Raw genomic sequence first — 144179 nt, 5'->3', positions numbered from 1 at the left:
GCCTGTATACAAGATCTGCTCAATGGACTCCACCTAATCGGACAGAAAGTGGAGAACTGCGACGTCCTAAGGTACGCCCTAAATGCCTTTCCGATGAATACCTTGTGGGCATCCATGGTAGATGGCTACAAGGTATCCAAAAATTTATCTTTAATTAAACTTGACGAATTATTTGCTGAATTTGAATTACATGAACAAATTAACGCTCAATCATCCGAGAAGGGTATAGCTTTGATTGCAGGTATAAGCAGAGTGCACGAACCAAAAGCAAGACGTAGAACCGAACTGGAGTCAGAAGAAGAACCGGACTCAAACGATGACGACAATGAGATCGTCACCGAACTCATCAACTTGGTAAGAAAACTCTACAAAAAGAAGAAGGGATTCAACAAGAAGGACATCAAGAAGGTGATCCAGTCCAAGGAGGTTCAACAAGTTCAAAGGTCAAGTTTGAAGTAACCTACTACGGCTGCAACCAAAAGGGACATATCAAAGCCAATTGTCCGAATCAAAAGGATGCAAAGAAGCAAAGAAAGAAGAAAGCTCTGAAGGCAACCAGGGATGAGTCCTCATCAGAAAAGTTTGATGAAGAGCTCGAACAGACAAGCTTCCTTTCACTGGCAGCCCGGGACAAAATAAAGGAATCCGAAAGAGAAATGAATCTGAATCGGAAGTAGAATCAGAGAGAAGTCACGGATCCGTATCCATTTCCGAAGGGCCTAACCCCGCTATAAGTATTTCTCGGTTTCATAATCTAGTCAATTATCTTATGTGCAAATTAGCTAAATCTAATGTTCGGATCAAATCACTTCTAAAGGAGGTAACATCCCTTAAAGAAGTGACTAACTCCGAATCCTTGACTAACCCTATTCAGACTGGAACCTCAACTCAAGTCCAAAAGCTTGAGGAAGAAAATTCCAGCCTGAAAAATCAAGTCAAGGATTTGAAGATTACGTTGGAACGGTTTACACTGGGTTCCAAGAATCTTGATTTGATTCTTGGAAAATAAAAAAAATGTATACAACCGATCCGGACTAGGATTAGGACTAAAAGGAAATACTCCTCCTAGTTGATCATATTTTGGACATGCATTGTATCTATTGGACTTACACTTACTCCTTGTATAGATAACTCTCTTTTGGTTTGTTTGGTCTTGTGCTTAGTAGAATAGAACTTACTTTTAAAAAATTATTCCCACTTATTTTTTAAACTATTTTTTTTAACTCAGTTTGTTTTTAAAAATTGATTTTAAAAATTCTAGGATTTTTTTTTTGAAATTCCAATTTTTGTTAGTTTTCAAAAACTTGGACTTAGCCTAGGAATTTACCCCCTAGAAATCATGTGCCCCTAGTTTCAGCCAAAGCATCTCACAAGTACCCTAGGTTTAACTTGCTTGTGTATGAAAACACTTAAAATGGTGTGAGATGCATAGGGTACTGCCTGCACTTAAGAATGCCTATGTCTGTGCATCGACATAAGTCTAGGCAATAAATATCAATTTATATTAATCAAGTTAAGTTATCCTGTCTTAGTCAAATCTAACTGGATCACTGACTTAACTTGACTAACTAATTGAAAGTTATTACCTCTTAGGCAAACAGCTAGTAGCTAATGGTTAGACATTTGGTTAAGGAAATTAAGTATTTAGTTTTTTAATTGCTCATGCTTGGACTTTAGAACTTTTGGAAAAGAGAACTAACTTTTCCTTTAAAATTGACTTACTCTTTTTGATTCTAAGTGAAAGTGGCCTTCGCTAAAATTTTACAAGTTGTTACTATTTAAGCTTAGTTTTTTAAATTTAACTAAGTAAAATTAATTTTTGAATCTCTCTTTAAAGTTTTATCGAATATTTTTGTTCGCTCTTTTTTTAAACTAAAGTTTTTGCTAAGTTACTTTTCAAACTTTTCCTTAGCTAAAAACTTCTTTCCAAACTTAGTTTCTGAAAATTTTTTAAGGAAAATATTTTTTTAATCTAAGTACTTTCTCAAAAATCAGATTATTTTTAAAGAACTAAGCTCCCTACTTAACTTTTGATAAAGGTTTTTCTATTCATTCACTTAGCTAAAAAGTCTGCAAGAAAATTTCTTCTAAAAGCTAAGTGTTTATCAAAATATTTAAAGTATTTGTTCAACCTTCTATTAATTTTTTTTAAGTTAGTTTTAGCTAAAAGTTTTTGTGTATTATAAAAGCTAAGGGTGTGTTTGGTTTGCCCCATTTTCATTTTCATTTTCTGAAAATGCGCGTTTTTCATTTTTCAGAAAATGACTTTTCCGCGTTTGTTCGTTTTCTTAGAAAACGCTCTCTCATTTTCTTAAAAATGAATGTGGAAAACGAAAATCAAACGTGTTTTCCATTTTCTCATAAAATGAAAATAAAAAAACAACATAGAAAACACAAACTAAACGTCCCCTTAAGTTTTTTTAATTCTAAGGCTAAATTTTTAAAACTAAGTTTATGAAAGCTAAGTTTTTTAAAAATCTTCTGAAAAGCTAAGTTTTAAAAGCTAAAATATTTTTCAAACCCAGTTATTAGCTATGTACTTTTAGAGCTAAATTCTTAACTAAGGCTCGTAATCAACTTCTCAACTTGTCTATTTTTATTGATTATACCTTCTTTTTGCTATTTTTTTATATATGGAAAAGGGGGAGAGTATATGAAAATTCAAATATAAATCTAAAATTCAAGTATAAAATGAGGAGCTTTAATTAAGGGGATAGCAAATATATGAAAATTCAAATGTATATGAAAATTCAAATATAAATCTAAAAGTCAAGTATAAAATGAGGAGACTTTTATTAAGGGGGGCTTTACATTTATGCTTGTACTGTCATTCAGTTATACTTTTGTTGTTCTGAAATCTTTTATAGCATTGTTTCTTCTTTATGTATTTTTACTTAACTTTGAATTTTTGTTGTCATAATTAAAAAGAGGGAGATTGTTGGTATGGGAAGCATCCGACGATCGAACATGAATTTTGATAATGGCAAAGGATTCAAAGTTAAGGTTATTTGTAATCAAATGTGTTGAATGAGTTTGCAGGAAAAGTCCTAAGGTATCTTAGGCAAAAGTTCTAGCTACGGTTAGGCAGGCAGGAAAACCCTAGGGGGTGGTAACCCTAGGTCCTAGGGGGTGGTAACCCTAGGCGGAGAGCCTTGGCGGGTCGATGTCTTCGGGCAAAAGTCCTAGAGTTAGATACTCTAGGTGAAAATTCTGGTGTCGCGGATCGGGTGGAAAGTCTGGACGAGTCGTGGAGCGGACGTCCAACAGAAAGACCTGAAGACTTGGGCGCTGAGCAAAAGCCCAGTTGATCTGGATGATCAAACTGGCAACAGGTATACTCTTCTGAGTGGAGTAGATGAGGAGCAATTCCCCGCTGAGGGAACAGTAGGCGTCGGTTTGACTTAAGGTTTTTGGTCGGAAATCCGAAGTCAGAACCGGACAGTCTGGTGACTGCCGAACATTTATTTTTATGTTATTATTATGTGCTAGCTTTGTTTTGCAGGATATGTTGTTGTTTTGTGCACTAACTTATCTTGCAGGATGTAAAAAGAACTCAACTTCCCAGATGAACAGTGTTCAGTGTGCCTCCATGGAGCTTGGAGGCGCCTCAGGTGCTTTGGCAGAAGGAGCGCGCGAAGTCAAGATGGAGGCGCCCTCAAGGAGTATGGAGGTGCCTTGGATAGCCTTAAAGGTGCCCTCCATGGCATTGGAGGCGCCTTAAAGAGGATAAGCGGCGACTTGTTCTGAGTCCATCTACGTTGTGGATTCGGCGCAAATAAGGGCGCCCTCAAGGAGGTTGAAGGTGCCCTCAATGGGCTTTATAAGGAGGTCTCGAGTAGCAGCATGAAGATATCAAGTTCTAAGCAATCTTTCTTCAGTGCACTGCTAACGAGACGATCCAACTGAGCTACAATAAGATCCCGACGACCCCAAGCTGTGAAATTCCAATTTTTTGTTATCGGTATAGCTTTTTCAATACTATCTTTGTAATAATCTATTGTAACCTTTTGCGCGATTATAGTTATTGCCCAAAGTAAATGCTCAACGAGCGTGGGCCTTGGAGTAGGAGCCGCCATAGGCTCTGAACCAAGTAAAAACACTTGGTGTCTTTTTGTGTTATGTTTTATAATTTCCGCTGCATTTACTCGATCATCTTAAATACCAAAAGTCAAAGCCACGAGCGCTATTCACCCCCCCCCCTCTAGCACGTCTCGATCCAACACAATATTTATTAGTCGATTGGTAACTATTTTCTAGCACTTTTAAAAGCTAGTTTTGCGTATTTTTAAGTCAACATTGATACCATAGTGTACTTGGAAGACAATTGCAATTTTTTTGATGGTGTCAAAGGGGGAGAAATGGGAATATTTAAGTTAGAAACTTTTATTTCTCTATTTTGTGTAAAACTTGAAAATTGAGTGATAGAGCATATGTTAAGGGGGAGCTTGGGTTTTATGCTTCATGTTTATACTATGCTTGTAATTTTCAAGTTGTTATTATTTGTGTCTAACTTAAACATATTGTCACACATTAAAAATGGGGAGATTATTGGTGCAATCAACTTAAGTTTGATCTTTACAATCATGATTTTGATGTGTGTGTCAAAGATTTTAAGTTAGGCTTTCATATTGGTTTGATTTGTGTGTTTGAGTCATACAGGACTTGGTGAAACATACATGGGGAGCTTGGTGCGGCCAAGTTTGGGAAGCTCATCTAAAGACTCGGATCCTTAAGTCAGTGAAGGATGGTGTGGAAGACATCCGAGCAACCGCCGGAGGAGGAGCAACGGAGTGGAGCTAAAGGAAGCGGACTTCAAGGAAATGTGAAGGATGACACAGAGAGGAGTTGCGGGCTCGGGTGCATCTAAGGGACGAAGGCCAAGGAAGAGGGCTTCAAGGGGCGACTCTGGAAAGGATAAGTGTGAGTGTGTAACCGGGACCAGTCGACTGATGGAAGTTGCAGTCGACTGGTCCAGTCGACTATGCAGTTGACTGGGAGCGAACAGACATTTGTTCACACATCCAGTAGTGATCAGTCGACTGGTACTTTCACTAGTCGACCGGTAAGTGACCATTAGCAGAAACCCTGATTCTACCAAGTAGTTGTTGGTTGTGTCCAACGGTTGCACTAGTCGACTGATGGAAGTGTCAGTCGGTTGGTGTGCAGGGAATGAGTTGTCTTGTGATCAACTCTTTCCTCTCTATATATTGGAAGCTTGGGGCATTGAAGGAGGTTACTAATCTTGTTGATACTGTAATACCCACTAAGCTTGTAAGATAAATATATGAATGTGGGATTTTTCCTTAGAAAAATAATAGGAAGTGAGTTGAAGCAAAAAGAAATAAAATGAAATAAAAAGAAGAGGAGGTCAAGGATTGAACCATGAACCTCTTATATTATATTTCATAGAATTAATTAGTAGAAACCAATTGGGATAGAGAGAAGATGTTGATAACAAAGGAGGGAAACTCATGATAAAGGTAAGAGTAAAAGCTAGCCAAAAGAAAACAAGAAAGGAGCAAGAGAAAGGCAACTTGCCTTCCTCCCTTTCTCTCCTTCTTCCTCTTTGTTTTTGTCGAAAATTTAAAGAGGGAATTAAGAGGATTCAATCCCCCTTATTTCATCATGAATGGTAAGAATAAATGAATAAATAAAATAAATAGGAAATAGAAAAAAAAAAGGCTAAGGGAGAAGGAAAGCAAAAATCAATTTTGCTACCTCTTCCCCCTTAACATAAAAGGGAGCAAGAAAAGAGAAGTTTATTTTTCTCTCATTTTCTCTCATTCTTCCTCTCCCTCACCGAAACCATCAGTCCCCTCTCCTCCATCTTCGGCCCCAAAGCCAAGGTTTTTCCCCTAAGAAGCCTAAGATACAAGGAGGGCTTAGCAAGGGAATCAAGGGAAAGGAACTAGAAGAAGAGGCTACTTCTTTCATCACCATACCTTAGATCCACAAGCGAAAAGGACGTAAGCTTCCCCTCACCTGTGGTACAAGGTTTTTTATGTGATTTTCGGATTTTATAAGGATTAGAAAACCTAGGAAAGAATTTAAGAAAAATTCGGCCAAAGAAAGGGTTTTCAAATCTAGGAAGGTTTAAACAAGTCCTTATTTCATGATATTTTTTTCTATGCTATGTAGGAAGGATTTGTTGGAGCAATCCCAATGGTCCGCGGGACCATGTGTTTTGGTGTTTGGGCAAAGGGTTTAAGTTAGGTTTACCCTTGTTATTTGATATGTGTACTTGAGTTGTGCAGGACTGCAGGTGACACATATGACTCAGGTTGACGGCTTCGGGTCCGGTGAAGGATGGAGCATCCGAGGGACCATGGACAAGGCAGCGAGGACAAGGGCCGAGGGAAGCGACTTCGAGGCATACGCGAAGGATGGCATTGGGGACGAGCCGTGGGCTTGGATGCATCCGAGGGACGAGAGCCAAAGGAAGTAGGCTTGAAGGCAAGAGGTCAAGGCTGCAAAGAAGAGTCAAATGAGTCGTGAGGGTACGAGTGCATGAGAGATTGTACTCGGAGTAAAATCCTAGTTTTAGGCTTTTACTGAAGCAGTTACTGTAGCACACTGTAGCAGTTACTGTAGCGTACTGTAGCAGTCGACTGGTGTATGGACCAGTCGACTGATGCACTGTAGCAGATAGCCGTTGGGCTGGCATCAGTCGACTGGTGCAAGGACCAGTCGACTGGTAACGGGCAAATCAGGTTCTGATTTGTTCCAAGCTCTATAAGAAGGAGCTTGGTATGGCCGGCCAAGGCGACGAAATTAGACTTGGTTAAGGTCTAATTAGTAGTCTACAAGTGCTCAAGTGTTTGTGGAATCCAAGAGGTCTTGGTGTGTTGTGGTGAGGTTTCTCCACCCACAAGGAGCGACTTGAGATAGCCGGAGTTTGCCGGGGACTAATCCACCGACGGATTGAGGGATCGTCCACCTTACGGACACGCCGTGGAGTAGGAGCAAGTTATCTCCGAACCACGTAAACGAACGTGTATTGGTTTGCTAGTTCTTTTCTTTGTCTTTATCTTTCGTATTCGTAATTAGTATTTGTATTTCCGCTTGCGCACTAACGAATACGTAGGAAGCGAGTTATTGGGGGTGCCGTCCATTCAACCCCCCTTCTAGCCGGCCACCGATCCCCCAACAAGTGGTATCAGAGCGAGGACGCTCTCCGTTGGACTAACCGCCAAGGAAGCATAAGATGGCCGGGTTGATTGTCCCTCCAAAATTTGAAGGAGGAAGCCTTGGGGACATCACCTATTGGATGAAGAAGATGGAGATCTTCTTCAACACTGATTGGGACACCATGATGGTGGTAAATGAACCGTTCAAAGTCCCAAAGGACAAGAAAGGAAAGAAGCTTCGAACACGACATTGGACGGAGGAGCAAACCTCACGATCGGAGGCAAACTCAAAGGTAATAGCAATTTTAATTGATTTATTGCCTCCTAATGTGATAAGTGGTGTAGGTAAATACGAGAACGCCCATGAGTTATGGAGCAAAGTGAAGAAGTTTCCATGGGAGGAATTCATGCCTACACAAGAAGAAAGAAAATCCGAAGAAAGTGATGAAGTGGTCCAAGAGGAGAAGAAGGACCAATCGGATGTGGAGACCAATTCAACATCAAAAGAAGAAGAGGAAGTAAATTTGGTCACATTTGAGGAAAAGGATGAAGAAAGGTCATCCACAAGTGTGGATGAGGAAGATATAGCATCTACATCCTCAATGGTTGAAGAAGAATCCAAGACAAGTGAAGAAGAAGAAGAAGAAATCTTGGAAGAAGTCAACCTAGTGAGCACCTCCACCGAAGCAAAGGCAAAAGATCACATCATTTGTTTCGGGTGCAATGAGAAGGGACACTACAAGAGTAGGTGTCCATTGGGTAAGAAGAAGGTAATTCCTAAACCCAATCAAGTTATTTTAAATGCTAACATGGGTGGTAGGAATGAAGAAACCCAAAAGAAGAGGATGCACATTGTATGCTTCACATGTGGAATGAAGGGTCACTTCCACACCAAATGCCCAAAGAAGAAGGAGCTTAAGAAGCTAGCGCATCTAAAGAAATGGGAGAAGAAGGAGAGAAGCAAGTGTCAAGGGGGAGCTTCAAGGGTAAGGGAGGTATATCCTAACTTGAAGTTTAATTCAAATTTAAACTCCTCCATGCATGTTAGAAATAATTCTTATTATTTACCCATGCAAAATTTTGGATTTAAATATCATGATAGGAATAGGGTTAATGTAGATCATAACCCTAGGAGGCAAATTCATGAAAAACCTAGGAATGGTAGACCTAAGGAGGCCCAAGGCATTAATCCTAAGAAGGGGAGACACATGCCTAAAAAGGGTAGGTCTAGGAATGTCCAAGGTGGACATGTTGACTCTAGGGTTAGGAACCTAGAAAGGGAGAATCAAGCTTTGAAGGCAAAGCTTGATGGTTTAGAGAAATTCCTTAAGAGATTCACTATTGGATCTAAGGAATTAAGTATGGTGTTGGGTAGTCAAAAACCCAAAAATGATATATCGGGTTTGGGATACCGATCTAGTGTCTCCAAGGCCAAAAGGAGACCATGTGCTAGGGTGGCACATGATGAGGGCAAGGGAGAGTCATCTAAAGCCAATGAGAAGAAATATGCTAGGGTTGCATATGATTATGGCAAGGATGATGTGTCCAAGATCAAGAAGATAAGGAGATCTTCTAAGGGACATCATTGTGGTTTGGTCACAATAGATGAGTCACCTAGGGAGGTGACTAAGGTAAAGAGCTCTAGGGGGAGCTCCAAGAGTCAATTTGGGACCCATGGCCAATGGATCTCAGGTGGGTTCTACTTGGGAGTCTAGAGGAGCCATGGAGTGTGTCAAATGGTTTGGAGATGGATTTGAGTCTCAAACCTAGGGATTTGGCACACATGGATTGTGTTTCATGCAAGAAATATGACATTTGGGGTCATATAGCATGATAATTGGTTTTGGATGTATAGATGCCATATAAACCAATGCTAGGGATGCATTGTGGGTTGGTATGGCCAAATACATCAAAAGGAAGTCAAAACTAGGACTTTAGGTCAAGGTTCAATTGAACCATTTAGTTAGTTTTGGATTTTGTGTCAATCTTGGGATTGGTAATAGATACATTTTGTAATGTATTTTTCCCAAGTAGACAAGGGTACAATAGACCTCTCCACAAAATTTGGGAATTTTTGGAGGTCTAGGGAATTTCTGGTGCATTTCTGAAGGTGGCCTGAAAAGGCTGATTTTTTCAGAAATAGGGTACCAGTCGACTGGTACAGATACCAGTCGACTGGTAACAATGTTTTTGAGCACATAATGGTTCTGTAAGCTCATTTTGACGAGGACAGTCGACTGGTGCCGATACCAGTCGACTGGTAACAGTATTTTTCGACCACGGAATGCTTCTGTAAGGTTCTGTCGAAGGGGGCAGTCGACTGGCACTTGGGGCAGTCGACTGATACCAGTCTGAAATTGTTTTCAGCATTGGTTTGTGACCATGTCAACTCACTTAGATGTATGGGATCCAAGGGGGATTAATACATGAGTTTAGGGTCAGTTTGGATGAGAAATTTTCAACAATTGGGATATTGTTGGAGAACTTTTTGGATGTTAGGCAAAGGGGGAGAATTAAGGTTTAGTTGGGAAAACCTTTAGTGCCTTTGCATAGGGGGAGCCTTATGATAGGTTCTTAAAAAGCCCGTGGTAAAATCCTAGCTCATTGGGGAGCTTATGTGTAGGGGGAGCCTTGTGATAGGTTCCAATGCTTGGTGCATTGATTCGGCGGTTGCCAAGTGTGTAGCCTTGGCAATGTAAGTCCATTCGGCAGTATAAGTCCAAGTGTGTAGCCTTGGCATCGTAAGTCCATTGTATTAGCATGTTTATTTGCTATTTGTTTTCCCTAACTTAAACGTATTGCCAAACACCAAAAAGGGGGAGATTGTTGGAGCAATCCCAATGGTCCGCGGGACCATGTGTTTTGGTGTTTGGGCAAAGGGTTTAAGTTAGGTTTACCCTTGTTATTTGATATGTGTACTTGAGTTGTGCAGGACTGCAGGTGACACATATGACTCAGGTTGACGGCTTCGGGTCCGGTGAAGGATGGAGCATCCGAGGGACCATGGACAAGGCAGCGAGGACAAGGGCCGAGGGAAGCGACTTCGAGGCATACGCGAAGGATGGCATTGGGGACGAGCCGCGGGCTTGGATGCATCCGAGGGACGAGAGCCAAAGGAAGTAGGCTTGAAGGCAAGAGGTCAAGGCTGCAAAGAAGAGTCAAATGAGTCGTGAGGGTACGAGTGCATGAGAGATTGTACTCGGAGTAAAATCCTAGTTTTAGGGTTTTACTGTAGCGGCACTGTAGCAGTTACTGTAGCGTACTGTAGCAGTCGACTGGTGTATGGACCAGTCGACTGATGCACTGTAGCAGAGAGCCGTTGAGATAGCCGTTGGGCTGGCATCAGTCGACTGGTGCAAGGACCAGTCGACTGGTAACGGGCAAATCAGGTTCTGATTTGTTCCAAGCTCTATAAGAAGGAGCTTGGTATGGCCGGCCAAGGCGACGAAATTAGACTTGGTTAAGGTCTAATTAGTAGTCTACAAGTGCTCAAGTGTTTGTGGAATCCAAGAGGTCTTGGTGTGTTGTGGTGAGGTTTCTCCACCCACAAGGAGCGACTTGAGATAGCCGGAGTTTGCCGGGGACTAATCCACCGACGGATTGAGGGATCGTCCACCTTACGGACACGCCGTGGAGTAGGAGCAAGTTATCTCCGAACCACGTAAACGAACGTGTTAGCGGTTTGCATTTCCATTCTTGTATTTAGTGTTTAGCTTTCTATTTGTGTTTGTTTGTATTCCGCTGCGCTAATATCATAGGAAGCTAATGATTTGGGGGCGCCGTCTATCCAACCCCCCTTCAAGCCGGCCACCGATCCTCCAACAGGATTTTCTTCATGTTTTTATACCTAAATTATGCTTGATCAGAGGAGTACCTAACCCTAGAATTTCGGCCAAAAATATTTTAAGGAGGTTAGGGAAAATATTGTGTAACCAAACTAGTGCAAGATTCTCTCCATGAACTATTAAGAATCTTTCATTGGTTTTCTTGCTTAAAAGTTACTTGGAACCAAAAGAAATCCATTTGTATGTTTCGGCCAAGAAAAGGGCTTAGGGTTAGGAAGACCTTTAAATTTAAGTAACCATGTTTGTATGATAGAATATAGAGTTTTCTTAAAGAATTGCATGTTGAACATTGCTAGAAATTCATGAACTCTTATTTTAGATTTTCGGCCATGATAAGATGGATAGTTTAGAAAAGCTTAAACAAAATTCTAATATGCTCAAGACCTCTGTGATATTATGATATGAAAGTTGTTTAATGTTCTTATGTTTAAATTGAGTATAGGAAAATTAGTTACATGATATATGACATGTAAGATCACAAGGGTCCTAGCTTGTTTATGAACCAACTTTGTATATGATGTTCCTAGTAATTTTTGCCATGAAACATACTTAGGTTTTCCGTGCTTTAGGCCACTTAAAACCTAGTTTAAAGATTGGTAGGTTTCGGCCATGAGGAAAAATAAAAGAAAAAGGGAAAGAAACCTAGGAAGCCTAAGACACAATTCACATGTATGTTTATTATGCTTGTCTTTATACATGGTATGAAACTTGTATGATTTCTTATGCTTTTAGGCTATTTGAAGCAAGTTTATATACTGTTGAGTTTCGGCCAAGTAGGGTTTAAAAGACCTAGAGGCCTTAGAAATGAAACCAAATGTGTTAAAAGTGCTTCTTATGAAAATAGGATAATGTGTTGATTGTGTCACATGCTTGTATAATTTTTCCATGACCTAAATGGATCATTGTATGTTTCGGCCATGAAGGAATAGATGCCCTAGAAACCCTAGAATAAGAATTAAATATGCTTATGTCACTTTACATGGAATATGATAAGTAGAAAGACAAAGTTCCCATGCTATATGTTGTTTAATGACCTAATTGAGGCTAGGGTAAGTTTCGGTCATACATGTTGTATAATGTCTTGTTATGAATTTATACATGATGTTAGTTCAAGTTCACATGCTTGTATGTTTGTTTTTATCCCTAATGAACACTTGTTAAAAGTTTGACTATGACATATGTTAAGGGCTTGAAGGACTTAGGAACTAGCTCAATATGCTTACTATGTTACTTGAAAAAAAAATGCTATAAATATGGTTTAAGGTTTCCATGCTTTCATGACATTTGGGACCTTGTTTATATACTGATAGGGTTCGGCCACATGAGTTTAAGGACTTGGAGAACTTAGAAACCAAGTAAATCATACTTATAATGCTTCCTATGAAATTCATGTAATGATAATTTAGGTTTCACATGCTTGGAGGTTGTTTTTACCTAAATTGAGACCTAAGGGGGTTCGGCCATGATAGGAACCCAAGGGTTTAGGAAGCTTAGAACCCAAGTTAACTATGTTACCATGTTTCTTATGATAGTATAATCACATGATACACCCTTATGCTTAACCATGTATGCTTGTGATTTATACCTTTTTTATGATATGATATGTGGATAGAGATATGCATGTTTTAATGATATGTTATGTGCTTAGAAATATGCATACTTTAATGATATGCTATGTGCTTAGAATATGCATACTTTTATGATATGCTATGTGAGTAGAAATATGCATGCTTTAATGATATGCTATGTGCTTGGAATATGCTTGTTTTTATGATCTGCTATGTGGATAGAAATATGCATGCTTTCTTAAGACATGATGTATGCCTAAGTGATGCATACTTTTTATGATATGATGTATGCCTAAGTGATGCATACTTTCTAAAGACATGATGTATGCCTAAGTGATGCATACTTTTTATGATATGATGTATGCCTAAGTGATGCATACTTTCTCAAGACATGATGTATGCCTAAGTGATGCATACTTTTATGACATAATGTATGCCTAAATGATGCATACTTTTATGCTATGCTATGTGACTAAATGATGCATTTTTATACATGCTACTTTACTTTGTAAGGCTTATACCAAGGGTGGACTCATAATCAGTCTATAGGCCTTGCTTTGTGATCTAGGATAATAAGGGATGGGCTCCTTAGTACGCCCCTAAGCCTTGCTTTGTGATCTAGGCTAATAAGGGATGGGCTCCTTAGTACGTCCTTAGGCCTTGCTTTGTGATCTAGGCTGATAAGGGATGGACTCTTGAAGTATGCCCCTAGGCCATGCTTTGTGATCTTGACCTAGTTCCTAGTATGATTCAAGACTTGCTACCTTGGATATACTTAGGACGCGCGCATTTATGTTATGTATGTATGGTACAAGCCGGGACCCTGAATATGTTGATATTATGTTCAAGTATATATGTAAGAAAATGGTTTTAAAGATCATGAGACATACACATGTTTTTCGGATACATGTTTTCAAAATCATATTGCATATACTTTATGATCATGTTATGATAATGCTATGATTTATGATATACCATGATTAGATATGACTATGATATGTTTCATGCTATGCTTTAAGAGATGAGATGCCATGATTAGATATGATTATGTTATATTTCATGCTATGCTTTAAGAGATGATATGCCATGACTAATTATGATTTTGTTATGTTGCATGATATGCTTAAAGAGTATGATATGTTATGCCATGACTAGTTGAGATCATGTTATGTTGATATATTCTTTGATTATGTAATGATTTTTGGTTTTAGTGAGTTGGAAAGGAACTTACTGAGCCATGAGTGCTCATAGCTTACTTTCCTTGTACCACAGATAAAGGAAAAAGCTGAATGAGCTAAAGGAGTAGCAGGAGAGGCAAAGAGATGTGTGTGGCGGTGGCTAGGCAACCAAATAAGAACCTGCTTTAAGAACTTTTAGGAATTACACTTTGGTTTCATAAATTGTAGTACTACATGGTTGACTTGATGTTATGTTTTTATTTAACTTGTTATCATGTTATGGAAACCATATTAGTGTATTTCGGTTTTTATTAAACCAAGAAAAATGATTTTAAGTCTTCCGCTGTAATATGTACGTTGAGTATCGTAGCCCCGTCCCTTAGGGTTAGCAGGGAGGGCGGGCGTTACAGATACACTCCTAGTCTTTGCCTCCAAGCTTCCAAGTCTTCTCTTCCTCTCCAAACTTAAGTGTCATCTTGTAAAGAGGAAGAGACCATTGTGAGAGGTTTGCTCCATCGAGATGGAGAATGCTCTAACCAGAGATTACCGGGGACTGATCCATTGAAGGATTAAGGGATCGTCCACCTCAAGGACAAGCCATGGAGTAGGAGCAAGCAATCTCCGAACCACGTTACATCGAACGTGTTAGCGGTTTTATGTTCTTTACTTATTGCTTTCATTGATTTAGTTTGTATTTCCACTTGCGCACTAACCTTGTAGAGAAGTAATCAACTTAGGGGTGTCCAAGCTATTCAACCCCCTTCTAGTCGGCCACTAGATCACCAGCAACCCCTTCCTATCAATACCAGGATTTCAAAAATCCAAGGCCTCTAGATTAATTAATATATGGGTTTCCATCAAAACCCATTGATTGCCCTAGAGGTGGTCAAATCGAACCCATTCCAAATTATATGAGTTTACATGGCTCACACAAGTCAGAATATGCCCGTTAATTACTTTTTAGATATCTTCCAAATGATGGTCCAAATGGGTTAAAGCTTTGTTAATATCGTGGTGCTAGTTTTACAAGTACAACGTCATGAGGGAGCTGGTTTTCCAAGACCAGCGCCACTCTTTAGTTGGTTTTGGAATGACAGCACCATGGTCGCGTGCCACTTGGTACGCAACCATAAATTCAGGTTGGAGATTCAAAACAAGGTTTAAAGGGCATTAATAGATTCACACACTCACTCCTTCCTATCAATACCAAGATTTAAAAAATCTAAGGCTTCTAGGTCAATCAATGAGTTTAGGTCAAAATCCATTGATGGCCCTAGAGCGGTCGGATCAGACCCATTTCAAATTATATGGGTTCATACAACTCACACAAATTAGAATATCCCCTTAATTACTATCTAACTATCTTCCCAATGTTGGTGCAAGGTGTATCAAGATCAAACCTAAGTTTTGATGTTGTTAAAGGTTCAATTTAAGTCTTGTTATAATCTTATAATTTGACTAAGTGTGCAAGCTATTTACTCAACTAGCAAAGCCCTAGTCAAGGTTAGGTAGTAAAGTTCAAACAGGTCTAGAGGGCCTGATATTTGGCAAGTAGGTTGAGGTATGCAACTAGAGTGGAGCGACAGGGAGGTCGTATCCCAGGAATGGACAAACCCTAGGTCGCTGATCCAACTGAAGAAATCAACAAAGGTTTCTAAGTTGAGATCAAGACAGTCTTAACTATAATACTCATGCATATTTAATATCTATTATCTAACTCTATTTTACAGGATCAATATCTATTATATAACTCTATGTTACAAGAGCATATAACCCTTTGAATTTCAAAGGGTCACAACTTTGACTCAGAACTCAGAATCAGGCTCTATTAGTGGCCACTTGTCTAAAACTCAAAGATCTTCATTTGAACAAGAGTTTGGTCGACTGAACAGGAGGTTCAGTTAACCAATAAGGACATTTTATCAGTCAACAAATGTAGGTTCGATTGACTGAACATACAAGAATGGAAAAATAGATCAAACTCGCAAACATGATATCACAGCATGATTGGTCGACCAAACCTAGAGATCGTGTTGGTGCACTATTCCCTAGGTCAAGGTTGACCTAGTTGACTGAGCTTGAATTGGTTCAAGCTCGAGTCTTGATGTATGGGTTTCGATGTTTGACAATACATGTAGACAACACATGGAGATTGCAGGTGCGATTGTTCATGTGGGGAGATTGTGAAGGAAAGTCAAGTAGGTCAAGGTTGACTGGATACTTGACTGGAAAATCCTGGTGAGTGAAACCAGGTGAAAGTCCTAACAGGGAGGTTAGGCAGACTAGAAAGTCCTAGTGAGTGAAGCTAGGCAGAAGTGAAAGACCTAGTGGGTGAAGCTAGGCAGTATAGAAAGTCCTAGCGAGTGAAGCTAGGCAGAAGTGAAAGACCTAGTGAGTGAAGCTAGGCAGTATGGAAAATCCTAGTGAGTGAAGCCAGGTGAAAGACCTAGTGAGTGAAGCTAGGCAGTATGGAAAATCCTAGTGAGTGAAGCCAGGTGAAAGACCTAGTGAGTGAAGCTAGGCAGTATGGAAAGTCCTGGTGAGTGAAGCCAGGCAAATGGAAAGTCCTGGTGAGTGAAGCCAGACACAGGAAATCTAGATGGATCAAGGTTGATCAAACATCTGGTGTTGAGAAGCCTAAGTAGGTCAAAGGAATTGATCGAATACTTGGCATGGGAAATCCAGGTGGATCAAGGTTGATCGGACACCTGGTTGAGATAAGTCCAAGTGGGTCAAGGATGACCTGACACTTGGCACGAGGAGAAAAGTCCAAATGGGTCAAAGGGATTGACCGGACACTTGGTGAGCGAGTTCTAGCAGGTCAAGGGTGACCGGATGCTAGGCATGATGTACCAACAGGTCATAGGTGACCGGATGTTGGTTTAGGTGGCTTTGGACTTGATTTTGGGCAAAATCAAGGAGCTGAATCGATCACCCAATCGATTGGCTCATGCCCAATCGATCGACCGATTGATTGGATGAGTCCCCACGACAAGCTTCCTCCCAATCGATCAGTGGATCGATTGGGAGAGGCTCGCAATCGCACAGAACATCGTTGGATCGATCAGCCGATCAATCCAGAGCTCCCAATCGATCGGGCGATCGATTGGGAGGTGCGATTCTACGCAATAAGACCTGGATTGATCTGTGAATCGATCCAGGCGTTTCCTGAGAGCACAGAGGCGCTCTGTATTGATCGACCGATCGATCCAAAGCTTCCCCGATCGATTGGGAGCAATCCAATCGATCGGGATCTGACCGTTGGCACTGGATAATGCCATTGGCGTGCGATTCCTTCGCCATCGCTCACACTGTTCAACTCCGATCTACACAGCAGCTTCTCCACAGCGTTTTCCACTCTCACCACCAGTTCTTGAAGGATCTTGGAGAGACATCCAAGTCAAGAGGCATGACTACAACAAGAGGAAGAAGCTAGGGTTAGGGTTTTCACTACATATCTTGTAAGATATTTCTTGTATTTGTCTTCCCTTGCTTTCTTGTTGTATTGAGAGTATTGTAGGGCTTCTCCGTCTTCGGTAGTTACCGTAAAGGAGTGTTTTATTAGTGGAGGGTGTGTGAGTGTGTAGATCCTTGGACTAGTCACCTCTTCTTGAGGTGGATACTAAGTAAATCTACGAGTTAGCGTTATGTGGTTGTTTCTTTGTATTTTCCACTGCATTTCATCACAAGAAGCAAGCAACGACGAGCACGAGATCGCGCCGAGCTATTCACCCCCCCCCCCCCCTCTAGCTACATTTCGGTCCCAACAAGTGGTATCAGAGCAAGGTTGCTCTTCACCGAAATCATTGCCAGAAGGGGCAAAAAGCTAGAGGGTGAAGAGGCTGGAGCAATTCTACAAGTCGAAGACTTCATCAAAAAGGCTCAACTTCAAGATGGAATTCCGAGATGGACTCGGATTCGACACAAGGGTGCCTCCACCATATGTATCCACGAGTTTCGATTCTTGGAAATCAAGAATTGAAAATTTTCTTATGATGGAGATAGAGCAATGGTTTGCTCTAATGGAAGGCTTCGAAGCTCCAAAGAATTCAAAGGGAAAAATTCTCAAGAGGAGCAAGTGGAGCCAAGAACAAATCCAAAGGTGTGAGGCTAATGACAAAGTAACCAAGCTTTTGGTCAATCTATTGCCAAGTAACATCTTGGAGAAAATCGGAGAATTTGAAGATGCCAAAGAGCTATGGAGCAAATTGGCAAAACTTCATGAAGAACCCTCTACTGTACCAATCCAAGAAAAATCAAATGAGGGTGATTCATTGAATCAAGACCAAAAAGAAGAAGAAGAAGACTCCGAGGTTGAGAGGTGCTCAACACCGGAGGAAGAAGAAGAAAGTCCATCCTCAATAGAGCACGAAGGTAAAGCCAAAGGAGCTTACTCCTTATTAGAGATGTTCAACATCCGAGGATGAAGAGGAAGAAGCCTCCACCTCTAGGATTGAGTGGGAGCGTGGATCATTATTGTCAGATCAAGAAGAAGCCTCTACCTCCGGATCAAAAGGAGAAGATGTCATCCCTACACATGAAGGTATAAATGTTTCAAATAAAAATAAAAATCATATCATATGTTTTGAGTGTAGGGAGCATGGGCATTATAAGAGTAAATGCCCTAAATTGGCCAAGAAAAAGAGTCAAGTGGCACCAAAGGGTAAGGAGAAGCCCAAAGAGATCGCTCCCTCAACAAAGAAGAGCAAGGAGCACATTGTGTGCTTTTTGTGCAACCAAAAGGGACATTATAGAAGTCAATGTCCCAAGGGGAAGAAAGCGGTCAAGGCTCAAGAAGGAAGCACAAGTCAAGGGGGAGCCTCCAAGGTAAAACGAAAGGTATCATTTATTGAGCCTACCCCTTTAAATAATGGTAAAAAGCATGCTAGTTCTAATTTATATCATTTTAATGCTATTTACCATAAACATAGGAAGCATGATAGCATTAAGGGAAATCATATGGCTCTTCATGCTAAAACTACCACACCCAGGGTTAGGAAGGTAGATAAGAATTTAGGCAATAAATCTAAGGATTTTAGTTACAAGCCTAGAAATAGAAATGCTCATGGACTTAATGATAAATCAAAAACTAAGGATTTATGGAAATAAAACCAAGTCTTGAGGTCAAGACTTGATAAAATGGAAAAGACCCTAAAAAGGATGGAAAATATCCTAAAAGGGCAAAATGAGCAAAACCTAAGTTTAGGACAACAAAAGTCATCCAATAGCCATAGAGGTTTGGGATACAAACTTAAGGCTAAGAAGAATGTAATTTCTTACCATAGGGTTCCATATAGCTATGGAACCGAGTCTAGGTCTAAGGGTCAAGTCAAAAGTACAAGGGAAGTTATCTCTAGGAGTATTTTTGCAACTAAGGTGACTAAGACTTCTAAGAAGTCTAACAAAGTCACTAAAAAGGTCACAAGGGAAGAAATCCCTAGGGTTGACCTAGAAAAGGTGACCAAGGCTTCTAAGAAGCCAAACAAAGTCACTAGGAAGGTATCTAGGGAGGTTATCCCTAGCGAGTACCTAGAGCATCCAAGGAGCACCAATAGGTTTTCGGTTCCTAGGAGCATTTTCTCTACCCCATAGATGGGTTAGAGAGTGTCAACTCAAATTGAAAGGGTAGTTAACCTAATCATAATGAAGTTGACACTCAAAGAACATTTTCAAGGTTATTATTAACCTTTGAAAATGAAAAGGATCATCATTTACTCTTAATTGGAGTAATATGTGCTATGAGTTGAGAAGTTTTGATGTATTTTCAATGGAAAAACAAAATATGAGTAAAAGAAATGTCAATTTGGGATTTTGGCATTTTCTTAGAAAGTTAAGGGTAATTTAGGCCTTATTTTTAAATGGTTACTCTTGTAAGAGTAAAATGTGCCAAACCTTGAGGAATTGTGTTTCTAAATTAAATTGGCACAATTGGGATAATAATAAGAACTACCAAGTTGATATTTTGGTAGTTTCTTAAGGGATTAAAGGCAATCTATGCCTTAACTCAAATGGTTACTCTTGGAAGAGTAGATTGTGCCAAAATTTGAGAAATATAGTTAATTTCAATTGGCACAACAAATTAAGAGTAAAAGAAATGTCAAGTTTGGAGTTTGACATTTTATGAGGGACTTAAGGGCAATCTAGGACTTAAATTTTAAGTTAGCCAAGGTTTTAGGATACTTAGATAGGTAATCTAGGTATTTTATTCATGCTAAAACTTGTCATGATTGTTTTCTTTTTATATGTCATGACATCATATTTATTTGCTTTGGCATTCATACCTTATTATGAAAAATACAAAAATACCATGTCATGTCATACATACATCATATAGTCATAGGAAATTTTCTTTTAAAAATTATTTTTCTTTAATGTATGTCATAATATTATCATGCATTAGTTTATTCCTTGCAATTAAGGACTAATGGCATTTATTAACAAGTAACATCCTTGGTGGATGTTCATAACCTCAAAATGCCTAGGTAGATATGCATGATCCCTAAATTAGGGCAAAACCAAGACTTACATCTCACAAAGAATTATAAGGTGGCTTGTATGTGTTTTTGTACACATTAGATGCAAGTGAGATGTTAGGATGATAAACAAAACTCAAGATGTGATTTAGTGCATTCTTTTGAGTTTTAGGTTCATCAAAATACATAGTTATGTGTTTTCCAATCATTGGGAAAGCTAATGTACAAGTCATGTGCATTGAGCCCAAGGAACATGGTTAGATATTGGTTTTGAAAATCATTTTAAAATGCTTTTGGAAAACCTTGGTGAAGGCTATCTTTTGATAGTAATCATCATTGAATAGTTGAGCACAAACTTGGAGAAAACACTAAAGTGTTTACAAGTTTTCAAGTTTGTGTCAATCTTTGAAAATATGAAGTATTTTCTTAGAAAACTATTTTTCCATGATACTATATGCCCTAAATAATGTCTACAACGATTTTTATGATTTTTGGAATTTTGTAGATTTTTCTAGGGGTTTCTGAAATTGACTGAAATAGAATTTCATCTTTTTCAGAGCTTCAATCGATCACCCGATCGATTGAAGGGTCTCAATCGATCGAGCGATCGATTGAGAGCAAGCTTCTCACGAACAGAAGCTTCCTGGATCGATCCACCGATCGATCCAGCCCTCCTGAATCGATCAGTGGATCGATTCAAGCAGGTTCAATCGATTGGGACCCAACTCCAATCGATTGGGAATGCTGATTTTGGCTGGTAAAGTCTGATTTCAGCATTTTGGATCATCTTTAGTCTAGGTAACCATTCCTAACCCCTCAAAACATATTTATACACATTTAAGGGGAGTTTTTATGATGAAAACAAGGATAGATTGGTTAAGGAAGACTAAGTAGAGGTTTAGGTTGAGGTTTGGTTTCAATATTGAACTTTTGAACCTCAAAACTTCTAAATTTGGGTTTCCTAAAGGTTTAGGGATTCCAAGTCATTGTTGGTGCAATGACAGAAGTTACGTGCATGTCTTTAAGGGGAGTTACTCTTTAAGGACATGAAAATTTATTTTTCATACACCTTGGAAGGTGGTTAACCTTCTTTAGCAAAAATGCTCAAGGTTGGGCATTTGAATGTAATGAAGAGTGGATATCTTCATTATTCAAGTGATGTTTGCTCAAGAATGAGCGTTTAGAATAATGAAGGGTATGGGACCTTCGTTATTGTGTTATGAAGAACGAGTGAAGTTGTCAACAACGTTGGGTAACTCTTTAGGGGGAGAGTTTTTTATGTGTGCCAATAGGGGGAGAATGTGTGATTAAGTTACCTAAAGAGGGAGTTTGCCCTCTAGGAAAGGAGGAGAATGAAGGAAACCATCACTTTCATACTGGCATGAAAGGAGTTGAGGCTATGGGATTAGCCTAACTTACAAGTGGTATTGTCAAACATCAAAAAGGGGGAGATTGTTGGTGCAATATTCCCTAGGTCAAGGTTGACCTGGTTGACTGAGCTTGAATTGGTTCAAGCTCGAGTCTTGATGTATGGGTTTCGATGTTTGACAATACATGTAGACAACACATGGAGATTACAGGTGCGATTGTTCATATGGGGAGATTGTGAAGGAAAGTCAAGTAGGTCAAGGTTGACTGGATACTTGACTGGAAAATCCTGGTGAGTGAAGCCAGGTGAAAGTCCTAACAGGGAGGTTAGGCAGACTAGAAAGTCCTAATGAGTGAAGCTAGGCAGAAGTGAAAGACCTAGTGAGTGAAGCTAGGCAGTATAGAAAGTCCTAGTGAGTGAAGCTAGGCAAAAGTGAAAGACCTAGTGAGTGAAGGTAGGCAGTATAAAAAATCCTAGTGAGTGAAGCTAGACAAAAGTGAAAGACCTAATGAGTGAAGCTAGGCAATATAGAAAGTCCTAGTGAGTGAAGCTAGGCAGAAGTGAAAGACCTAGTGAGTGAAGCTAGGCAGTATGGAAAATCCTAGTGAGTGAAGCCAGGTGAAAGACCTAGTGAGTGAAGCTAAGCAGTATGGAAAGTCCTGGTGAGTGAAGCCAGGCAAATGGAAAGTCCTGGTGAGTGAAGCCAGGCACAGGAAATCCAGATGGATCAAGGTTGATCAGACATCTGGTGTTGAGAAGCCCAAGTAGGTCAAAGGGATTGACCGGATACTTGACACGGGAAATCCAGGTGGATCAAGGTTGATTGAACACCTGGTGGAGATAAGTCCAAGTGGGTCAAGGATGACCGAACACTTAGCACGAGGAGAAAAGTCCAAGTGGGTCAAAGGGATTGACCGGACACTTGGTGAGCGAGTTCTAGCAGGTCAAGGGTGACCGGATGCTAGGCATGATGTACCAACAGGTCATAGGTGACCAGATGTTGGTTTAGGTGGCTTTGGACTTGATTTTGGGCAAAATCAAGGAGCTGAATCGATCACCCAATCGATTGGCTCATGCCCAATCGATCGACCGATTGATTGGATGAGTCCCCGCGACAAGCTTCCTCCCAATCGATCAGTGGATCGATTGGGAGAGGCTCGCAATCGCACAAAACATCGTTGGATCGATCAGCCGATCAATCCAGAGCTCCCAATCGATCGGGCGATCGATTGGGAAGTACGATTCTGCGCAATAAGCCCTGGATCGATCCGTGAATCGATCCAGGCGTTTCCTGAGAGCACAGAGGTGCTCTGGATCGAACGACCGATCGATCCAAAGCCTCCCCGATCGATTGGGAGCAATCCAATCGATCGGGATCCGACCGTTGGCGCTGGATAAAGCCATTGGCGTGCGATTCCTTCACCATCACTCGCACTGTTCAGCTCTGATCTACACAGCAGCTTCTCCACAGCGTTTTCCACTCTCACCGCCAGTTCTTGAAGGATCTTGGAGAGACATCCAAGTCAAGATGCGTGACTACAACTAGAGGAAAAGCTAGGGTTAGGGTTTTCACTACATATCTTGTAAAATATTTCTTGTATTTGTCTTCCCTTGGTTTCTTGTTGTATTGAGAGTATTGTAGGGCTTCTTCGCCTTCAGTAGTTATCGTAAAGGAGTGTTTTATTAGTGGAGGGTGCATGAGTGTGTGGATCCTTGGACTAGTCACCTCTTCTTGAGGTGGATACCAAGTAAATCTACGAGTTAGCGTTGTGTGGTTGTTTCTTTGTATTTTTCCGCTGCATTTCATCACAAGAAGCAAGCAACGACGAGCACGAGATCGCGCCGAGCTATTCACCCTCCCCCCCCCCTCTAGCTATATTTCGGTCCCAACAGATCGGTCGATCGAATAATAAAAGCATTAATGATAAAGAAGATTTGGATCATAGCGAAGAAGGCAATTTGAGGGATCGATCGACCGAATAAGGTGATCAATTGATTAAACAATTAATGAACTTAATACAATGAAGATCAGATCTTGATGAAGAAGGAAATCTAGGTGTTTAGTTGACTGATAAGGAGATCAGTCGATCGCACATCTTTTCGATCGACCGAACGTGGCTTATAAAAGAATAGCTCGAGGTCCGAGCCATGTTAACTTTTTCTGATCTACTTTTTGCTAGTCATTTGTGCTACTGCTACACTACTACGCTTCAATCTTGTGTGCAAGCTACGACACCGAAAAGTCTCCAACGATCTACACCTTCTATTCTTTGTCGGTATATTTATTTTAGGCTGCATTATTATTATTATAAGAAGATAGTAGTGTGTTACTATCATTTTTACTCTTTGTATGAATTACCTCTTTTCCAAAGATTTTAGAAAGAGAAATCTTAATGAATCAAAGATCGCGGATCTTGGAGTAGGAGTCAACATATACTTAGAACCAAGTAAATAACTGTCTCTTGTGTATTGCTTTGGTTTTATTATTCTGCTGCTTACTTTGATTACTTTACGATAAAGAAAAGATTTTTAATGAACGAGATTCACCACTCTCTCTCGTCTATTTCAATCCTTCAATTAGTATTAGAGCAAGGTTGCTTTGAATTAACTTAATCATTTTTCGAGCAATTTTAAAAAAACTTTTCTTTTTCTTTTAAAATATTATATATATCATTTTCATCTTTATTGCAAATATTTATCTCGCACTGCTAATCCTAAGATAAAAGTCTTGGAAATTATTTTTGTTTCTCAATTTTTGGTGCAAGAACAAATGGCACAATCCGAGGTATATTCCATCGTGGGTCCTCCTCTATTCAATGGAAATGATTTACCATACTAAAAAAAGAAGATGAAAGTTTTTCTCAAAATGGACATTAACCAATGGCTCATTATCCGATGCAGCTACACATCACCAGTCAATGATCCGGAGGAATGAACCAAAGAAATAAAGAAGAAAGTAAAAATTGATTCAAAGGCATCAACACTTTACAATGTAGATTATCAAAAGAAGAATTAAACCGAGTCAGCCCCTTTGACAATGCAAAAGATTTATGGGATAAGTTAGTCAAATACATGAAGGGACAAATGACACAAAGGTAATAAAGCATGATTTTTTATTAAATTCATTACTAAATATTAAAATACTAGATGGTGAGCCGGCAAGCCAACTACACATGAGGATTAAGGACATCCTCAATGGACTACATATCATTGGCCATCAACTTGAGAATCATGATATTATCAGGTACGCACTTAACTCATTCCCTCAAAACTCTTTATGAGCATCTATTGTAGATGCCTATAAAGTTGTGAAGGATCTTTCCATTATTAAATTGAATGAACTATTTTGCGAATTAACATTACATGAGCAGACTAACTTGAGTCAAACCAAGAATAGCTTTGTATGCAGGACCAAACAAGGAAGTTAAGCCCCGATCAAAACTAGAACCAAAGAACTTGAGTCATATAGTGTTTATGGCAATGATTGAAGAGTTCGAATTTGAGTTTGAAGATGAGTCCACTGAATCATAAATAACTGAATCTAACTTTTTGACAAAATGTTTATTGTCTTGCTTGAAAATTTTGACCTTCATCTCATCCATGACTTTAATTGGATCATTATCTATTTCTGCAATGTCTTTGTCTTTGGATTTAACAGTCTCTTTTTCAGTTATATCATGGCCACCAACAATAAGCTCTTGACCACCCATTTCACCATGCATCTTAGCACCCAATTCAGTTCCACCGCTACCTAGAGACTGCGTTGACTCAGCTACAACTAATTGCTCATCAAGCTTCTATCGTTTACCTTTACTCTGATATGACACATTTTTTAGCACATCCCCTTCTTTTTTTTAGCAATACTAATAGGCCATCGGAGTGTTGGTGCTCATTTATGATATTGACTTTTTCAAATATGGCATTCTCCATATCTTTTTTCACCTCTTCAATGTGATTAAGAAGTAGTTGACTTTCTTTTTCCTTCTCAGTGATGATTAAGGAGCATTCTCTTGTAACCTCATCTATGTGTTGAACAAGATCTTTAATTTCTTTTTCCTTCTACGAGATTATAAGGTCCTTTTTCTGACATGATACATAATTTTCAGGGTCATGTTGTGAAGTAGTAGGGGACTGGTGTGAGGTTGATGGGTTGTTGAGTTGGTTTTGCAATTGCTGATACTAGAAATGCCTCTTCCTCTATTGGAATTAGGTCAATTAGTACCTGATCTAGGGATAGACGGTCTATCATCCTTTTGACATTGCTAAAGTGAGAGGCACACTTTGTTCATCTCAACAACTTGGGAAATGTATATAGATTTTGTGGATTGATGGTAGGGAAATGCTCACACATCCACACTTATAAGGTAATAATAATATGAAAAGGAAATAATAAACATTAGTACTATGGAAACACATTCTAACTTATAGCCAATAAAATCGGAAAACCCTTTAGCAAGGATCTAGGCCTCGTACCAACATGCTGTGATTTTTTCCTCAACATTAAAATTGCCCGAATTGACTCTATTTGAGGAGCCATGTAACTGTATATCGCATGACACCAATTATACTTGCCTAGGTTGTCAAAATCATCTACGTAGTCTATTAATGATAGCACGGGTAACCTAGGAATGTTGGTAGTAGTAGAAAATAAATATGCATACAAAAAAAATACAAAATTAGGAGCTGGGAATACAACTTGTCAAATATTGTATTTGCAGGGTATCGTGAACTCGTAATAAGTTTTTCCAGCTCCTTGTATGTACAAACTATATCCTTGAAATGTTGCAAATATAGTGGACTAGAGGCATCATCTAATTCGATTGGTACTAGTACTCCTTGGTCTAGTAATCCAAGAATGATTGCCACATCGAACCTTTTGAAGTTTAGTTTTTTTTTCCATGGAAAATGAAGCCCTTTTGCTCAATGTCCCAATTATCAAACATATTTTTCACGAGACCTCTAATATATATTTTCTCAGGGATGCCCAACATCCAACCAAATGGGGAGCTTTGGATCAACTTTGTTTGTTCAGTAGTTGGGGGCACCGATGCAATAAGTTTTTTGAAGTGGGAAACATTGCTTTTCCAATCCATTCTCTTCATGCTCCCTCTCATTAGCTGACTCGTTCTACCAAAATCCTCACTACATGATTCTGAATCCATCTCAAATTGTAAAACCATAAATGACCAGTAAATATACTGTATATACATTAGGAGAATCCAAGCCTTGATGTTGATACTTTCTAAACCATAAATAACTAGTGAATATGTTGTATATAGAACATGAGAGTTTAGTGCTTTGATGTCAAGACTTCCTAAACTCTTGAACAATGATTTAGGCAATGAACAGTAAAACCCTATACTCATATCGGCATAAACCCTAATCCACCAATACTAGAAAATATATTGAAAAACATAGGATAGACCAGGAGGTGAAATCAAACTAAAGTATCGTACAAGGTTGAAGGAGAGTCGGGAGACACTGGAGACGAAGATCACCAAACTTTGGTGTTGTGATGGATGTTTCAAGACTAGCTACGTGTCGGTGTTGTTCTTTATGAAGTTGACAGGTTGGATTATGGATCGGGTGTATATGCAGTTAATGGATCGAGTATGAAATTAATGACCCTGGTGTTGATTCTCTAAGAACAACGCCACGTTGGTGTTAGTCTTTCAACTCTTGAGGCAGCTGGCCAGTAATCCCAACATCTCAGCCTGACACTTAGCATGATCGTGGTGATGCTCGAACACTAGAGTTAATCATTTTTCCATAGATAAGGAAAGAGTAAACATAATAGCAATTAAGGATAATAAGCTGACATGGAAGTCAATATACCATCAACTAGCACATGATACAAAGATAGTTTGATTAATCAAACCCCAAAAAAGTAGCCTTTGGTCCCTCTCCAACAATTCTTTCATGATTTCATCGGGTGGATCAGTCGTTAAGTATCCTTCCTTGCAGGGGTGTCGGACTGCTCCTCCAACCCAAGTATCAATGTGTGGCTAAACTATAGGCTGAATAGAAATAGGTCGCTTGCCCCATCTTCAAACATTAGTTTAACTCACCCTTGTAGACCTGCTAGGCAAATTGAGAAGATGCCAACCCAAATTTGGTTCATTCTAATTCGGTTTGTATGGAGCTCAACTCGATCGCTCATTGGTCCAAGTGCTATTGTTGATGTAGTATTGTTAGATCCTTAAATTTTGCCTCCCTAGTCATGCTGGATATCATGGAAGCATGCCTTATTTTCAGGTCATACAGTTTTGTAGTCCTTTGTGCTAAGTCTAGAGAGACTTTTTCCTTCATGGCAAGCTCAGCTCAGACTTTGGACTGGGCAGCAAACAGATACACCTCGAGTTCCTTTTGGTTCAAGTGGTGGAAATTTTGGTCTTGCAACGCCTGTACTAAGGATTCTTCCTTCTCTGCAAGTAGATGAGTTTGGTGTTTCGCCTCTAACTATAGCTATTGGATCTCTTGAATCAGGGTCCGGGGATGAGATTCTGACTCCATTACCCTGAGGGATTCGTCGAAGAAAGACAAGAGGCACATCGAGGATAAAGGAGAGGCGGGTGTTAGGAGTTAGGGGGAGGCCTTTTTTTTAAGGGAAATCAAGAGACATAAACCATACAATCTTTTTGGGAGAAGAGCCACCTCCCAAGACCATGGGATCAAAGGGTAGGTGAATTGCTAGGACAAAGGAATTGCGGCATTAGAAAGGAGTGATATTTATTGCAACAACAAAAGGTGAAGGGGCACGCTATCATAAACTAAGGTCTAGTCAGTCGGACATGAGCCTCCTTCGATTAGACTTGAATGGGAGGCTTATGATATGACGTATAAAGGGTGACCCCTAGGATAACATAAGGTTAATAATTGAGATGGTGTGGCGGTCCATAATCGCGATCGCCCCCCTTTTTTCTCCGTCGATCCCAGGCCCAGGTCCTCTCCCCATCAATGTTTTTACCCTCATCACCAGCCCCCCATCCGACTCAGCTTGTAGATGGAATCAGGTGTAAAAGTCTTCTCCCCGTCAAACTCAGAGCCACCTGCCCAATGTGCTATCTCCACCGATTTCAAACAGGATCAATCAATAAATAATTTTATTAATACAAATTAAAAAGGATAAATTTGCACGTGGTCAAATAATATTTTCACAATTGAAAATTCAAGATCATTGATCAATTAGGCCCCATAGCAATAACATTATTAATTTGATTAGTGAAATTTTAAAGGACAATGAGAGAGTATTATTATAAAGATGATAAAATTTACAGAACAGTCATAGTAAATCATTCAAATATTTTTCATTTTGTATAGTATTTCATAAAAAAAATGTCAATTAATAATAAATATATGCAATAAATATAATATAATGAGAGAGAAGAAAGGAAAAGAACATAACACTATAAATTTTATAATTCACATCATCTGTTAAAGAGTTTTGTCATTATTCAAAGCATCGTAAAGCATTCCACTATTTTGCTTACATTTTTGAGGGGGTAAGGTAGCTTTTCCTTATACTAACTTCCTATCTTGAATAGACAAGACATCCATAGTTTCTTTATAAATGTATATCTAAGACTATTTTGTTAGTACCCCAAGATAGTTTTGATGTGATCAACCAAGTCAGGTTAGGTCTTGTTGGTTATTAACCCTGTGTCTAAGTGTACAGGAACTTAGGAGCACAAGAAGTCAAGCAAAAGACACAGCTAGCGAGAAGAATGGCATGGAAGAGAGCCGACAGGCTCGGTGCATCCGAGAGACGAGGTGCTGCGGAAGAGTACGCGAGCAGATGAGAAGGAGACGCGTGGCATTTCTAAGAGATGAGAAGTCGGAGCGGAAGATTGCTCGAAAGCCGGAAGCTGGGTTCAGGTGAGCCCTATTCCGGATGGTCGAGATCATCCAAGCGAGCAAAGTCAGAGCGGAAGGCCTTGACTGAAAAGTCAACTGGTGAGTTGACTTGGTATGGGCACTTAGACTCAGTCTAGGCGCCCAGACGGTTTGGGCGCTCGGAATAGAAGTTCTAGCCATTCGTGACATGGCGCGTCCTGTTGGATCAGGGATAAACTTTTATCCCTTTTCAAACACCTGGAACCCTTCCAGGTGCCCCGAGCAAGGATATAAAAGCAACTCTGCTCCCAGAAGATAAATACAACAAGAAAAAGAGAGAAACAACACTTGTAAATGATTCAATTTTAATTTAGCTTTCTAGTTGTGAGATATAACTGCTATAAGATGCTTCTCCGCCCAGAGGATAATTTTAGTGAGCTTTACATCATCTTTATATTAACAATCTCCCCGGTTGAAACCAAGTAATTGCTTTGTACGTGCCTTGTCTTTTTTAGTCTTTTAATTGTTTTATGCAAGTGTTGATAATTAAGCTATAAAATTTAAGGAAGGTTGTTTTTCTTTGTAGGGCTATTCACCCCCCTTCCAGTCGACCATCAAGGGTCCCATGATAATGGATATTTTTGTGTATTATTTTGGCTCTTATACTTAGTGTTTTTACCTTCTTACATGCTTAATTTTGTGCTTATATTATATTTTGTGAGTAGAATTTATTTTGGACTTAAATGTAAATTTTCTATAATTATGGAATTTAATCTCATGTTTTTATGTGGTTTTGTAGGAAATATAAAGATCCATTGATTAGGGTCGAGGCGGATCAAATTTGACTTGATTTGGAGGTCAAACGGAGGAGATCAAACTGAATTAATGTGGACCATTGATCAAGATCCAGTGAGATCCTGCCCCTTCATTCATATCTAAGTGATCCAACCCTTATCATGATTTAAAGCAATATGGACCGTTGATCTAAAGCTTAAGGCATCCAAGGGTTCATCCAAGAAGTGGAGCTCCAATTCAAACCCAATCCAAAAGTCCACTCTTCAAGCCCAATTTCAAAAGCCTAATTTCATCCTCTTTGATCCGGTGGTAAGAACAGGGGACCCTCGTCCTGGGGAGTCAACGCCACGTGGAAGTCAACGGGCTCGGTGACCGATCGGCGAAGGATGGACCGACCGGACACCTTAGAAAAGGTTGGATCGATATGCCGATCGGAGAGTGGTGGGCCAACCGTCTGGCCAGTCGATCGGGTCCAACTGATGGCAAAAAGCGCCCCGGCGGGAGTCGGGGTTCCGGCACTCATTGAACAGGATCGTAGAGCCGAGCGGATGGCACGCTCGGCCGAAGACATAAGGTGGCATACTGTTAACAGTCTCCACAAAGCACATTACCGAGTATCTCCCAAGTAGATCACTATATATGGCCGGCCGGACGTAAGGCAAGTGCTGGCCGGCCGGACGCACGGCAGGGAGTAAGGGGAAAAGGACAAGGGACATCTTCTGACAGCGAGCATGCTCCATAATCCGGTCATACTCCAAATCTGACGACAAGTGGTTCCGCTGTCCCATCGAAGACATGCTTGGACTGTAGTAGTATGGTGTCAGGTAAGCTTGCTGACAGGCCCTTACTGGGGTATGGGTTGAGGACACGTGCTTGCCTAGGTATGTGTGCCAGAGCTCCTCCCCAGCTCTATATAAGGAGCTTTGCACTTCACCAGAGGTACGCGTTCTACAATTTTTGGGAGCCACTTCTTCACTGTTAGCTTGCCTGACTTGAGCGTCGGAGGGTCGCCGCCGGGAACCCCTTCCCGGCCCGACTTCTTTGCAGGATCGCCGGAAGTTCGCACTAGCATTCGAAGGCCCACGTCAGCAACCGGAGAGCGCCACGTGCCCAGCGTCCGTTGATTCAGCTTTCGGACAGGATCACTCTTAATGGATCCGGATCCCATTAACCCAAAACCTCAACTTCTCAACCCAATATCCAAAATCCAAAAGCCCACTTTTAATCCTATCGGTTATTGGATTCGGATTTCAAACCTGAAACCCAAACCCATTAAGAAACCTACCCCTCTTCTTCTCCTCACGCACGGCACGGTAGCCCATCTTCCCATTCGGCTCGCGCGTTTATTCTTCCAGCAGCTAGGGTTCGCGTCAACTTTCCCCACAACACTGCCCTTTTCCTTCCTTCTCTACGGTCGGCGGCGTCTCTTCTCTTCCCTTGTCGTCGGCCAGCCAACATAGTCCATTCCTCTTCTAGATTTCAATCGACGAGTGACAGCGGCAGTCTTCTCGGCGGGCAGCAGGTTTTCGACAGCGACTCCGATCATCTTCACCTCACTGGAGGGGTTCTCCGGTTTGATCTCCACCGTCCAGCTTCTTCCTGGCAGCTCCACTGCTTGGGGTTCAGGCGGCAGAGCAAAGAGCAGCAGGCGCCAGTTCGTTCCAATTCACAGCAGGTATTCCACCATTTCCAGCCGAGGGTTCTCTGTTGGAAGATCCGTTCATCCTCGTTGGTGTCGAAGCTGGCAGCAAGTCCAGCAGTGTGTTACTGTTCACTGGTTCTTGGGGGTTCTGGAGCCGGGTCCTCGTGTGGCGGCGAAGGGTAGTCGTTGGAATTGAGAATTGAAGCGTGGATTGTGGTTGGATTAGCTTAGTTTCTCTTATGTTTATTGTCAATTTGCTTGTGTTGATGCTTATTGTTTAATGCTTGTAGCTAATTTGATCTTTCATGTTTAAATTGTATTAATTACGCTTAATTAGTTTCACGTCTACAATGTGTTCGATGAATTGCTTCAACCAAGAGTTAGGTTTAATTTGATGTATTTTAGTTTGTTTAATTCTTGTTTTGTCTTGTTCTTTCAATTTAGCTAAGTTCTAGTTTTGATTGAATGCAATTAGGTTAGGTTAGATTAGATTTCTTTAATGCTTTAGGTTTCGTTCCATGCTTAATTTCATAGATGCTTCCTTTAGGTTAGATAGGGATTTCTTTACTTGCAATGTTTTTTATTCATTAGGGTTAGTTTTATTACTTGCATTATCTACCATTATTTAGATTAGATTTCATTTGATGCTTCACTATTTCGATCCTTAGTTTAATTGTATTGATAGTTAACCTATAGCGTAGAGTGACAATGCGTTGTGGATTAATTATTGACACCTAGTTAAATTTCATTCCAGCATTAGATTAGTTTCTTTCTTGTTTTGCTTTTCATTTTTTAGATTTAGAATTAAAATCCAAAACCCCATTTCCATATTGAAAACCCCAAAAAATAGAAATAACATACGATCCTAAGTTTACCATCCTATCGTTACTTTCGTTGGTTGACGACCCGAGTCATTCCTATGCTACATTAGTGTAGGAGGGGTTTGATATTACATCATTTGATGCCCAATTCGTGACAAAATTGGGCCGAAATCAAATTAGCACCGTTGCCGGGGAACATATAGCGGTGTTTGGTAATCTTAGGATTGTTTTCTCTCTTTTCTTGTTTCTATTTTTTTGTAGTTGCAAAAATTTGAAAACATTGTTAGGGGCTTAATTATTTCATCTCTTGTATGCATGTGTGCTATCTTGTCTATTTCCTATGTCTTTGATGGTATTTGCATGAGTGTTTCAGGAAAGACCAGGAAATCTGTGTGTTATCAGCAACTTTAGAGATTCAGTGTGATCAGACCTTCAGACTTGATGAGCAATATGGAGAAGAACACTGAAAAGTCTCTCAGAGAGCTTTGGGCACCAGATTTGTCAGTTGATTCATTTTACATTAGATATTCTGATTTAGAGGCAGACTTCGAGTTATGGAAAATTGTAAATCTATTACCGAAATTTTATGGACTTTCTGGTGAAGATCCCAACAGACATCTACATGATTTGGAGATGGTTTGTTCTTCATGAAACCCACTTGGCATATCAGAAGAAGATATTAGACTTAGAGCATTTCCATTTTCAGTAGCAGATTCAGCAAAAGATTGGTTGTACTGTCTCCCACCCAACTCTATCACCCTCTAGGACTTTTGCCTGAAGCACTCGACCCACCAAGACTTTCCGCATAGGGTTACCACCCCCTATGACCTAGGGTTACCACCCCCTAGGGTTTTCTTGAAACACTTAGTCAAGCACGTTAGATCACAACACACCTTAACTTTGAATCCTTTGTCATTATCAAAACTCAGGTTCGATCGTCGGATGCTTCCCGCACCAACAATAAACACCTCCAGATTATTAGAAAAAGCATTTATCTCGCTCGTGGGTATCAAAGAGTGATTTTTTTTTTATCTAATGAATAGCCAATCTTTCATTGATTACACTTTAGATAGGCAAAGTTTGAAACATTGTTAGAAACATTGTTAATGAGTAACACCATTATAAGTTACTCAAAGATAATTTTTCTATTGGTGTGTACGTTTTATCCTACAGTTAATAGCATCTTCAAGTACCGTATTAACCTCGTGTAGTTGTTGGCCAATAAATCAAGTTGGCCTTTGAGTACTCTCTCTCTACATAGAGTAGCGTTTAGCTTGCTCCATGCTTGATCTCTTTGCTGTAGTAAGATCCTCATACGGGGAGACTCTACCTTTGGTTTAAAATTCTCACCAAGAATCCTATTCCAGATAGCACAAATAAATTGAGTAAAGGGTTTCAAGGACCATACATGTGGATCATAAAAGAAACAAGGTATCCTAGGCGAAAAAGGAAAACATACTAGTAATGGCACAAAGAAGCAGAATAATCCTCCAGGTCGGTAGAATCCAAGGGAGAGGTGACAACATGGTTGAAATTCCCATAGCATCCCTCTAAGGGCATAGGAACTTTGACACCTCCCATTGAGGGCCTTATCTTACGGCCACCTCTGAGTTGTGTAGCATTAGGAGCTGACATTCACTCTCTCAGATGATTCTGGGTCATTCCACCAACCCAACGAGTAAGTAGATGAAGAGAAGAAAGAATAATCGAAGTGTTAGAATGAGGAAATAAGGTTGGGAATGCATCCCTACAAAGGAAAAATATGTGTTGGTTATTTATGACCAGTTACATCAAGGAAAAGATGTATCTTCTCATTTGGATAACAGTAAAAATGATGGTTCAAATCACAATAAGCATTATGAGCTCCCCCTTTGGAGTATGTTGAAAATCACAATTTTTTCATCACAAGTGGCACGCGACCATGGCTCTTTTTTCCCAAAATTAGCTATGACATGGCACTAGTTTTAGATAAACAGCTCCCTCATGATGTTATACTTGTAAAACCAGCACCACTATGTTAACAAAGCTTCAACCCATTTGGACCAACATTAAAAAGATAGTTAAATGTAAGTTTGTGTTAGGCAGGCTAGAAGGAGGGTGAATAGCCTACAATTAAGGTTAATAAAAATATCCCTTGCTTTTATTTTAGTAAGAATACACAATTAATTAAGCACAAATAGTTAAAATAAACAACAACATAAAAGGAAAGAGGCTATACAATTTACTTGGTTACAACATAGTTAGTTGTTAATCTAAACCAGATAAAAAGCTCTAAAAGATCTTCTTATTTGAAGGCGGAAAAACTTCTTACACTCTTTGAAAGCTCAGAAAAAGACTAGGAATAAATTACAAAAGTTGTTGTTTAAGTTGTGAATAATTTCTAGCTCTAGGGGGACTTTTTATAGCCTCTGGAAAAATATTACCATTGGTTGGAGGTGCTTCCAAGAGGGTCTAGGACGCCTCCAAGTGAATAAAACTTTATCCCTTCGCAACGGTTATTCTTTCTGTTGGAGGCGCAAGGGCGCCTCCAGCTTCATTGGAGGTGCCTCCAATTGAGGCACAAGGGTGCCTTCTCCATGAGGAGTAAGGGCGCCTCCAAGCCTCTTGGAGGCGCCTTCCAGCAAGCATATCAGCCTCCAAGTTGATCTTCTTCATATGGGTGATACTCTGGTCAACTGAAGTTGAGCTCACCCAAACCCAACTTTGACGTTCTCCTCGAACAAGCTTTCTTCCCGGCTTCTCATCCCTTGGATACGTTGCACACATTCTTTTCGTCTGCCGGTGTACTCTTCACCAGCTTCTCGTCCCTCGGACGCATTGATCCTGTTGACTCACTTCCCGTGCCACACTTTTCATCTGTTGTATCTTTCGTTCAACTTCTTGTGTTACTAAGTCCTTGCACACTTAGACACAAGAATTAAAACATGATAGAACCTAACTTGACTCGGTTGACTACATCAAAACTAACTCGGATACTTATAATCTTTTCCTTTTTGATATACATCAACCCAAGTTAAGTTAGGGTTAAACCAACATAAAATCATACACATAATTAAATGAAAATTGCAATTATAATAGATAACTTGCAAGTAAGTACACTAATAAATTTGTAATTATCCAACCTCCCCCTTAACTTAATATTATCTCTCTTTTTGATCACATAAAAATAATTAAAAAAAAATAAGAAGAGATAGAAAAAAATGTTGAAAATTTTTCTAGGGGATCATGAATAAAATTAACAGTAATCTAATATTTTGCAAACATAATTTTTAAAAATATTCTAATTTTACTAATAGTTCGCCATTAGCGCTAGTCCGGCATAGGCCTCAATCTGGACTCAAAAGACTACGATTCCTCCCACGTAGCTTTTAAGTTTCTCTGCTTCGTTCGTCTTGACCCTTTTTCTTTTTCTTTTTCTTTTTCCTTCTTCTTTAGTTTAGTGCAGTCGTCCTTGATGTGTCATTCTTCCTTGCTATTGTAGCATTGAACCTTCCTTTTGCTTAAAGGTATTTCTTTGCCTACGACTTGTGAAATTTGTAAGATTTAAGAAATTTATTAAAGTTTCTTACCATGAGGGCTATTTCCTCTTCATCGATAGAAGCTTTGGAATCTGGTTCGTCTATTTTTACCTTTAGAGCAATATTCTGATTTGGCTCCTTTCTTAGTTCTGCACATCTAGATTTGTGAAGTTCTAAAGTAGAAAATAAATTTTCTAACAAACTTACCTTTAGATCCTTAGAGATATAATAGGAGTCGATTATAGACGTACACTCGGGTGTGTTAGGACCTTCAGATGCGGCTAGAGAGGGGGGGTGTGAATAGCCGACCTCAAATTATCGTTTCTTCCTACAATTTAGGTTAGCGCAGTAGAAATACAATGTAGAAACGAAAGTGGAGAAGATCAAACCTCAAACACGATGATGTAACTAGGTTCGGAGATGATACTCCTACTCCTCGGCGTGTCCGTAAGGTGGACGAAGCCTATCAATCCGTCGGTGGATGAGACCCCGGATAACCGACTAATATGAACTCCTTCTGGGTGGAGAAACTTTGCCACAATCTCTCTTGCAACAGCAAGAATGGAGTACAACCAATAGAGAAAGAAAACAAGAACAATATAAATGTAAAAACACTTTGCTTGCCTTCTCGTCGACTGGAGTTCGATGAAGCAGCAACTTCACGATGTCAACAGCAGCTGATCACCCAGTCGAGGGAAGCTCACACGAAGCTTCAGGAATAGGAAGCTCAGCAAAGCTCAGATCGCAAGAGTGAGGAAGAATGGCATTGCGTAGAGGCGCTCAGCATCCGATTTATATCTGCACCTGTGAAGAAGAAGACAAAGAACAACACAGAAATCTAGCCGTTGTGTCGCAACAGCTAGGCCTGGACCTATCAGGCTCCACCCTGTTCGGTTTGGGAGGCTCCTGATCGGTCTGTGGACCGATCAGGCCCTAGGCAGATCGGTCCCCAGACCGATCCCCATACTTGTTCTCGTTTCTGATCGCTTCCTGATCGGTCTGTGGACCGATCAGTAGGCTTCCTGATCGGTCTACAGACCGATCAGATAACTCACAGTGACCTCTGTTTGGTTACTGATCGGTCACCAGACCGATTAGATAAACCTGAGTATCACTGGATCGGTCTGCTGACCGATCCAATGCCCATGTGGATTTAGAGCTTCTCATCCCTAAATCCTAAGGCCTTCCTGGTCTTGAGAACGAGCTACCGAGCCCTCTCTGACCTAGTCTGGAGAACGAGCTACTGAGCCCTCTCCGACTTCCACGTCCGGTCCAGAGAACGAGCTACCGAGCCCTCTCTGACCTAGTCCGGAGAACGAGCTACCGATCCCTCTCCGACTTCGTCCGGTCCAGAGAACGAGCTACCGAGCCCTCTCTGACCTAGTCCGGAGAACGAGCTACCGAACCCTCTCCGACTTCCCATGCCAAGCTTTCATACTTGGACTTCTCCCGTGCCAAGCTCCTTGCTTGGACTTTTCCATGCCAAGTCTCCATACTTGGTCTTTTCCCGTGCCAAGCTCCCTGCTTGGACTTTTCCGTGCCAAGTCTCCATACTTGGACTTTTCCCGTGCCAAGTCTCCATACTTGGACTTTACCCGAATTAGGTCAACTCAAGTCGGGTCAACCAAGTCAACCTTGACCAAAGGTTGCACCCACAATCTCCCAAGTTTGTATTCTTGTCAAACATCAAGATACAACTTTTCTATTCTCGTCAAACATCAAAATACACCTCGAGTCAGGTCAACTCGAGTCGGGTCAACCAGGTCAACCTTGACCTAAGGTTGCACCAACAATCTCCCCCTTTTTGATGTTTGACAAAAACCATAATCAAGTTAGGTTAACCCGATAACCTAACTTAGGTTTTCCAATAGTTCTCCAATGCTCTTCCTTGAGCATTCTCCCCAAATTCCAATGTTCTTCCTTGAACATTCTCTAGACATTCTCCCCCTTTTTGACACACATCAAAAAGAGTGAATCAAGGTCAAGAGTTTCTTCCTAATAAAAGTCCCATACCTTTCATTGAAACCCTTAATTTCCCCCTTGATACTAAATACAACAATCAACATAGTGAGAATCCCCATATCACTAATCTTGACAAGTAAAAACTCCCCCTAAAAGTCAACTCCCGCTTGACCAATAGGTAAAACTCCCCCTAAAGGTCAACTCCCCCTTGACCATTGCACCAACAATGTCTTGGAGAGTTTCAATCCTTTAGAAATCTAAATTACCAACTTCCAGCTGAAATTTCAGACAATCAGTCGACAATCAGCATTTTGGCATGCACAGCCCTTTACTGGATCGGTCACCAGACCGATCCACACTTCCCTGGATCGGTCCAGTGACCGATCCAGACCTCCCTGGACCGATCAGCATCCCCTCTGATCGGTCCACAAAGCTCTGATAGGAATTTCTGATTTTTCTCCCGAAATTCAGAAACCCCTAAAAAATCATAGAAAATTTCAAAAATTGTAAAATTTTGAGGATACATTCCTCATAACATATATTATCATGGAAAAATAGTTATCTATGAAAATAACTTCCATTTTTAAATCTTGATACAAAGTTCAAAAGACTTTGAAATAGTTCAAGGTTAATCCATCTTTGTATCAACTTGCTCAATGATGAATGCTATCACTAGAAAAGCTTCATCAAGGTTTTTCAAATCAATTTTGAAATGATTTTAAACCATTCAATTTAGGATCACAATCTTAGGGCTAAATGTACATGACTTGTACACAAGCTTTCCCTATGATCCTCAATTTAGAATTAGGCTCATCTAGGTACAAGAGCTATGCACCTTGATCCTAACTCATAATCCTAATATCTCACACACATCTAAGGTGTATCAAATACATCCAAGTCAATTTTGATGTGAGATATGGGTTTAGGTCATCTTAAGCTAAGTTCTCATGCATTTTCTAGACAACAATTTGATTTCCATATCAAATTGAGTTTTTATCCTTAAATCAATTTAATTGATCATAAATGCAAGAGATGATGACATGACATAAAATAATATCATAAGTGAACATATGTGCCAATGTCATGATGTCATGGCATAAATTATGAAACTTAAATAAGGCATGACATATAACTAACCTATGCATTATCATGACATTTCAAATGACAATAAACTAAATATGATGTCATGACATGGCATATGGCAAACAATATATGACAAATAACATATAAAGGTATAGAAAATACCTAATTCTAGGCTTAGTTGTCATTTTGATAATTTTGATCATTTTGCCATAAATTCTATATTCCTAAGTGTAATAGACCTAAAATCATATACTAAAGATTTTTAGATCACTATGTGCCAATTAGATTGACCCTAGAAAATTCCTCAAATGTGGTTGGCACATCCTAATCACCTTAGGAATAATTTTTAATTTCATTTTCAAGGCTTGGTTATACCTTGAAACTTCCTAAAATGCCACCTTTTGCCATGATTAGGTTAACTACCTATCCAAATAAGGTGGGCACACCCTAAACCATCTAGCGTGATGAAATCACGCTCCTAGGAACCCAAAACCTATTTGAGCTCATTGGGTTCACTAAATATTCACTAGGGATGACTTCCCTAGCAACCCTCCTAATGACCCTCCTAGGCTTTAAAGCCTTGGTCATTTGGGACTCATCAAGATCAACTCTAGGGGTGACTCCCCTTGTGACCTTGGTGATGGTCTTCCTAGCCCTAGGTCTTGTTCCATAATCGAATGGAACATTATGGTAAGTGGGCTTGACCACTTGAGACTTAGGTTTGTGACTCAAACCTCTCATGTCCTTGGGCTTTTGCTTTTGACCCTTAGACCCTAGAGTTGACTTCTCCAAATTCTTAAGAGTCTTTTCTAAGGTGTCAAGTCTTGACCTCAAGACTTGATTTTCCTTCTCTAATACCTCAAGTTTTAATTTGTCATTTTTCTTTGAGGTATTCCTAGGCATATGTCTAGTTGTTTTGGGATTCCTATCTAGGTTTTCCTTAACCTTAGATGAGTTAATTCTAGGGTTGGCATTTCTAGTATTATCCTTACCTAGACTAACATGTTTGGCACCTAAGCACATGTATCGATTTCTATGGTTATCATGCTTATCATCATTGGCAATTGCAATAAAGCTACTAGCATGTTTCTTATTAGAATTGCAATAATGTGCCTTAAAGGGTACCTTAGGGTTTGCCTTAGCTCCCCCTATAGATGTGCTTGGTCTCTTGTCCTTGTGAGGTTGCCTCCCCCTCGGACATTGGCTCCTATAATGTCCCCTTTGCTTGCATTGGAAGCACACCACGTGCTCCTTGCCCTTGCGTATCGGGACTCCGGCTTCCTTGACCTTTGGCGCCGGTGGAGTCTTCCTAATCCTCTTTGGACATTTACTCTTGTAATGCCCATATTCCCTACACTCAAAGCACATTATATGTAATTTATTTGAAATTAAGTTGCTTGAGTTACCTAGGGTTGAGGATGGATATACGCTCTCTTCTTCATCCCTTCCGGAGGTAGAGGCTTCTTCTTGCACCAATCTTGATGAAGAACTCTCCTCCTCTTCTTCCTTAGATGTTGAGTAGCCCTCAACTTCTAATTCCATACCTCCATGATGTGAGCTACTTGGCTCACTTGACTCCTCTTCATGATTTGAATTGGAGCTCTCCTCATGGAACTTAGCCAAGTTGTTCCACAACTCCTTGGCATCGTTGTATCCACCTATCTTACACAAGATATCATTAGGTAATGAAAATTCAAGGATTTTTATTACCTCGTTGTTGATTGTGGATTGATGGATTTGTTCCTTAGTCCACTTCTTCTTCTCGAGAGGTTCTCCCTTTTTATCCACCGGAGGAGTAAAACCTACTCGTACACAATTCCAATTCACTAGGTTAGTCATAAGAAAATACTTCATTCTTACCTTCCAATACGCGAAGTCGTCGCGATCGTAGAAGGGTGGAATCGTGATGTCTTCTCCAAGTAGATCCATTCTCTAGCTTGTGCTCCCCCGGGTGTTAATCCGACGAAGAGCAACCTTGCTCTGATACCACTTGTTAGGACCTTCGGATGCGGCTAGAGAGGGGGAGTGTGAATAGCTGACCTCAAATTATTGTTTCTTCCTACAATTTAGGTTAGCGCAGCGGAAATACAATGTAGAAACGAAAGTGGAGAAGATCAAACCTCAAACACGATGATGTAACGAGGTTCGGAGATGATACTCCTACTCCTCGGCGTGTCCATAAGGTGGACGAAGCCTATCAATCCGTCGGTGGATGAGACCCCGGATAATCGGCTAATATGAACTCCTTCTGGGTGGAGAAACCTCGCCACAATCTCTCTTGCAACAGCAAGAATAGAGTACAACCAATAGAGAAAGAAAACAAGAACAATATAAATGTAAAAACACTTTGCTTGCCTTCTCGTCGACTGGAGTTCGATGAAGCAGCAACTTCACGATGTCAACAGCAGCTGATCACCCAGTCGAGGGAAGCTCACACGAAGCTTCAGGAATAGGGAGCTCAGCAAAGCTCAGATCGCAAGAGTGAGGAAGAATGGCATTGCGTAGAGGCGCTCAGCATCTGATTTATATCTGCACCTGCGAAGAAGAAGACAAAGAACAACAAAGAAATCTAGCCGTTGTGTCGCAACGGCTAGGCCTGGACCGATCAGGCTCCACCCTGATTGGTCTGTGGACCGATCAGGCCCTAGGCTGATCGGTCCCCAGACCGATCCCCATACTTGTTCTCGTTTCTGATCGCTTCCTGATCGGTCTGTGGACCGATCAGTAGGCTTCCTGATCGGTCTACAGACCGATCAGATAACTCACAGTGACCTCTGTTTGGTTATTGATCGGTCACCAGACTGATTAGATAAACCTGAGTATCACTGGATCGGTCTGCTGACCGATCCAATGCCCATGTGGATTTAGAGCTTCTCATCCCTAAATCCTAAGGCCTTCCTGGTCTTGAGAACGAGCTACCGAGACCTCTCTGACCTAGTTTGGAGAATGAGCTACCGAGCCCTCTCCGACTTCCATGTCCGGTCCAGAAAACGAGCTACCGAGCCCTCTCTGACCTAGTCCAGAGAACGAGCTACCGAACCTTCTCCGACTTCGTCTGGTCCAGAGAACGAGCTACCGAGCCCTCTCTGACCTAGTCCGGAGAACGAGCTACCGAGCCCTCTCCGACTTCCCATGCCAAGCTTCCATACTTGGACTTCTCCCGTGCCAAGCTCCATGCTTGGACTTTTCCATGCCAAGTCTCCATACTTGGACTTTTCCCGTGCCAAGCTCCCTGCTTGGACTTTTCCGTGCCAAGTCTCCATACTTGGACTTTTCCCGTGCCAAGTCTCCATACTTGGACTTTACCCGAATTAGGTCAACTCAAGTCGGGTCAACCAGGTCAACCTTGACCAAAGGTTGCACCCACAATCTCCCAAGTTTGTATTCTTGTCAAACATCAAGATACAACTTTTCTATTCTCGTCAAACATCAAAATACACCTCGAGTCAGGTCAACTCGAGTCGGGTCAACCAGGCCAACCTTGACCTAAGGTTGCACCAACAGGGTGTTCATGGGAAAGTGTTTAGTGCATACTTTAGTGAATATTGATTTGTTACCATTTCTTTGAGATTCGTAAGTCTGGCGATCAACTCTTCTAGTTTAGCATGTAGTTGAGCAACCGACTCTCCTTTTAGTTGAAGGTTCATCAGTTGATTTTAGAGCATGTCCTATTTTGCGAGCTTAGCTTCAGAAGTCCCTTTGTGTGGTTTCAGGAATTTCTCCTAGAGTTCTTTTACTGATCTGTAGGCATCGATTATGTTGACTTCCTGCAGTGGTAGCACACTTAGGAGGTGAAATTCCGCTTGTCTATTTGCTACGAGGTCAGCTTATTCCTTCTTGGTCCACATATATTCTTCTTTTTCTTCTCCTTATTGATCTTTGGGAATTACAAAATCATATTTGATTATTAACAAAATTTCAAAATCAATTTTGAAAAATACCTCCATTCTCTTTTTTCCCATCACAAACTCCCCCTCAAACTTTGGTAAGTAGATACTTGGTCTGGTCATTGTCTCATTGCTTTAGTTGGCAGTTAGTCCTTCTGTGATGATTTGGGCTCTAATACCAATTGTATATCCGTGTTAAGCTAATTAGATGGGGGGTTGAATAGCTTGCAATTAGAGTTAATAAAAATATCTCTTACTTTTACTTTAGCAAGAATGCATAATTAATTAAGCACAAATAATTAAAATAAACAACAACATAAAAGGAAATAGACTACAGAATTTATTTGGTTATAATCTAGTTTGTTGTTAATCTAAGATAGATGAAAAGCTCTAAAAGATCTTTTTCTTTAAAGACAGAAAAGCCTCTTACACTCTTTAAAAGCTCAAAAAAATACTAGAAATGAATTATAGAAGTTGTTGATCAAGTTGTGTATAATTTCTAGCTCCAATGGACTTTTTATAGCCCCTGGAAAAATGTTAGCGTTGGTTGGAGGCGCCTCCAAGAGGGTCTAGGGCGTCTCCAAGTGGATAAAACCTTATCCATTCATAACAATCACAGCAACGATCATTATTTCCGTTGGAGGTGCCAGGGCGCCTCTAGCTTCACCGGAGGTGCCTCCAATGGAGGCGCTAGGGCACCTCCAGCTTCATTGGAGGTGTCTCCATCTAGGTGCAAGGATGCCTTCTTCTTAAGGTATGAGGGTGTTAGTAATTAGCCCTAAGAGCCAATCATGAGATGATTAGGTCTTTTGGTTACTAATTGAGTTAGACTCAAATGAACCAACTCATTGGATTAAGTTCAATCTGAATTAGACACATTGGATTAATGGGTTAGACTCAATGGGTTAGACTTATTGGGTTATTAGATTAATGGTTGATCTAATATAATAAATTCAACCCATTAAGAGGAATGCAAAGAGACAAAAGACCCTTGGTATTCATGGGATGAATATAAATAGGTTTTTGTCATTTATTTTTCATTAGATGAATTAGATGAGAAAAGGTGACTCTTGAGATTCCATCTTCTTCCTCCTCCTTCCATGCCGATTCTTGATGTTTGGCTAAATCATTCTTCTTGCTAGCACAAGAAAATGGTTCTTCTCCGAAGGCTTCGTTTGTACGATGAACAAAGGATATGTTCGAGTGGATACCATAGAGGCGTGGACGCTTGAACGCGCTGAGATCTGGATCCAAAGAAAAGGTTGCTGTCGGGATTGCGAAGGGCACGCAACAAAGATATAATCCTATCATGTAGCTTAGCATAGATTATGTCATGAAAATTGTTTCTTCCCTTCGCATGGATCCGCTGGATAAGAGGATCTAGTTTTTTTCCGCTGTGCTTTCACGTGTTTAGTGCGCTAGATCCCAACAGTAGTATCAGAGCCACTTGTGAAGGGCTATGCTGAGTTAGAATTTTTTATATATGATATAGAAATTACTTGATAGGGTTTACTGTGATTTGTAAAACTTATGAGTCTCGGACAAACAATAGGTTTCGGCCAAGAGAGTGAATCTTGGCCAAACTATGAGTCTTGGCCAGATTTTGTGTCTTAGCCAAATCCTAAGCCTTGATCGAAATGGGTGTTTTGTTGGGAACAAAGCATAGTTGGTGTGTGACCAGCAAGGTTTCGGCCAGGGGTGTTTTGTTGGGAACAAAACATAGTTGGTGTGTGACCAACAAGGTCTCGGCCAGAGGTATTTTGTTTAGAACAAAACAAACTCGGCCAGCAGGACCGTCGTGGCATTGCGGCTCATAATTTATTTGTTGAAATCATAGTAAATTTATATCATAAGAATATTATGAATATATATGACATGGTGCATGGTTATGGCCCTTTAATCCCAATGTGATTGGATATATGACATGGTGCATGGTTCACTCTGATTTGTGTGGTCCTATGTCTGTCCAGGCAAGAGGAGGTTTTGAATATTTTGTCTCTTTCATAGACGATTATTCAAGATATGGATACATTTACCTAATGCGCCGCAAGTCCGAGTGCTTTGACAAGTTCAAAGAATACACGGCTGATGTGGAGAAACGATTAGGTAAAAGTATCAAGACACTACGATCTGATCGTGGTGGCGAATACCTCTTAGGAGAGTTTAGGAATTACTTATCAGAGGCTGGGATTCAATCCCAATTGTCTGCACCTGGAACACCCCAACAGAATGGTGTAGCAGAACGAAGGAATAGGACTCTTATGGAAATGGTTAGATCGATGATGAGTTATTCAGAATTACCAAATTCATTTTGGGGATATGCAGAATACGTTCTGAACTTAGTACCTTCTAAATCAGTTTCTTCTACTCCCATAGAATTGTGGAATGGCGAAAACCCGTCTAAGACATATTCGATTTAGTCCACATGTCAAACTATTGATAAGTTAGAATCTCGCATGAAGTTCGCGTGTTTATAGGATATCCCAAAGGCGAAAGGTGGTTTATTTTATAGTCCTAAAGACGGAAGGTCATTGTTAGCACCAATGCCCGCTTTTAGAAGAAGACTATATAATGGATCACAAGCCCGAGTAAAGTTGTTTTAAAAGAACTTAAAAGGACATGTCTACCAACAGGACAAGATGAAGTACCACAAGAGCAACACGTGTCACACATGATACACAACCACGAATGCCTCGTCGTAGTGGGAGGGTTGTGAGGCGACTGAAGATTCATGTTTTGGGAGAGTCTTGGACTTGTTCCCTCCTAATCCCCGATCATATGATGAAGCACTCCAAGATATAGATGCAACATCTTGGCAAAAGGCAATGAATTCTGAAATAGAGTCCATGTACTCTAATAAGGTTTGGGAGCTTGTAGAACCACCTGATGGTGTAAAAGCCGTTGGATGCAAGTGGATCTACAAAAGGAAAAGAGGGACAGACGGGAAGGTAGAAACCTTCAAAGCTAGGCTTGTTGCAAAAGGGTACACTCAAAAAGAGGGAATTGATTATGAGGAGACCTTTTCACCGGTAGCCATGCTTAAGTCTATCCGGATACTCTTATCCATTGCTGCTCATATGGAATATGAGATTTGCCAAATGGATGTCAAGACAGCTTTCCTTAATGGAAGTCTTGAAGAGAACATCCATATGAAGCAACCAGAAGGGTTCATTGAAAAAGGCAAAGAGCATCTAGTGTGCAAGCTCAATCGGTCTATTTATGGACTGAAGCAAGCTTCAAGGTCTTGGAACATCCGGTTTAATGAAGTAATCCAGTCATATGGATTTATTCAAAGTCCGGATGAGTCTTGTGTATATAAGAAGTGTAACGGAAACGTGGTGGTATTTCTTGTACTATACGTAGATGATATTTTGTTAATTGGTAACAATGTCAAGGTATTATCAGACGTAAGGGTATGGTTGTCCAAACAATTTGATATGAAGGACTTAGGAGAATGTGCACACATTCTTGGGATCAAAGTTATAAGGGATCGTAAGAAAAGAATGTTGTGTCTATCCCAAGCTTCATATATAGATACAATCCTTGCTCGTTTTAGCATGCAGGATTCCAAGAAAGGTTTCTTACCTTTTAGACATGGAGGAGCTCTATCTAAAGAGATGTCTCCAAAGACATCAAAAGAGATAGAGGACATGAAAGCGGTTCCTTATGCTTGGTGTAGGAAGCCTAATGTATGCAATGCTATGTACGAGACACGATATCTGTTTTGTCAGAGTAACCCTGGACAAGGACATTGGACTGCGTGAAAGCATATATTAAAGTACCTTAGAAGGACTAGAGATTATATGCTAGTTTACCGACGATCTGCTCCCTGGGTTACAGATTGATTTCCAATCGAGATAGGGATATGATAAGTCTACATCGGCTATGTGTTTACTTTAGGAGGTGGAGCCATTTCATGGAGGAGTGTTAAGCGAAATGCGTTTGGACTCAACCATGGAAGTTGAATATGTAGCTAAAGAAGCGGTATGGCTCGGGAACTTTCTAATGGACTTAGATGTGATTCTGGTTTGCCCAAAATCATCACAATTTATTGTGATAATAGTGGTGCGCAAACTCGAAGGAACCACGAGCTCATAAGGCAAGTAAACATATAGAGCGCAAGTACCACCTGATACGAGAAGCGAGGAGAAGTTGTCATCGCCAAGATTGCATCAGCGGATAACCTGGCAGATCCTTTCACTAAGGCCCTTCCGGCGAAAGCTTTCGATCGGCATGTGGAGGGAATGGGAATCAAATGTATGGTAGAAGATATGGCAGCTTAGTCATTAGTATAAGTGGGAGATTGTTGGAGTGTATACTGAAAGCCTAAGCTTTGTAAACATTTATTATGAATAAAGAATCACATTTGGTTTAATTGTCTACATTTATTTGTAGTTGTTCATTTAATTTATATTGTAGATAACATAGTATGTGGTGTCACATACAGAAGATGATGTTATCAGTACCTTATAAATTATAAACAGTAGTTCACGACCAAAATGGAAAAGGAACAAACCATTAGAAGGTCGTAGTGTAATTAGGTATTAGTTTATCTTGACTATATAATTGCACTAGTACACTCAGAGTGTATTGAGTAGGACCATTTGAGGTCGTTTCTTTTATACTGACTTTATAATGGAACATAGACCTCAGTTATTATGGAAGTGTGTGCTCTTAATCCTAATATAATAACAAGCACATATATTTGATATTTATTTCTTTAATTTATCAATGGGTGAGATTTAGTTCGTTGAATCAATAAACCCGATAAGTTGGGAAATGGTATCACTTATAGTGTGTGTTGTTGATTATAGAAGGAAACTGTGTCCTAGAGATACTAGGTTGATAATGTCCTCAAGAGGAGCTCATAAAGATTGTCATGTTAAACCCTGCAGGTGGACTTAGTCCGACATGACAATAAGGTTGAGTGGTACTACTCTTAGACTTAGATATTAATTAAATGAGTTGTCAGTAACTCACTTAATTAGTGGACATTCGATATCTTAAACACAGGGAGACTAACACACTCATAATAAGAAGGAGCCCAAAAATGTAATTTGGGATTGGTGCGGTAGTTCAATGATAGTTCTCTAGTGAAATGAATTATCATTGATAAAATTAAGTTGTGTGTTCGGGGCGAACACGGGATGCTTAATTTTATCGGGAGACCAAAACTAATTCCTCCTCTCGGTCCCTATCGTAGCCTCTTATTTGTAGAGTTATATACCCACCTATACCCACCTTCTATACCCACCAATAAGGGGCCGGCCAAGCTAGCTTGGGAACCAAGTTAGGGCCGGCCTAGGTATATTATTGGGTGGCCGTCCCTAGCTTGAACCCAAGCTAGTAGGGCCGGCCAAATTAAAATAAAAAAGAAATTTAATTTTAATTTTTATTATTATGTGGAAGATATAATTTAAAGAGAATTAAAATTAAAATATATCTCTTGTAAAAGATCTACAAAAGATTAAAAAAAGAGATTAGATCTCTTTCCTTATTTGTAGATTGGAGAGATGTTTTATTTTTCTCTTTAAAATTATTCACATGTTAATAAAATTAAAATTATAGAAATTTCCTTTTAGTAACCATGAAGAGATTTTTAAAGAGAAATTTTATTTTTAAAAATTTCCGGAAACAAATAAGGAAAGTTTTAATTGTTGATTGAAACTTGTCCAATTTGCTTCCTCTTGATGTGGCCGGCCATTAGAGTTTATTTGGGAAATTTTATTTTATTTTTCTCAAATAAATCATGTCAAGGAAATTAAGGAAATTTTATTGTAAATAAATTTCCTAATTTGCCTAAGCCAAGGAATATAAAAGAAGGGGTAGGGGTGCCTTCATGAGACACAACCTCTATTATTTTCTCTCCCTCTTTTGTTCCTTGGTGTGGCCGGCCATCCTCTCCCTCTCTTCCTCTTGTGGTGGCCGAACCTCTCTCCCTTCCTTGGAGCTCTTGTGGTGGCCGGATACTACTCGGAGAAGAAGAAGAAGAAGGAGAGAAAGCTAGCATCTCTTAAAGCTTGGTTAGTATTTTGATTTTCTTCCTTGGTGAAGCTTCCTCTTTGTTGGCCGAATCTAGCTAGGAGGAGAAGAAGGTGATTGGTGGTTTCTCGTCTCGGAAGATCGTTGCCCACACAACGTCCGAGGTTAGAAGAGGAATACGGTAGAAGATCAAGAGGTTTTTCTACAAGGTATAACTAGTAATTTTTATTTCCGCATCATGCTAGTTATTTATGGAAATAATACCAAATACAAGAGGCTTACGTTCTAGTATTTCGAATATATTTTTCGATGTTGTGTTCTTTTGTTTTCTTTCTTTTCCTTGTGATTTGATTGTTCTCTTTGGTTAACCTAAAGTTATTTTAGGAAATTAAATATTAGCTTTCTATTAAAGGTTTTGTCTAGTCGGTGGTGGTTGCTCCCATATCCAAGAAGGTCATGTGCCTCGCCACGTCGATCTGGAACTTTTGGAAATTAATATTTAATGGAATTAATAACTTAAGGAGACTTGGGTTGAACGTGTTAAGTTCGCAGGAGATCCAAGTCAAAACCTAAAGAACAAATAGATTAAGTTTTGGATCAAGCGTGTTAAGTTCCATAAGCGATCCAAAATTTAATTTAAAAGAACACATGGTAGCTAGGAAAGGTTCAGACCTTTGTACAAAATTTTTGTACAGTGGAACCTCTAGGTTTTCAGTAGCAACCAACAATTGGTATCGAGCTAGGGTTTTGCCTCTGTGTATTTGGTATTTAGTTTAATTATGCACATGTCATACATAATTTAGGCAGGTTAATAGTAGGATGTGCTAACTTTGTGGATGCAGGATCCAACTATTATGGCTTTTAGTTAATTATGTGTGTGATTGGACCCTTGAACATGTCAAGGGTAATTTATATGTGTGTGCATGATTGTATTAAAATACAGCAGGAGCTGTGTTTAGTTTTATTAGGATTTTATTTTTGATCTAGATACATGTACATTCCTTTTATGGAATATAGGATCAAAAATGTAAAATTCTATTTATGTCGCGGATCGAATCTTGCAAAGCGTGGAACCTTCTAAGGACCAGAGGCGCAGCGGAACTAGGAGCAAGATGGATGCGACAGCTAGACCCGGAGGCGGTGGCCAAATATGGCAGCAGCTTGGGATGACAACACACGGAGGACAATTAAGAGATAAAAGCCATAATAGTTGAAAATTAAATTTTCTATTTATTGCTTTTATATTGTGTTGTGTGTGCATGTTAGTTTACAAGTTTAGTAGGCTAGCATAGTTAAAATTCCTCATTTATAAATAACTAAGTGGGAGAGGGATTTTAAATAAATCCCATGGTCTCCATTACTGGTTTGTAAGTGATGCAAACAAGCTTGCGCGTTGGCTCTGAGTGCCTTCCTCCATAACGGATGAGCTTGTTTGTGGATCACTAGAACAGACTTCCATTTTTGGATGACTATAGGAAATTAATTAAGAGCGTGTGATCTTCCCCAACGGAAGGGGCATAATCTTATTAATGGACTTAGTGTCAAGTAATGGTATACACTTAGACACATCTAATAGTATCATTCCCAACGGAGTCACTATTATTATTTGTGTGACCAAATAATACCAACTATTAATTTTATTTGTCAAAAAGTTAGGTTGACAAGATAATAAAATTAATAGGTTAAAACCCTCCTTTTACAAATGTTGAATTTGTATACGTCCACACTAACGTGGCATACAAAATTCACGGTGTGATGAGGTGTTGGTTAATTTAAAATAGTATTGTTTGAGGAATCAATATTATTCTAAATTTAGAGTTCTGACCAAAAGTTATTTGTGATTCTTAGGATGACTTTCAACCCACTGTCCATCATACTTCAACAAAATAGACTTACTGGACCTAATTACATAGATTGGAAAAGGAACCTGGACATTGTTCTGACTGCTGAAAGCTATAAATTTGTACTGACTGAACCTTGTCCTGATGCACCCACCGGTGAATCTACCCAAGAGGAGATTGAATATCATAAGAGATGGGTAAAGGCAGATGAGATGGCGCGGTGTTACATTTTGGCTTCAATGTCAAATGTATTGCAACATCGACATCAAGATTTACCAACGACTTATGATATTATGAATAATCTCAAGGAGCTCTTTGGTCATCGGGATAGGGCTTCTAGACAAGAAGCTATGAGAAAGATAATGACCACCATGCAAGAGGGTACTCCTGTAAGGATCATATCCTAAAGATGATGGCTTATCCGAACGAGATACAGATCCTTGGAGGAGAAATTGATGGGAAACCCAGATCGATATGATCCTCCAAACGCTACCTAAATTTTGAGCAGTTCCGTTTGAACTATAATATGAATAAAAGGATTTATTCATTAGGGGAACTACTGACAACTTCAAGCAGTGAAGGATTATTTCGTCACAATTCTCAAATTCACTTTGTTGAAAATGGTTTTACTTCTAAACCGAAGGAAAGAAGAAGAAGAAACAAGTGGCAAGAAAGAAAGTGAATAAATCTCAGTGTACTTTAAAGTTGGAGTGAAGAAGCCGAAGGGCAAGTGCTTCATCCGCAAGCAGAGAAGGCGGATTGTCCTCGTAGGAACCAAAACAAAGGTATATCTCATGCTCGGTTGTTGAAACATGTTTAGCGGTGTTATCTACCAGTGCCTGGTGTGGGAGCCACCGATCATGTCTGCAATTCCTTGCGGGGGTTCCAGGAAACCCGCGACTATCTGAAGGGGAGATTACCGTCTACATGGGCAATGCTACTAAGGTGGCAGCTGTTGCAGTGGGAGACGTCTACTTGTCTTTTAGTAGAAATAGAAATTTGGTTTTAAGAAATTATCTTTATGTACCCAGTTTTAGAAAGAATTTAATTTCAGTTTCTAAACTGTTTATAGATGGATATTCGGTTTCTTTCAATAACGATGTAGTTATTAAAAGAAATAAAGTGATTATCCGTTACGGTGCATTAGTTGGCAATTTGTATATTTTAAATCCAATTTCTTCCACAAAGCAAAACATGGAAATTTATAACTCATCTTCTAATTCTAATAAGAGAAAAGAACCTTCAGAAATGAACCAAGCATATCTTTGGCATCTAAGACTTGGTCATATTAATTTAAGTAGGATTCAGAGGCTTATAGCCGATGGACTTTTGAGTTCATTAGAGTTGGAAAATTTTCCAACTTGTGAATCTTGCTTAGAAGGTAAAATGACCAAGAGGCCGCTCAAGGCCAAGGGGTATAGAGCCAAAGAAGTGTTAGAGTTGGTTCACTCTGATTTGTGTGGTCCTATGTCTGTCCAGGCAAGAGGAGGTTTTGAATATTTTGTCTCTTTCATAGACGATTATTCAAGATATGGATACATTTACCTAATGCGCCGCAAGTCCGAGTGCTTTGACAAGTTCAAAGAATACAAGGCTGATGTGGAGAAACGATTAGGTAAAAGTATCAAGACACTACGATCTGATCGTGGTGGCGAATACCTCTTAGGAGAGTTTAGGAATTACTTATCAGAGGCTGGGATTCAATCCCAATTGTCTGCACCTGGAACACCCTAACAGAATGGTGTAACAAAACGAAGGAATAGGACTCTTATGGAAATGGTTAGATCGATGATGAGTTATTCAGAATTACCAAATTCATTTTAGGAATATGCTCTGGAAACAGCAGTATACGTTCTGAACTTAGTACCTTCTAAATCAGTTTCTTCTACTCCCATAGAATTGTGGAATGGGCGAAAACTCAGTCTAAGACATATTCGGATTTGGGGTAGTCCAGCACATGTGCTGAAACCAGATGCTGATAAGTTAGAATCTCGAAAAGAAGTTCGCGTGTTTGTAGGATATCCCAAAGGAACGAAAGGTGGTTTATTTTATAGTCCTAAAGACCAGAAGGTCATTGTTAGCACCAATGCCCAGTTTTTAGAAGAAGACTATATAATGGATCACAAGCCCAGTAGTAAAGTTGTTTTAAAAGAACTTAGAGAGGACATGTCTACTTCAGTACCAACAGTACAAGATGAAGTACCACAAGAGACTGCAACACGTGTCACACATGATACACAACCACGATGCCTCGTCGTAGTGGGAGGGTTGTGAGGCGACCTAAAGATTCATGTTTTGGGAGAGTCTTGGACTTGATCCGGTAAACATGAACCTCCGGTCTTATGACTAAGCACTCCAAGATATAGATCGCATCTTGGCAAAAGGCAATGAATTCTGAAATAGAGTCTATGTACTCTAATAAAGTCTGGGAGCTTGTAGAACCACCCGATGGTGTAAAAGCTGTTGGATGCAAGTGGATCTACAAAAGGAAAAGAGGGACGGACGGGAAGGTAGAAACCTTCAAAGCTAGGCTTGTTGCGAAAGGGTACACTCAGAAAGAGGGAATCGATTATGAGGAGACCTTTTCACCGGTAGCCATGCTTAAGTCTATCCGGATACTCTTATCCATTGCTGCTCATATGGATTATGAGATTTGGCAAATGGATGTCAAGACAACTTTCCTTAATGGAAGTCTTGAAGAGAACATCCATATGAAGCAACCAGAAGGGTTCATTGAAAAAGGCAAAGAGCATCTAGTGTGCAAGCTCAATCGGTCCATTTATGGACTGAAGCAAGCTTCAAGGTCTTGGAACATCCGGTTTAATGAAGTAATCCAGTCATATGGATTTATTCAAAGTCCGGATGAGTCTTGTGTATATAAGAAGTGTAACGGAAACGTGGTGGTATTTCTTGTACTATACGTAGATGATATTTTGTTAATTGGCAACAATGTCAAGGTATTATCAGACGTAAGGGTATGGTTGTCCAAACAATTTGATATGAAGGACTTAGGAGAATGTGCACACATTCTTGGGATCAAAGTTATAAGGGATCGTAAGAAAAGAATGTTGTGTCTATCACAAGCTTCATATATAGATACAATCCTTGCTCGTTTTAGCATGCAGGATTCCAAGAAAGGTTTCTTACCTTTTAGACATGGAGTAGCTCTATCTAAAGAGATGTCTCCAAAGACATCAAAAGAGATAGAGGACATGAAAGCAGTTCCTTATGCTTCGGCTGTAGGAAGCCTAATGTATGCAATACTGTGTACGAGACCTGATATCTGTTTTTCCGTGGGCATGGTTAGCAGATATCAGAGTAACCCTGGACAAGGACATTGGACTGCTATAAAGCATATATTGAAGTACCTGAGAAGGACTAAAGATTATATACTAGTTTACCGAGCAGACGATTTACTCTCTGTGGGTTACACGGATTCAGACTTCCAATCAGATAGGGACAACAGTAAGTCTACATCAGACTATGTGTTTACTTTAGGAGGTGGAGCTATTGCATGGAGGAGTGTTAAGCAGAAATGCATATCAGAATCAACCATGGAAGCTGAGTATGTGGCAGCCTCTGAGGCAGCTAAAGAAGCGGTATGGCTCAGGAACTTTCTAATGGACTTAGATGTGATTCCTGGTTTGCCCAAAATCATCACAATTTATTGTGATAATATTGCAATTGCAAACTCGAAGGAACCACGAGCTCATAAGGCAAGTAAACATATAGAGCGCAAGTACCACCGATGCGAGATATTGTGAAGCGAGGAGAAGTTGTCATCGCCAAGATTGCATCAGTGGATAACCTGGCAGATCCTTTCACTAAGGCCCTTCCGAAAGCTTTCGATCGGCATGTGGAGGGAATGGGAATCAAATGTATGGTAGAAGATATGGCAGCTTAGTCATTAGTATAAGTGGGAGATTGTTGGAGTGTATACTGAAAGCCTAAGCTTTGTAAACATTTATTATGAATAAAGAATCACATTTGGTCTAATTGTCTACATTTATTTGTAGTTGTTCATTTAATTTATATTGTAGATAACATAGTATGTGGTGTCACATACAGAAGATGATGTTATCAGTACCTTATAAATTATAAACAGTAGCTCACGACCAAAATGGAAAAGGAACAAACCATTAGAAGGTCGTAGTGTAATTAGGTATTAGTTTATCTTGACTATATAATTACACTAGTACACTCAGAGTGTATTGAGTAGGACCATTTGAGGTCATTTCTTTTATACTGACTTTATAAAGGAACATAGACCTCAGTTATTATGGAAGTGTGTGCTCTTAATCCTAATATAATAACAAGCACATATATTTGATATTTATTTCTTTAATTTATCAATGGGTGAGATTTAGTTCGTTGAATCAATAAACCCGATAAGTTGGGAAATGGTATCACTTATAGTGTGTGTTGTTGATTATAGAAGGAAACTGTGTCCTAGAGATACTAGGTTGATAATGTCCTCAAGAGGAGCTCATAAAGATTGTCATGTTAAACCCTGCAGGTGGACTTAGTCCGACATGACAATAAGGTTGAGTGGTACTACTCTTGGACTTAGATATTAATTAAATGAGTTGTCAGTAACTCACTTAATTAGTGGACATTCGATATCTTAAACACAGGGAGACTAACACACTCATAATAAGAAGGAGCCCAAAAATGTAATTTGGGATTGGTGCGGTAGTTCAATGATAGTTCTCTAGTGGAATGAATTATCATTGATAAAATTAAGTTGTGTGTTCGGGGCGAACACGGGATGCTTAATTTTATCGGGAGACCAAAACCAATTCCTCCTCTCGGTCCCTATCGTAGCCTCTTATTTGTAGAGTTATATACCCACCTATACCCACCTTCTATACCCACCAATAAGGGGCCGGCCAAGCTAGCTTGGGAACCAAGCTAGGGTCGGCCTAGGTATATTATTGGGTGGCCGGCCCTAGCTTGAACCCAAGCTAGTAGGGCCGGCCAAATTAAAATAAAAAAGAAATTTAATTTTAATTTTTATTATTATGTGGAAGATATAATTTAAAGAGAATTAAAATTAAAATATATCTCTTGTAAAAGATCTACAAAAGATTAAAGAAAGAGATTAGATCTCTTTCCTTATTTGTAGATTGGAGAGATGTTTTATTTTTCTCTTTAAAATTATTCACATGTTAATAAAATTAAAATTATAGAAATTTCCTTTTATTAACCATGAAGAGATTTTTAAAGAGAAATTTTATTTTTAAAAATTTCCGGAAACAAATAAGGAAAGTTTTAATTGTTGATTGAAACTTGTCCAATTTGCTTCCTCTTGATGTGGCCGGCCATTAGAGTTTATTTGGGAAATTTTATTTTATTTTTCTCAAATAAATCATGTCAAGGAAATTAAGGAAATTTTATTGTAAATAAATTTCCTAATTTGCCTAAGCCAAGGAATATAAAAGAAGGGGTAGGGGTGCCTTCATGAGACACAACCTCTATTATTTTCTCTCCCTCTTTTGTTCCTTGGTGTGGCCGGCCATCCTCTCCCTCTCTTCCTCTTGTGGTGGCCGAACCTCTCTCCCTTCCTTGGAGCTCTTGTGGTGGCCGGATACTACTCGGAGAAGAAGAAGAAGAAGGAGAGAAAGCTAGCATCTCTTGGAGCTTGGTTAGTATTTTGATTTTCTTCCTTGGTGAAGCTTCCTCTTTGTTGGCCGAATCTAGCTAGGAGGAGAAGAAGGTGATTGGTGGTTTCTCGTCTCGGAAGATCGTTGCCCACACAACGTCCGAGGTTAGAAGAGGAATACGGTAGAAGATCAAGAGGTTTTTCTACAAAATATAACTAGTAATTTTTATTTCCGCATCATGCTAGTTATTTATGGAAATAATACCAAATACAAGAGGCTTACGTTCTAGTATTTCGAATATGTTTTTCGATGTTGTGTTCTTTTGTTTTCTTTCTTTTCCTTGTGATTTGATTGTTCTCTTTGGTTAACCTAAAGTTATTTTAGGAAATTAAATATTAGCTTTCTATTAAAGGTTTTGTCTAGTCGGTGGTGGTTGCTCCCATATCCAAGAAGGCCATGTGCCTCGCCACGTCAGTACTGGGAACCTTTTATGGAAATTAATATTTAATGGAATTAATAACTTAAGGAGACTTGGGTCGAACGTGTTAAGTTCTGCAGGAGATTCAAGTCAAAACCTAAAAGAACAAATAGATTAAGTTTTGGATCAAATGTGTTAAGTTCCGTAGGCGATCCAAAATTTAATTTAAAAGAACACATGGTAGCTAGGAAAAGGTTCAGACCTTTGTACAAAATTTTTGTACAGTGGAACCTCTAGGTTTTCCGAGTAGCAACCAACAGTTGGCACATCCTAATCACCTTAGGAATAATTTTTAATTTCATTTTCAAGGCTTGGTTATACCTTGAAACTTCCTAAAATGCCACCTTTTGCCATGATTAGGTTAACTACCTATCCAAATAAGGTGGGCACACCCTAAACCATCTAGCGTGATGAAATCACGCTCCTAGGAACCCAAAACCTATTTGAGCTCATTGGGTTCACTAAATATTCACTAGGGATGACTTCCCTAGCAACCCTCCTAATGACCCTCCTAGGCTTTAAAGCCTTGGTCATTTGGGACTCATCAAGATCAACTCTAGGGGTGACTCCCCTTGTGACCTTGGTGATGGTCTTCCTAGCCCTAGGTCTTGTTCCATAATCGAATGGAACATTATGGTAAGTGGGCTTGACCACTTGAGACTTAGGTTTGTGACTCAAACCTCTCATGTCCTTGGGCTTTTGCTTTTGACCCTTAGACCCTAGAGTTGACTTCTCCAAATTCTTAAGAGTCTTTTCTAAGGTGTCAAGTCTTGACCTCAAGACTTGATTTTCCTTCTCTAATACCTCAAGTTTTAATTTGTCATTTTTCTTTGAGGTATTCCTAGGCATATGTCTAGTTGTTTTGGGATTCCTATCTAGGTTTTCCTTAACCTTAGATGAGTTAATTCTAGGGTTGGCATTTCTAGTATTATCCTTACCTAGACTAACATGTTTGGTGCCTAAGCACATGTATCGGTTTCTATGGTTATCATGCTTATCATCATTGGCAATTGAAATAAAGCTACTAGTATGTTTCTTATTAGAATTGCAATAATGTGCCTTAAAAGATACCTTAGGGTTTGCCTTAGCTCCCCCCATAGATGTGCTTGGTCTCTTGTCCTTGTGAGGTTGCCTCCCCCTCGGACATTGGCTCCTATAATGTCCCCTTTGCTTGCATTGGAAGCACACCACGTGCTCCTTGCCCTTGCGTATCGGGACTCCGGCTTCCTTGACCTTTGGCGCCGGTGGAGTCTTCCTAATCCTCTTTGGACATTTACTCTTGTAATGCCCATATTCCCTACACTCAAAGCACATTATATGTAATTTATTTGAAATTAAGTTGCTTGAGTTACCTAGGGTTGAGGATGGATATACGCTCTCTTCTTCATCCCTTCCGGAGGTAGAGGCTTCTTCTTGCACCAATCTTGATGAAGAACTCTCCTCCTCTTCTTCCTTAGATGTTGAGTAGCCCTCAACTTCTAATTCCATACCTCCATGATGTGAGCTACTTGGCTCACTTGACTCCTCTTCATGATTTGAATTGGAGCTCTCCTCATGGAACTTAGCCAAGTTGTTCCACAACTCCTTGGCATCGTTGTATCCACCTATCTTACACAAGATATCATTAGGTAATGAAAATTCAAGGATTTTTGTTACCTCGTTGTTGATTGTGGATTGATGGATTTGTTCCTTCGTCCACTTCTTCTTCTCGAGAGGTTCTCCCTTTTTATCCACCGAAGGAGTAAAACCTACTCGTACACAATTCCAATTCACTAGGTTAGTCATAAGAAAATACTTCATTCTTACCTTCCAATACGCGAAGTCGTCGCGATCGTAGAAGGGTGGAATCGTGATGTCTTCTCCAAGTAGATCCATTCTCCAGCTTGTGCTCCCCCGGGTGTTAATCCGACGAAGAGCAACCTTGCTCTGATACCACTTGTTAGGACCTTCGGATGCGGCTAGAGAGGGGGAGTGTGAATAGCTGACCTCAAATTATTGTTTCTTCCTACAATTTAGGTTAGCGCAGCGGAAATACAATGTAGAAACGAAAGTGGAGAAGATCAAACCTCAAACACGATGATGTAACGAGGTTTGGAGATGATACTCCTACTCCTCGGCGTGTCCATAAGGTGGATGAAGCCTATCAATCCGTCGGTGGATGAGACCCCGGATAATCGGCTAATATGAACTCTTTCTGGGTGGAGAAACCTCACCACAATCTCTCTTGCAACAGCAAGAATGGAGTACAACCAATAGAGAAAGAAAACAAGAACAATATAAATGTAAAAACACTTTGCTTGCCTTCTCGTCGACTGGAGTTCGATGAAGCAGCAACTTCACGATGTCAACAGCAGCTGATCACCCAGTCGAGGGAAGCTCACACGAAGCTTCAGGAATAGGGAGCTCAGCAAAGCTCAGATCGCAAGAGTGAGGCAGAATGGCATTGCGTAGAGGCGCTCAGCATCTGATTTATATCTGCACCTGCGAAGAAGAAGACAAAGAACAACACAGAAATCTGGTGTGGCGGCTAGGGCACGATCGGGCTCCACCTGTGCAGGAGGCTCTGATTGGTGCGTGGACCGATCAGGCCCTAAGCTGATCGGTCCCACCGATCCCATACTTGTTCTCGTTTCGATCGCTTCGATCGGTGCGTGGACCGATCGGTAAACTCTGATCGGTCTGGACCGATCGATAACTCATGATGACCTCTGTTTGGTTATTGATCGGTCACCGGATTGATAAATGAGTATCACTGGATCGGTCTGCTGACCGATCCAATGCCCATGTGGATTTAGAGCTTCTCATCCCTAAATCCTAAGGCCTTCCTGGTCTTGAGAACGAGCTACCGAGACCTCTCTGACCTAGTTTGGAGAATGAGCTACCGAGCCCTCTCCGACTTCCATGTCCGGTCCAGAAAACGAGCTACCGAGCCCTCTCTGACCTAGTCCAGAGAACGAGCTACCGAACCTTCTCCGACTTTGTCTGGTCCAGAGAACGAGCTACCGAGCCCTCTCTGACCTAGTCCGGAGAACGAGCTACCGAGCCCTCTCCGACTTCCCATGCCAAGCTTCCATACTTGGACTTCTCCCGTGCCAAGCTCCTTGCTTGGACTTTTCCATGCCAAGTCTCCATACATGGTCTTTTCCCGTGCCAAGCTCCCTGCTTGGACTTTTCCGTGCCAAGTCTTCATACTTGGACTTTTCCCGTGCCAAGTCTCCATACTTGGACTTTACCCGAATTAGGTCAACTCAAGTCGGGTCAACCAGGTCAACCTTGACCAAAGGTTGCACCCACAATCTCCCAAGTTTGTATTCTTGTCAAACATCAAGATACAACTTTTCTATTCTTGTCAAACATCAAAATACACCTCGAGTCAGGTCAACTCGAGTCGGGTCAACCAGGTCAACCTTGACCTAAGGTTGCACCAACAGGGTATTCATGGGAAAGTGTTTAGTGCATACTTTAGTGAATATTGATTTGTTACCATTTCTTTGAGATTCGTAAGTCTGGCGATCAACTCTTCTAGTTTAGCATGTAGTTGAGCAACACACTCTCCTTTTAGTTGAAGGTTCATCAGTTGATTTTAGAGCATGTCCTATTTTGCGAGCTTAGCTTCAGAAGTCCCTTCATGTGGTTTCAGGAATTTCTCCTAGAGTTCTTTTACTGATCTGTAGGCATCGATTATGTTGACTTCCTGCAGTGGTAGCACACTTAGGAGGTGAAATTCCGCTTGTCTATTTGCTACGAGGTCAGCTTATTCCTTCTTGGTCCACATATATTCTTCTTTTTCTTCTCCTTATTGATCTTTGGGAATTACAAAATCATATTTGATTATTAACAAAATTTCAAAATCAATTTTGAAAAATACCTCCATTCTCTTTTTTTCACATCACAAACTCCCCCTCAAACTTTGGTAAGTAGATACTTGGTCTGGTCATTGTCTCGTTGCTTTAGTTGGCAGTTAGTCCTTCTGAGATGATTTGGGCTCTAATACCAATTGTATATCCGTGTTAAGCTAATTAGATGGGGGGTTGAATAGCTTGCAATTAGAGTTAATAAAAATATCTCTTACTTTTACTTTAGCAAGAATGCATAATTAATTAAGCACAAATAATTAAAATAAACAACAACATAAAAGGAAATAGACTACAGAATTTATTTGGTTATAATCTAGTTTGTTGTTAATCTAAGATAGATGAAAAGCTCTAAAAGATCTTTTTCTTTAAAGACAGAAAAGCCTCTTACACTCTTTAAAAGCTCAAAAAAATATTAGAAATGAATTATAGAAGTTGTTGTTCAAGTTGTGTATAATTTCTAGCTCCAATGGACTTTTTATAGCCCCTGGAAAAATGTTAGCGTTGGTTGGAGGCGCCTCCAAGAGGGTCTAGGGCGTCTCCAAGTGGATAAAACCTTATCCATTCATAACAATCACAGCAACGATCATTATTTCCGTTGGAGGTGCCAGGGCGCCTCTAGCTTCACCGGAGGTGCCTCCAATGGAGGCGCTAGGGCACCTCCAGCTTCATTGGAGGTGTCTCCATCTAGGTGCAAGGATGCCTTCTTCTTAAGGTATGAGGGTGTTAGTAATTAGCCCTAAGAGCCAATCATGAGATGATTAGGTCTTTTGGTTACTAATTGAGTTAGACTCAAATGAACCAACTCATTGGATTAAGTTCAATCTGAATTAGACACATTGGATTAATGGGTTAGACTCAATGGGTTAGACTTATTGGGTTATTAGATTAATGGTTGATCTAATATAATAAATTCAACCCATTAAGAGGAATGCAAAGAGACAAAAGACCCTTGGTATTCATGGGATGAATATAAATAGGTTTTTGTCATTTATTTTTCATTAGATGAATTAGATGAGAAAAGGTGACTCTTGAGATTCCATCTTCTTCCTCCTCCTTCCATGCCGATTCTTGATGTTTGGCTAAATCATTCTTCTTGCTAGCACAAGAAAATGGTTCTTCTCCGAAGGCTTCGTTTGTACGATGAACAAAGGATATGTTCGAGTTGATACCATAGAGGCGTGGACGCTTGAACGCGCTGAGATCTGGATCCAAAGAAAAGGTTGCTGTCGGGATTGCGAAGGGCACGCAACAAAGATATAATCCTATCATGTAGCTTAGCATAGATTATGTCATGAAAATTGTTTCTTCCCTTCGCATGGATCCACTGGATAAGAGGATCTAGTTTTTTTCCGCTGTGCTTTCACGTGTTTAGTGCGCTAGATCCCAACAATGGTATCAGAGCCACTTGTGAAGGGCTATGCTGAGTTAGAATTTTTTATATATGATATAGAAATTACTTGATAGGGTTTACTGTGATTTGTAAAACTTATGAGTCTCGGACAAACAATAGGTTTCGGCCAAGAGAGTGAATCTTGGCCAAACTATGAGTCTTGGCCAGATTTTGTGTCTTAGCCAAATCCTAAGCCTTGATCGAAATGGGTGTTTTGTTGGGAACAAAGCATAGTTGGTGTGTGACCAGCAAGGTTTCGGCCAGGGGTGTTTTGTTGGGAACAAAACATAGTTGGTGTGTGACCAACAAGGTCTCGGCCAGAGGTATTTTGTTTAGAACAAAACAAACTCGGCCAGCAGGACCGTCGTGGCATTGCGGCTCATAATTTATTTGTTGAAATCATAGTAAATTTATATCATAAGAATATTATGAATATATATGACATGATGCATGGTTATGGCCCTTTAATCCCAATGTGATTGGATGTGTGTAATGTTGTAATTCATAATACGGCCTGCGTGTCGTGCCTTCATCCCTTTTATTCTTGTTGTAATTAGATTACACTCGAATGTAACTCGAGTTTCTTTAGATTTTGTAATGTACAAAATTAAAAAGAGTTAGTCTTCTAGAGGACGGGTGAAAAGGAAGGAAGGACAATAACACATGACAACCAAGGAAGTGCTTGGAGAAGCGGCTTAGACCTAGGTTGACTTATCTCTCTTCTCATTGGCTTGAGAAGATCGTAGTTTGTAGGGGTCATAACCATGTCACGTTTAAACTTGTGTATATCTTGATATATGCCATGATATGCTATGAATGTATGTGATGCATGTGTAACTATCATAATTAGGTCATTTACATATGCCTACCAAAGTTTGGTACTCACTACTACCTCGATCATCTGTAGTCAAGTTTGCCAAAGCAAAGTGACTCATTTTATCTTGGTAGAGTGCGACTGGACAATTGTGATGTTCGACTATTGAACTTTGGATATGACTTAATTAAATTACCTCAATTGGATTGGGAACTTAAAGGCATATCCCATAAAATGTAAATCATATTATACTAGTCTTAGGCGATTAACCAAAGCTAACTCAAGATGAATTATAATATGGATTTCATAATATGGGAAAACGAACAAACAATGTTGTTCACCTAAAGATACAAGAGTTACATAGGATGTAATTGGTAAACGTTGTCTACCTAAGTTGTACTAAGTCTTGGGCGATTAGCCAAAGCTAACTCAAGATAAGGTATAATATGGATCTTGCCCTATTGGTACACGTTGCCTACCTAATTTATACAAGTCTTGGGTGATTAGCCAAAGCTAACTCAAGATGAGGTATAATGTGGATCTTGTCCCACTTGAATGTCTTTACTTCTGGGTTTAGAGCTAGTAGTGACTTGCTCCTATCAAGCTTTAGAATTCAGTGGGAGAATCATTTAACTAAAGGCCTAATTAAATGATCTGAGTATGATACTTCTCTGCATTTTATTGTTGTAGACCACCATGTCGTCTAGTACATAGAAGACACTATCTTTGCGATCTATCCTTGATAAGGACAAGCTCAATGGAGCTAATTTCCTAGACTGGTATAGAAACATGAGAATAGTTCTCAAGAGAGAAAAAAAACTATACGTCCTAGAGCAGCCTATTCCTAAAGTACCCTCTGCTACTACCACTAGAGCAAACAAGGATGCTTACAAGAAGCATCAAGATGATGCATTAGATGTATTATGTCTTATGCTCGCCATCATGAACTCTGAGCTTCAGAAGCAACATGAGAACATGGATGCTTATGATATGATTGAACACCTTAGAAAATTATATCAAGGACAAGCAAGGCATGAGAAATTTGAGATCTCTAAAGCACGGTTTCAATGCAGAATGCAAGAAGGAAGTCTCATAGGGCCATATGTGCTCAAAATGATCGGGAATGTGGAGAATCTACAAAGGTTGGGATTTCCACTAGGCCAAGAATTGGTCATTGATCTTATCTTGCAGTCGTTGCTTGATAGTTATAGTCAATTTGTCGTGAACTACAACATCAATGAAATTGACAAACCACTACCTGAGATGTTGAGCATGTTGAGAACTGCTGAACTCAACCTTAAGAAGGCAAAGCCTGGTTCCATTTTGATGGCGTTTAAGGGCAAAGGCAGGTGGAAGCCTAAAGGTAAGGGTAAGACCCAAGCCAAAGGCAAGGGCAAGACTCATGCACTGAAACCCAAAAGTGGGATTGCTAAGGAAGGGACCTGCTTCCACTGCGGTGAGACCAAACACTAGAAGAGGAACTGCAAAGGGTACCTAGAGGAACTGAAATGGAAAAGAAGTGAGACTTCTGCTTCAGGTATATATGTTATAGAAGTTAACCTATCTATTTCTTCTTCATGGGTATTAGATATCGGATGTGCATTTTACATTTGTACTAATGTGTAGTGGCAGAAAAATAGTAGAACATTGACAAAGGGCAAAATGGGCCTACGAGTAGGCAATGGTGCAAGAGTTGTTGTTGTCGCTGTAGGAACATATTCCTTATTTTTTTCCCCACTGAGCTTGTTTTAGAATTTAAAGAGTGTTGTTATGTATCTACCTTGACCAAGAACATTATCTCTGTTTCTTGTTTGGACAAGAAAGGTTTTTCATTTGTAATAAAGGACAAATTCAATGAAATGTTCTATTGTAGTGCACATCTTGTGAATGACCTCTATGTTCTAGACTATGACAATCCAATCTATAACATAAATACCAAATGGTTTAAGTCTAATGACTTGAATCAAACATATCTCTGGCATTCTCACTTGGGTCACATAAATGAGAGTCGATATCCCAACTCCATAAGGATGGGCTTTTGAACTCATTTGATTTTGAATCATATGAGGCATGCGAATCTTGTCTTCGAGGCAAGATGATAAAGACTCTATATAGTGGACACAATGAGAGAGCTAATGATCTGTTAGAACTCATATATACTGATGTATGTGCCCCTTTCAGAATAACAGCTAGAGAAGGCTATTATTACTTCATTTCTTTCACTGATGATTTCAGTAGATACGGCTATGTGTATCTGATGAGACACAAGTCAGAATCCTTTGAAAAGTTCAAAGAATTCAAGAATGAAGTACAAAACCAACTTGATAAGAGTATTAACATGCTTCGATTAGATCAAGGTGGGGAATACCTTAGTCAAGAGTTTTATGACCATCTTGTTAAGTGTGGGATCATATCTCAACTCACTCCACCTGGAACACCACAATGGAATGGTGTATCAGAAAGGAGGAATCGTACCTTATTAGATGTGGTACTATTGATGATGAGTCATACAGATCTTCCTACTTCCTTTTGGGGGCATGCTCTAGAGACAACCGCTTTCACACTTAACCGAGTTTCATTCAAGATCGTCATAAAGACACCATATACGATATGGACAGGGAAGAGCCCCAATATGTCTTTCATGAAGATTTGGGGTTGTGAGGCTTACGTTCGATGACTAGTCTCAGATAAACCAAGACCCAAATCGGACAAGTGCTATTTTATAGAATATCCCAAGGAAACAAAGGGATATTGCTTCTATAATCTCACACAAGGCAAAGTGTTTGTTGCCAAAAATGATGTCTTTCTAGAAATGCAGTTTATTTCTAGAAAAACTAGTGGGAGTGAAGTCTGTTGGAGTGTATACTGAAAGCCTAAGCTTTGTAAACATTCATTATGAATAAAGAATCACATTTGGTTAAATTGTCTACATTTAGTTGTAGTTGTTCAATTAATTTATATTATAGATAATATAGTATGTGGTGTCACATACAGAAGATGATATTATCAGTACCTTATAAATTATAAACAGTAGCTCACGACCAAAATGGAAAGGAACAAACCATTAGAAGGTCGTAGTGTAATTAGGTATCAGTTTATCTTGACTGTATAATTACACTAGTACACTCAGAGTGTATTGAGTAGGACCATTTGAGGCCGTTTCTTTTATACTGACTTTATAAAGAAACAAAGACCTCGGTTATATTTGATATTTATTTCTTTAATTTATCAATGGGTGAGATTTAGTTCGATAAATCAATAAGCCCGATAAGTTGGGAAATGGTATCACTTATAGTGTGTGTTGTTGATTATAAAAGGAAATTGTGTCCTAGAGATACTAGGTTGATAATGTCCTCAAGAGGAGCTCATAAGGATTGTCATGTTATACCCTGCAGGTGGACTTAGTCCGACATGATAATAAGGTTGAGTGGTACTACTCTTGGACTAAGATATTAATTAAATGAGTTGTCAGTAACTCACTTAATTAGTGGGCATTCGATATCTTAAACACAGGGAGACTAACACACTCATAATAAGGAGCCCAAAAATGTAATTTGGGATTGGTGCGGTAGTTCAATAATAGTTCTCTAGTGGAATGAATTATTATTGATAAAATTAAGTTGTGTGTTCGGGGCGAACACGGGATGCTTAATTTTATCGGGAGACCAAAATCAATTCCTCCTCTCGGTCCCTATCGTAGCCTCTTATTTATAGAGTACTATACCCACCTTCTATACCCACTAATAGGGGGCCGGCCAAGCTAGCTTGGGAACCAAGCTAGGGCCGGCCTAGGTATAAATTTGGGTAGCCGGCCCTAGCTTGAACCCAAGCTAGTGGGGGTCGGCCAAATTAAATTAAAAAAGAATTTTAATTTTAATTTTTATTATGTGGAAGAAATAATTTATTAAAGAGAATTGAAATTAAAATATCTCTCTTGTAAAAGATTTACAAAAGATTAAAGAAAGAGATTTGATCTCTTTCCTTATTTGTAGATTGGTGAGATATTTTATTTTCTCTTTAAAAATTATTCACATGTTGTAAAATTAAAATTATGAAAATTTCTTTTTATCAACCATGAAGAGATTTTTGAAGAGAAATTTTATTTTTAAAATTTCCGGAAACAAATTAGGAAGTTTTAATTGATGATTGAAACTTGTTCAATTTGTTCTTCATGATGTGGCCGACCACTTGAATTTAATTTGGGAAATTTTATTTTATTTTTCTCAATTAAATAATGTCAAGGAAATTAAGGAAATTTTATTGTAATTAAATTTCCTAATTTGCCTAGGCCAAGGAATATAAAAGAAGGGGTGAGGGTGCCTTCATGGATGATAACCTCTATTATTTCTCTCCCTCTTTTATTCCTTGGTGTGGCCGGCCATCCTCTCCCTCTCTTCCTCTTGTGGTGGCCGAACCTCTCTCTCTCCCTTGGAGCTCTTGTGGTGGCCGGATACTACTTGGAGAAGAAGAAAAAGAATGAGAGAAAGCTAGCATCTCTTGGAGCTTGGTTAGTGTTTTGATTTTCTTCCTTGGTGAAGCTTCTTCTTTTGTGGCCGAACCTAGCTAGGAGGAGAAGAAGGTGGTTGGTGGTTTCTCATCTCGGAAGATCGTTGCCCACACAACGTCCGAGGTTAGAAGAGGAATACGGTAGAAGATCAAGAGGTTTTTCTACAAGGTATAACTAGTAATTTTTCTTTCCGCATCATACTAGTTATTTATAGAAATAATACCAAATACAAGAGGCTTACGTTCTAGTATTTCGAATATATTTTTCGAAGTTGTGTTCTTTTGTTTTATTTTTTTTTCTTGTGATTTGATTGTTCTTTTCGGTTAACCTAAAGTTATTTTAGGAAATTAAATATTAGCTTTCTATAAAAGGTTTTGTCTAGTTGGTGGTGGTTGCTCCCATATCCAAGAAGACCTTGTGCCTCGCCACGTCAGTACTGGGAACCAATTATGGAAATTAATATTTAATGGAATTAATAACTTAAGGCGATTTGGGTCGAACGTGTTAAGTTCCGCAGGAGACCCAAGTCAAAACCTAAAAGAACGAATAGATTAAGTTTTGGATCAAACGTGTTAAGTTCCGCAGGCGATCCAAAATTTAATTTAAAAGAACACATGGTAGCTAGGAAAAGGTTCAGACCTTTGTACAAAATTTTTGTACAGTGGAACCTCTAGGTTTTCCAAGTAGCAACCAACAAAGTCGAGCTTGAAGAAGTTCAAGATACACAAACTAGCACCGAAGCCGTGATGAAAATTGAACAAATACCACAAGATGTTGTGGATCGGGATTTTGTTACACCACAAGAAGTTGTGGAGCGGCAACCTGTTCAAGTAGCACATGCTCTACGTAGATCTGATAGGACCCGTCGTCAACCTGAGAGATATTCATTTCTCTTGTCAGACAACGATGATGTAGTGCTAGTTGGTCTCAACGAGCCTACATCTTATCAAGAAGCTGTACAGGGCCCAGATTCTGAGAAATGGCTAAAGGCCATGAGATTCGAAATGGAATCCATGTACACTAACCAAGTATGGGCTTTGGTTGATCCACCTGAAGGGATCAAACCCATTGGGTGTAAGTGGGTCTTTAAGGTGAAGATTGACATGGATGGTCGTATGCATACCTATAAAGGTAAATTGGTGGCTAAAGGATTTAAGCAGATTCATGGTATAGACTATGATGAAACATTTTCACCAGTTGCGATGCTCAAGTCCATTCGGATCATGCTTGCTATTGTTGCTTACTATGATTATGAGATCTGGAAGATGGATGTCAAATCCACATTTCTTAATGGAAATCTACTCGAGGATGTGTATATGAGACAACCTGAGGATTTTGTAGATCCAGAGCATGCTGGAAAGGTTTGTAAGTTGCAGAGATCCATTTTTAGATTGAAGCAAGCTTCTAGAAACTGGAATCTTTGATTCGATGATGCAATCAAAACGTTTGGTTTTATTAAGAATGAAGATGAGCCTTGTGTCTACAAGAAGGTTAGTGGGAGCACAGTCATTTTTCTCATATTGTATGTAGACGACATACTTCTCATTGGAAATGACATCCCCACTCTTCAGTCAGTGAAGACTTGGCTTGGGATTTGTTTCTCAATGAAGGACTTAGGTGAAGAAGCCTATATTTTGGGCATCAAGATCTATAGAGATAGATCCAGGAGATGGATTGTTCTAAGCCAGAGTACATATATTGGCAAGGTGCTTACAAGTTTTGCCATGCAGAATTCTAAGAAGGGATTCTTGTCTATGTCACATGGTGTGAGTCTTTCGAAGACTCAATGCCCCTCTTCTAAGGTAGAAAGGGACTACATGGATCATATTCCTTATGCATCTGTTATAGGGTCTATCATGTACACCATGTTTTGTACTTATCTAGATGACTCATATACGTTAAGCATGAAGAGAATATACTAGTCAGATCCAGATGAAGGTCACTGGACAACAGTCAAGAATATTCTTAAGTACTTGAGAAGAACTTAAGATTATTTCTTGATCTTTGGAGGTGATGAAGAGCTTGCTGTAAAGGGTTACAACTGTTGCTGTAAAGGGTTATAGCTATTGCTGTAAAGGGTTACAGTGGTACAAGCTTCCAAATTGACAAGCATGATTCTAGATCACAGTTAGGGCATGTATTTTACATAAATGGTGGTCTTGGGTATTGGATACTACAACAATTTCATCTCATTCGAGGGATCCTCGATATATGAGATATGAGGATATGCAAATAACCAAATAATGCTAACATTACGGATCCTTTGACCAAGGATTTAGCACCAAGAAAGTATGATGGTCACACTAGGTCAATGGATATTAGATATTTTAGTGATTGACACTAGTGATATAAGGAGATTGTTAGTGTAAGCCCTAAGAGGCAATCAAGAGTTGATTGACTTAGGACATTTTGTATCATATTTCATTATTTCATAAGAAGACAATGGTTATGGTTATTATATTTACTTCAGTTCAGTGCCGAATGAATAAATATAATAATGTCCTTGGGTGATAGATTCTTTTCTATAGTATATCAATTAGTTGAATTGATAGTGAGATATTGTAGAGAATACTACTCTTAATTATTCCTAGTCGAGCATTAATATACAAGAACAATATTAATGCGTTAAGACTAGCATGTAGGTCAACGGATGACTTAATCTCACAAGTCATGGATATGAGATATCAGGTTGACACATGGGTATATATTGAAGAATATGTGCTGAATTGACCCGTCATGAGATGTTTCATGGATCATTATATGAGTGTCATAAACATTCTCATGTGACTATTGGTATGAATAGTCCTTAGACCTGAAGTCACTACGGTTCCCTACATAGGGAGTTGTGTATTTTGGTATCGTCAAACGTCACCCGTAATAGGGTGGACTATAAAGTCAATCACTAGGTATGCAATAAATTATGCGGAGGGATGTGAGTAATGTAGATGAGATCTATCCATTCCATATAACGGAAGTGATATCTGTGGGTCCCTTGATTAGTAGGACACAAGAATGTATGGTCATACTCAGATGAGTCAATATGAAATATTGAGCTTATTTGCTTAGTGTGTCTACTTAGAGATCAAGAAACACAAAGATTGATAAGAGAATGACACGATCTATGCCTCATTGATTAATCTAGATATCAAGGATAGAGGAACTGAGTCATATAAGATAATAGCCACGGACAGGTTAGGTCGGATCTCGACTTTCTCATCACTTGGGTAACAATGATGCATTGCTAGATGTCACTCATTATTTATGTATCGCAAATGTTGATTTGGATACATTGCCAATGTTACGAGAGCCTATAGGGTCACACACAAAGAACATATTGGTTTGGAGATGGGTATTTTAGTTTGACTAAAATACTAAGGATATTAAGAATAATGGGTAAATCCAAAGTGTTGGTGTCATCTTAATGGTGATTGACACTAGTGCTAGTGAGAGATTGTTAGTAATTAGCCCTAAGAGCCAATCATGAGATGATTAGGTCTTTTGGTTACTAATTGAGTTAGACTCAAATGAACCCACTCATTGGATTGAGTTCAATCCGAATTAGACACATTGTATTAATGGGTTAGACTCAATGGGTTAGACTTATTGGGTTATTGGATTAATGGTTAATCCAATATAATAAATCCAACCCATTAAGAGGAATACAAAGAGACAAAAGACCCTTGGTATTCATGGGATGAATATAAATAGGTTTTTGTCATTTATTTTTTATTAGATGAATTAGATGAGAAAATGTGACTCTTGAGATTCCATCTTCTTCCTCCTCCTTCCATGGCCAATTCTTGATGTTTGGCCGAATCATTCTTCTTGCTAGCATAAGAAAATGGTTCTTCTCCGAAGGCTTCGTTTGTACGACAAACGAAGGATATGTTCATGTGGATACCATAGAGGCGTGGACGCTTGAACGCGCTGAGATCTGGATCCAAAGAAAAGGTCACTGTCGGGATTGCGAAGGGCATGCAACAAAGTTATAATCCTATCATGTAGCTTAGCATAGATTATGTCATGAAAATTGTTTCTTCCCTTCGCATAGATCCGCTGGATAAGAGGATCTAGTATTTTTTCGCTGCACTTTTGCGTGTTTAGTGCGCTAGATCCCAACAGAGTAGGGGTGTCAATTCGGGTGGGTTGGGTCGGGTTGACTTTTTTTTTTTTTAACCTAACCCGAACCCGAGTTCAACCCAAAATACCTCAACCTAAACCCGAACCTGACCAACCCGATCAACCCGAACCCGACCCATATAACCCGAAAATCCGATTAAAAATGACTTTTTTGGGTTATTTTCCCTATAATTCTTCACTTTTATCTCAATACTCCATCATTATCATACAAACATGATATTAATATACATAAAAACATCTAAATTTTTAAAATAAAATTTGATTTAACCCCAAAAAAACCCTATATTTAAGTCAACCCGGGTCAACCCGAACCGACCCAACCCGAAATTTTTTTACTCTCCAACCCTCCAACCCGAACCCGACCCGAACCCGAAAATGTCCAACCCGAACCTGATTTTTTCGGGTCGACTCGGGTTGGGTCGTTGGGTCGGGTTCATTTTTGACACCCCTACAATAGAGGGCACCTCCAAGCCTGTTGGAGGCGCCTTCCAACAGGCATATCAGCCTCCAAGTTGATCTTCTTCACGTGGGTGATGCTCTGGTCAATCGGAGTTGAACTCACCCGAACTTAACTTCAACCTTCTCCTCAAACATACTCCCCCCCCCCCCCCCCCCCCCCCCCCCTCCCCCCGAACTTCTCATCCCTCAGATACATCGTGCGCGTCCTTCTCATCTGCCGGTGTACTTTTACGTAGCTTCTTATCCCTTAGACGCACCAAGTCAGTCAACTCGCTTCCCGTGCCATCCTTCTCGTTCGCTGCATCTTCCGCTCGACTTCTTGCATTCCTAAGTTCCTGCATACTTAGACACAAGAATCAAAATATGACAGGACTTAACTTGACTCGATTGATTACATCAAAACTAATCCGAGGTACTTGCATTAAATTGTACTTGAGGGCATATTTTGACTTGTGTGAGCTGGATAAATCCATATAATTTAGAATGGGTTCGATTCAATCCCTCTAGGGCCACATGGGTTTTGACCGAAACCCATTAATTGACCTAGAGACCTTGGATTTATGAAATCCTGGTATTGATAGGAAGGGTGAGTGTGTAGAATCTATTTATAGCCTCCAAATATGGTTCTGAGTCTCCTATATGAATTTATGGTCACGTGCCAAGTGGCATGGATCTTGGCATTGTTTTTCCAAAATCAGCTATGGCGTGATGTTGGTCTTTGAAAAACCAACTCTACCGGGACACTATACTCGTAAAACCAACACTACTATGTTAACAGCGCTTCAACCCATTTGGACTATCATTGGGAAGATATCTAAACAGTAATTGAGGACGTATTCTAATTACTATGATCCATATGAACCCTTACAACTTGGAATAAGTCTGATCCAACCCCTCTAGGTCCATCAATGGGTTTTGACTGAAATTCATTGATTATCCTAAAGGCATTGGATTTTTGAAATTATGGTTTGGGATGAAAGAGGTAAGTGTCTAGAATGTATTTATGCCCTCCAAACATGGTTTTGGCACTCCCATAGGAAATTATGGTCACGTACCAAGTGGTACGGATATTGGTCCTGATCTTGCAATACTAGCACCAACGTTGATTTTGGTATTGCAAAACCAGTAGTAACGTTGACTCTTGCCCTTTTCAAACTCAATATCCTGCTAGTGAGCATTTTATGAATAACAATATCAATGACTTCTATCTAATGGTATCATTTCACTATCGAGATTGGTAGAATTTATAAAAAAGCTGAGTTTCATAACAAATGGTAAACTTATGGTAAATCTATGATAGACATAAAATATCATCCAAGACTTAAAAATGATAGCTTTACAAATTCCAGTTCACAAAAGAAAATTGTCTACATGTAGGTCAAACAAGCCAGATGTGATGTCTCGAGTATGGGGCATTAGGGATGACAATGGGGCGGGGCAGGGACGGATTTATCATTCCCATCCCCGCCCCCGAATTTCATCCCCGTCCCCATCCCCACCTCCATCCCCACTTTTTCAAATTCGGAGAATTCCTGAACCTGAACCATGGGGGATCAAATCCTCATCCCCGCTTTCATCTCCAAATTAATTTTATATTATTATTATTAATATTAATATTAATATTAATATTAATATTAATATAAGTATTAATAATAATTTTATTATTAGTATTTTAAAATTTTTAATATTAATATTTTTAAAAATAAAAATAATAATAATAATAATAATAATAATAATATTATTATTATTATTATTATTATTATTATTATTATTTTTGGGTGGGTTCGGGGATGGGGACAATATCCCCATACTCGCCAAATCCGCCCCATCCCCAAAAAAAATCCCCGAATCCATCCCCATCCCCGAATAAATCGAGGATCCCCATCCCCATTTCAGGTTTTCCCCGTGGGGCCCCGAATCCACGGGGAAATTGCCATCCCTATGGGGCATGTCCAGTTCTTGTATATAAACATGTGTGTGATGCAAATTAAGGTAAGCAAATTCCAATAACCATAAAATAATGAATGGTTTATACAGAATGAATGTCCAAATTCATTTTTTATATAAGAATCAATTTCCAAAGTCTGTATCCTTTGTGAGCCTGGCAATATTTGCATTTAGATACACTAAAATAGAATCATAAAAGGCTTAAACCAATCTACTTCGTAACTTGTAAAAGACTTAGTTTTCCATGTGTAATCATAAAATATGAGAATGTTCTATTTTTACATGAACAAAATTAGTTAGCAATCCTATCTAATGGAAACAACCCTGATTCAGAACAGATAGCATATAGGAAAATCATAAAATATTTTATTTTGTGATATATAACTACCAATAACTTGTAACTATAAAATGGAATGTAATCTAGTTTAAGTATATATTTAAAATCTAAAATTGTGGCTAGCAGCCAAGATATAACAACAAGCAAATCCTAATCTTACAAGATATTAACTTGAATTCATCTAGAGAAAAATTCAAAGCACTTACAATTACTTTAGTTAATGAAACCATTCGAAAGGTATGTAATAATGTTGAAGAATAAAAATAACAAAGATGATGTTGCAATATCAAAATGAAGAATAGATAGAAGAAAGATGATAAACCTTCATTCATCATACTCCATGTTGTTAGAACCTGCAACAATAATGACAATTACTAACTTAAATTTCTTAATCATCCACTATACTTTAATAAATAGAAACTTTGATAGTACCAGCTACAAATGGAAAAGTTTCTTCATATGTGTCGTCATCGCTGGTCACATTTTGATTATCAATTATTGATATGAAAATCAACACATCATATTTATAAACTTTAATAAAACTATTTGATGGTCAGGAATTAAAATTATAAAATAAATGTAGAATTAATCGACGCATACTCTTGTTGCAAATTTAGACAGTTGCATTTGTCATGTGGCATACCTCAAAGCCTGCATCCATGAAATAGCTTGGACTTTTGAGGTTGATTTCTCCTTTGATGATTTCAATCTTTTCCCACATCTCTTTATTCTTACTAAAGATGGATCAAGAATACCAAAGGTCCCATCAGTGGATTTCTTTCTTTGACTTTCATTGCCACATGTTTTATTAATATTCATCTTTTGAATTTCCCTATAGATAGAATCTAATTGTTGATCCACGAAATTTGTGCCCTCATCGGTCAAAGATGCATCATCAATTATTACTGAAGCTTTAAAGGATAACCTTGAGTGTTTTGTCATTAAAAATCTTTCTGGATCATCGGTTATATTTTCCTTCACTATAGAAAAATCAGAACCAACTTTTGCATCTCGTGTTCATCATTGAGTATATACTTATCAAATAAATGAAACACTTGGTTGATACTAAAATAAGCTAACATATACCTGTATGGAATGCCCTCAAACTCAAATTTCATATAGCTACAGGATATGCAGTCCCTCTATTGGTGATGTCTGAGCACCCTTAGTTTGGAGGAAGAACAACTTTGAAAATTCAGCACATGATAAACCACTGAGTTACATAATGCAGATGCTTGGTCCACATAATAACCATGGCTATCACTCATTTCACTTTGAAACTCTAGCCATATCTTTTTTGTGTACGACTTAACCATTTGATTTTCTATTGGCCAGTTTGTCTTAATCTTGGGATTAGGGATGACAATGGGGTAGGTTCAAACCCAGCCCTGTAATAAACCCGCCCTGGCGGGGCGGGTTTAGACCCGCCTAATCGGGTTTAAGGCCGGTTCGAGGCAGGTCCTGAGTTTAACCGAACTCGACCCAGACCCGCCTCGGACCCATATATATATAAATAAATATATAGTTTATTAATATAATTATAATTTTTCTTATATTTAATCATTAATATTTTAATTAAAATTTTATTTTATAATATTTTAATATTGAAATAAATATTTTAAATATGACTGGTCTAGCGGGTCTAACCCAGACTTGCCCCCGCCAGGTTCACGGTGTAAGGAGGGGCGGGTCCAAAGGGAGGCGGGGCGGGTTCCAGGTTTAGCCAAACCCTCCCCAACCCGGACCCCTTGTCATCCCTACTTGGGATGCTAATTTATCTCAATATGGTCTACAACTAACTCATTGTATCTTTGGTATCTTAGCACTATTGAAATGGGTAATAAGATCCATCAATGAGTTCTTATTTAAGACATACCTCTTGAAAAAAGAATATGAGCTCTCAGATCTCTGACTACTTGACATTCCATTACAAAATATATGCCTAAAATAAATTGGCGCCCACCTCTATTGTAATTCATATATCAACAGCAACCAATAATTTTTCTTCAAGTTAGCAGATTTGATAACCTCTTACTGTGACTTCTCAAATTCATCAAGTGTTATAGAATTTGAAATGACATTCTTTATCTTTTAATAGTGGCTTCAAAAAGTCAAAAAGTTTAATTTATCTAGAAATTTATTCAATATGTGCCACAAACAAAATTTATGCATTGTCTAAGAGAAAACATGGGCAATGACTTTTGTCATAGCAGTATCCTGATCAGTGATGATCATGTTTGATGCATCTTTAGAGCATCCACATCAATTACTCTAAACTAAACCTTTACCTTAAATTTTACATTTTGCATTAAAAAAACATCCGCATCACGTACCCTACTCATTCCCTAAATATACATTTTATGAATAGTAGTTCTTTAAATTTAGGGAATGGATTCCATTCCCTAAACATTAAAATACTATTTCTCTCTCCTCCTTCTAATAATAAAAAATTTCTCTCTCCTTCCTCTAATAATAAAAAATTTCTCTCTCCTCTATCTCTTTCCTCCATCTAATAATAAAAAATACGAAGGAAAGAGAAAAAATAATAAAAAAATAAATATATGGTAAATTATAGGGAAGTTGATGTATCATATAGTGAAAAATGGATATCTAAATTTAATAAAGTAATTTTTTTACCCTAAATTTTAGATTTTGGATGAGGATACTGATGTGGATGGTCTTAGGCATGATTTCTATTAACTTGTTAAACAACCAAATAAAAGACTCTATTTTCTCATCACTTAGAAACCCGTAACCAAAAATAATTGTCTGATAATGATTATTCACCCTACAAATGGTGTAAAAATCAACCCATATTTATTAGTGTTATATGCCATATCAAATACAACTATATTACCAAATACATTATATGCCCTTTTTGATACATGATCTGTCCAAAAATACCTGCAAAATTTGTTATATGAATCAGTATCATAATTAAAGAAAAAACTTGAATTCTTCTCTTTGCCAGAGGTAAATAACTTAATCATTGTTTAAGCATCGATACCCTTTTGTTCATCCCTTAGCTATTTCTCGAAGTTTCTAATATCTCTTTCTATGCAACCAACATGCTCAAGGTCTCCATACTCTATATCTAATAATCGTACTTGTTGAAAAGTTGGCACATTAATCTCTGAAAATTGTTGAGTCGATGATTTATTTGCTGTCGAAATACTATGATGTGAGCATAGCAAATCCACCTTTATAGGAGACGAGAGTGGATAATTATGACTTTCAATGAAGTTAATGATAACCCAATTAGGTCCAGTTTGTTCCTTCACCAATGATATCTTTGACTTACATTCAGTTCTGACTTCGCCAGGTGCTCTTGTCTTTTTTATTTTATCACTTTGTATTTGCATATTCCATTGACCATCTATATGTCCTTTAAAGTAATGATTTTCAAAAACCCAAACTGGGATGAAATTTCGATCACTAGAAGATGCATTTTCATTCTATAATCAATGTGCACGAGAAGCCAGATTTAGTATACGAATAAGCAATAGTAGAAAAATAAGAAAACTAATGAAGTATCCTAGAAAAAATTTGTATGCTTTAAATAGTATATCAGTTACTTAGAATGATTTTCTTCCATTAATGATTTTCTTAGGGAATGTATAGCTGAGTAATGATTTTCTTCAATTAATGTAGAATGTCTGATTCAGATAATCGAGCAATAGTATAAACGGGAGAACAAATAGTATATCAGTTATTGGACAGATATAAGTCGAGCTTAAATGCTATTTGAAAGTTTCTTAAGCAATGATTTTCTTGCTTTGGATGTATTAGTCAAAATAATTGTATTTGGTTATTTTTTAAAAATTTTAAAAACCTAATACCAACATGCTGTTGGTCTTTGAAAACCAACACCAATGTTGGTGTTGATTTTCAAAGAACAATAGCACATTGGTGCTGGATTTTTAAGAGCAACAATAAATTGGTGCTAGTATTGAAAGAACAACAACACGTTGGTGCTGGTATTGAAAGAATGACAGCACGTTACTGCTAGTATTAAAATAATAGCAGCAACTTGGTGGTAGTATTGAAACAACAGCAACACGTTGGTGGTGGTATTGAAAGAACAACGCCACGTTAGTGCTGATATTAAAAAAATAACGCCACATTGGTGCTGGTATTTAAAGAACAGTGGCACGTAGCTGATTTTCTTTCAAAAACTACCACCAACGTACTCATAATCTTTCAGTACCAGCACTAATGTACTGTCGCTCGATTTTGAAAGAAACTCAGTATAAAACCACCATATTTGTGCTGATTTTAAAAAAAAAACCAACACATCGTTGATCGACGTTACTTTCAACACCACCATTTTGAAGATAACCAGCACAAGGGTGGTGATGGTAATTCTTCCATCTCTTGATAAACTTCCGTGGAATGTGTCATTAAGAAACATGAGTACAAATAGGAGAGGAGAGAGATGAGCAGTACAGATTGGACAAAAACCCTAACTCACTCCACGCGAGTTGCACTAAAGAAGATGGCTTGGGTCTAGGATCTGATGCAGGGGAAGGGAGGAGTGGGATGAGAGGGGAAGAGAATTTTAAGACTTTGATTTTGAAAACCAATTACGGGAAATGAAGGAAAGGGAAAAGAGAGAGTCAAAATATACCCACACATTTTGAAAAAGTTAAAATACTGGATTTTTATCAACGTCAACTCACCACGTTAACTGTCACTCACAATCACCCATATAAGGGTGTGCAAGAAAATAACTTTATATATATATATATATATATATATATAATATTTTATTATCTATACTAAAGTTTATATATTTTTATTCTTTAAAAGAATATTAAACATCTAATCTAATTTTATGGGAGACTAAAATAAGTTTTAGTTTAAATAATTATATCTATGATTTTATTTTTATGCAAATAAAAGCAAAATTTTTTAGTCTAGGAAACATCCACAATATATCAATCGTAAGAATAGGAATAAATATATTTTAAATTATGACTTCCATAAAAAAAAAATTGATGCATTATTTTTTAAAACAAATACATGTAGTGCACTTATCCACGTAGACTTCTATAAAATAATTATCTAAACAATATGTCATTTTAATTTAGCTCTATTTTTTGTATTAATTATTCTATATTATTAAATAAAAATATTATCCACGCTTTGTGCGGGAATTACATTAACTAGTTAGATTAAAACACCGTCCACTAATTATCAAAGGACATGAATCAAGCAAAAACCTAAAAGCTTGCCTTCTTCATCCCAACAAACCAAAGGCCTTTGCCTTTCTTTCATTAGTGTCTGAAACTGTTTATCAGACATTGTTAGTCGATGAATTTGTAGGCTGTGGCTTCTGTGTCTGGCTCCTCATGAAGCTCTTGGTGTAGATTGAGCCAAAAACAATTCCCTGAACGAATGCATGTGTTGTCAAACTACTAACAGAAGAGATCAAAATCAGTGAGATCATGAAAAAAAAGTGTTTACAGCTCCAATCATTTGCTCCCAACTAAGTGGATGCGCGAACCATATGCAAGAAAGCAATATGCTGACCAACTACAGAGAAGCTCAGGCATTTGATTAGTGCAGAAGTAGCACGAGATCACAGAGAAACTCATGAACAAACTCACCTGTCTGGTAGTCATAATGGTGGCAAATGTAAGAGCCCCGAAATTACGGATTGTGTACGAAATAAAGAACTGACTAACCGTCGCAACCTGAGAACATTTGGAATGCACAAAGGAGTATCTATAAAGATGCAAGTCTATGAGCTAACTTATGCGAACATCTACAGCTCTGCCATGAGAGCAGTAATGCAAGCGAGGTAAAAGAACTTGGGTAAAATATGCTTACTGTGGAAAGAAGTGCTACGTCATAGAAGCAATCTTGATGCTGGAACATGAAATCTACTGCCGAAAGCAGATGACCCTGTAGAATGAGTCCTATAAAAAAAAGCAGAACCAGATGAGAAAGACAAAAGCATTATCTTGTGTTTATTAACATCAAGGAGAATGTTCAACAGCAGGCCAGGTGATGCTAGCTACATGATGTTACAGATTACACCTAATAGCCATATAGACAGATTAACATATAGCAATCAGTTCATACAAAAGGCACAGAGGTCACATAAACAGCCAGAAACGAAATCGAGTCAGTTGGAGGTGATCCCAAAGGAAGTTACTCTAGATTCTAAGACAAGGTTACTCTAGGCTGTAAACGAAGCTCACGGAAGGCCCCTTTCAGCTCAGTACTTCAGATATGCCATTAATAAGCCTAGAAATTTGATCTAGTTCACCATGGTGGCTGAGGCATTATACTTAACCCAAAATAAGTCCTGTATAGATAGCGTAAATATAGATTTGTTTATCTAAGCTTAAACTTTTGGAATAAGTGATTAGCTAACTATAATGAGTCCTATCCAGGACAAGCTACAAATATAAATGGAAGTAAGAAAAAAAGATGGGAATGCTAGTTTCAGCCTTTTAGGAAAGTATTATTCGGCTAACCAAATGCTAAACTTACCATGTGTGTTGAGTCCCACAGCAACAAGATTGAAATTGAATCCATTTAATAATAAAATGGAAAAGAAGTTCCAGAGCTATATACAAATCACATGCTTTAGATGTTTCTATGATATTAATACAATTTAGAAATTGAGATTCTAAAACTCTGCTTTTGCTTCTGAGAAGGATCTTATCATAAAAAAAATCAAATAGGATACTCATTCTCCAAAGGTTGCACTTATTGAAGAACACAAGAATGATTTGCATGAACAAAAATGATAAATAAATTACAGCTTTCATATTAAAAAAAAATTATAGTCGAGTAGGATAAGACAGTTCAGCTGTGTTTTGATTACAAATTAAGCAATTCAAATCAAGATCCAATCAATTGCAAAAATAAAATCTTACCACTTAAACTGAGGAGACATGAACAAACTGTGGTATAGAATATCTGATTATGTATTTCCATGTCATAGCCTCTAAAAAGTTTGTCTTGAAATGTACTAGTGAAGCCATCAAACCTAGAAAGCACAAATAAATATTGAGAAATTTCAATATGACAATACTACCTATAATCACAAAATACTGCCAAACAAACCGGCCATGTATCTGTATGAACTACAAGTATTTATCAATATAGTATTTCATAATATAGTACATTTGTTAGATTAAAAAAACCATCAGTCGGAGACAATCCCACAAATTGATCTTAAGTGAACGCGTATAATAGTTTATTAAATTCCAAATGAGATACCCGTCATACTATAATACAAGTATCCAACTTATCAAATACTTAAAGAGAGTTAAATGAAGAGAACATGTAGAAAGGGAGGAAATGCAGCTAAGAGTTTTAAGAGCTTGGACAAGTAACTAATTTTCAGATAAAAGCAAACTGTCCTGAATCTCTAGGATTATCAGAAACTAGTCTATCAAAAGGTAGGTATCTTTGAGCACTCCAAGCATAGACTTCCTAACAACAAGGAAAGGAAAACGAAACATGATGCACTCAAACAAAGATCACTAAAGAGAACTGGAGGGAGAATAGGCAAACATCACTAATTTTATTTATAGTAATTTCCTCACAATAAATAACTTAATCAGAGTATTTAAATTAAACAAACAAATACACAATGCACCATGATCAGGAGATATATGAACCCTACAAACAGTGTTGCAAGGAGGTACCAATGAATTGTTAAAAGTTTTCAGAGATTAAAAATATCCATTCAGTTTTGCTGATTCTTCACATATCAAAACCAATGTTAAAGAGTATTAGGTATCACAAATCATATGGGCTTACAGTGACACATAAGTTGTTTCACAGTAGGATCTATGACTGAGTCATATAGATACCATGTAATGGTATTATATCATGCAATAAATAATGCAAATTTCCCCCCAAATTTACAACCAGAACACAAACAAATCAAACTCATTGTATTATAAGTTCCAATATGATAAAACTAGCAATTAGTAGGGATGTACCCAAGATAACCAAGCATTAGACTGATTCCCCATATGGTGCTTTCTCTTCCTGTATTATATGGGGTAATATCAGCTGATGCCTACAATGGAGAAGCAACGTCACAGTTATTTGGAGGTCATAATCATCAAACAAGAGCAAATCTCTCCAGTAAAAATATGATTGTTTACAAAGAGCCTATTTCCTTATTTAACATGCATCAACTCCAGGCATCTGCGCCTTGCATCTACAAATGAAAATGATATTGGTCACATATTTAAACACAAATCTGAACTATTTATGCAGTGGCATTCCAAGATACACATTAGCATATTCATAAGAACAAGATGGAAATATACATGACAGGATTGCATAGGTAGCAAGCTAGCACAGAATTAGAGGACTTTTTAACACTGCATATGATATAATCCCAAAGCAAAAGAATATGAAAAGTACTCCAGACAGGGAAAAAAAATGAGTTGGTTGAATTCATGCAGACATTTTTTGGCTTAAATATATTTTAGGAGAAGATAAGTCTGCTTCAGTCCACTGAACCACTGATAAGTCATAATCAAGTGAGAGGAGCTCAACATGCTGCGCATGCTCAAGTTGGCCTTAGGTGAACCACTATAAAACTAATGATGCTTGCTACAACATACAAAACAGAAAAGATAAAGCAATAGCATAGGATAAAATTTCCAATAATCATGGAACACCATAAGAAATTTCTGAACTGGTTATTGGTTATGCAAACAAGATGCTATAGTATCTCAAAATAATTACCACTACTTGACTTTGCTTTGGCATATCTGTCTGATCAACTACAAAGAATTTTGGAAGCTATTTAACAAATATGTAGATAAAAATTAACAGCAAGAGAAGACATCTAAGAAATAACTATCAAAGAGATGACCACATCTATCCATCAAAGCCAAGAAAAGCTTGAAAATGCCAGATTTATGCTTACTGGATACAGAATAAACACAGCACATCCAATTGTCACAAACAGTGCAAATAGATAATCATTCCCATTATATTTCTTCTGCATTATTAGTGTCCCCCAAACCTGATGGACAAGAAATAAAGGACCATAGGTTTAAAGACAAAAAAAGAACTGCCTAAGATAATATAGCATTGTGTGATAACACTTACCTTAAAATATTACTGAATTAAAATTTAAGGGCAGATATGGAACTCAATCATGATTACAAAGCATTATGACACTAGTCAGGATATCTGGACACTGTCAAGTACTTGAACTCAACAAATTGGGGCAATTTAAGCTTCATTTGATCACAAAAGGCAGTAAGAGAGTAGAGAATTAAGACTATTCCAATGTCTGCAAGCACTTCTCCTTGATTAACTTTTTTCATATTTCATAACTATGTGATAAATTCCTTAGGGCTTATCCAAGGAAATTCCTTTGTTCAGTACATGAACCATAGAAGATTAATGCAGAGACTATATAAGGACAATGGCATATGATAGAACATCATTAAGTCAAAAAAGTGTCAATTAACAAATATTTCCTTCTAATGGATGACCCATCAAATAAAACCTTCCATATCTGTGTGTAAAGAGGCCATCATTTCCAAGTTAAATTTATAGAAACATTTGCCATCAGGACTGTTCCATGGACATAATAAGAAACTTTCCATCAAAAGGAGAAAAAGATAAAGATCCCTGCTCAAACTAAGTAAATGAATCTCAGAATATCAACCCAAATATTTAAACAGCATTGACAAATACTTTAAGCAATCAAATTGGAAAAATAAGAAACATTGTGCAATTACTGGTGAACTAACCAAGATAAATGGAACAATGTTTTCATGTCAATGAAAACAAAATACAAATTTATGTTAAATATCCTAAATCCTCTAGATTGGTCAACACACATCACTTTTGTGCTGACAGCTGAAACAATCCAAAAGCCAACAAAGAATGAAACAGAAGGAAAAGGTGAATGGTTTTAAAAAATACTCAAACTAGGTCAAACCCTGGGCAGGAAGCAAGGTATGCTTTAAGATGAAGCAGAATAAAAACATAATTAAATCACATCTTGATGGAGATTTACCATGACAGGTATCATTTTTGCGCATTTTGCAAGGGTCTGAACTGGAAAACTAACATATTTCAGTGCCTGAAACAACCAAGAGCAATTTTACTAAAGACAGAGAGAGGTTGCCAAAAGGGTTTCTTATTAAGTAAAAAAAAAAAAAAAAAAAAAAAATCATAGTCACTGAATAAATGTCATTTACCTCATATTGGCACGTTGTGGTTAGTATGTTAGATATTGATATAGCACAGTATTTGTACATGGGTGCCACAGGATCCAGTGACTTTTTACTTGCCTATTGAACAACATGCACGGAATTGTAAATAACTAAGGGCACATACATATGAACTAGAGACCTCTAAAACTCACCAACAAAACTCCTGCAGATACTGCAGATGTCATAATACGATTGCAGAAGACGAGAAACAGCGAATATCTAAAATATTCTTTGTTGACCCCATATGGAACTCTCATTATCTTCTCCTGAAAGTAAAACAAATCTGGTGAGCAAACTACGAAGGAGAAATTCAAGATTCTCCAAGGCACCACAGAATATTGCTTCGATGGGATAAACCGTGCAGATCTATTAATGAGAATTAAGATTACATAGTGAATATCTCTCTGTTGTTTCAATTGAATTGAGTAGATAACTTATCATTTGGCCATGAAGTAAAACAAAGATAGTCAGAATGTAAAAACTAGCAAACTAATGACAGATTGCAAAGTAAACTCAATCAATTGAATCATTAAAAAGATGAAAAGTGGAATTTTGAATTCATCTGATTCTATGCACTACCCATTGCACAATAAGATCGGCAATTTACCAAAAGGCGTACGTGGTATAATGTATTTACCAAAAGGCACATCACCGTTTTGTATATACCAAAACACGCAGGTAAGTCATGTGCAATACCCAATATAACCCTCCTGCCAATCTCCTCTGTTCAGTAGTCAAGTACCGAGGCATCCGAACCACTTTTTGAATAACTTTGATTTTAAAAAAAAAACTTCCATCATTTGTCTAACTCCCTTCTTCATATCATGCGAGTGCAGATCCAATTCTGTGAAGAAATCTTCCCTCTTGTGAAACCCTAGTTTAGTGACCTCGAGTGTTTCTCAAGTGACATCAAGCATTTCGGTGCCAAAAACCAGGACTGATCGCGAGGCGCCAGTGAAGGGTTCTAGGGTTTACGTCAATCATCTCGTCTCATAATGGCCCAAAGAAGTCGATCGGGTGTATCGTCATCCTCTCAACATCAATTAGCTATAAAGGTATCATTTTACAAACTCTGGGATTTTGAGAACCTTAACTAGTATGATTAAAATATTTTAATTTTTATAAAGTGTAGGGTTCAGTTGACGTTGGACAGAAACTGCATTGGAACAGTGTCCTAAGTCACTTTAAAAGTTTTTTTGAAGCATCCACGAAGAAAGGAACGCATCAAGGGTCTGTTATTTTACATGACCGACACATAGCGCTGATCAAACAATCATCCTTTAGTATTTTTTTGGACATACAAGATATGCAGCACATCCGTGGGATTTTGGTCGATATATTTGAAAATTAGGATTCAAGTAGTCAAACCTTTAGATTCTCAGGTACAATATATAATTTCGTATTTTAATCACAAAGTAGTTGTATGGTAAAATTAAATCTTTGGCTAAACGTGGGCCTGATACGATATCACATCAGGGCCATAGTGGGCCTGATGTGATGTCATATCAGGCCCAACGTGAGTTTGATACGATGTCATATCAGGCCCAATGTGGGCCTGATACGATGCCATATCAGACCCAACGTGGGTCTGATACGATACAATAGCAGGCCTAACGTATGGTTCATATGGCAGCGTATCAGGCCCACGTTGGGCCTGATACTTTTGTATTTGTTGGTAGAAGTCTAATAATCATTTAACTTGGTCAGGTGTTCCGGTTGGCTTCACAAAAAGAGATGTTTCATTGCTGCTTGGTATTGCAGACCGAGGAGCTTCAATTCCGATGAATTCAACTAAAGCATCCGGTGACCTCTTTCTAACATACTTCTCAAACAAAAAAGAAGCTACTAGATCAAGAATTGAGGAGTTGCTTAAATTTTATGGCAATCGTTTTGAAAGAGAAGATGATGTTTTATTATTTTGCAAATTCTATATTTTGTTTGTGTCTTATTTTCTTCTAGTACATATAAGGTCCCTTTATGTCTTATAGATATAGTAGATGATTTTGAGAATCTTGCTAGATTCAACTAGGTTGAAGCCATCCTGAATTTATGGCTCCACAATTACCTAAGATTGAAGACATATTTTCATCAACTGGGACAAAACAATCTAACACCAACCTCCCTTACCTAAAAGGATTTGCTGGTCTTTTGACAGTAAGTTTATAATTTATGTGAAATTTATTAATATTTTGCGGACATTTATGAATAAGTAACCCTTAAGATGGTGAACAGGCATGGTTTTTAGAGCATGTTCCAATCCAAAAACCATACAAAATAAAAGGAGCAAGAATAAATAAGTGGAGGAATATTCCTTCACATATTAGTAAGGTGAGGGAATTGTTTGATCAAGTCTCCTCTGAAGAGGTAAATTTTGAATACTTTGACTATAGTTGGGTTAAAAATTCTTGTTTTAATATGTGTTTTAATATTGTTACAGGTTTTGATTGACCTAATCCCTACCCAATATGAAAATTCATTGTTTAAAAATCTTGTTGGCTTTGATGACAGTCCACATGCAATGGAGACATCACAAATTGAAGTCGCTGAAGGAGGAAGCCAAATTAATGAATGTTGTAATTGCACTATTCAAGCAAATAGAATTAAAGAGCTAACAATGGAGAACATGCAATTGAAGGAGAGGGTGAAAAAATTACTTAAAATAGTTGAAAATAAAGGCATGAAATCTCAATATAGCGAGCCTACGATCCTCAATTTGAACTTGTAGGTGTTACAACAAGAAGTAGGAGAGGACGTGACAGAAGTCGCTGTGATTATAGGGATACTCCAATTGATAGTCCATTGTGGCTCAAAACTTTACTTAAGAGGCAACGTAGAAATATACATATAAGTGAGCCTGCGGAGAAAGTTTCAAGTCCAGGAGATGGAAAAAAAAGTTGAAAAAGAACCTGATGTTGTGGGGAAGGGGAAAGGAAAAATTATTGTGGATGAAATGGAAGAAGAAAGAGATATTGTAGAATTGATGGAAGACAAATTTGATGAAGAGACAGAGAAGGATGCAGATATGTTTGGAAAATATGACAAAATGAGGAAACAAGCCATTGTTGTAAGACGATATCTGCAAATTTCATTATAATTTGTTTGATTTAATAGATTATCTAAATGTCTTTTATGTTTATGCGCATAGTATGTGAAGAAGCAATTTAAGACTTCCAAGAAAAAAAAAACAAGACGAAGAGGTGGCGTACTTGTTAAAAGCATTGGAGAAACTAAAGTATGTGAAATACATAGTTGATCAGTCAAGACAATTATATGCTTCTCTAATTACATAGTTGATCTATGGTTCTCATATTTAAATTTGTAAAAATAATCATTGATTTGTTTACTTTGTAGGTTTACAAATGATTTAGTTTGGGAGGAACCACCCTTTTGTTTAGATGTGTATTCTCTGTTATCTGGTGTGAATGGAGAGTTGTTGACAAGAGGGGACGTAATCGACACGTATTGTAAAATTCTATTTAGGGGGACATTCTCGTCTGGAAGGGCATACAACAAGTCTATATATTGCTCAACATTATTCACAGTAAGTAATTTATTTGAGAATAGTACAAATTAGAATTCATTTTATTATTTAGTTATGTATGTATGACTTTGCATATTTGTAGTCATTAATGAAATCGTCAAGTTTGCCTTCCAACACCTGATAAAGACAGATAGAGGAGATGAAGAGGTTAAGTATATTTTTATACCTTTGTGCAGTGATAATGCACACTTCCACTTGCTGATGGTGGACACCAAATCAATGACGTTCAATCAGTACAATTCTCTAGCAAGTGGAAGTAAATACAAATATAAATTTGAAGCAGCGATGAGCATCCAATATTCATGTGTATGTTTGTATTCTAATATAAATGATAGTTGATGGAAAATGTAAATTTCCTCTTCAATCTTATAGGTATCAGATTTTAAACTCTATAGTCGTGAGCGCGTTGTTGCTATTAATCCAAAATTTGAAAGGCATTATCCGTTCGATAAATGGGTCTCTTGCACAATAGAATGTCCACAACAACAAGCCAGGTAATTCGAGCACAGAGTGTGAATAGAAGATATTGATAAAAAATATTGACCATTAAAATGGTGTTGTTATTTACAACATTGACTGTGGCTTCTTTGTGATGCAATACATTCGATGTCTCCTATACGATATGAAGATGGACTTCAAACAAGGAGACATGAAAAAGATTAGAATTGATGTAATGATATCAATTTTGAGAGATAAGTTTTTTAAAACATTGGATTAAATATCCATAATCTTGTAAGGCAAAAACTTGTAGAGAATGTAAATGAACTTACGTAGTGTAGGTAGTTTTATATCTTTGTATGTAGTCTTTGTTGTTTAATACAGTGGTATGTATTATATGAGAAGAGTATAAACTGTCACTGGAATATTAATAATATTGCATAGTGATTAGTCACAATATCCAAATTGCAATGCTGGTGCTTATCAGTGAAATCAAAATTGCGATGCTGGTGCTTATCAGTGAAAATAGAGATAATGTATATAAGTTATACTGCACACCATTTCTATCTTCTCAAAACTAAAAAAATGGTAACGGTTGGGATTGTTTAGAAAATCAAATAGGTTGGAACCAACACTCGGTTTCAAGAGCACAAGGTAGGCTTTGAAATTTGAATTAGGCATGTAATTATGAAACACCGAAGTAACTAAGTTACGAGGAAAAAAAATTGATTCTTATTCCTGAAACTGCAAGAAACACATGTTGTGTTCCAAATGGCACGGACAAAGAACTTCTTACCTAGGGTTTATAACTATGTTTTGAGACCATATATACCTTACCCCCCTCTTAAACCTTCATAGGGTTGGTGAGATAAAGTAAATCCAAGTAGGGTAGGTCTATAAAACCCACTGATGGACCTAGACACCTGTGATTCGACCCAGTTCAAGTCTCGTGTGATTAGGGTATTGCAAGGACTCCAACGGTGCTATCTAATACACAAAGCTCTCAATGGGTGATAGCACGTGGAGAAAAAATCCAGCCTCCCTTTGGGCTACCATATCAGGCCCAACGTGAGCCTGATATGGTACAATATCAGGCCCAACGTGTGTAACTTTGCATTTTAATTGAGCATCTCTCTTTTGTCATGGATTTCAAAGTCTGCTATTTTTTTTCAAACTATAAATTACCTAAAACATAGTTAAAAGGATTGTTTGTTGTAATGCATGCCAAAAAAAAAGGATAGTCTGCTATGAGCGCATATCAGTGGGTTTAAGTCTACAACATGGCTATCAGTGAGTTTTGTGCCAACTGGCACGGAGCCATAATTTAGTTTTCAGGGTGTATAAATTCGTTTTTACACCATATATACCATCTCCCCACCCAGACCTTCACAGGGAACTTTATTTCAGGTAAATCTAAGTAGGGGAGAGTAATCAATGGGTTTTGGCCAAAACCCACCGATGGACCTAGACACCTTTGATTTGACCCATTTCAGTTCTAGTGGGATTCTGGAATTGCAAGGACTCCAACGGTGCTAGCAAATCATGATTTAAAGCTATATATGTGTGGTAGCAAGTGTTGAAAAAAAAAATTCAGCCACCGTTGGGCCTAATATAAGAGCGTATCAGGCCCAACGTGGGTCTGGTATGGTATTGTTTCTTAAAACTTGATTCTATCTCCCCCTTCTATAAAATCAACACGTGCTACCGTACTCCTTATAAAACAAATAAAATAAAATAAAATTAGAAGGTGCTACCATAGGATTTAAGTCTACAGCATCGCCATCAGTGGGTTCTGTGTCAACTGGCACGGAGCCGTAACTTAGTTTCCAGGGTGTATAAAATCGTTTTGACACCATATATATCATCTCCCCACCTAGACCTTCACAGGGAACTTGATTTCAGGTAAATCCAAGTAGGGGAGGGCCATCAGTGGGTTTTGGTCAAAACCCACTGATAGACCTAGACACCTCTGATTTGACCCATTTCAGTTCGAGTGGGATTCTAGAATTGCAAGGACTCCAACGGTGCCAGCAAATCATGGTTTAAAGCTATATATGTGTAGTAGCAAGTGTTGAAAAAAAAAAAATTCAGCCACCGTTGGGCCTGATAGGAGAGCATATCAGGCCTAACGTGAGTCTGGTATGGTATCGTTTCTTAAAACTTGATTCTATCTCTACCATGCTCCTTATAAAAAAAATAAAATAAAATAAAATTAGAAGGTGTTATCATAGGGTTTAAGGCTACAGCATGGCCATCAGTGGGTTTTGTGCCAACTGGCACGGAGCCATAACTTAATTTCTAGGGTGTATAAATTCGTTTTGACACCATATATACCATCTCCCCACCCAGACCTTCACAGGGAACTTTATTTCAGATAAATCCAAGTAGGGGAGGGTCATGTTTTGGTCAAAACCCACTGATGAACTTAGACCCCTCTGATTTGACCCATTTCAGTTCGAGTTGGATTATGGAATTGCAAGGACTCCACCGTTGCTAGCAAATCATGGTTTAAAGCTATATATGTGTGGTAGCAAGTGTAGAAAAAAAAAAGAAAATTAAGCCACCATTGGGCCTGATATGAGCGCATATCAGGCCCAACGTGGGCCTGGTATGGTATCGTTTCTTAAAAGTTGATTCTATCTCCCCCTTCTATAAATTCAACACGTGCTACCATGCCCCTTATAAAAAAATAAAATAAAATAAAATTAGAAGGTGCTACCATAGGGTTTAAGGCTACAGCATGGCCATCAGTGGGTTCTGTGCCAACTGGCACGGAGCCATAACTTATTTTCCAGGGTGTATAAATTCGTTTTGACACCATATATACCATCTCCCCACCCAGACCTTCACATGGAACTTTATTTCAGGTAAATCCAAGTAGGGGAAGGTCATCAGTGGGTTTTGGTTAAAACCCACTGATGAACCTAGACACCTCTGATTTGACCCATTTCAGTTCGAGTAGGATTCTGGAATTACAAGGACTCCAACAGTGCTAGCAAATCATGGTTTAAAGCTATATATGTGGAAAATGAGTTAGCCCGTCAACATCTCGAGCATGCTGTTTTAAGTGGTCCATGAGGCTTGTGCCATATCCTTTAACTTGCTCATCTGATGTGATTGCACAAAAAGCTATCTCCCCGAATCTCTGGCTGTAAGGCATAAATATTTAGAATATTAAAAAGCCAAAAAGGTGTGGAAATTAAATTAAAATTAAGGTAAATTTTTTCATAATAGAAAGGCTCCACAATAATGAGTTCTGGACTGAAGGTTAATAAATTTTAAGTGATGCGAAACAAATTCGGCGTAGGAGACCATCTGTTCAATCAAGGGAGGAGTTTAGGCAAGATCAATTTTGACCAAGTCGAAATAAATTGCAGTAGATGGAACACAAAATACTCTAGCCCCAGCTCAATCTCTCAATTGAGTTCATCAATGCCAAAGAAACAATTAAACCACCCATTAGGCCATCATCCCAACTCAGCAAACATTTAAACTTCATCTTTAATCTCCCTTCTATAAACTCAATACGTGCTACCATGCTCCTTATAAAAAAATAAAAAAAATAAAATTAGAAGGTGCTACCATAGGGTTTAAGGCTACAGCATCGCCATCAGTGGGTTCTGTGCCAACTGACACGGAGCCATAACTTAGTTTCCAGGGTGAATAAATTCGTTTTGACACCATATATACTATCTCCCCACCTAGACCTTCACAGGGAACTTGATTTCAGGTAAATTCAAGTAGGGGAGGGCCATTAGTGGGTTTTGGTCAAAACCCACTGATGGACCTAAACACTTCTGATTAGATGCACCGTCACCCTACAAACAAGGATACAGACAATGGAATTAACCAAATAAATTAAAAGTATAATAAATATTATTAAACTCCAATAATAATCCTTCGTTGACATGTGGTTTAAGTATTTACGCGGCCAAATACGTTACCTTAACTGACTGAGCTTCAATAATGCATCGGCTATCACACCATCTGTCCATCAGTGATGGCCCTCCCCTACTTGGATTTACCTGAAATAAAGTTCCCTGTGAAGGTCTGGGTGGGGAGATGGTATATATGGTGTCAAAACGAATTTATACACTTGGAAACTAAGTTATGGCTCCGTGCTAGTTGACACAGAACCCACTGATGGCCATGCTGTAGCCTTAAACCCTATGGTAGCACCTTCTAATTTTATTTTATTTTATTTTTTTTATAAATAGTAGCATGTGTTGAGTTTATAGAAGGGGGAGATAGAATCCAGTTTTAAGAAACGATACCATACCAGGCCCGCGTTGGGCCTAATATGCTCTCTTATCAAGCCCACATTGGGCCTAATATGCTCTCATATCAGGCTCAACGATGGCTGAATTTTTTTTTTTTCAACACTTGCTACCACACATATATAGCTTTAAACCATGATTTGCTAGCACCGTTGGAGTCCTTGCAATTCTACAATCCCACTCGAACTGAAATGGGCCAAATCAGAGGTGTCTAGGTCCATCAGTGGGTTTTAACCAAAACTCACTGATGGCCCTCCCCTACTTGGATTTACTTGAAATCAAGTTCCCTGTGAAGGTCTAGGTGGGAAGATGGTATATATGGTGTCAAAACGAATTTATACACCCTAGAAACTAAGTTATGGCTCCGTGCCAGTTGGCACAAAATCCACTAATGGTCATGCTGTAGCCTTAAACCCTATGGTAGCACCTTCTAATTTTATTTTATTTTATTTTTTTTATAAGGAGCATGGTAGCACGTGTTGAGTTCAGTGTTGTTAGAGGCGCGAGGTGCATCGAGGCGCAAAGGGGCTACTAGAGCCCGAGGCGCGAGGCACGCCCGAGGCGCGCGCCTCTTGAACATAAGGTTGATGACTACTAAACTATTAACACACTCATATAATATGTCAAATATGATAACTATTAATATTCCACACACATCAATATCAAATATGAGAAGCAAAGCAACACCATAATAAAATTAATAAAAGTTTCAAACTTTCAAGTTTCAACTTTCTAATTTAAACTAACAAAGTTCATCAAAACAAGCGTAATAAGTCAAATTAATCATCAAGCTCAAGATCATCCTCATTGTATTCTTCTTCTTCTTTATCTTCATCTTCTTCAAATTCAATTTCTTCTTCTTCTTCATCTCTAAGTCTTAGAGATGAGTGTCTCATAGAGGAAGATGTATTTCCCTTCTCAACTTGTTTAGGCCTAGCATGTGAACTGGAGGTCATGGATGCAATATTTTTTCCTCTAGTACAATATTTAGGCTCTTCGACTCCACTAGCCCTAGCAACGACATCCAATGTTAAGTCATCACCTTCAAAAATCAACTCATCTTCTTCATTATTACTTTCTCCATCCATTCTACCCATCAGCCATTCATTACTATCATCAATATCTGCTAGAGAGATGGGGTCAATCTTATCATATGCATCATACCGAAGTTTTAAGGCACGATTATATTTCACAAATATCAAACATTTAAGCGCTGCTGAGCCAGCCTATTCCTTTTTTTGCTGTGAATCTACAAAATGTTAAAAATCATAATAAGTATAATAAAATAGCAAAGAATATTTTCTACTTATAAAAGTAACATACTAATAGTATTAAACATTTATATTTATTACATATCTGCTCAAATACACTCCAATTGCGCTCACAACCAGAAGCACTACATGTGAGGCTAAGTACTTTAATAGCAAACTTTTGCAATTCTGGGGTATTTGCTTCATAACATTCCCACCATTCTGCTGGAGATAATGCTCTTCTGTGTCTAATTGACACATTCCTCCCAAATAGTCCTTCTACCTTTCGATATATAGAGAGTTGGGTAGTAATTTTATCTTGCTCAGCAGAAGCTTGGAACCAATCTCTCCATAGTTTCAAACAAACCATTCACCACTTCTCCACAGATATTTGAATCTGTGTATGAATAAAAATATTCTCGATTCAAATAATGTCCTGCAGCATGCAAAGGCCGATGAAGTTGACATTCCCATCTCGTATCAATGATCTCAAACACTTCTTTATATTTCTCTTCTTTCTGCTAAAAGACCTTCATAATTGTTTCTTTTGCCCTATCCATAGCTTCATAAATATAGCCCATTGCAGGTTTTCTTTCCCCATCCACCAGTCTCAGAACACGGACTAAAGGGTCATATATCTTTAAAATATACACAACACTGCTCCAAAATCTAAGTGTCATGATGATTTTAGCTACCTTTTTCCCCGTCGCTTCTTTTGCCCATTTACTCTCTGTCCAATCCTTTGAAATGAACATTTTTCTTAAATTTTGCTTCTGTAGATGCATCCTTTCAAGAGTGAGAAAAGCAGTAGCAAATCTTGTGACACCCGCCCGACAAAGCTCCTTTTGTCTTGTGAATTGCCTCAACATATTTACCATGCGGCGAACATAAATGTAAGCATTCACACTCATTGCCTTCTTCAATGTTGCTTTAAAATCAGGCAATTTCCCAATATCTTCTAAGATCAAGTCGACGCAGTGAGCGACACAAGGAGTCCAATACAAGTGTGGCCTTTTTGCTTCTAATAATTTTCCTATAAAAAAAGTTAGAAAACTAGATAAGTTTAACATGTATAAGAAAATGCATATTGATAAGAAATAATTAAATAGATTCTTACCAGCAAGCACATTGTTACTTGCACTATCCGTAACAACTTGAACAACATTTGCTTCTCCTACACGCTCCACAAATCGATCAAGCAACTGAAATATTTTCTCTCCAGTCTTTGCATAATCAGAAGCATCAACCGATTCGATGAAAACTGAACCTTTAGGAGAATTCACTAAAAAATTAATCAATGTCCTGTGTCTTTTGTCTGTCCACCCATCTGCTATCAAACTACAATCATACTTGGCCCATTCTGTTTCACACGACTTAATGTAATCATTTGTCACACTATCAATAGCTTTTTTTAGAAAAGGAACCCGCACCTCATGATAACTAGGTCCTTTTAGACCTATACTATATTGGCCGCCCAAGTCCAACATCTTTTTGAAGCTTGAATAGTTAACGCCATTAAAAGGAATTGCCGCATCATACATCCACTCAGTTATGGCCATACAAGCTTTTTCCCTCAATTCTTTCTTGTATGCCTCATTTATCGTAGTTTGTCTCTCTTTACCCTTTCTACTTTCAATATTTTTTTTCACATTAAGAGCAAAATACGTATCCATTGGACCTATTTGTCTGGGCCTTTTTTGCATATTCACTGATCTAGAACTTGTACTTGTACTTGTAGGCGACGACACAACTTTAGCTCCAATATCATCCATATCAATATCATCACCAAGAGGGTCTACATCCTCAAAGTCCAATGTCGCAAGTTTAGAAAGATTACTTTTTTCCGTCTTTTTCTCCATGAAATTTTTAATTTCTTCACGTACATGAGGTGGACATTTTTTGCAAGTCGTAGTATTTCGAAACCCTCCAACAAGATGTTGTTTTGCATGATAGATACCCCCTTTGGTAACTTTTTGACAAAAGTTACAAATCAAATCATTTTTGTTATTCGGATTAACTTTTTGAAAATAATTCCATCCAAGATCTTTTGATATATATGTTGGAGTATCACTACTACCTTCCATGATAATTGAATAAGAAAATAGCCTGAAAAAACAAAAATAAAATAAAATCAACGCTGTCAGGAATAGAAAAGCACTGTACTAGTAAAAAGAGAACAAAAAGACAAATGAAAAATAGGACAGCAACCCGAACAAGACCAAAAATACAGCAAAAACGGACAGCGCAACAAGAACACTGTACCTGTAATAGAAAAACTAGAAAAAAAGCAAACAAAATAAAAAAATGAAAAAACAGAAAAAAAAAAAAACAAATTAATAATTAGATAGCATCTGCAACACGGATGAACAGGATCAAAAATATAGCAAAACGGACAGCACAACAACAAGAACAGTGTACCAGCAATACAAAAATGAAAAAACAAAAAGAAAAATAGGATTAAAAAATGAAAAAACATGGAAAAAAACAAATGAAATACTGGACAGCAGCACGAACCAGCAAAAGTGATAAAACAGGATAAAAAAAACAGCAAAACGGACAGCAAACAAGATTACAATATGCAAAAATAGTAAAAACGGGAAGAAGAAAACAAAATCAAACAGCAGCAAGAACATGAAAGCAACTCAACGAGAAGCAAAAACAGAAAAAGAACAAGAAAAGAAGATACCAGAACACAGAAAAGAAAAAAAGAAGAAGAAACGAAAAAAAAGTGAAAACGAAGAAGAGAAAAAGAGAAGAAAAGAAATAGTAGAAGAAGAAGAAGAAGAAGAAGAGAAGAAGATATCAAAAAGATAACAGAAGAAAAACGAAGAAGAGAGGAAGAATCGAAGAACAGAAAAACAAAAAAAAAGAAGGAAAAAACACAAACCTGGGCGACGGCGCGACTCAGCAACGGCGGTGGCGAACGGTTCAGGTTTCTTCTTCTTCCTCGTTCTTGCGTTCTTTTCTTCTTCTGCTTGCGTTCTCTTCTTCCCTTCTTGCGTTTTTTCTTCTCCCCGTGCCCTAATTCATTTTTTTTTTGTTAAGAATATAGATATTGTTCTTGATCGCGCGTGCAATCGCGCCCGCGATCGCGCCTCGTCGCCTCATCGCGCCTCTGTTGAGGTGCGAAGGCGCGCCCAGGCGCACGCCTGGTGAACAACGCCCGCCTCGCGTGGGCAAAAGCAGTTTTCTCAGCGACTTGTGCGCTCGACGCCTCGGGCGCGCCTTTAACAACATGGGTTGAGTTTATAGAAGGGGGATATAGAATCAAGTTTTAAAAAACGATATCATACCAGACCCACGTTGGGCCTAATATGCTCTCACATCAGGCCCAACGGTGGCTGAATTTTTTTTTTCAACACTTGCTACCACACATATATAGCTTTAAACCATGATTCGCTAGCACCGTTGGAGTCCTTGTAATTCTAGAATCTCACTCGAACTGAAATGGGTCAAATCAGAGGTGTCTAGGTCCATCAGTGGGTTTTGACCAAAACCCACTGATGGCCCTCCCCTACTTGGATTTACCTGAAATAAAGTTCCCTATGAAGGTCTGGGTGGGAAGATGGTATATATGGTGTCAAAACGAATTTATACACTCTGAAAACCAAGTTATAGCTCCATGCCAGTTGGCACAGAACCCACTGATGGCCATGTTGTAGCCTTAAACCCTATGGTAGCACCTTCTAATTTTATTTTATTTTATTTTTTTTATAAGGAGCATGGTAGCATGTGTTGAGTTTATAGAAGGGGAGATAGAATCAAGTTTTAATAAGCTCTCATATCAGGCCCACGTTGGGCCTGATATGCTCTCATATCAGGCCCAATGGTGGCTGAATTTTTTTTTTTTTCAACACTTGCTACCACAGATATATAGCTTTAAACCATGATTTGCTAGCACCATTGGAGTCCTTGCAATTCCATAATCCCACTCGAACTGAAATGGGTCAAATCAGAGGTGTCTAAGTCCATCAGTGAGTTTTGGTCAAAACCCACTGATGGCCCTCCCCTACTTGGATTTACCTGAAATCACGTTCCCTGTGATGGTCTGAGTGGGGAGATGGTATAAATGGTGTCAAAACTTATTTATACCCCCTGGATTAGAAGTTATTGCTCCGTGCCAGTTGGCACGGAACAGTGACCTGTTTTCTTTTTCAATGACTCCAATCTTATTTTTCAAGGATGACTACAATCCCTTTGTCTGAGTTTTAACTCATTTATATTTCAAAACATTTTTACATTACTTTGAAATTTCAAACCCCTTCCTGTTGAATTGAAATGCAGAGATATACTAAACCTATATGGTGTGAAGTATTAATTATGCCTTGCAGGTGATGGTTGACACTTCTCATCCCTACAATACCACTGTATCATAAAATAAATACTACATAAAACGATATAACAGAAACATAACTTTCCAAAACTGTTTTTCTTACAATCCTATGTATGTACTGCATACAAAACATATGGATCAACTCCTCCAATTTACAATTATTTCAAGAACCAAGGGTTGGTGGCATTCTACAGGTCCTCCGATTATGGCCAATTGTTTGCAACTGCTGCATTTGACTTTTACCTTCCCATTATGTTTCGACTCGATCCTTGCCTTTTTCACCTACCCGACTGCACAAGGCTACGGGGACATAGAACTATAATGTTGTTTACTTCCCTAGGCCAAAATTCTTTACTTCAACAGGGGTAAATACGATCCATGTATGTCGCATTCCAATTCTGTGAATGAAAATAATGTTCACAATATGGAAGTGTATCCATGTTCCGGTGAATGATGACAGTAATTGCATGTGAGCAAGGCAATCCTGAAATTTAAAACTCCCCGCAGTTATAATATTTTCTCTCCAAATCAACAATGTATGAAGCGCCCCATGTCTCTACTTCCATTTCAGATTGAGAGCAGGGGTGGACTTTATATCGTCTAGCTTTCTCCCTCCTTGATTCCATTTCTTTGGTAGCATGAGGTGTCAACTCAACATACCATTTCGACACTTCCTCCCTATGGTTAAAGAACCAGTGAGCAACCTTTCTTCTGGTATTATCAATTAACCTATTTATGGGAAGTTCACGCGTCTCCTTGAACAAAGCATTTAAACTCTCTACACAATTGGTTGTTAACATTGTGTACCTTCTGCCACTAAAGTGTGCATTAGCCCATCTTTTAGGGTCAATGTTCTGAAGCCACTTATGAGCATCTGGATGTTTTTCAAGCATGAACTGCATTATGAGATCATATTGGAGTATTGTGTTTGCTCGAGCTGCTGCCCAAAACAAGCCTAAACCTGACCTACTGCCAGTATCTGTTACAATATTGCAAGACATGTGGTGGCAACAAAAAGCATGATGGGCGGTAGGATAGACTTTCCTAACTGCTGATATAATGTCACGATGTATATCTGATACTATAGTTATTGACTCTGGATCAACATCAAAGAATCTCTTTGTATGATCCAAAAATCACTCTTATGCAGACCCACATTCAACTTCAACGATTCCAAAGGCTACTGGGAGGGCATTGTCATTAGCATCAATTGATGTAGCAATCAACAACACACCCGGATATTTGCCTCTTAGGTGTGTGGCATCAATTCCAATCAATTTGCGAATATAAGACCTGAATACTCTTCTACAAGCTCCAAAACCCCAAAAACAGCGTTGGAACTTATTATCCCCATTCCTGTGTAGTGCCACATAGGTTTCAAGATCCCTGACTCTTAACTCACGCAGATATAGTGGAAGATCTCTATATGCTTGGTCATAATCTCCAACAACTTTCTTCGTCGCTTTCTCTCGACTTATGTATGCTTTTCTGTATGATATGGTCATTCCAAACCTAGCTTTTATATCTGCTATAATCATACTTGCTTATATTGTTCATTAGCAAGAAATTGCTCTTCAACAAAAGAAGCTACAAAGGATGAAGAGCATGCTTGATGATCAGCACTTTCCCTAATGGTGCCACATTGGTGTTCCTTTATATATTTCGTAACAATGAACTCTACATCCCCCGGGCAACTACTCTCCATTTACACGGTTGATTGAAGCAGACGACTTTTACTTTATTTTTCTGAGTGTCGACTGGGTTATATCTCATATGTTTAACCATGGCATGTTTCACAAGTGCATTCTTGAACTCTTGTCGAGACAGAAAAATCTGTCTAACAAAAAATTCATGCTCATCTGTTGCCTCTTCAACTGGCCTTTGGAGCAATCGAGAATTTAGAATATATGGATCATCAGCTATTGGGAACTCCTCCTCTAAGTCACTGTACTACTCTGGAGATATTTCATATTGTTCAATCTGCATATCATCAGCTAAGAATTCTTGTGCATCTGTATTACATTACAATTCCTCTCCAATTCGGTTATAATACCCTTCCTCCTCCCTCCAAGTAGGCTCAAAGTAAACATCAAGTGTTGTACAAGGATTCAGAACTTCATCTTCTTGAATACTAGTTTCTTCATTTAGATCAAATGTTAAATTATGCTTCTATTTCTATTTGTGTTAGGCACACAACTATACTGCGAAGATGATGGAATATTTGTTCTGGATACTTCTCCTACATTAGCTCCATGTCCAATGCTAGAATTTGTATCAAGTGTATTCCATATCTCAGAGAGAATTTCTTCAGTTATATGATCGTCCCTGATAAATAAATTCCAAACTAATTTAGTAAATTTGCAACTACATAATCAAGTGTTGTCGTTAATTTGTAATTTTGCTCAATTGAAACCACTAGGAAGGGTTGAGCGAGGAAAAGATCTATATGATGTAAAATCCAACTTTTAACCAAAGATCACGTTGGGTCTGATATCGATAATATCATGCCCCTACTAAAGTAGACACTTTTTGTAAACTAGGACCACCACTGACTAAACCCTAAACCCTAAATAAAAAATGGTTAGCCAAACTTAACTATCAACCGGAGAAACTAACAAGACTTAAATCGATTAAGTATTCTATTACATTATATTGCAGGTGTTGTTGAGTATTTATTCCCCACACAACCAAAATAAACCATAACAACCATTTTTTCCACCACCCTTTGCTACAATACTGTAATTTTTATTTACCATCACTACCCTAATTTACAGTAATAAATCTATACATACATATCTAAATCTTTAAATGTATTCTTCTACTAATTTCCCTCTTGCAAGAAGTTTGTCCTTCTCGGCTGACGTTCTTAACTGCAGTTGTCCTTTGGTCTCCTCTTGAAACTCTTACGCCAATATCCCGAAAACCTAACTGGTTTATTGCAATCCCGCCAACCAGCACGAGCAGTAATGACAAGCGCAGGGTTCATATTTCTTTCGTGTTTATAACACCACGCAGAGTGAGATGACGTGCATCCGAACCACAAATTATTTTTCAATTTGATTTGTGCCTTGGATGCTTGGAAAATGGTGATTGAAAAACGTGGTTGCTAGGTAGCCACAGGGGTAAGGTAATCTAGAAATTGAATTTGTTAAACTGCGCCCTTTGGTAAATACCAACCTACGATGCGCCTTTTGGTAAATACAATATCCAAGCAACGCCTTTTGGTAAATTGCCGCAATAAGATTATTCACCTTCCCTTCTTAAATGTGAGGAGTCACACCATGTCTTGTGTAGAAGAATTACAGACCAACAGAAAGAAATGGTCCAACATATGATGTGAAGTTTATGGGGACCTGTCACACGATCGCTCATTATTTTTAAAGAATAACAGGACAAATGGTCATCGTTCCGCCAACAGAACCAAAATTACCAATAAATAAATAAATAAATAAGTGCATAAAGAGTATCACTACTTGATGTACCTGCAGAATCCCATAGATAAGTAGGGTGCTCATGATCCCAACAACCGCGATGGCGCACTTGAATGCTCTCTTGTCCTTCATCTGTCCAGCGCCAACAAGTTCCGACATTGTGTGATGTTCACAAGTGAAGGATCGGCTCCAAGGGCAGCGATGCGCTCCGGTTCAGCGACCGTGGAGGAAAGGTCTAAATTCTCGTCGGAGGCTATAGTTTTCCCTATTTTGAACTAAGTGGATTTGGTTCGGTCGAGAAGAAGGAAGCTGAGAAGTCGGGTGGGTGGTGCAATGCCGCAGGTAAGGTTCGACGGAATCCGGTATCGCGATACGCGTAGCTCGGAGAGCCGCTACTTAGGTTGGCACAGGAAGCAGATGCTGCCTCGGGTAACGATTGGAGGTAGCCGCGGCGATCGGTGATAAACGCGAAGGAGAGGTCCCGATCTTAGCTATTGGCTGAGGACGACGGCTGGTGGCAGCGACGATTTGAGATGCCTGAGGGCAGTGGCAGCAAAGGGAGCGAGTGCTGCGAGGCAGCGGCGACAGCTTTGAGGCGGCGTGGAATGACCGAAGGGAGATCAAGAGAGAGAAGAAAAAGAAGGCGACGACTCAACTGGAGGAGCGAGCACGGCGCCGCGGCGATCGAGGAGGCCGTTGGGGTTTTGCGTTCGGTTGTTCCCTCGTCACCGGACCGAGTAATGTGCATCTCGACCGTGCTCGAGCGAGGCTCATCATGGGCTCGGCTGTGGCCTGCAACCGGGCCGGCCCATCAGACATAACATTAAAATTAATAGATTATAGTATCCAGGTAGGATTAGAAAAGATGGAAAATATCATCCACTAACCTGGAAAATAAAGATTTGAATGTTGAAATAAAAAATTTGAAAAAAAAAAATAAACTGATAATAATAATTCCTAAAGGCCAAAACTGATCAGTAAATTAATTGATTATCACATGGATTTATCCTCAAAACAATATTGGAACCAATATAAATATATAATGTACTAGTAATCCTCCTCTAACTCTTCAAAGGAAGAATAACCTTCCTCCCTCATCAATCCCAGCAATCCTTGTAATATTGCACATATTTCTGCAGATCTCGTGTTCGACGTATTGCCAGCTACAAATGACTGCGGACCATCGCAGGTCTCAATCCAACTGCAACCCGGAACGTGTTCCAATCCTATCTCCTTCATCCGCCCCCTCACCATCTTTGCTTCTTCCCATCTCCCAGCCTTGGAGTACAAATTCGCCATGAGAATGTAGTTCCCTGTGCACTCAGGCTCAATCTCCAGCAGATGTGCAAAGGCAAGCTGCCCAAGTGCAACATCACCATATACCGTTGCTCCATTGAGCAGCGCACCCCACACCTTGCAGTTTGGCTCAAATGGCATCTTTTCGATGAACTCAGCAGCCTCTCTAATCATTCCGCCGCGGCTAAGGACTCCGACCATGCATGCATAGTGCTCCATCTTCGGTGGAACGCCATAGGCGGGAAGCATGGCGTCGAAGATCCTGCGAGCTTCATCTACTGCCCCGGCGTGAGCACAGGCAGACAGCACCGCCGTGAAGGTCACGTGGTCGGGCTTGATTCCTGCTTCGAGCATTTCATTGAACAAGTGAAGGGCAGCTTCTACGTCACCGTGAGCAGCGTAAGATGATATGATTGCAGTCCAAATGATGAGACTTCTACTTGTCGTTGCATCGAAAACTCGCCGAGCAGCTTCCAATGAGCCAGCTTTAGCATAGGTGTCGATGAGAGCAGTCGTTATGTAGATGTTCTGCTCGTAGTCACTTCTGATTGCGAAACCATGGACTTGTTTAGCTCCGAGCAAGTTCGAATAGAATGCAAGTGTTAGGAAAACAGAAGAAAGGGTTACTGCATTGGGACGGAAACCAGAGGCTTGCATCCGACGCAGAAAGTCCAGAACTTGACCATGGCTGTCATTCTGCGCTAGACCAGCGATCATAGCGTTCCACGTACTGAGGACTGGAGAATCCGCTTTCTGGAAGAGATCAATAGCCGGAGCGACGAGCCCGTAGCTCATGTACCCAGTGATCAACGTGCTGTAAGTGACACCATCTCTGTCGCTCATTTCATCGAACACTTGGCGGGCATAATCCAAGCACCCACATTTGGCATAGAAACTGATGATCGAATTCCAGCCGGCGCGGTCCATCTTGACATCATGCTCCACAGCAAAGCGATGAACTTCCAAGCCGAATGCTAGGTTCTCGAGCCGAGAGCAAGCCTGCAACACGCTCAGCACGGTGACGGCGTTAGGAAGGACGCCGTCGGGCCCTGCTTCCATCTCCCGATACAATTGCAAGCATTCCTCGTAGTGGCCGCTTTGCGAGTAGCCAGAGAGCATCGCGTTCCAGGAAACGATGTCCCTCACGAGCATTTCGTCGAACAGCCTTCGAGCGGAGACTAAATCATCCGCGTGCGCGTAAGAGGTGATGAGGCCGTTGGACACGAAGATGTCGCTGACAAGGTCTCGCCGGAGGCCGAGCGCGTGTATGGACCTGTGATGGGAGGAGGCCGGGAGGGAGGTGAGAGATTTGAGGAGAGCGGAAAGGGTGAATGCGTCTGGAGGGATGGAAGCGGGGAGGGAGGAGCAGAGGCGCACCGCCAGAGAGGCGTGGTCATGGAGAGCATAGGCAAGGAGCATAGCGTTCCAGGAGAAGATATTTCGGTGAGGGATATCGTCGAACAGGCGCCGGGCGTCCTGGAGGCGGCCACAGCGGGAATAGAGGGAGATGAGGTTGGAGGCGAGGAAGTTGGACGGAACGACGGCGAGGGCGACGAGGCGAGCGTGAAGCTTCTGGCCCTCGCGGAGGCAGCCGCCGTCGGCCCAGCGCTGGAGGAGAAAGCCATACGCGCGGAGGTCCGGCGCCGCCGCCAAGGCGACAACGCGGTGGCCTGTGATTGCCGACCTCATCCATTGCACGATCTGATCCGTTAGGGCTTTGAAGGACTTACGGATCGAACTTGGCCAAGCTAAGCAGGTTGTCCGCATTCGGGCAATTCGAGACGAGGAGACGGGTCATGACTAGGATTGTAAATGAACCAAGCGTTCGTTAACAAGTTTGATATTCAATTTGGTAAGAGTTTTGTTTATGTTCGTTCAATATACATAGAATTAATTAAACAAACAAGCTTAAACAACTTGTTAAGCTAAACAAACAAGTTTGAACACATATGTGTTCAGCTCGTTAACGTTCGTGAACAATGTTCACGAAACATATTTATTAATAAAACTCTTTTCAATATCCTAAATAAATAATTAAATTAAATAAATAAATAAATAAATTTAAATTATCAATTTTAATAACCAATCAAGCAATTAAAAGTTTCAAACAATCAAACAAACTTGAATTGAGAGCTTGATAACATATAAACGAACCAAGCTCAAGTCAAGCTCGAACCAAGCTCAAGCCAAGCTCGAACCAAGCTCAAGCCAAACTCAAACCAAGCTTAAGCCAAGCTTGAATTGAGAGCTTGAGAACATCTAAACGAACCAAGCAGTCAATGTTAGGACCAAAAGTAGCTAAAGGGGGGGTGAATAGCTCGTCGCGTTCGCTCGGTGCTCGGCGTTGCTTGGCGTTGCTTGTTTCTTCAAGAATATGCAGCGGAAAATACAGAAACAAATACAACCACGCTAACACTAGGATTTTACTTGGTATCCACCTCCAAAGGAGGTGACTAATCCAAGGATCCACACCACGCACGCACCCTCCACTATGAAACACTCCTTTTCGGTAACTACCGAGGGCGGAGAAGCCCTACAAGACTCTCGATACAAGAAGAAGGAAAGGGAAACAAAATACAAGCACAAAGCTTACAATGAATGCAGAAAACCCTAACCCTAGCTTCTTCTTGCCTTTGATCCGCCTCTACGGAGAGCTTCCAAGAACCTTCAAGAACCGCGATCACGAGCTTTGAGAGTCCGGAGGAGCCGCGAAGATCCGAGATGAACGGTGAGTTCTTACCGCAGCCCATCGAACGCTGCAGTATAAACGACGCCAACGGTCGGATCCCGATCGATTCAATTGTTCCCGATCGGGGAGGCTTGGATCGATCCACGGATCGATCCAGCGCCTATCGCGAACCACGGATCGATCCACGGATCGATCCGGCCATTCCTCAGAAGCCCCAATCGATCCACCGATCGATTGACATCTGATCGATCCACGGATCGATCCGTAAGCTCGTCATTGACAGTCCGGATCGATCCATCGACGATCAGAGCCCGGATCGATCCATCGATCGATCCAAAGACTTGGTTTTTGTCCAAAACCAAGTCCTAAACCTCCCAAACCAACATCCGGTCAACCTTGACCTGTTGGTATGTCATGCCTAGCATCTAGTTACTCCCTTGACCTGCTAGGACTCCCTTACCAAGTGTCCGGTCATTACCTAGTGGCATGAAGAAGGAGGCTATGGGATTAGCCTAACTTACATATGGGATTGTAAGGGGTATTGTCGAACATCAAAGGGGAGATTGTTGGTGCAGTATCCCTCAGGTCAAGGTTGACTGAGTACCAGGTCTTGGTTTGGGTTTAGATGTTTGACAACAAGATATTGATTAAGAAGAGTCAAGTAGGTCAAGGTTGATCGGATACTTGATTGGGAAGTCCTAACTGGATGTTAGGCAAAATGAAAGTCCCGTGAGTGAAGCCAGAAAGTCCCGTGAGTGAAGCCAGTGGAAGTCCTAGTGAGTGAAGCTAGGATGGAAACTCGTGAGTGAAGCCGTGAAAGTCCTAGTGAGTGAAGCTAGGCGGATGGAAATCTGGTGAGTAAGCCGTGAAAGTCCTAGTGAGTGAAGCTAGGCATGGAAAACCCTAGTGAGTGAAGCTAGGTGAAAGTCCCGTGAGTGAAGCCGGGAAATCCGGATGGATCGAGGATGATCGGACATCCGGTGTTGGGAAGTCCAAGTAGGTCAAAGGATTGATCGGATACTTGGTATGAAAGAAAGTCCAAGTAGGTCAAAGGGATCGACTGGATGCAGAGAAAAGTCCAAGTGGGTCAAAGGGATTGACCGGACACTTGGTAAGGGAGTCCTAGCAGTCAAGGAAGTGACTAGATGCTAGGCATGACATACCAACAGTCAAGGTTGACCGGATGTTGGTTTGGAGGTTTAGGACTTGGTTTTGGACAAAACCGCTGGATCGATCGATGGATCGATTCAGCTCGATCGATCGATCGGGCGATCAATTGAACCAGAGATCCACGGATCGATCCGTGGATCGATCAGATGTCCCAATCGATCGCTGGATCGATTGGGAGTAAGCGCCGGATCGATCCGTGGATCGATCCAGCGCGTGTCTCGCGAGCCCGGATCGATCCGTGGATCGATCCAAAGCCTCCCGATCGATCGGGAACATTCGAATCGATCGGATCCGACCGGGCGCCGCTTATACCGCAGCGCTCGATGGTCGTAAGAACTTCACCGCTTCATCTCGATCTTCGCCACCTCCACAAGACTCTCAAAGCTCGTGATCGCCAGTTCTTGAAGGTTCTTGGAAGCTCTCCGAGTCAAGAGGCGGATCAAAGGCAAGAAGAGAAGCTAGGGTTAGGGTTTTCTGCATTCATTGTAAGCTTTGTGCTTGTATTTTGTTTCCCTTTCCTTCTTCTTGTATCGAGAGTCTTGTAGGGCTTCTCCGCCCTCGGTAGTTACCGAAAAGGAGTGTTTCATAGTGCGTGCGTGGTGTGGATCCTTGGATTAGTCACCTCCTTTGGAGGTGGATACCAAGTAAAATCCTAGTGTTAGCGTGGTTGTATTTGTTTCTATATTTTCCGCTGCATATTCTTGAAGAAACAAGCAACGCAAGCAACGCCGAGCAACGCCGAGCACCGAGCGAACGCGACGAGCTATTCACCCCCCCCCTCTAGCTACTTTTGGTCCTAACAAGTGGTATCAGAGCGAGGTTGCTCTTCACCGGAATCACCGCCGGAAGGGGCAAACATATCAAGAAAAGCTAGAGGGTGAAGAAGTTGGAGCAAATTCATCAAAGTCAAAGAATTCAAGAAGCTCAACTTCAAGATGCAATTCCAAGATGGACTTGGATTTGATACAAGGGTGGCTCCACCATACACATCCACAAGCTTCGATTCTTGGAGATCAAGAATTGAAAATTTCTTGATGATGGAGATAGAGCAATGGTTTGCTCTAATGGAAGGCTTCAAAGCTCCAACGAACTCCAAGGGCAAGCTTCTAAAGAAAAGCAGATGGAGCTCAGAGCAAATTCAAAGGGGCGAGGCAAATGACAAAGTGACCAAGCTTCTGGTCAACTTATTGCCTAGCCACATCTTGGCTCGAGTTGGAGAATTCGAAGATGCCAAGGAGCTTTGGAGCAAATTGGCCAAGCTTCATGAAGAGATCCCCTCCACTGTACAAGATCATGAAGAATCCAAAGAGGGCGACTCATTGGATCAAGACCAAGAGGAGGACTCCGAGGTTGATAGATGCTCAACCTCCGAAGAAGAGGAAATCCAAGAAGCTTCATCCTCAAGGGAATGCACCGAAGGGAACAAGGAGGGAGCATACTCCTTGTTTCATATTCAAGATGATGAAGCCTCCACCTCTAGGATTGAGGGGGAGCAATCCTTGGTGACACCGGATCAAGAAGAAGGAGAAGCTTCTACATCCGGGTCAAGTGAAGAAGAAGAAGATGGTGCCACCTCTGAAATTCAAGAAATATCAAATGGAGGAGCAAGTGTCATCCCTATACAAGAAGGTATAAATATTTCAATTAATAATAAAAATCATATAATATGTTTTGAGTGTAGGGAACATGGGCACTATAAGAGCAAGTGTCCCAACTTGGCCAAGAAGAAGGGCCAAGTGGCACAAAAGGGCAAGGAGAAGCCCAAGGAGACCACCCCCGGGACAAAGAAGAGCAAGGAGCACATTGTGTGCTTCTTGTGTCAACAAAAAGGGCATTACCGAAGTCAATGCCCCAAGGGGAAGAAGATGGTCAAGGCTCAAGGAGGCACTAGTCAAGGGGGAGCCTCCAAGGTAAAAAGGAAGGTAACTTTTGTTGAGCCTATTCCCTTGCAAAATGGTAAAAAGCATGCTAGGTCAAATTTTTATCATTTTAATGCGATTTACCATAAGAATAGGAAGCATGAGGGCTTTAAGGAAAAGCATGTGGCCCTACATGCCAAAACTACTATCCCTAAGGCTAGGAATGTAGGTAAAAACCTAGGCGATAACTCTAAGGATGTAAGATACAAGCCTAGAAACAAAAATGCTCATGGATCAAATGAAAAACCAAAAACTAAGGACTTAGTGATGGAAAATCAAGTCTTGAGGTCAAGACTTGATAAAATTGAAAAGACCCTAAAAAGGATGGAAAATATCCTATTAGGGCAAAATGAGCATAACCTAGGTTTAGGGGGTACAAAAGACATCCAATGGCCATAGAGGTTTGGGATACAAACCAAAGGCTAAGAAGGATGTGCCCTCTTACCATAGAGTTCCATATAGTTATGGAACAAACCCTAGGTCTAGTGGTCAAGCCAAAAATACTAGGGAAGTCATCCCTAAGAGTATTTTTGCAATAAATATGACTAAGACTTCTAAGAAGTCTAAGAAAGTCACAAACAAGGTCACAAGGGAGGTTATCCCTAGAGTCGACCTAGAAAAAGTGACCAAGGCTTCTAAGAAGCCCAACAAGGTCACTAGGAAGGTATCTAGGGAAGTTATCCCTAGTGAGTACCTAGAGCATCCAAGGAGCACCAATAGGTGTTGGGTTCCTAGGAGCATCTTCTCTACCCCATAGATGGGTTAGAGAGTGTCAACTCCGATTAGAAGGGTAGTTAACCCAACTTTGAGGAAATTGACACTCAAGGAGCATTTTCAAGGTTTTTGTTAACCTTTGAAAATGAAATGGAATTATTGATTACTCCTTGAAAGAGTAAAATGTGCCTAATGGTGGAAGAATTGATTTTAATCTTAAATGGCACATATTGGAAAATTAATAAGAACTATCAAGTTGGGTTTTTGGTATGTTCTTAGGCAATTTAAGGCAATCCGGGCCTTAAATTTAAAAGTGTTACTCTTGAGGAAAAATGGAATATGCCAACATTTGAGGACATGTTTATTTTAATTGGCATAAATTAATCAAGGGAATAAGAAATGCAAACTTAGGCTTTGGCATTTTCTTGAAGCACTTTAGGGCAATCTAGGTTTAAGGTGTAAGTTTAGCTAAGACTTTAAGGATACTTAGATAGTTAATCTAGGTATATTTTATTTATGCTAAATCTTGCCATGATTGTTTGCCCATCATATGCCATGACATCATGTCTATTTTTACATTCATGTTTTATTATGAAAAATTAAAAAAAAAAATACCATGTCATGACATTCATACATCATGTAGCAATAGGATATTTTCTTTTGAAAATTATTTTCTTTTGATGTATGCCATAACATAATCATGCATTAAGTTTAATTCCTTATAATTAAGGACAAATGGCATCTAACGACACTTATTGACAAGTGACATCCTGGGTGGATGTCTAATATCTCTAAAATGCCTAGATAGATATGCATGATCCCTAGAATAGGGCAAAACCAAATTTTACATCTCACAAATACCTCTAAGGTGACTTGTATGTGTTTTAGTGCATATTATATACAAGTGAGATGTTAGGATGATGAACAAAGCTCAAGATGTTGATTTAGTGCATTCCTTTGAGTTTTAAATTCATCAAAACACATAGTTATGTGTTTTCCCATCATTGGGAAAGCTAATGTACAAGTCATGTGCATTATGCCCAAGGAACATGATGGGATATTGGTTTTGAAAATGTTTTTAAAATGTTTTGGAAAACCTTGGTGAAGGCTATCTTTTGATAGTAATCACCATTGAATAGTTAGACACAAACTTGAAGAAAACACTAAAGTTTTGCAAGTTTTCAAGTTTGTGTCAATCTTTGAAAATATGATGTATTTTCATAAAAGCTATTTTTCCATGATTAGGTATGCCCTAAATAATGTCTACACGAAATTTCATAATTTTGGATTTTTGTAGAATTTTCTAGGGTTTCAAGTTGACCGAAATGGAATTTCAGCAACTATCGAGTCTGATCGATCCATGGATCGATTGGAGTTCCATGAATCGATCCATGGATCGATTCAACGGCTTGCAATCAGAGTCACTGGATCGATCAGCCGATCGATTCAGGAGTCTCGAATCGATCCGTGGATCGATTCGAAAGGTTCAATCGATTGGAACCCAACTCCAATCGATCCAAGTTCTTGATTTTGGGGAAGGCCTGATCTCAGCATCTTTGAACCTCTTTGAGTCTAGGTAACCATTCCAAACCCCTTAAATACATTTGTATACATACAAAGGGTGTTTTCATGTTGAAAACAAGGATGGATTGGTTAACGAAGACTAAGTAGAAGTTTAGGTTGAGGTTGTTTCAAATTTTGAATATTTGAACCTCAAAACTTCTAAATTTGGGTTTCCTAATGTTTTAGGGATTCCAAGTCATTGTTGGTGCAATGATAAAAGTTACCACCATGTCTTTAGGGGGAGGGACTCTTTAAAGACATGAAAATTATTTTTCATGAACCTTGGAAGGTGGTTAACCTTCTGTTGTGGACTTGCTCAAGGTTGAGCATTTAAACTTGAAATGGGAAAAATGGGGAGTGGATATCCTCATTATTTCAAGTGGACACTCAAGTGGTAGATAATGCTCAAGGTTGGGTAGTTGTCTACATTGAGGGAGAAGTTAAGGATAAATGAAGGGTATGAGACCTTCATTATCGTGTTGATCACAACGAGTGATGTTGTGAACAACGATGAGCAACTCTTCAGGGGGAGAGTCTTCAACAAATGGATTTGTTGAAGTGTGCCCAGAATTGGAGCATAGGTTGATGTGTGTCCAACGATGGGTTGATGTGTGCCAATAGGGGGAGAATGTATGGTTAAGCTTAGTCCTTCATTACCTATGGGAAGGTCATAGGGGGAGAATGAAAGGACTCATGAAAGGGAGTAAGTTAGACTTTCATTACCTAGAGGGAGTTTGCCCTCTTGGGGAGAATGAAGAGCTTAATTTATGCTTTCATTACCTAGTGGCATGAAGAAGGAGGCTATGGGATTAGCCTAACTTACATATGGGATTGTAAGTGTTATTGTGGTATTGTCAAACATCAAAAAGGGGGAGATTGTTGGTGCAATATCCCTCAGGTCAAGGTTGACCTGGGTAACCAAGCTGAGTCTTGGTTTGGGTTTAGATGTTTGACAATAAGATATTGATTGAAGAAGAGTCAAGTAGGTCAAGGTTGACTGGATACTTGATTGGGAAGTCCTAACTGGGATGTTAGGCAAAATGAAAGTCCCGGTGAGTGAAGCCAGTCAGGAAAGTCCCGTGAGTGAAGCCAGGTATGAAGTCCTAGTGAGTGAAGCTAGGCGGATGGAAATCCGGTGAGTGAAGCCGGTGAAAGTCCTAGTGAGTGAAGCTAGGCGATGGAAATCCCTGAGTGAAGCCAGTGAAAGTCCTAGTGAGTGAAGCTAGGCGGATGGAAAACCCTAGTGAGTGAAGCTAGGTGAAAGTCCCGGTGAGTGAGCCAGGCAAGGGAAAATCCAGATGGATCAAGGATGATCGGACATCCGGTGTTGGGAAGTCCAAGTAGGTCAAAGGATTGATGGATACTTGGCATGAAAGAAAGACAAGTAGGTCAAAGGATTGACCGGATACTTGGCACAGAGAAAAGTCCAAGTGGGTCAAAGGGATTGACCGGACACTTGGTAAGGGAGTCCTAGCGGTCAAGGAAGTGACTAGATGCTGGGCATGACATACCAACAGTCAAGGTTGACCGGATATTGGTTTGGGAGGTTTAGGACTTGGTTTTGGACAAAACCAAGTGCTGGATCGATCCGGGGCGATATTCTGGATCGATCGCTGATCGATCCCCGGATCGATCGCTGATCGATTCAGCTCGATCGTCGCTGGATCGATCCGCACTGCCCCAACAGAGCTTCCGGATCGATCCTTGATCGATCAGATGTCCCAATCGATCGGTGGATCGATTGGGACGGTCGCCGCGCGATAGCGCCGGATCGATCCGTGGATCGATCCAGCGTGTTTGGAGCGAGCGCCCGGATCGATCCGTGGATCGATCCAAAGCCTCCCCGATCGATTGGGAACATTCGAATCGATCGGGATCCGACCGTTGGCGTCGTTTATAGCTGCAGGCGTTCGATGGCTGCGGTAAGAACTTCACCGTTTCATCTCAGATCTTCGCCAGCTCCTCCACAGCACTCTCAAAGCTCGTGATCGCCAGTTCTTGAAGGTTCTTGGAAGCTCTCCGAGTCAAGAGGCGGATCAAAGGCAAGAAGAGAAGCTAGGGTTAGGGTTTTCTGCATTCATTATAAGCTTTGTGCTTGTATTTTGTTTCCCTTTCCTTCTTCTTGTATCGAGAGTCTTGTAGGGCTTCTCCGCCCTCGGTAGTTACCGAAAAGGAGTGTTTCATAGTGGAGGGTGCGTGCGTGGTGTGGATCCTTGGATTAGTCACCTCCTTTGGAGGTGGATACCAAGTAAAATCCTAGTGTTAGCGTGGTTGTATTTGTTTCTGTATTTTCCGCTGCATATTCTTGAAGAAACAAGCAACGCCGAGCACCGAGCGAACGCGACGAGCTATTCACCCCCCCTCTAGCTACTTTTGGTCCTAACAGTCAAGTCAAGGTTCAAATAAGCTCAAGCTTATAAAAAATAAACTAAGCCAAGTTTGAATACTCATTTCAAAAGCTTGGTTCATTGTAAGCTGGGCTCAGCTCGGCTCGACTTGGTTCTCTTATCAAACAAGCTTAAATATCCCAAAGCTCGACTTAGTTCGACTCGTTTACCGTCCTAATCATGACTAACACGAGTGAAATCCACAAATGGCCGAAACGGATTAAAGAATGGTTCCAAAACCATGAACTTTAATCATGGATCTGCCTCATAATTAATAATTAAAAATAATGACAAAATGAACGACATGATGAATGGAAGCCAGTCTTGCCCCTTCGGCATGCCATTCAAGGAGTCACGACTCACGAGCAGATATATATATAATGAATTTTACTGTTCTGCAGACATTACGCCGCGGATTTCTTCATGTATTAGTATTTTAAAAAAAATTAATAACTTATATATAGGGAGGGTATGAATAGGATTTAAGTAAGATTTTATATTCTTTTATTCATCTTCATTTATTATATTTATATTCATATATATTATCATACTCATTAGATATTTAATTTTTATATTCATCTTTATACCGTCCGAGTTTTGGATATTTATATTTTATTCATCATCCTATTACTTTTTATCATTTTTATTTTTTAAAAAAATATTTCAATGTAGTTATCAGTAATAAAGAGAAAAATTAAATTTTTTTCTAAGACGAAAAGTGAGTTAAAAATTTATTTTTTAATAAAAATATATATATATACATATGGGATATCAAGTAGGGTATGAATAGAATTGTATTATATTCACCTTTATACTCATATCCGAATATTCATTTATTATAATCGGATATAAAAATTCTTTTCATATTCATATGTTTTTTTATTTAATGAAATTGTCATCCCTATTTATATTTATGATTTTTTTTAGAATTAATCGAATTACTAATTGATAAAAGTTTTCAAATAGAAAAATTAGGTTCGCGTGCAGGGTAAGTCCTTATCATATATTTTCGTATATATGGTGATAAAAAACAAAAAAAGTTGTGGCTTTTATTCAACTTATTTATATATTGACAACAATCAAAGTGATGATTTTTATTTGTGCAAAAAGACTGAAGATAATGATATTATTATACAAATTATCAATCACCTGCTATTTGTTGTAATAATTACTATAATCTAAATCTTAAAATCCAGTTTAAAAATATTTCAGATAGTTTATTTTAAATGCAGCGTACATACATTTGACTTTAATTAAAAAATAGTACTAGTTACCTTGTGCGTCATTTTAATTTTTGCCAAAAAAAAAAAGAAAAACAAAAGAATGTCTTTTATATCATTTTGGTAAAAAAAAACTATTTTTTAAAATATTAAAATAATACTTTGTTCTTTCCATTCTACCAATTTTTTTTATCTTACTTTTATTATTATTTAATTTCTTTATTAAAATCATTTAAAGTTAGCCTTAATTGTTTCAACCTATCGAAGTGTTAAAGTGATTTTAATTAATCTTGAATAATGTTAATAAGTTGACAAAAAAAATATATTTTAATATAATATACTTTTTTATGATAATTTATCAAAATATCTCAATTTTTGAATTTACCAAAAGGTACCTGGTACTTTATTATTTATCAAATGATACATCATTTTACAGTATTTTTCCCATTCTACCCTCTTGATTATTTTTCTTTTTATTTTCTATGTAGTTCCTTTCTCTTCTCTTTTCTCCTATGCATGCAACGTTTCTTCTCTTTTTTTTCCTCTTTTTTGCACGGTTCTTCTAAATATATTCTAATAACTATGAAAAATCAAAATAAACAATAGATATCATATTTGAACTCCTTACAACCCCAGAAATCTATAGGAACTGAAATGGGTACAATCGAAGCTCTCTAGGTCCATCAATGAATTCCGGTCGAACTCACTGATGGACCTAGAGAACTTCGATTGCATCCATTTTCAGTTCTTGTGGATTTCTGGGTTGTAAGGAGTTCAAATATGTTATCCATTGTTTATTTTCAACTTTTCAAAAGTATTAAAATGTAATAAGAAAGAATTGTCAAAATTCTCAACGTTGGGTCTGATATCGAATCATATCAGGCCCAGGTCAAAACCCTTTGATAAATCTCGAGAGCTCCGATTGCACTCATTTTAGTTTCTGTAGATTTTTTAAATTACAGAGAGTTCAAATATGCTATCCATTGTTTATTTCGAGTTCCGAGAAATATTAAAATGTAATAATAAATAATAGTCAAAATTCTTCACGTTTGGTCTGATGGGAAAAAGAAAAATGTTGTATGTATAGGAGGAAAAAAAAAAATAAAAAAATAAAAAAAAAGAAAAAAAAATAATTAGAAAAGTAGAATGGGAAAATATGTAAAAAACGTGCATCATTTGATAAATAATAAAATAGCATGTCTTTTTGATAAACCTTAAAATTTTTATTATAATTATAGTGGTCTGCAACTCTGGCGTAATTACAATTGTGTTATATTATTTTTGATAAGTTCAAGAGATTTTAATTAAATTTAAGCATTTTTAATCAAAGTGAAAATATTTTGATTAAGCTGTCAATGGATATTTTTTATGTAACAAAGTATTTTATGTGAGTAATTTTCACTAAATTGAACTAAAAGAATTAACTCAATTTAATAATTATGATTGCAATCGGTACAATAAGAATATTTTTTTGGATGATTTTCATCTCTTTTATGGTTATTATAAAAAAATATTTTATCTTTAAAATATTAAAATAATATTTTGTTTTATTGTTTTTTTAAGGTTTATAGTTTTTCCTTTTCTTTTTACATCTCTTTCGTAGACACATTAATGACATAGAATCATTTATGCAGATGGGAAAAAGCTTTATAAGAGGAGACATGTAATGTAGCACTCGCAGCCGTGCCGTTACAGCAGCGAGATCCACCACCACGCCTCCGCTTCCTGCGCACTCAACTGGAATCCGTCCACATCCTTCGCGAGAAGGGCGGCGCTAGTGGCGGACGCGGCAGCGGCGTAAAGCGGAGATGAAGAGCAGGGGCCGGCCGCGCATCCCGACCGTTGAGCTCAAAAGGTCAGCCCTCCCCGCGTCGATGTCACCACGCGTTTCGAAACCTCCGCGTTGCTCGCCTTTTCAATCCTCTCTCATTTCCTCGGAAGAAACTGATTTTGAGTTTTGACCTTCTTCTCCTTATCATCTACGCTAGATTTCGTTTTTCCTCGTCCACGCAGATTTGATTTGGCCAATGTAGCTGCTTTCTTGCGTGTCTTTTACATCGGCCATTTGGGAGTCTATGTGCTGGAATTCCTCCTCGGATGCATTAGGATCGAGTTTTTCTTCATTCCGTAGTAGGTAGGGATTCCGATCCCACCGGATTTCTAGGGTTTTAACCCCGACAGTTGTCCACAATTAGTTCCATGGACGGTCGTATCGGTTTCGCAGTTTCTACCTACTGATCACTTCTACTATCCATATGGATGTAGATTCTAGGTAAAACAGAGATCCTCTTTTTTCGACAATAGATGTTTTACTCTGAACTCTGATGAAATGATTTGGTTTATTATTCCCTGAATCATGAAACGTTCAGTTTATCTCGTGTTGTTTTTAGTGTATTTTGAATTGCTGATGCAAAATGCGAGCAGGGATGCCTATGGATTTACGGTGAGGCCCCAACACTTACAGAGATATCACGAGTATGCAAAGATCTACAAGGCAATACGTTGAATTTATCCTACCTTTTGCATCCTTGCCTGCTTATTATTAGAAGTTTTTGTTACTGATCAGATGCTGCCATTTCCATTTCAGGAGGAGGAAGAAGAGAGATCCAATCGGTGGAAGGATTTCTTGGACAGAATCTGTGAATCAAAAGAGGGGGTAACTAAAGATTCTTCAGTAGATGAGAGTCTTGGAGGAGCAAATAATGTTGCAGGCGCAGAGGGCAATCAGAATGGAACTGGTAACCACGAAACCTTGGAAGAGGTAGCTGCTAAGAATACCAGTGAAGCGAGGGCTCACAAAATCCAAATATGGAGTCAGATAAGGCCATCATTAAGTGCTATTGAAGAGACGATGAGCTATCGAGTGAAGAAAAGAAGAAGACCTTATAGTGATGGAGAAGTTACCGGAAGCAATGGAACCTTTCCGGCTTTGAATGAGCAGAACAAAGGTGTGCCCAGGTCAGCTAGAGGTGCATCTGAAGAAGAATCTGAGGAAGAATTTTATGATGTTGACAGACCAGAATTAGTTCAAGAAGCATCAGGGGGTGCCGATTTGCCTACCGACGATGCTCCTTCCTTCCCTTGGAAAGAAGAGTTGCAAAGCTTGGTTCGTGGGGGTTTGCCAATGGCTCTAAGAGGGGAGGTGCATTCAAGATTATATTAAGTAATGAATGCTTTGTCATATTAAAATTGACAATGTTTTCCCTCTGTATGTGTTTTGGTTGCAGTTGTGGCAAGCCTTTGTGGGTGTGCGAGCCCGTAGGGTCTCAGGATATTATGATGGCTTACTATCTACAGAAGCAGACACAGAGAATGGAAATGCAAGTGATCATGAAACCTCCAACTCAAATGACTCTGAGTTGTCAAAAGCAACTCGACGATGCATCCCTGAGAAGTGGAAGGGACAGATTGAGAAGGTTGTCATGTGAATGAGACCTTAAATTCAAATTCCCACACCATCAAGTGAGTTTTGTTATTGTAGGAATTTTCTTCACTTTTGTTTTATTGGTAGGATTTGCCACGAACATTTCCTGGGCACCCTGCTTTAGATGAAGATGGGAGGAATGCTTTGAGGCGCCTACTAACAGCTTACGCGCGACATAATCCATCAGTTGGATATTGTCAGGTAGCAATGCACTTTTTACTAGCAAATTCATGCACATCTTAGATTTTCTGGTTTATTATTATCACTTTGAAGGTTTTATTCTATATAATAAACTAGTAGTATATTTATAAATTTGCTAAGTTTTCCACAATATTTATGGATATTAAGAGATGTTTCACTAGTTCACAGCACATGCTTATGATATGTATTTTTTTTAAAAAAAAACTCTGTAGAAGGTCACAGAAATTTCTGAAAATGTACTGTCTAAACAGTGAATACCGGGGCCAAGTTTGTGAGTTTAATTACTAATATCCATGTCTATAATTGGTGATTTATGATTTAAACTAAGGTTTTCATGCCTCAGTAAAGTGAATTCAATAACGAGAAACATCCACACAGAAAAATCAAAAATATATGGGGTGGAACATATGTTTTGTTGAATACTTTGGTGTGGGTGTTCGTGTATCTATTTGTAGAACTTCTATTCTGCTTTGAAATTGTAGGCATTGTTCTCTGATTATGAACCAAGGATCAATATTTAATCAAATTTTGCTTCTTACCTCTGGGATTTCATGCCTCCAGGCCATGAACTTCTTTGCAGGCTTGTTGCTACTGCTGATGCCTGAAGAGAATGCATTTTGGTAGGTTGAACAAGAATAATAATTGCTTTACCAAAATTCTCGAATTACTGCATTTTATTTAGTCATGTAAATTATTGGTATTTTGTAGGACTTTGGTTGGTATTATTGATGACTACTTTGATGGTTACTATTCTGAGGAAATGATTGAATCTCAGGTTTTGATCCATGTTCAATCACCACTTTCAGTATCATCTTCATTTCATTCACTGATGGATGTTTGGTGATGACCAGCACACATGTTAACTTTTTGATTTGTTAATCTCCATCAGGTGGATCAACTAGTTCTTGAGGATCTGATTCGGGAAAGGTTTCCAAAATTGGGTCTGTTTCTTTTGTGGAGATATTCTATTGCGTTATCTGATGACTTACCGGATATAATACATTCCTGTTGGCAGTAAATCACCTGGACTACCTGGGCGTTCAGATTGCATGGGTTACTGGACCTTGGTTCCTTTCAATTTTTGTAAATATGCTTCCTTGGGAAACTGGTTAGTTCTTTAGATTCACTACATTCGATTAAAGATAATTGCCACTCAATTTTAGTTTATTTTTCTTGAAACTTCATCTTGTTCGTACAATCATACTGTTTGTTTTTTTTACTTTTCTTTATTATTTATAGAACCTCCTTATTGAGGTGCTAGATTCTCGTATTCTTACATGGACTCTAAGATAGATATTTTGGCATCTCCTCATCTATTGCACATCCGATAATATTTAGTCATATACTCGTATCTTTCCTTGTACCTCAGCTCTATCTCAAAATTTTGTCATAAATCACCACAATTTCCTGTTCATTGGTTTACACTTGCCAATTTCTGATTAATCATATCCGTAAAAGATGCAAATGTCGTCTCTTTATTCTTTGTCTTTGTCCATCTCAGTGCTGCGTATTTGGGACGTGCTTCTTTTTTATGGAAATCGCGTTATGCTATTCCACTCAGCTCTTGCATTGATGGAGTTATATGGTACTGGGTAAATGACATTTGGTTTGTGTTCTTGAATAATCTATTTATCTCAATCAAGTTATACTTGTGCAATGCTTGAGTCTCTTAAGATGCCCCCCACGCAATGATGTCTAGGTCCTGCACTGGTCATGACAAGAGATGCTGGAGATGCAGTTACTTTGTTGCAATCCCTTGCTGGTTCTACCTTTGACAGCAGCCAACTTGTCTTGACAGCTTGCATGGGTTTCCAAGCTGTCAGTGAGATGAAATTGGAAGACTTGAGGAAAAAACATAGACCTGAAGTCTTAGCTGTCATGGAGGAAAGGTCCAGAGGCCTTCGTGTTTGGAAGAACTCTCAGGGCCTTGCATCTAAATTGTATAGTTTTAAGCGTGGTCCAGAGTCATTACATGCAGAAACTGACTCCAAGGTTGGATCAGGTGAACTTCAAATCAATGAGTCAATTGAGGGATACAAAAGTAGCTTAGCAGTTGATGGCGAGTCAGATTCTGTGCCTGATCTCAAAGAACAGGTAATCTTTCTGCCTAACCAACCTATGTTTAATCTTTTGCTTAGCGTTCAAGCGCTTACTCTATTTAACCAGCCAATTCTGGCACCACAGAATATTTAAATGCTCCAGTAAAAAAGTAATGCAGGAATTTTTTATTATTTCTAAAAGAATGTTAAATAATTATTTTGACAATCATTTATGAGGAGCTAGAGAACATAGAGTTCCAAGGAACAATTGACAAAGGACAAAGGCATCCACCCATCCTAAATGATGACTCCTATCCAAGGCTAGTTCACTGGAGATGAAGTCATAAAATAAGTACCAAGTTGATTGCACAGTTGTAACTCTGATCATATAGGAACAACTATTGTCTTTCTTATATTTGTTATATTTCTTAGTTTTATTGTAGTATTAATACGAGAAGAATCTCTTGTATAGGTGAAATGGTTGAAGGTTGAGTTATGCAGATTGCTGGTTGAGAAAAGATCAGCTGCTCTTAGGTGTGTGTACATACTTCACCCTGCTCTCCAGTTTGCAAGTGACCTCTTGATTCATCTTTGTGTTAGTGCACATTTGCATTTCTTCTATCTGTTTACATCCATTAGAATCACATGATTGTGTGGCTTTGTTTGTGTACCATTCCTTAAAATTCATTTGTTGCGTGCACTTGTCTTTGTTGTCAGGAGAGAGGGCAAGGGTGCTGCAAATTATTTAATTCATGCTTTGTTTTAGTTATTTAGCTTTGTTACCTCTTTTGGATCAAAGCAAAATATTAACAAGAGATGCAATAAAGGAAATGATCATTGTATTGCCAACAATATTCTTGGATCAGAGTATTTAGATGTTAGGAAGCAACGCATAACGAAAAATTAGTCTAGCAGATATGATAATGGAAGGTGTAAGGGGTAGGAGACCAACGGAATTCTAGTTAAAAAAAGAGTAGCTTAGTACACCAAGCTTCCGCCAATGTGGGGTCCAGGGTAGGGCCCGACCATATTAGATCTATTGTACTTAGCTTTACTCTTTATTGCAAGAGTTTTTTCTGTGACTCAAAGCCGTGACCACCAAATCGCACAGCTGCGCCAAGGTTCCCCTTCAAGGAAACTCCAGTGAATGGAATAACAATCATTTTAGCTGATTATTGATGATATAACATTGTATAGGGCTTAATGGGAGTAGAATATCTATGAAGTTGACTCAAAATAGTTGGGACAAGCACAACTTAATGATGACGACTATTTGTTGCCACTAACACTTTAACATGACTAGCTTTGTAACACATGTTTACAGAATTCTTAGACTGATAAGTTGTCTCTTTTCCTTTGTAGATTTTCAAGATTGAAATTTCTACTAACGTTCTCCTATTTATGTATGCTAATGTGTCTCTTGTGGCTGAGGAAAAGTTGAATAAGTTTTCATTAGTAACTCTGACTTTTTTGTATTTTTTCTGATCTATTTTGTTAGAGCTGAGGAGTTGGAGACAGCATTGATGGAGATGGTCAAACAGGACAATAGACGTCTTTTAAGCGCCCAGGTAATTTAAAGGATATTTGATAAGTTCAGTTGCCTAGGTATGTTAATGGTTTATGTCTGCCATTTAGTTCCTGGTTGATCCCTTTTCTGATAACCTTCTAGTATAGCAATTAGTAACACAAACCTTTTGAAGATATTGGAATTAAAAAATGAATGTACTTTGGCATAGTTACTCCAAAGAAACTTGCAATCTTTAAATACAAATTTATAGCCACCTTTTTTGAGTTGAAAATAAGTTACATACAATTTGATTTATTGTCTTAACATAAAACAAAATATACTAGGGACCAAATGAAAGCACGAAATTCAGGTTGTTGAAAAATTGAAATATACTCTATCAGCCTTTGAATCATGATGCGCGCATAGATAATCTGTTAGTTTTGATCAGGTTTGGATTCTTTAGTTTCTGTAGTTGCTTGTTCTAGAATACTACCATCATTATTAACATTTGTATATGTATCTTGAGATTTATGATTATAGGGCTTGATTTGGTCCAGATGATCCAGATCTCAATTAGCATAAAAACTAGATCTGAAGTAGGCTAAAAATTTTGTTGGAAACTCAGAAAACAAACTGATGCCTGATGTTCCTTCATCATTTCTTGGTAGAATCTTGATCCAGACATTCTTGACTGAATATAGCACACAAATTAAAAAGCTTGACATTCACTGAAGTATATCATTTTTCTAAGAATTTTTAATATTATTAGAGAATGCTCTTAACTTCTAGGTCAAATTTCCTTTTTCAACTTTTGAAATTTTAGTTTTGGTAACTAGAAAAGAATTGATGAAATAGTTAAAATAAATGGACAGGAATTTCCTTGAAGAGTTTTAGTTATCTTAGATGTATTACACAATAATACAGGGATATTGATGGTAATATAATTAATATAATAAAAAAAGGATGGTTGAAATCATGGTTTGCAAAATCGCGATCCTAGATCCTACAATCCAAAACACCGAATCGATCCCAGATCGTGTAGAATCATTTTTTGTAGTGGAATCACAGCAGGATCGTAGAAGGATCGATAGGATTGGATCAGGATCGGAATAGGATCGGAGTAGGATCGGTAGAAGCTTTGAGAGATTATAACTTTTGATTCAGGTTAAACCACGGAACCTATAATATATCAAATTGAAACATGTTTAGAGATCTACAATTGATTATCGAGTAAAACCCCTAACTTCTTAGTTTTAAACTCAAAAAACTTCGTTTAAAGTCTTTTCGGAGGCTCAGAAGATTTTTATTTTATTTTTATTATCTTTTGTACTATTTTATAAATTAGGTTATTTTCATCTTTCGTAGAGCCTTTTGCAAAAAGCAGCGTAAGCATACAATGGATTCTTCCTCGGGATCCCACATGACGGGAGTTTTGTGCACCGGGCTGCCCTTTTCATCTTTCGTAGAGTTAGGATTAGTGTTTTGAGACTATTTAAATATCTATTTAGTTGTTTTTGAGTTAGTTTTTAATTAACAATATTTCGTCATTTCTTTTCTTAAAACGATGAGTTTTTTGGGTGTCTATTATTTAGTATTTTGCAGAATCAACAAGTCTTTAAAAGATTGTTTCCGACGTTCGTGTTCGAATCAAATGTTTCAACAATTTCCACTATGTCAGCTACTTTGTTGACCTTAAACCAAGTTATCTTGTGAACTAAGGGAATATTATTGAGGTTAATGTGATTATTGTTTGTCTGTTAATAACAATTTTATACTCTTAATTTTGTGCTATGAAAAACATAAATATTATTGCGTGTTACTATACTAGAATGATAGTTAAATTACTAATTAATTTAGATTTATATATGTAATAATGTTAAATGTGATGTTGAGTGTCAACACTTGTATGTATATGTAAAATTATTAATCTATTTATATGTAAATGACCTTTTTAGATTTTTTTTCTAAATATTAATCATGTACCATAAAATTTCAAAGGTTTTTAGTAGGATCGTACGATTCTACGGTCCGATTCTGACCGATTCGATCTGATCCTAACTCCAAATTAATCCTGCGTAGAATCATGATTTTATAAACTATGGTTGAAATATAGAGGAGGTCCTGGATTCTTGAAAGATTCTTGTGATCCTCTTAAGCTAAAAGAAGGATAATTTTAAAGATTGTTATGATCTGGCATTCTTTATATGCATACTTTATGCATCAGAGTATTAGGCTCTTAGGAAAAATCTTTTGCACGAAGTTTATTTTATAGTGAGAATGTTAAGATAGATGTGAGTTATTAAAAATGATCATGGTTTAAAATCACGAATCGTATCGGAGTTTCGGTCTATGACCAAAATAATACGATTTCGATACTATATCGTACCGTGCTGATATGATTTTGATATTTTTTAAATATAAAATATATTAATTAAAAAAATATATAATATAAATATTTTAAAAATAAAAAAATATAAAAATATCTTTTTTAAAAATAAAAAATATAGAGATAAACAAACTTAAATTTTAATTAAAATCTTCTCATCCGCTCCCAAATAGTTGGGATGATTTGATGATAATGAAGATGATGGTTAACTTTTGTCATTATTATCAGTCCACCTTAAATGAGGATGATGGCGAACTCTTGTCATGTGTATGAATAATTTTAATATTGCTTTATGTTATTGTAGTAATGCAATATATATATATATATATATATATATATATATATAATACGATTTTGATATCTTGAGTGAGGCCCCATGCGGGATCACTTCTGAGCGCCCCGTGCACTTAGTCGCCTATGTTTACTGTTGAATTTCACAATTACTTTTCACGATTTTAATTACGGTTGATAATTTCTATTCACAATTTTGGTATCAAATTCTAAAAATTTGTAAGGACTTTTTATGTCTAACAGACTCCAACTCGTACAAAAATATCCTCTAGTAGACAATTTTTATCTTTAATTAGACATTATTAAAAATTTACTCTTAAAACTTCAAGAGCAAGTAAGACAATAATAGTTACACCTTGAAATAATAACTGAACAAGTAAAATAACAAAATCAATAGATAAACAGTATTAGACAAAATTTAGATTTTTTAAAAGAATCTCAAGACTCCTTACTTAAAAAAACATTTAAGGCACACTAAACTAAATCGTTTGGAACCAAGAGACACACTAGTACAACTTAAAGAGTTACTCATAGCCAACAAAGCTCAACTCATAAATGGACTAGATAACTGACAACAAACCTTTGAGGAAGTTAAATATAAATGAACAAATTACACTTTGAAAATAATTACTATGAAGAATCTTTAGACTTTTCCAAACAATTTGCTAAACCAACAGAAACAGGCTACTGTAAACTTAAAGTTGTAGGAACAGGAGATCAAGTTCTCATCCAACAAAATAACACCATATTAGCCTTACTCACATCTCTCCATCATAGACTTACAATAATAGATAACAAACTACTACAACTAGAAACTCAAATAAAAAACACACCTAAGACTACAGATTTATACTAAAGTATTAATACTATATCAAAAGATTTAAGTAAACTCTCTACCGGAGCTATAATCCCTAGAAAACAACCAAAAAAATATAAAATTTTAACATATAATGAGTCAAACAAGAACCAAAACTGAACCTTTTTTAGGCCTCCCACAAACAATAAGAGGACAAACTGAAACAAATACTACTTCCTGGTTAGATATTATCATAACACATGGAAGAAATAGTACTTCAACAAATACATATCAACTAGAAGACTTAATAGATGTCGAAAGTAATATGGTTACTTTCTCAGACAGACAATTAACAACATTAAATTCAAGATACATTTATAATCAAGGATTACTAAACTTTTCAACAGCACTTTATAGACATCATAGGACACAACCACTACACTTACCAGATGGAAGAGAAGAATACTTAGCCCTCATGAGAGTCAAATCTGCAAGAGCACTCTCACAAAGACAACATAACTATATCCACCTAGGATTACTAGTAATAGAACTTAGAGGACTAACAAGAAAAAGAATAGGAGCTAAAGTGTTCCTAGTCCTCTAGGATTCTCGTTTCTCAGAAATAGAGCAGGCAATCATTGGACTTCTAAAAGTAGACATGAATAACAACCTTGGAATTACATACTTTTATCCAAATTCTAATATAACTATTGAAGATTTTATTAAACATATTAAAATAAATGTCCAAGCCAAAGGTTATGGAAATTTTCTAAAAGATAACATCTTGACTGATATGGTCTTTTGGGGAAAAACAATGACATAAATTAATAATAGTTATAAAGTCCAAATAAACTTTGTCATTAAAACGGTAACATCAAAAGGTATATCCTTTTTGGAACTAAAGGATTTTTCTTCTCAAACCCTAGCAGGACTAGATCAGAGTTTAAATTTAGACCTCAACACACAACAACAAATATTAAGACCAAAAGAATCGATTTTGTACAAAAATAGACATGGGAAAATGATAGTCAGAATTAATGACTATTTACTTCTCAGAATGAAAAAGAAGAAGAGGAAGAAAACTTTAACTTAATGAACATTGAAGGCCTACCTGAAGAAAACCAGGACCAAGAATTCCCAGGCTTTTATGATGACTTAGACGAATATATGTATAGCCCAGTAGAAATAGCATCCTATACAAATATAGAACCGTTGAAATTTGAACAAAATAAAAAACAATTACATAGACTAGAACAGGACTGGGAACTCTATTTTGATGATGATCAAAACATCATTGCTAGGAAACAATTCCCACAAGTAAATCTTATGAACCCAGCAGAATCAACAGGAACATCTAGACCATCCGGAAATATATCCTTAAACGTACCTCTAATAACCACACGTTATCCTGAAAGTTCTATATGAACAAGATACTATGGCCAAGGACATCCCCTAGAACAGGAATTGCTCCATACACCAGTAACAATCCATTACTTAGAACAATAGGAAAAAGATAACCACAAAACTTATTTTGAAAAAAACTCTGTACTCTTAAATATAGCAGAATGTGATGATCCTCAAATGTATGACATATTTAGAATAATGGATTGTTTTAGTCCAAAGGGACTACTAAGCCAAACATGAACTTGATATTAAATCTGGCGAAGCTATGATGTGTATAGGAGAAAATTACTTGGGGGTGTAGCTAGAGCAGTATGAGAATCATATAAACAAAGTTTCCAGAAGACATTACTAGAATAGCAACCCAAGGAAATAATATCGTAAATTTTTGTTATATTGTACACTGCCAATTAACGGCCAAAGATGCTAACACATGCTTAGACATAAGACAGCGAGAGGTAATGCGAAACTTAGAACAATTACAACTCTTTAGTTGGAATTGGATCAAGTCAATTTGTAATGACTTTTTAGCCAACAATCTTTGGAAATTACTGCAACCTTGAATTAGGGGAAAGATTATTTAGTCAATTACCAGGTGACTTAGGCAAAGAAATCCATAAAACATGGGCAGATATGAAAGTCCTCCCTTAATATGACAACATATGGATAAGAATACAACACATTATAATAGTACTAAAAAAATGTACATACAAATACAAAAACAACTTAAAAACCAACACTGCGATTTTTGTAATCAGATTTATACTCCACAACAATATGGAGCCTATTAACATAAACAATACAAAAGAAGAGGACGACAACCTCCTAGACCTATTATACAATCACAACACCAGGAAAAACTAAAGAAAACATATTTTGTTCGAAAAAGTAAGGAAAAGAAGCCTAACTTAAATAAAGATAAACATGTAAAGAAATATAAATTTAAAACGTATGCAAACACTATTACATATTTATTACATATTTCACCTGTCACGAGCTAGGACATCTTTCTTTGGCTTGTCTTACAAAGAAAAACCTTTAGAACCCCAGCTAATAAATTGCACAAACTTGGATTTAGTTGAAATCGAATTAGATGTCTCAGACACATCCTCAATATACTCAATAGTATCCGCGATCGAGAAGCAGTATCTTCTTCCTCAGATTATACACTAATCAATTCTTTTCTACCACCTCCAATACAAATTGACAAATATGGTTTCCCTACATATATATTACAAGACGAGTTAAATGACTTAGAGGAACAATGGGAAGATATCTATCAACCAGTTGACATAATACTCCGATAGGTATTATCACATAGCTTGGATACATACTCCGAATGTCCACACCAATAGACCTTAAAATCAGGAACTACTAATGTTCTTTGTTTTATCTGTGGTTACTATCCTTCTATCGACAAACGAGGAAGCTGTACCGTGCGCAGACAACAATGTTGCACACTTTGGCTGGATACGGTATTTCCATATTAATGCCTATAACCCTAGGACCTCAAGAAACTTATTTCTTGAAACAAGACTTTTAGTTTTAGAAACTCAACAACCTAGAGGATGAAGTAAAATTACTTAGACTAATGGCCCAGATAATTAAGCCTACTGATAAAGGAAAAGAGATAGTCATCTCTGAACCTCAACAGGACTTAGGCATGATTTTTATTAAAACACCTAGTGTTTGTAATACTGGTCGTACCATGGACATTCATGTTCGATGCCTTGCCAACATCCATGGACATGAATTTACTCTCCATGTCTTTTTGGATAGTGGAGCTACTAATTCCACAATAGATGAGAAGACCCTTTTAGCAATCTTTTACTTCTTGCATTCATCAAAACTATTACTCATCCTATGGTGAGTATCCAGTTTGATGGTCAAACTTTAACCAATACAGAGTTTGTTACAAACATACACCTTCATTTTTACAATAATGGTGACACTTTCGGTCCACCCTTGTCGTTATCCAAACTCTGGATAAAACCTTTACAACACTCCAATATCCGCTTAATTCTTGGACTCAACATTCTTATCCAACCTGACCGTGCCCTTCTTCTCACCAAGGATTATACCCTTTTTCTTTCTACTCCTATTGTATCTGACTATTCGGCGTCGGTACAAAAGCATGACGTTGTCCCTTAAAATATTCTGACTCTATTAGTACTACCTCCATCTAAAGTAGTACCGCCTAAGGTACATAGTCCCCCTTTAACCCAGGAAGCAAACTGCCATTATAAAGACCAAACTATTTGTAGAAGCTCTTGCCTAATATACAGACAACCCATTTCCAATGACTTAGCTTTTCAAGAACTTTAGGAAAATAACCTTTTTGATGACTTAATGAATGAATTGCATGGCAAATATCTCTTTAGTTCTCTAGAACTACCAAAGGATTTTTTAGCACCGACAACATTACTCCAGCTTATCTAAACGCAAATAAATTTAGACGATATAGTTTCTAAACTAGAAAAACTAGAAATTATAGGAGACAACCCCACCAAATATTGGCGTAGAGATAAGATATACTGTCACTTATCAATAATAAATCCAGACTTACCCATAAAAGGACAAGACTTGCAATAGACAAACTGAGAAATAGAAGAATGTAAAACTCACATTCAACAACTCCTAAAACATAGAGCTATTCAATGCTCTACCTCCAGACATAGGAGTCCAACTTTCATAGTAAACAAGGGAGCTAAACAAAAGAAAGGGCAATCCGGAATGATATTCAATTATAAGAGACTTAATGAATTATCAAGAAGATGATATAAAATTTCAAACAAGGATCAGTTATTGAATAAAATACAAGACTCAAAGTGATTCCAAGTTCGACATGAAATCTGGATTCTGGCAAATCAAAATACATCCAGACTCTGTAGAATGGACTACTTTCTTTTGTCTCGAAGGATATTTTGAATGGCTAGTAATGTTGTTTGGTTTAAAAGTAGCACCACAAATCTTCTAAAGAAAAATGGATAATATATTTAAAAATGTATCCCGTTGTACATGCGTATATATAGATGATGTATTAGTATTCTCCAAAATAAAAGAACATTATGCGCATCTGCATCTTATCTTTAACTTATTTGAAACCCACGAATTAATTATTTCCCGAAGCAAAATGAAACTGGTTGTAAAGAATATAGAATTCCTAGGAGCAAAAACGGACAAAGGAAAATGTCTTTACAACCACATATTACTACCTAAATACTAAACTTTCATGATAAGATGGAGGATACGAAAATTTTTAGATCTTTTAAATTATGCTAGACTATATCTAAAGTATATAGGAAAAATTATTGGACTTTTGTATAATAAAACATCACAAATAGGATAACAATATTGTAACCAACAAGATTTAGATATGGTCAGATAAATACAAGAAATGGTAAGAAAACTACCTGAATTAACACTACCTCTTGATTTAGATTATCTGATTATTGAAACAGATGGTTGTAAAACAGGATGGGAAGGAGTCCTCTACAGAAAATCTGATAAATATGATCTTAAAAATATAGAAGTACTGTGCAGGTATACTTCAGGCCAATACAAAGAAAAAGGTCGCCTAACTTCTTTGGACTATGAAATTTTAACTGTAATTTACTGTTTTGATACTTTCAAACTCTTTATTTGCAGCAAACAAGAGATCACAAAACATATTGTGAATCTATAGTAAAATATAGCTAACAAACAAAAGGTCTTAGTTCAAAAAGATGATTAGAATTTACAGACACCATTATTAATAAAGGTTTAACCATCCAATGGGAACACATTAAGGGAAGTAACAATTCCTTAGCAGATACATTATCTCGATTATTATAATAAACTTTGAGATACTTCTTGTAGACATGGATAAACAAAAGAAAGTTAACACTTTTACAATGAACATGCAATTCGAAAATCAAGAACTTCAACAATTTACTCGTTATGAAGAACAATTTCATTTTACAGCAAGAGAAAAATTAGATCACATACAGTCATGCCTTCTTGACAACATCTGAAACATTCCAACAATTTTTAGAGGTACTAAATACAAGATAGTCATAATAAATGCTATGACTAATTACTTTTAGACAACAATACTAAAATCAACCGGAAAGAAGTTCTCCTGTTATGTAGTTTACTTTGGTTCTCAAGTAGGAGTATACTATGATTGGGAAGAAGTTACTATAGCTATTCAAGGTTGTGCAAATCTTTCATTTTAGGCTTCTACTCATTGGAAAATGAATTATTTAACGTTTGGGCAATTAAGAACCAACGCTGTAGCCACATCCACACAAAGGCGAAGCAATTTTGTTGGGTCTTCCCAACACTATTCCAGATGATATTTCTATTCCAGTCTTTAATTTTCAAAACTTTGTTGAATTATGTGAAGCTTTAAAGATTTTACACCATCAGAAGATCCCAAAAGGGATGACAATCATTTATGAAGGAGAAAGCAACCCCAAGCTTAAATGCCACAAACGCAACAAAACTTGTGAAACTTCAGAAACATATGGCTGTCAATGCAACCTCTTACACCAATAATTAAAGGAAGAGTAATTATTTAGTTCCTCTTAATGGACTATGACTTGCTCTACGTACATGATCCAGACTTCCCCCAAGACTTTCCAAAGAAACTTGGACAAATCATTTCTTTAGCTCTAGACGAAAAAGAGACATTTGTCATCTATACTTTAGAAAGTTCACCTCCAGAATGGGTCGGCTTAAAAATAGAGCTTGCTTGACACCTCATTAAAATTGACATTGGCAAACTCAATGGCTGACAACCGGAGTTTGATGACTATGCTTCTAATTTTGACATAGAATGAGAAGCTTTCTCCTCTTTATCAGATCAACTAAAACATTTGAGAGCTTCGGTTCAAGGAGCTAAGTGGTCATGGGATAAACTAGAAGATCCAAATGAAAATAGAGCTTGCTCGGCACCTCATTAAAATTGACATTGGCAAACTCAATGGCTGACAACCCGAGTTTGATGACTATGCTTCTGATTTTGACAAAGAATGAGAAGCTTTCTCCTTTTTATCTGATCAACTAAAACATTTGAGAGCTTCGGTTCAAGGAGCTAAGTGGTCATGGGATAAACTAGAAGATCCAAATGAGTACCTCCTAGTCGGAGAAACATACACAGAGAAAATATACTGGCATGGGTATTAGATTCTTTCCTTTCTTTTTTACAACATAACATTTAACCTTACTACAACACTACCAAGGGAAGGCTGACAGATGGGCCACGAAATGACTGGCAAGTTCTGTTCTATCCTCCAGAGCATATCGAGCATCCTTAGTCAGGTCGCAACAACATACAACCCAAGAACCATATGCAGCTCAAGATACAGACATGAAGCTCAAAGTTCAGCCCAGTTCCAGGACACGCCGAAGGAACGAATTCTATTCTATCATTGGTTTCTATCAGCAAGCAAAACCCAGCCAACATGATGGAATTATAGGGACCCACTCTGTCCCTTTCCACTATCTTTACAACTCCACTACTCTTAGTGGAATTGTCCTTCTCTACTTTACCGCTATTCCTTCTCATCCTCAAAGAACCTTTTCCTCCTTTACCCAGGCCACGCTATGCACTCACGGGAGGAATTTGTTCCTTCTCCACTAAGGAACATCCTCGTCTTCTTATAAAAACCCTCTCCAACCCTTGCTCAGCAGGCTCCCCACCCCCCCAAAAAAAAAAGAAAACAAGCGTAAGTACTCTTTCCTCTCGTTCATGCATGTAAGCAATCTTTGTCTATTTCTGTCAGTCTTGTTCGTCTTTGGTTTGTTGGTAGTTTCTATATTTATATTGTTTGTGTATGTAAATATCGTTGCTATGAGCATTAAATAAAAAAAAAGAGTGGCATATGCATATTTCTTCCGTTCCATTATTTTTCTTTTCTCAGTCCTTATCTAACCTTAGCACGAATCGTAATTGTATGAGAATTCTTGTATAAAATTTGTGCAGACTATCTAAGGTCAGAGGGCTAGTTCCTCACACACTAACAGAGAAGTCGGGGTTGCAGGTATATTTTTCTCTACAAGTGAGTAAAATTATGAATAGTATTTGTGAATACTAATTAAAATTGTGAACAGTAATTCTGAATAGTAATTATGAATAATAAATTAACAGTAATTGTGAACAGTAAATTAAACACTAATTATGGACAGGGAATTAAACAATAATTGTGAACTGAATAGAGTAGGTTATGTATTATTTTTCCTTCCAATGAGCCTCACTTGTAAAGAAAAATATACTTGCAACGCTGACTTCTTTGTTGGTGTGTGAGGGACTGACCCTATGACCTTAGATAGTATAGTTATTGTTCACACTAGGGTACTTAGATAAAGATTGAGGAAGGAAAAATAATGGAACGGAAGAAATATGCTATGCCACTGGGCAAGGGTTGGAGAGGGTTTTTATAGAAGAGGGAGAGGTTCCTTAGTGGAGAAGGAACAGATTCCTCCCATGAGTGCATAGCGTGGCCTAGGTAAAGGAGGAAAAGATTCTTTGAGGATGAGAAGGACGATTCCACTATAGTGTAGCTGTAAAGGTAGTGGAAAAGGACAAAGAGTGGGTCCCTATAATTCCATCATGTTGGCTAGGTTTTGCTCGTTGACAAAATCCAATGATGGAGTAGAATTCGTTCCTTGGGCGTGCTGGAATTGGGCTAAAGATCTTTGGGTTGAACTTTGGGCTTTATGTCTGGCTGTAGATGTATCTTCAGTTGCATATTATTCCGGGGTTGTATGTTGTTCCGACCTAACTAAGGATGCTCGATATTCTCTAGAGGATAGAACAGAACTTGCTAGTCGTTTAGTAGCCCATCTGTCAGCCTTCCCTTGGTAGTGCTATAGTAAGGTTGAATGTTGAGTTGTAAGAGAGAAAGGAAAGAATCTGGTACCTATGTCTCTAGGCCAGTGTATTTTCTCTGTGTATGTTTCTTAGGCTAAGAGGTACTCATTTAGGTCTTCTAGTTTATCCCATGACCACTTAGCTCCTTGAACTGAAACTCTCCAATGTTTTACTTGATCTGATAAAGAGGGGAAAGCTTCTATGTCAAAATCAGAAGTGTAGTCATCAAACTCCAGTTGTCGACCGTTGAGTTCGTCAATGTCAATTTTATTGAGGTGCCTAGCAGACTCTACTTTTAAGCCGACTCATTTTGGAGGTGAACTTTCTAAAGTACAGATGACAAATGTATCTTCTTCTTCGAGAGCTAAAGAGATGATTTATCCAAGTTTCTTTGGAAAATCTTAGAGGGATCATGTACCCATTGTTTGTAGAGTAAGCCATAGTCCATTAAGAGGAACGGAGCAATTGCTCTTCCTTTAATTATTGGTGGTTTATATGCGTCCATGTTTATATGTACTTTTCTTAAGGCGTATAAGAGGTTGTATCGACACCCATATTTTTTTGAAGTTTTACAAGTTTTGTTGCGTTTGTGGCATTTAAACTTGGGGCTACTTTCTCTTTCATAAATGATTGTCATCCCTTTTGGGACTTTCTGTTGGTGTAAAATCTTTAAAGCTTCACATAAGTCAGTAAAGTTTTGAAAAGTAGTCTTTTGCAAGCGTCTCATATATATAGATATATCATCTGGTATAATGTTGGGAAGGCCCAACAAAATTGCTTCTGTGTGGATGTGGCTACAGCGTTGGTTCTTAATTGCCCTAACGTTAAATAATTGGGCCTATATACCGAGGTTCAGTATTGTTTGGAGAAGTTGTAATAGCCTATGCATATCTTTTTAGCTATTTCTTCGGCCTTCTCTGGTTGTTCTGTTTCCATAGGTATTTTTCCTCCCGTTTTTAGTAGGGTTACTAATAAAGAAATTAGGCCCAATAACTGATTTGGCTGAAGCAAAAACATCTTCCAATGAAGAGAAACCTCGGAATGAAGGATTTGCACAACCAGAATAGCTATGGTAACTTCTTCCCCTTCATAGTATACTCCTACTTGAAAACCAGAGTAAACTACATAACATGAGAACTTCTTTTCGGCTGGTTTTAGTATTATTGTCCGGAAGTAATTAGCCATAAATAAATGACTATCTTGTATTTAGTACCTCTAGGAATTGTTGGAATGTCCCAGATGTTGTCAAGAAAACATGTTTGTATGTAATCTAATTTTTCTCTGTAAAATAAACTTGTTCCTCATAATGAGTAAATTGTTAAAGTTCTTGATTTCTGAATCGCATGGTGTTCATTGTAAAAGTGTTGACTTTCTTTTGTTTATGCATGTCTGCAAGAACTATCTCAAAGTTTATGATAATAATTGAGATAATGTATCTGCTAAGGAATTGTTACTTCCCTTAATGTGTTCTCATTAGATGGTAAAACCTTTGTTAATAATGACATTTCTAAATTTTAATCATTTTTGTTTGTTGGCTATATTTTACTATACCTTCACAATCTGTTTTGTGATCTCTTGTTTGCTACAAATAAAGAGTCTGAAAGCATCAAGATAGTAAATTACAGCTAAAATTTCATAGTCCAAAGAAGTTAGCGGACTTTTTCCTTTGTATTTGCCTAAAGTATATCTGCATAGTGTTTTTATATTTTTAGGATCATATTTATTGGATTTTCTGTAGAGGACTCCTTCCCATCTTGTTTCATAGCCATCTGTTTGATAATCATATAATCTGAATCAAGTGGTAGTGTTAATTCAAGTAGTTTTTTACCATGTCTTTTATTTGTCTGACCAGATCTAAATCTTGTTGGTTGCAATATTTTTGTCCTCTTTGTGATGTTTTATTATACAAAGGTCCCTTGATTTTTCCTTATCCTTTAGATAATGTCTAGCATAATTTAAAAGACTTAGAAAAGATCTAAGGATTTTCGTATCCTCCATCTTACCTGGAAAATTTAGTATTTCGGTAGTAATATGTGGTTGTAAAGATATTTTCCCTTGTCCGATTTCTACTCCTAGGAATTCTATATGCTCTACAGCCAGTTCCATTTTGCTTCGGGAGATAATTAATCCGTAGGTTTCAAATAAGTTAAAGATAAGATGCAGATGTGCATAATGTTCTTTTATTTTAGAGAATACTAATACATCATCTATATATACGCATGTACAGCTGGCTACATTTTTAAACATATTATCTATTTTTCTTTAGAAGATTTGTGGTGCTACTTTTAAACCAAACGACATTACTAGTCATTCAAAATATCCTTCGAGACAAGAGAAAGCAGTCCATTCTACATAGTCTGGATGCATTTTGACTTGCCAGAATCCAGATTTCATGTCGAACTTGGAATCACTTTGAGTCTTGTATTTTATTCAATAACTGATCTTTGTTTGAAATTTTATATCCATCTTTGTGATAATTTTCATTCTCTTATAATTGAATATCATTCGGGATTGCTCTCTCTTTTGTTTAGCTCCCTTGTTTACTATGAAAGTTGGACTCCTATGTCTGGAGGTAGAGCGTTGAATAACTCTATGTTTTATGAGTTGTTGAATGTGAGTTTTACATTCTTCTATCTCCTAGTTTGTCTATTGCAAGTCTTGTGCTTTTATGGGTAAGTCTGGGTCCAATATTTGGTGGGGGTTGTCTCATATAATTTTTAGCTTTTCTAGTTTAGAACTATATCGTCTAAATTTATTTGCATGGAGATAAGCTGGAGTAATGTTGATGGTGCTAAAAATCCTTTGGTAGTTCTAGAGATCTAAAGATATCTTTGTCATGTAATTCGTCCATTAAGTCATCAAAACGGCTGTTTTCCTGAAGTTCTTGAAAAGCTTAGTCATTGGAAATGAGTTGTCTGTATATTAGGTAAGAGCTTCTACAAATAGTTTGGTCTTTACAATGGCAGTTTGCTTCTTGCATTAGAGGGATACTATGTACCTTGGGCGGTACTACTTTAGAGGGAGGTAGTATTGATGGAGCAGGAATGTTTTGAGGGGCAACGCCATACTTTTGTACCAACGCCGAATAGTCGGAGACAATAGGGGATACAATAGGAGTAGAAAGAAAAAGGGCATAATCCTTGGTTAGAAGAAGGGCACGGTCAGGTTGGACAAGAATGTTGAGTCCAAGAATTAAGTGAATATCATATGTTGTTAAGGTTTTATCCAGAGTTTGGACTGAAAGTGTCACAGTTATTGTAAAAACGAAGGTGTTTGTTTGTAACAAACTTTATATTGGTTAAAGTTTGACAATCAAACTGGGTACTCACCATAGGATGAGTAGCAATTTTGATGAACCTGACCACTTCTACATGCCAATTATCCTGGGGGCTTTCCATAGAAATGGATCATAGGCTGTTAGCATTGTTTTAAATAGTGAAACTGCCGTTGTTTAGATTTCATATCTTTTTGTTGGTTTTGTTCAATATATCAATGCAAGTTCTCTCTTTTCCAAACTATTCACTATTCTGGAACAATTCAGAATGATGCATCACCAGTGACTAATCACACCTTTGAAGCTCTTGTTCTAAACCAATACCAATTCCTGGGCATAGGTTTTGATAATCTTATTGCAATTTTTTTCATTCTGAATTAAGGAATAGATTTGTTTTTAACAAATTGTTATTATTTTTAATTGTTCTGATTTACAAAAGATTCTATTTCAAAATCATATCTCGTTCTGATTTCTTATTGTTCTACTGATTATATATCCCCAGAACTTCTGGAAATCTAAATATTTTTAAATATAAATGATGTTTTTAAATATAAATGGAACTAAGATTGGATTCAAGAAAATGTGACTTCAACAATATGAAAAGAAAAGGGTGCAGGAATAGTTAAGTTGGATTGAGTTTTTTCACGAGTTTTTGACATCTTGGATCTATTTATTTAAAGATAAGATTGATCGAGGATATCAGTACACTATTAAACTAAAAAAAAATTGGAGCATCTTTCATAAGCCCTAACCATGATCTTTTCACTAAAAAACTTAATAACAATAACCTATTCCTAAAATGGCAAACTTGGTAATAAATAACTTACTCTTATGGTAACTTGGTCTGCATACTTGAAGGATTAGAAGCTAGCAACATGTCATGGATAATATTGTGTACCAGGTCTTCATGATTGAAGGATTAGAAGCTAGCTACATGTCATGGATAATATTGTATACCAGGTCTGCATGAGTGAAGGATTAGCAGTACACTTAGGGATGTAAATGAACCAAACGGTTCGCGAGCTATTCGGAGCTCGATTCGATAAAAAGCTCATTCGAGTTCGTTCGTTATCTTATCGAGCCGAGCTCGAGCTCGATTTTGAGCTCGATAGTTTTATCGAGCCAAGCTCGAGCTTAAGGATATTCGGCTCGTGAGCTTGCGAACATGTTCGTTTATAGGCTAGCCAGCCAAAAAAACGAATCTTAAAACAAGCCTTAACCGAGCCAAAAAAAAGGAGCTCTAAAACAAGCCAAAAAAATGAGCCTTAAAATGAACTTTAAAATGAGCAAAAAAAAATGAGCTCTAAACGAGCCTGAAAACGAGCCTGAGCTCGCTTAACGAGTTAGGCTCGTTAACTTTGATAATCGAGCTAATAACGACCCGAGCTCGAACTGTTCGCGAGCTTGATAATTCTAAAACGAACCGAGCTCGAGCCTTGTTGATAAAAGCTCGATTCGAGCTCGAGCCGAGCTCGAGCCAAGCTCGAGCCCGAATATAACTGAAACGAGCCGAGCTCGAGCCTAATACTGTTCAGTTCAGTTCAGTTCAGTTCAGTTCAGTTCAGTTCAGTTCAGTTCAGTTCAGTTCAGTTCAGTTCAGTTCAGTTCAGTTCGGCTCGTTTACATCCTGTACACTGTCAGTTCATCAGCTCCAGGCTACTGCATGACTGAAGGATTGGCAATGCCACTGTCAGTTCATCAGATCCAAGCCACCGCATGACGGCAGGATTGGTGCTACCACTGTCAGTTCATCTGCTCCAGGACAAGGCATTTCTAATGATGAAAAATAATCAGGAGTAGACTGCAAGTGTGAAACTGAACGACCAAGAATGCATTATATTAGATCACCTTGTGCAGTTTTCCTGGTGGACATGCTGATCCAATGGCTGAGAAAAGTCCCAATGGTGTGAGCTGCTCTTACACTAGGATTAAAAATATAGCATACTTCAAAAAAAAATATCCCACCCTTTTTTTGAAACCCAGGGGGCATACACACAAAAAAAAAAAAAGACCGAAGGGCAACTTCTCATGCTTTATGGATCAAATTGAGAGAAAATAGATATAGGAAATTGCCTAGTAGTAGTCTGTCACTAATTCTGATGAATTTTTGGAATATTACTATAATACTAGTCATGAATAGCTAGATGTAGATTTGAATTTGGAATCCGATAGGTGATAAGATTTGAGAAAATCCAGATAGTAGGAACACATTCTTAGTCACAATAGTTTCCTTGGAAAAGGTGTGAGGATAATGAGAGACCAGAGACACTCCATTTGATAAATTAAAAATGATATGAATAACTTGTGTATTACCAATGATGTGGCTTTGTGCAAACTCATTAGCTTAATAATTGGGAATATAACTAGATGATTAGTTGTCCTGCTTATATATCCTTTGTGCTAAACCAGGAAAGGGATATTCCTTTTTTAGGTTGAGCAGCTGGAACAGGAATTATTGACATTGCAGCAAGCTCTGGTGGAGAAACAAGAAGGAGAAAATGCCATGCTTCAGGTATAATTGTTTTCCCTTTATGTATAGACAATATCATAATGTTATACTTATTTTAAGAATTGTGACACTTCCAAAGGTATTAATGAGGCTGGAGCAGGAACAAAAAGTGACAGAAGATGCTCGCATGTTAGCTGAGCAGGATGCTGCTTCTCAGAAATATACAGCACACATGCTTCAGGTTCTAATATTCCTGAGTTTGCAGTTGCACTCAAATGGATTGTAGATTTTGTTTTCTGTTTATTTCTTTTCCCCTCATTTATGGAATTTGAAAGTCTGCTCATTTTTTCCCTTCTAGCATAATTTCACCATAAAATATTGATTTTATTTGCCAATCATACTGTGGGTGAAAAATCTTTGCAGCTGAACTTTGTTGATGAAACACGTTTTTGTTCTCTCTAAATTTAACTAAGAAGTGTCATTTTCTATACAATTACCTGACTCTCTTAATATGCATGCCTTAGAGTAAGGGTGCGCATTCTTAACTAAAAATCATACAAACCAAATCAATCAACTGAAATATTGATTTCTTGATCTGAAAAAAAACACGTTTCAGTTTGATTTTATTTTACTGACTCTAATCAACTTTAACTCAAACTGGATACACACAAAATAGTCCTAAGAATACGTTTTATAGGTACAGTAACATGTTAGTCAAGACAAATATAGCTCTGATTGCTATTGTAGTTGTAGCAATGCCTTGTAGTCAGATATTCATCGAAGCCATAGATGGGGACATGCTTTTTTTTAACATTTATGAAATAGAGAATAGGAATAGAAAATTATAGAATCATCAGTAGATTGGCCTATGCCAAATCAAATTTAAAATTTTGGTTTGTTTGGATCTTGATAGTTTTCAAACTTAAAAACTAGATTCCAAGGATTTCAGTTTGGTTTGAAGAGTTTTTAACTGTGCCACCCCTGCCTCAAAGAATAAGAGTTCATGTGTTTCTTGTCTTGATGCCTTTTTGATGAAAATAGTCATATCAAGACCAACCATTTAAAATTAAATACAACTGAGGAATCGACCTCAAATTTTTAGGTTGTTTAGCTATTTGTGTTTAATCAATTTTCTTTAACATCCTTATCTATGTAGACATTGATACTTGAAGTGATATGTAATATGCAGGTTTGAGCTTCAATCAAGATAAATCAATCTTGTAATCATGGAAATCCTCAAACGGGTGTCATAGACAACAATCAAATACTAAGGAATTAAAATCTTGTGAATGGAACAAATAAAGCCAAGCTGATGGATGATGGACAACTTCATATAAGTTGTCATTAATTTTTTTGTTTAGAAACACTTTGGTTCATGAAAAATCATGTAGTGAAAATCTTATCGAATTATTTCGATCAAGAATTTTTCATTTGGCTATATATTTGTTTCAAAGAAAAGCGTCCTTTTGCATTTTACCTGTCAAACTTCTACAAACTGCACTAGAATACTAGTTTGGGCTTGGACTTCATTTGAAATCTCAGTAATTGGCTTTTTCTGCAAATGAAACTCTGTTTTATCATTATTGTCTTTTTTCATATCGGCTACTTAGCTTCTTTTGTTTACACACAGGAAAAGCATGAAGAGATTATGGTTGCACTTGCAAATATGGAAAAAAGGGCTGTGATGGCAGAGTCAATGTTGGAGGCAACGATACAGTATCAGTCAGGCCATGCTAAATCTCAAGAACCGTTGCCTTCGCCAAGGTACCTTAATACAACCTTGCAATCCTGTTGTTTTCTTATATTTGACTATCTGGTCATAACTTATTCAGCCTATCCTCTCTTTTCCATCTTCAACTTTGATCCTTCATGTTTATTGTTTGGTTGGGACCCCTTTCTACTTGTAGTTCTTTCTCGATGCAGCTTTAGCTTTTATGGTTGCATCTGTTTAAATTAATATTCTCCATGTTTGATCAATCAATTTATGCCTTATAAATTATAATATGCCTAGCAGGAAAGCAGGCTTGCTCTCTAGACCATTTGGACTTGGCTGGCTTGACAAGAAAAAGGTAGGATTTGGTAACTTATAATTTCCAAGTCGAAATTTCTCTTAGAAGAATTATTCATGATAATAGTGATTTCTTTCTCCACCTTTGCTTTTCGAGTCATTAGCCTGTCCCCAATGAATTTTATTAAAGTCCTCTTTCCCATCAACAAAATCATACTCGAAACATTTGCAAATTTAATACATTAGGTGGTTAGAAACAACACAGACAAAATCATTGTTGCTTGTGTATCATCATCACGCCGTATGTAGCTCAACTTTTTTTGATTGAATTCATGGATTTTGTTTACACTATATCACCCAGTAACGAATTTTTTGTTGCTTAATATCCTTTATTTTTATGCTCAAGGGCAAACCAGAAGACACCAATGAAGGTAAAAGCCCTTCTGACGTCGTACAGCAGCAGAGCCCCACATCTCAGGGTGATACCGGTGGTCTTCAGCCATCAGATGAATAGCAGACGTTGGATTAATTTGTACGACTTCTCTGCTTCTCGTTCACTACTTTGCATACCCTTTACTTGGTAATCATACGGACGTTCTCTTCACAGAAAACTCTGGGTGGTTACCATTATTGTAATCAAATCAAGATGAATGCGGTTGTACTTTGTCATCGACAGTCTATGAAGAGGTCATTTTTTTTCTCTCCATTAATCGTCAATGTTTTCATTCTGTCCCTGCAATGTTAATGTTTTTTTTTTAAATGCCTTTCAATTTCAATATTTTCCTTTTTTTTTTCTATCTAGTTTTTCTCCCCTTCATTTTAATCATCAAAATTCAAAATGCCAACGCTGTTGTTGAGGCTTAACTGTAATGGAGGGAGCATAACAGTCAGGCAATGCACTCGAATTTTGCTTATTAGAACAAATCCAAACTATTGCTTCTTGTGCTCCAATACAATCTTAAAACAATACCAACCATTCCGCTACTCTGTTTAAATACATAAACCATACTACCTGAGGACTGAAATAGCTGCCCTTCTTGTCTGCAAAACATTTTATAGAAAAATAATAATGATAATCAAAGGGCCCTAATCGAACCCTCTCAGATTGATATTCTTTCGGTGTCACTGCTTGGGTCTTAGGATTGTGTTTGTGAAAAGGCAACTAAGTGCTGATACGACATCGGCATTCCAAGGCCTCATGCTGGGCTTCTCCTGCACTCATCTTGAAGCAATGGCAATTCTCGGGTATAAATTCCGGATTGGACACTGACCCTTAAGCATTGGATCCCATTTGAGAGAAATTCTTCCTGTCTTCGAACACTGGCAGCGCCTGCAACCAAATAAAGCATGATTAATGCTATAGATGAATCAATGACTTTTTGGAAAGGCTTCATTTCCTAACGAGCATGAAGAAGCTCTTCCTTTGTAGTAAAGATCAAACCATATCTCAAATATTAACTAACAGCATACTCTCGCCTGCACTTCTTGAATTGTCGATAGCTCTTCTTCCGGAGATAAGTTCTAAGAGCATCTCCAATCGGTGCCCTTTTACACCATTTTGGTGTAAAAAGGGCACCATATCCTCTCCAATGGTGATCCCAAAAATTGTACTAAAATGGTGTAAGTGAACAGTGCAGCATCATCTTGGTGCTGCACTGTTCACTTGGTAATGGTGCTGCACTGTTCACTTGCATCATTTTGGTGTAAGTAGAGATTTTTTTAATATAATATATCATAATAGGTAAGTTATATTTAAAATATTTTTAAATATTATAAATTAATATGATTTAATTTAATTGAATTTATTATAAATTAATATCTAAATTGTTTATGATTGTGTATTATCTTTAAATATTAAATATTAGTATGTTTATTAAATTATTTCTAACAAAATTATAAAAATATTAATTTTAATTTTCTTGTAACTAAAAACATAATATCATAAAAATTAATAGTAATTATTATCGTAATAAAAATATTTAACAAATTAATATGTATGTTGAATAATAAATTATAAGATGGAAAAATAGAATATTCTAAAGAATATTCCTTTTAAGATAGGAAATGGTGTCTCATGGATGGAGTTGAAAAAAATTTTGGTGCTTAAATGACATCAAATTAGTGTTGAAAGTACACTAAAATAGAATTTGTAGTTGGAAAGGGTCTAAAGAACTACTCCAAAGCTGTACACATCTGATTTTAGTGTTAGCTGTCTAGTCTTAGCGTATTCTGGTGCACAGTACCCATCACTCTGGTGGAGATATGAGTATTATCACACAGTACCCATGGTGATGGCGGTGACCAGAGATGGACTCCTCGGAACCCTGCTCCTGATGATGCAAAAGGTTGGAACCGCCAACCCAGCGGCCCCCTATTTTTCTCCTCGGAACCCTGCTCCTGCTCTTTCCGGCGATGGAGCAAGGGAGAGAAGGGAAGCGGTGGAGGAAGAAGGGAAATAGGAGAAGCCAATATGGAAGGGATCTCGACAACAAACATTTGGAGCAAATGCAACAGCTTCTTGCAAGCTTCAATTTGAGGACGCATCTATAACTATTTAGAGAAAATTTATTTTACTCTATATTTTATTTTATTTTTATTTTTTAAAAATAGCCTCTTAGTATTAATATTACTATTATCATTTTAAAA

At 38.3% G+C, this 144179-nt stretch overlaps 3 protein-coding genes across 7 annotated transcripts; 1 reads left to right on the top strand and 2 right to left on the bottom strand.

The window, feature by feature from the left end:
• Positions 1-79484: 79484 nt before the first annotated feature.
• LOC122001175 (UDP-galactose/UDP-glucose transporter 5B-like) lies at positions 79485-102667 on the bottom strand. 4 transcript variants are annotated; one of them, XM_042555779.1, is made up of 11 exons: positions 101995-102667; positions 84826-84939; positions 84659-84751; positions 84475-84540; positions 83368-83466; positions 82424-82503; positions 81347-81459; positions 80289-80377; positions 80066-80152; positions 79923-79991; positions 79487-79845 (listed from the first exon to the last, which is right to left on the bottom strand). In XM_042555779.1, exons 1-11 carry the CDS (start codon positions 102100-102102, stop codon positions 79753-79755), a joined length of 1011 nt encoding a protein of 336 aa, XP_042411713.1. In that variant the 5' UTR covers positions 102103-102667; the 3' UTR covers positions 79487-79752. The 4 variants fall into 4 exon arrangements, 3 of the variants coding, with proteins under 3 accessions (XP_042411715.1, XP_042411713.1, XP_042411716.1); XM_042555781.1 differs by lacking the exon at positions 83368-83466 and having other exon boundaries at positions 79485-79845; XR_006117293.1 differs by lacking the exon at positions 79487-79845 and having other exon boundaries at positions 80066-80183.
• Positions 102668-102914: 247 nt separating this feature from the next.
• LOC122001174 (pentatricopeptide repeat-containing protein At2g37310-like) lies at positions 102915-105022 on the bottom strand. Its single transcript, XM_042555778.1, has one exon. The coding sequence runs from the start codon at positions 105004-105006 to the stop codon at positions 102991-102993; it is 2016 nt and encodes a 671-aa protein (XP_042411712.1). The 5' UTR covers positions 105007-105022; the 3' UTR covers positions 102915-102990.
• Positions 105023-116506: 11484 nt separating this feature from the next.
• On the top strand, positions 116507-142239 carry LOC122001170 (GTPase-activating protein GYP2-like). Of its 2 annotated transcripts, none has more exons than XM_042555774.1 (18): positions 116507-116756; positions 117326-117395; positions 117489-118043; positions 118129-118317; positions 118413-118526; positions 119088-119146; positions 119235-119301; positions 119416-119467; positions 119542-119634; positions 120028-120111; positions 120226-120620; positions 121038-121099; positions 122064-122133; positions 139508-139588; positions 139665-139766; positions 141156-141289; positions 141537-141594; positions 141940-142239. In XM_042555774.1, exons 1-18 carry the CDS (start codon positions 116710-116712, stop codon positions 142045-142047), a joined length of 2340 nt encoding a protein of 779 aa, XP_042411708.1. In that variant the 5' UTR covers positions 116507-116709; the 3' UTR covers positions 142048-142239. The 2 variants fall into 2 exon arrangements, with proteins under 2 accessions (XP_042411708.1, XP_042411709.1); XM_042555775.1 differs by lacking the exon at positions 116507-116756 and adding an exon at positions 116862-117173.
• The last annotated feature ends 1940 nt before the right edge of the window (positions 142240-144179 follow it).

This window comes from Zingiber officinale, chromosome 7A, assembly GCF_018446385.1.
Source record: "Zingiber officinale cultivar Zhangliang chromosome 7A, Zo_v1.1, whole genome shotgun sequence".
Lineage (NCBI taxonomy): Eukaryota > Viridiplantae > Streptophyta > Magnoliopsida > Zingiberales > Zingiberaceae > Zingiber > Zingiber officinale.
The sequence above is the reverse complement of the archived record's forward strand: the minus strand, read 5'-3'. Positions and strand labels throughout refer to the sequence as shown.

Bases quoted from the DNA above. Each gene is read 5' to 3' on its own strand.
- LOC122001175 (XM_042555779.1), bottom strand. From the start codon at position 102,102: ATGTCGGAACTTGTTGGCGCTGGACAGATGAAGGACAAGAGAGCATTC. The intron at 82,504-83,367 runs GTAAGCATAAAT...TCTCCATTGTAG, and splicing joins CTGTGTTTATTCTGTATCCA to GCATCAGCTGATATTACCCC. The intron at 79,846-79,922 runs GTAAACACTTTT...GCATTCGTTCAG, and splicing joins GGGAGCAAATGATTGGAGCT to GGAATTGTTTTTGGCTCAAT.
- LOC122001174 (XM_042555778.1), bottom strand. From the start codon at position 105,006: ATGCGGACAACCTGCTTAGCTTGGCCAAGTTCGATCCGTAAGTCCTTC.
- LOC122001170 (XM_042555774.1), top strand. From the start codon at position 116,710: ATGAAGAGCAGGGGCCGGCCGCGCATCCCGACCGTTGAGCTCAAAAG. The intron at 118,527-119,087 runs GTAGCAATGCAC...TCATGCCTCCAG, and splicing joins CATCAGTTGGATATTGTCAG to GCCATGAACTTCTTTGCAGG. The intron at 121,100-122,063 runs GTGTGTGTACAT...CTATTTTGTTAG, and splicing joins AAAAGATCAGCTGCTCTTAG to AGCTGAGGAGTTGGAGACAG.